Here is a 113,751-nt window from a genome sequence, read left to right as displayed (position 1 = left end):
AGACTGAATATTTCTCTGTAACTTGGGAAGTAACACATGGATACTATAAATTTTCCTTAGGTACGGACCTCTCGCACCTACTCAGATATTGCAGATTATACCCGCTTGGGTTTGTGGGCTTAAATCCATGGTTTGGACCTCTCAGGTGGGATGTGGAGTTCCACCTGCTGGGTTGCAAGTCCTTTAAAAGAGAGCCTTTTTGCAGCTTTTTTAAAAGGCCTGCTGCAAGTACATATATAGAGTTAGCACGGGCATAACATCTGCCTGCACACTGAGAACCACTGAGAGACAGTCAGCGAATGCTGGACAGTGTTCCTCCATGACACTGGCCTTTGGTTTGTTCCTCAATATGGCACATCTCCTGGTGCTCAGCTTTTTTGTCTCTTATGCCCAACACTCTGCTACCCACAGTACTGTCCTTGAGGCCAGAGATGTCACAACTCTGGCTCTCCCTCTTCTTGTCACATGACTTTGATGTCAAATGACTTCCTATATAAATATTTGAAGATCAGTAGGTCCTGAGTTGCCATATGGTAGTTAAAGATGGGTACAAGGTTTCAGAAAGTTTAAAAAAAAACACACTTCAGATTCTTCATCACTTCCTTTTTCAACTGGCACCCTAAATCAACAATTAAACTGTCTCAGATTCAAACCCCAGCCCCCTCTATACTTAATCCTTCATCAGCATTTTCATATTCTGGGGTGGGGTGTGTGTATTGCCTATCATATGTCATTCACTGCAAAGCCAGACAATCTTCAGGTAGAATTGTGAGCCTGTGGATCAGACTATTAAGACCTTTGATCTTTATAGCACTTCTGTTGAGATCAATGCTGACCTTTAGGACAAATCGTTCTATCTAGTGGCATTAGTTTGGCTGCACTTAATGCAGCCAACTTCCTAAGCAACTCAAGGATGCACAAATACACTCAGTAAAAAGAGTCTCCCATATGAACCTATTTGTCAGCTCCAGTCAGCTTCACAGGCCTTGTTTCAGGTGCCGCCACTATCTGAAGCTAGATAAGTGGCAACCTGAGAAAGAGCCAGCTTGGTCTTTGGCTCAGATACTTTGGACCTTCCTCTCCAGGGAGATTCGCCTGTCTCCCTCTGTCATTTTCCACCTGTGAGTGATAATTTTTGTTTGTTTGTTTTATTTGGCATACCACCAGTAAACTCTTATTGGCCTCCTCCCTGGGTGTATGTGTATTTGTTTACTTGTTTATTTCTATGTCTACATCTATTTATTTATGTCATTTATAATCCACCTTTCTCACTGAGACTCAAGGTGGATTACACAGTGCGAGATTAGTACCGTCAATATAAAGGACATTTCCATAAACAATGCCTCAGGGTAAATAAATACAAGTTTACAAAGACACAGTATTAGCAGGAATCCAATATAGAGTTGAAGAAATGTTGAAACAGAGCATAAGCAATTCTAGGATTGACATTAAACAACATATAATTACCCAGTAGGATCATACCTGAAACACAGGTAGCACATAGGAGCACATACTTAAAGCAACAGATAGGATGTAAGGCAACATAGTGATGAAGTATGCGATCCCTAACTCATTAGCAAAGCATTGAGACCTCGTTTAAATATGTAAATGTTTTAAATGTCTTATTATTTGTTGTTCATTGCCTTGGGAACCCTATTTGGACGGAAGGAGGCACATATATGTTTTAAATAAATACAAATAAATAAATTACATGCATGTACCAGAGTCTGGACTAACTAGAACACAACACAACTCTTCCTCCTCCATCGTTCTTCAAGATTCATCTTCAAAAAAGATTCTTCAAGACCCCCTAGTCAGAATTTAATGCGTATAGCTCCATCCTTATCTTGCCCACTCAGCTGCATCCCAATTTCTAAATTGTTCATTTATCATTCTCCAACTATCTTCTCTGCCAAGGGTGCCACATGGGTGCCACATGGGTGCCACACTGCAGGGTTTTCAAGGCAAGAAATGTTCACAGGTGGTTTGCCACTGCCTGCCTCTGTGTAGCAACCCTGGTCTTCCTTTGTGGTCTCCCATTAGGGTTTCCAGCTCCGGGTAGGGAAATATCTGGAGATTTTGGGGGTGGTGCTTGGGGAAAGTGGAGTTTGGTGAGGAGCTGAAGCTCAGCAGGTGATAATCCCACAGAGTCCATTGTTCAGAGCAGCCATTTTCTCCAGGGGAACTAATCTGACAATATTGGGCTAGCCTGGGCCATCCAACCTAGACTGTCATCTCCCTTAGAAGATACTACTTCATTTCTTTAGGTATCCTGGTATGTGACTGGTAACAAAGAGCAGTGGCAGGCGGGTGAAAGAGCAAGACTGAGGCAGAGAAAAGCCTAACACTGTGGGAAGGAATTAAAGTAGCACCAAATCCCCCCATTTTTCAATGATACAGTGAAACCCAAGCTTCAAGTTTATGTTTTATTTCTGTATGACTGCTATAGAGTTCCTGCTAACAGAATTCCTCCCTTGCCAATCCAACCGACAAGTGTTTTTCTCAGAGTAGAAGTACATCTGTTAGTTGGTATTCTTATTTATTTATTTATTTATTTATTTACTTGCTCCATTTATAGTCCCCCTTACTCTCAGAGACTCAATCCTCGGCTAAGAAGGAATCACCTGGAAATGGGCACTGATCATGTGGACCAGCATGGTGCAGTGGTCTGCGTATTAGACTAGAATCTAGGAGGCCCAGGTTCGAAGCCACAGTCTGCCAGGAAAACTCACTGGGTGACCATCAATCAGCCTGACCTGCCTCACAGGGTTGTTGTTGTGAGGATATAATGAAGGAGAGGACAATGACACTGTAAGCTGCTTGGGGTCACCACAGGAGAGAAAAATGAGGTTTAAATATCTGAAATAAAATATAACCTTTTAAACAACTAAGAAAGGAAATTTTCCTGCAAACTCCTCCCACAGTTAAAAGCGCTTTTCATCTGAGGAAGCCATAAACCTCGTCCCAATTTCTCAAGTGTTCAGTCAGTTTCAGACGTTAAGGAGGTGGGGAGGGAAAATCTAAATCGAGTGATTAAAAATGCAAACTTCCAATGGCTGAAGTTTATTTTAGCTTTTGAGAGGTTTCAGCTTAAAGTGCTGGCAAGTGAGAATACTCCTCAAACATTTTACATATATGGGGAAGACATGAAACCCACTGAAATTAACTAGGCAGGTAAGTTCCTTTCACGGACGAATGAACTAATATATTCTCAGCATGTAAAAGGCATCACCCAGACAACCAGGCAAGGAAAAGAAGAAAGCTGCTGTTTTTTGAGAAGTCTCAATAATGACTTTTACAAGTACCAGATGATTTGTTGCTTTAATATATCATGTGCCAAGGAAGGCAGTGACCAGCTACACAGAAGTACAAGGCACACATTCTTCTGTCAGTTAACCATCAGGCTACAGTCCTCAGATTGTATTGTGTGTGTGCGGGCACGTGCACATATGCACACATCTCACTCATGTTGGTGCAACTCACAGAGACAGATCTAGATAAATTAGCACAAGATACTTAATAGTCTAGTAGTCACTTTATGTTGGATTTGATCATATACATCTATAGAAAAAGAATCACATTTTGTTTGAAATCTTGAAACACCTGCAAGCAACTAGATCGCCCATGTAAAAATACATTGCCATTCCTCTTCTATGTTATTTATCTTCAAACCATTCTCACTAGCCTTGGTGTGCCTATGCCACAATACATTTTTTAGAATGTAGTCTATAAGACACTATCAGCAAAAGGGTGAAACCAGGAGCTTATAACATATTCATGTACTGTAGCATCAAATGATGAATGCATACGTGGATGAGTTGCGGAGAAGGAGATTTCACATAATCCACTATAAATTATAACACCTTTTCAATGAGACATTTCATATATGTGCAGACAACCAAGTGCTGATTAACTGTTGTCAACTTTTTCCAGCAACAGTCCCATCATGCCAACAACAGCTGTATAAAAGGCAGAAAATAAACATCTAGAAATACAGCATGTGCAGCTTATCCCATCTACATGCTAGGAAAAGCTGGATTTCAGACTGTCACACAGCTGCTAAAAAGTCCTTCCAGAGGGAATAGCTCAAGATAAATTACAAGGCAAACACACTCCCTTCCTAGTACAGAAGACTGAACCTGCCATTTGAACAGGCCAGAACCACAGGATTCAACCCTTAGGGAAAGAGAATCCATTGCCCAAACAGCAAAACTGGAAACTTTTTAAAATTAGCACATTCCCCGAGTGGTGAGTTTCATCATTTGCAACCCTTCCACAGCCCAAACGAAGGCAGAATTTATTACCTTCTCTTCATAATCTGGCAGTTTATCTTTGTGTATAGTGATTATATCCATCCAAGAGTAGTTATTCTCCTTCCGAATTTTTGCTAGGTCCGGATCAGTCTCATAGATATCAGCATCGAGCTGAGGAAGGATGAAAAAGCTGTGCTGATTAAATCGTTCAAAAATGAGATAATCATCAGGCATTTCAAAACCCTTTTCTGAGGGCAAAGCACTTAAGCTGTTATCCTCGTTATTTCCACTGCACAGGTGAGGAAATAAGACGGTGCAAGGCCCAATCACAGAACCCATGACTCAGCTTTGATTCAGGCTCATGCTTCCTCAATCCAAGAGCCAAATGTTTCAGGTGAGCAGCCATATTGGCCTGCAGTAAAAGAGCAAGATTCAGGCCCAGTAGTACCCTACATATGTCCCCTTCTAAATGTATGTGAAGAAGGGAGCTTTGACTCTCGAATGCTCATGCCCTGGAAATCTAGTTGGTCTTTCAGGTGCTGCTGGACCTGAATCTTGCTTAACAACAGCCTGCATACTGATGCACACAAGATGCCCTGTGAGCTTACTATAGAGTCACTCTCACCAATTTTGGACAGGAAACTTTCAAACTGAATCATGCTCAGATGCAAAGTGCTGATTCGCTGGTCCTTGTGACAATCATAAAGCCCCTTTTTTTACCCACCTCCCCAGCCGATGGTGCAAAAGAATGACTTAGTACAGCCAGTCAGAAAACTGCTTTCCACACTCAACTCAGCAATATTTCCAGTTAAAGAATAAAACCAGATCCAAGTTTTTCTAAAAGCCACCAACTAACTTTCTGGGGCGTGACAAAAAGTCTAAAAGCCACCAAAAAGCCTGCCCAAATCATAGGTTGCATGTAAGGTTGCCAACAGCCTGTAGAAACAAGCCTGTAGAAAAAATATCTTGTCCCTTTAACAGAGGCTTAGCTGGATATTATTTGCCATGAAAAGCTTCAGCTGCCCATTTCCACACATTAAGCTATTATTGAAGGGACAGGACATAGTTCTGTAATCGTGTTGCAACCCTAGTTTCAACTGATGTCCACCATCCCTGGGTACACAATTGTGGGAGAAAACAAAATATATCAGCAAAGTAATCATGGAACCAAAGTAATGGATGGGACTAAAACATGATGCTGCCACAATGCTACCCCAAGCATAAGAATGGATCTTGGCCATATCTATGACCCTTAACTTGACATAAGCATCCATGCAAACACATTTCATCAAGAAGCAGGACTATTCACTCAACAAATTCCAGAGGGAACTATTGGTAATATTATTTATTTGATCACTGGGACTTCTACAAGGAATTAAAATAAAGCTGGTTTTCCATAATAATATTTTTTTCCCTCCAGAATACAGTGCTACCTTTAGAAACCCCTGTCCATCAGGAACTCTAAACTGTTTATATGAAGTCCTGTTTTGGATTTCCCCACAGGCAACCTGCCAACCCTGGCAGGGCAGCTTTCCAAAACAACAAATTAGCCTTGATAGGGAAAGCAGTAGGAACTCGGCAAACAAATGAGATTAAATTTAAATGCTGACAAGAATCAAGGGGCCTTCATTGATTATTTTACAAGTTTAATATACTACCCAGGCCCCAGATTAACTGTATTTGCTCAATAATTGTAATAGTTCCACCTTCAGGGAAGCGGTGAAGAGCCTAGAGAATATCACGAAATCTGGCACCTCTCCACTCCATGTAGTCATCATAACCAGCAATTTGTAAGGATGTTCTAGTGCTGAAATGCTGGGGGTGGGGAAGAGATCTAGGAACTTTTTTATAGTTGTGTACTTAAAGGAATATCCTCCCCCAAATAGCTCAAAAGCCTTTCACCCTAGAGGTATCATGCTTTGTTATCCAATCCCCTCTAAAATAAATGATGGGATAGACACAGCATGTAAGTACAGCCTTGTACGTAAATTCTCAAAAGTTGCCAGTCTATTATTTTTGGTTAATGAGCATGTCATTTGTGGCTCAAAACATTTTGTTATCATTGCTGATGATATAATTATTTAGAAAACTGATATGCCACCTTGACAGAAAATAAATAAATAAGTGTGTGTGTGTGTGTGTATTTGCTTCTAGCTCACTTCTCCAGATAAATCTGAAATTGCTTAAAACAATTCCACTGAAAGTTTAACTCAAATGAAAAATAAAAAAGAAACAAATGGAACAATTTCAGTACAACAAAGAATTCACTGCTAGAAGCCCCTTCTGCACCAGGGACATAACTCCTCACTTTCCCTGAAATCAAGCCAAAAGGCAAGGAATTGGCTTGTACATGGCCATTTACCCCTCTCATTGGAGCAGTGATGAATTGCTGGCAAAGCTCCGTTCCTGCCTCCTTCTCTTTTGCCCCCAAGCATGATACTCCACCATGGGATAAAAAGAGAATCTAAAACCCGATTATTCCTGATACCAGATATTTAGCCCCCTCTACAATATCCCCACCTGTGCCAAAGCAAAAAGAATAAAAAGGGAACTTCCTCTTGCCTGCTTTCAAACCAGTGATTCCTTGATCCTGTGCTGGATTTAAAAAAAAAAATTAAGAGGAAAGAGGGGAGGGAGAAGAATGGAAAGGAGGGGAGAGGGAGTGGTTGACTAGATGAGAGTAGCCAATCACAATGCAGTGGGCTGGCAGGGAGCAGGAGAGGGGGTAAGAGGGTGGAACACCAAAAACAGAATAAAGAGCACGCATGGGGAAAAAGCAGACTGCAAAGCAGATTTTTTTTTTAAAAAAATCGCGGTATAAGCACTCCCAGGAAAGCTGGGGGAAAGCTGCATAGTGGCCAGAGTGACTATCTATGGCGGCAAATCTGGTGCAGTCAAGAAAAAAACGCTGCAGAAAGAGAACTGAACTGGCAAAATACACCTGTGCGGACTCGGCTTCAGTTAAACAAATGTCCTTCAAAGAGCAGGGTTTTGCATAATAAAAGTGTGTGAGAAGACTTAATGTTATTACATCTTACTTACTAATTATCCCCTATATATATATAGTATATGAAGACTGAGCCTTCACTGGTGCCAACCTCATCTAGCAAATCAAGGGAACTAACAGAGAGTAACACCACAATCCTAAATCCACAATGGGCTTAGAAGTGTGTGATTCTGTTTAAACTAAGCTGAGAAGAATATATATGGAAGAGACGGTTCTTTTAGTGAAAGATTACCTCCCAAAGCAGCTCATGTGACAATATTACCAAAAAAAATATTTAAAGCTGCTTTTTGGGGAAGGAATTGTCAGTGGATTTATCCTAGATTGACCAACATGGAGGAGGCCACAGAGAAAGGGAAGGAACTAGGCCCAAGCACAAAGGATGGGGCTTGTACTTTGGTATCTACCACATAGTGTAGGAGGCTACACTAATAAGGGCCAAGCTACATGTGACAGTGGCCATGGGTCCATCTTGTGGCTGGCAACACCATTTTAAAAGCAGTTCTAGTTCTTTAAAAATTGCTGCGGAGCCCTAGATCGGATCATGCACATGGTGTGGCAGCCCCAGGAGCTCTTGTCCATCTAGCTCAGCATCCTGTTTTACACAATGACCAACCAGACGGCTTCTAAGAAGCCCACAAACATAAAGGCAAGAGCCATCTATAGCTGTCTCCCTCTTCGGAGATACAGTGAATTTGAACATGGAACTATTTTGCAACTACAGACTAACACAGCTAACTCCTCTGGATCTTTGAACGTGGAGGCTCCATTTAGCTATCAAAGCTAACAGATGTTGATGACAAGAAAACTGAGAGATCTGGACTCAGGGCAGTTCAACACAGACTGGGAGAAGCTGAAACAATACCTGGAGAAGAAATGGGAGGTGGGAGGAAAACTGGCAGTTTGAGAACTACTGAAGTACTGAAGTAGAGGGGGGAGACTTTACCGGGGGGGGGGGGAGAAGAGATAAATGTGGATTAATAAGCAGTTAGACTAATAGATTGACATATATATAGATATATATAGGTTAACAAACAGAATATAGATAGAAAATAACTAACTATAAGGATTAGATATAAGGATTGATTAACTAACAATATTTTCCTTTTTTGGTAAGTTTTGTAAAATGTACCAAACTGAATGTCTGAAGATACAGAGGAGTCAAATTGATTGACAACGTGATGAGAGATATATAGAATTATTACAAAAAGATAGAATGAGTAATATATAGAGAATAAGTCAAATTGTTTGATCTAAATGAATGTATGATTTACATGGTCTATGATATATAGAAATATTTGAAATTGAAAAATGGGATAAATTGTTTATCTAAGATGGAAACAAAGACTTACAGTTTGGGCATACAATGTTAAAAATAGTTAATGATGTACTGCTTAGATTAACGGAGAATATATATTTGTTTTAGATAGAGGAATCTAATAGAAGTAAGGGAAAGGGGACAAAAGCTGTTGGAAGTCAACAAAAGGGGGGGAAAGGGAGGGGGTTAGAGATGAAAAAATTGGGGAAAATTGAATGTAAATGTAAAAATAATGGATTCTAACCCAATAAAAAAATTTTCAAAAAAAAAAAAAGCTAACAGATGTTGACAGACCTATTCTCCATGAATGTGTCAAACCCTTTTCAAGTCTCTAATGTAAACAAAAGCAGAAGTCCAGAAGCGCCTTAAAGACTAACAACATATATGTCAACATGAGCTTTCATGAGATGCAATGGGGAAACTCACTTTCTTTCTTAGATGCAATGGGGAAAAAAATATTTTCCCTCCCATTTATGGGGGGGGGCGGGAGATTACAGGAGGGAAGAAAACGGAAATGATGAGTCAAGAGAGGCCTGGCGTCCCCTTCCATAATGAGGTGAGCTCTGACTCACACACACACACGCATACCTTTAAGGTGCAACCATCGGACGTCTACTTTGACGCAAGATTAATACAGCTGCCCCTCTAAAACTCTCTATATAAGCAGCCACTATCCGTAACATTGTGCAAGTTTCTTTATCAAGTCTGCCCTGAATCTATTTCATTGGTTGACTCAGCACTATGATAGGGGCAGGACAGTAGGGGGAAGAGTGGCCGCTCTCTCCACACCATGTAATGTTATATATTCCTGGCGCGTCCTTCCCGCCACCATCTTTGTTCTCTGGACTAGAGACCCGAAGGCTATTCCCGCAAAGGCGTGCCAACCCCTTGCGCCCTGAAGAGAGGCAAAGGCAGAGGGCTGCCCGGCCTTATCTGGAGCTCTCAGGGCCTCTCCGGCGCTCTGCTCCTGCTGTTTACTTTTCCCCGAGGCGGCAAAACAGCCAGGCGCTCTGGAGTCACATGCGCCTGCGAAGCGCCGCGATGCGCACTCACATGGCGCCGTTTCTACCCCGGCTTGGCTCACGGCCCCACTCGCCGCGCCCGCCCCCAAATCTGGCCTCTTCCGCTTGAGAAGAGACGCCGCGCAGGAGCCGAGCCAGCCTCCAGCAGCCGCTCCGCTCCCCGGTCGCCTACTTTCCAATAGAAAACGCCCAGCCGCCTCAGCTGCTCGAGGCTGACGGGCTGGTTGGGCTCCAGGCGGTGCGGCTTCCTTTGGTCCCCCGGGGACTCATCCATATACCACATTTCCACCATCCTGCTTCCTCGCCGCTCAGCGTTTGCACGGCCTGCGCCGCAAAAGCACGCCTCCCCACAACTCCACCCCCTGAGGTCCGGCTGCCTACAAAAGACAGCCCGGATCCTGCCCACAGGGAGTGACCTATGGAGCTCAATGGGAGCTGCTTCCCTGGAAGCAAGGAGCGGCTGGAGCGATACAGTTAATACGCGCAGCCTTTCTCTGTGTTGCCAGTCTCCAGGTGGCGCCTGGCGATCTCCCAGAATCTCAGCTGATCTCCAGACTGCAGAGATCAGTTCCCCCGGAGAAAAGGGATGCTTTGGAGGATGGGCTCTTTGGCGTTATGACCCATTGAACCCCCTCCCCTCAAACCCTGCCCCGCTCCTGGTTCTACCCCTAAATCTCCAGGAATTTCTCAACCCGGACTTGGTAACCCTTCTGTCCCATGTGATCCAAAACTCAGGGAAGGTTGCAGTTCTTTAAAGCGGATTTAGGGCCAAGCTACTTGAACAGCAAGTGGATTGAGTGGCGCGCAAGCGAACAGGGAGAAATACACTTGCCATTCAAGTGTCATTCGTCACTTGTATCTTCGCCCTTAGTCTCCCTGAAGGCAGCATCTCTTGAAATACTGTAGCTGGGCAGTTTCATGCACTGTGACACTGAGAGATCTCTGTCTTTTGGTGCTACACCTCTGAAGATGCCAGCCACAGCTGCTGGCGAAACGTCAGGAACTACAATGCCAAGACCACGGCAATACAGCCCGGAAAACCCACAACAACCATCAGTTTCATGCATTATTTGGGTTTTTACACACAAAAAAGGCAAATAGCATCACATCAGTGCTGTTGCAAAGTTAATGCTTCACTCTGCTTCCCTGGAAGTAAGCCTTATCAATATGATACTTGCTTCCAAGTAGACTTTTTTAGGGTTGCACCACAAAAGACATAAAGTCTGGTCCTATACCATGCTTATTGAGAAGGAATTCCCCTCAAATTCAGTGGATCTTACTCCACTAAGTTGGCAGAGGATGAATCACTATTCCAGTAAATCAGGCAATCACAAGAACATTAATGTTATTTAAAAATAATTATGATACCGCCTGCCACATGTTGCAATTATAGCTGTTCGCTTGGATGGCTTTAAAAATCCATGGAGAATAGACTTTCAGGTGGGTAGCCCTGCTGGTCTGCAGAAGAAAAGCAAGGTTCAAGTCCAGTAGCACCTTAAAGTCCAACCAAGTGTTTCCAGGGTATAACCTTTTGAGAGCTGAGCTACCTTCATCAGATGCAAGAATAGATGCATCAATGGTTATCTTCCATGATGGTTAAAGGGTTGCAGGGGGTGGGGTCAGGTGGGGATTTGGGCTCCACATCTTGTTTCTGGGCATCTGATTGACCACTGTGGGAAACGGGCTAATTCTTCTGTGGGGGCGTGGACTAAAATGTCATCCACGTAGCTCAGTACGTGGGGCCTCGAGGAGGGTTGGAGGCGTTCCCACATCTGAACCACATGGGCATGACAAATGCTGGGGCTGGAGTGGAATCCCTGGGGTGTCCGCTTGAATGCGTATTGCTGGCCGCGGAAAGTGAACGCGAACTTGTACCAGCAAGACTCATGCAACCGGATAGAGTGGAAGGCATTGGCCAGGTCTATGACCGAGTAGAACCGGGACCCAGCGGCAATGGCCGTTAGGATCTCATTATACTTGGCCACAACCGGGGCAACTGGAGGGGTGGTGGCATTCAGGGCACGGAAGTCGACCGTCATTCTCCAGGTCACTCCATCTGCTTTCAGAACTGGCCACAATGGGGCGTTGCAGATGGACTGCATCGGGAGTATGACGTCCCACTCAAGGAGTCCTTCTATGGTCTTGGCTATCCCTGCCTCAGCTTCTGCTGGGTACTTGTACTGTCTTTGGGGAGGGGGGTCCTTTCCTTCAATCAGGACGCAGGCGCCCTTCACTATCCCACACTCGGCTTTATCGGTCACCCACACTTCGGGAAAGTCCTGGACCCAGGGGTCCCCTGTGATGGGGGCGAGAGGAAGGGGGGCCTTGAGGGCTGCGCATCGATGGACCGCATTAACAAAGTCTGGGCCTCCCGGGATGCGCCACAGGAGCCCGTTCGCTAAGTCAATGGTCAGTCCCTCGGCACGGAAAAATGGCATGCCCAAAAGCCCGTCATCTTCTCCTCGGTTTGCGCATGCCGAAATCCGGGTGGCCAGGTTCCCAACGGAGAGGGGGATATCCTGCCAGACCGGGGATTCCTGCGTGCCGCCTCCAAAACCGGCGAGCTGCATGGTTGTGGGGGTCTGAGTTCCCTTTGTGACTAAGGTGGGCCGGAGTATATTAAGTGAAGCTCCGGTATCTATGAGGAGGGTGGCAGGCTTCTTCTTTTCCCCGGGAGTCCCGATCCCTGCCTTCACTGTCGGTCTCCCCCATGTGTCCGGCTTTAGTTTGGCAACTATGCCCACGGAGGGAGACTGGGACTCGGGGCAACCCTATTCTGATCCTGCACTCTGGTCGGTGGAAGCGGCGCTTCCTCTAAAGGGGTTGTTGGGGCTCGGGCGTTCTCGAACCGCAGCTATCGGGGGACTCGAGAAGGGAGGGTCTGGCGGCAAAGGGGGCGCCGACGGAGGTACTGGGGGCTGCTGCTGGTCTTCCCACTCCATGATCGCCTTCATTAGAACGGACGTGGGCTTTCCGTCGAAGAGCTCCATGTTCGCTCCAATGTTTTTGAGGCGCATCCAAAGTTCCCAACGGAGGGAGTCCCTGGACTGGGGCGTGCTGCCGCGGTCCCAGTAGCCCTCGTGGTCGCCCTGCGATGCTCCCCAAGCATTAGACTGATCTGGAGGCGGGTAGACCTGATGGTGGTACGGGTGCGATGCTCGCGAGTGAGAAGGGGCTATGGGTGCATCCTGTAGTCGGGGCTCGTGGGGTCCTTGCTGGGAGGAGGAACTGTAACTCGGGGCGGGCGCAAAGGAGACTCCCGGGCGGTAGTCCCTCGGTCCCCTTCCCCGGTTAAAGCTGCCGCTCCTTCCCCTCAGGATTCCTCCCCTTGCCTCCGGGTACGGGCTGCGTCCCTGTGGTCGGTATTGTGAGTGGGGGCCATGATTGGCATAGGTGACTGCACTTATCGGCTCGCTCTCCTTCCTACGAGAGGCCGGGGGCTTCACATGGCGGATGGCGCCGGTTTCTCGCAACAGGCCAGCAATGCTTCTGATGCGAGCTTCCAGGTCTCCCCATGAGATGCTCCCGGGCTCCACTCCTGCTAGTGCTAGGCGGGTGGTACTATTGAGTCCATCTAAGACTGCTCTCCTGAATTCTAACTCGTCAAAGTCGGGTACATCGCTGGCATCCAGGTCCACTTCGTCTGCTAGCTCTGCAAGAAGCTGTTTCCTAGCTAAATATGCCTCTGGGTCCTCTCCAGGTTTCTGGGACTCTGCGATATACAGGGCTTTCAAACTCTTGGTGGGCCACAAGAATGCACAAATTTCTTTAATTGCTCCGTATTGACTGCGGGTGGCTAACCTTCGGTTAGAAATATAGGCATTGAGGGCCGAAACTATCTCAGGGGCGGCGCATTGGCGGGCCAGTTGGGCCACATCGGAACCACTAGCGGAAGGCTGAGAGGTGGTCACATGGGTGAACCACTGGATGGCTGTGTCTCGGTTTAGGGGTCCCATGCGATCTGCTATGGCTTGGAGCTCATCGGGCCTCCAATTGCGGGTTTCCTTAACGACCCGGTCTGTTTTTCTGCCATCCTCGTCCATGGATACAATTTCCTTGGTGGCTATTGGATGGAGGGGCTGTGGGGCTTCCTCGGGTTGGGGCGATTGAGATGCCCAGCTATCCTTACTATCTTCTGGGAGGGCCAAGAGGGCTGAGGGGTGCACGGCGGAAATTACGGCCTGTTGCATCCCCAAGTGTCGCTTTAGGGCCTCTAGCTCCCTCTTACAAGCTGAATGGTCCGCGGCTGCGGTTTTGGACTGGTTGTGGTCCGCCATGAACCGGGCGGCATGGGTGAGCTTAGTAATCTCTTCTTGTCCCTCAGTTAATGCGTGCTCAGCCATATCGGCACGAGCGGTGGCCGCTTCAGCCTTGTGCTGAGCGTCCTGGAGGGCGGTAGTTAGTCCTTGCTTCTCTAATATGAAATTGACGCGTTCGGCGCGCCACTCAACTGCCTTTTCCTCATGTTCTCTCTCCTGGTCGGTTAGCTTGGTCCTGAGAGTCTGGATTTCTAGGCGCAAGGCGTCCTGCTCTCGTTTTGACCTCTCCTCTAACTCTTCCTGTGCTGTTTGCAACTTGCTAATTAGGGACACACTGTCCTGCAGGGCGGTGAAAAGTGCCCAAGCTCCATATCTGTCCTTTTTGCTAGACCTAGGTTTCTCTTTTTCGCAAAAATCTTGGAAGGCACTTCTAACTATCTGGAGTGGGTCAGGTCCCTTGAAGGAACCGGCTTCCCAAGGGCAATCTCCTTTCTTCACTAGCCACTTCTCCAGGCGGGGCACGGCGGGGTTTGCCCGGTACATTTTTCTTTTTAGTTTAAGGCTGATCTCGGGGGAGGTTAAAGAGCGGATCAGCGACACCAGGGGTGGGGCGATTAAAGCTGCTCAAGGGTTTTAACAACTTCTTCCTCTCTATGTTCCTTTTGGGAGGTTTATCCTTCCCTTAGGTCCTCAAGGGTTTTTACCAGGGGGTTTTAAGGTTCTACTTTTAGGGTTTACAGGGTATTTTAAGGGTCCTATACTCAGTTCTTCTCCACCGGGGGAGAAGGGAAAATTCCTATTCCCGTTTCAAGCTTGCCTACAAGCCACGGGACCAGGAAAAAGTTTACTGGCTCAGAGGGTGCTCTCAAGCTCTCTAAGCCCAAGAACAAAAAACGCTCAGTGCTTCCAAGCCTCTGCTCAGAAGCTAAAGCTCAGGGGTCTCCCAAGCCTATACTCGGAAAACCAAAAGGTGTCCCCAAGCCTCTGCTCAGGAACTGCTACTAAAGGGGTCTCCCAAGCCTCTGCTCAGGCAACCAGAAATGCTCCCAAGCCTCTGCTCAGAAGCCAACAATGCTCTCAAGCTCTCTGCCCAAGAACTAAACTCAAAGTGTCCCCAGGCCTCGTGCTCAGAGACAAACGGTTAAACTGTCTCCAAGCCTCGACCAAAAGACTGAAAGCGCTCAAGGACTGCCTCTGCAAGTCCCCAAGCAAAAGTGCTCAGGAGTAAAGCTTACTGTACTCCCAAGCGAGGTGCGCTCAAGAGTCCTAACAACTCCCAAGCAAAAGTGTGCCCAAGAGTCCCACTGACTCCCAAGCGAGGTGCGCCCACGAGTCTGACTTAAAACTCGCAAGCGGAAAGGCGCCCAAGAGTCTAACTTAAAACTCTTAAGCACGGTGCGGCCGGCTGCCGCGGGGCTTCAGGAACCTGGCTTCAGATTCCCAAAGCTAAACTGACCAAATGGACTAACGATCCCTTCACGTTTCCTCCGGAGCGGGGATTGAAGCCTAAGTGCTGGCAGGAACGGGGGTTTGGACGGGCTTAGGAGAGACGGGGGAGGGCGGAAGAGAATTTTATATGTGCTGCTTCAGGATATATATAAATCTATAGAGCCTACTTCTGGGATCCCACCCACATAGACGCGTTTAGGCGGCCCGGAAAGTGGCCAGGAACTTCACCAGTTCAGAGGTCCTCACCCACAGTACACCGGTTATAACGGCTGGAGGGCCTCGCGGTGCACCACAAAAGGCAAGTAGTCCAAAGCTGGCTGAAGGAGGAAATGGGGGAAAAGCCAACCCACAAGATAGAAATGCTCGCTAGAGCCACACACAATCACACTTTTAATTCCCTGAGCTAAATTGCGCTCTCTACACTGAGGTCTGGAAAATTTTCCTCTAAGTCAGTTCGCTGAAAACACGCGTGTCGACTCACGTGCATTCACACGAACTGGGTTATGCCCGCATTCTCCACCAGTAAACTGTTACCAGAACTGCTCTTTATTATAATGGGGAATTAGCTGTAGCAGTCTGTAACTATTAATATTAATATTAAGCGAGGATCATAACCTATGTTTACGGAGGTCCCGATCCCAGACACTCTAGTGAAAAAGAGGCAGACAAGGAGTAAGGTCCAAACACGTGTATTGAGTGTAGCGTAAGCCTAGCTTGCACAATCATACAAAGAACATACAAGGTCTAAGAAATACAGAGTAGGAAATACAGAGACGTTCGCATTAGCTGGTTCCCAACGATGATAGGGGGAATACTCACTTATCCTGAAGCGAAGCAGAGACACAACAGCGAGGTGGCCCAATGCCAGCACTGGAACCACAGACGGACAGCAAGGAAGTCTGGATAGGAATGGCCTAAGCCCCGAGTGGTCTGGGAGACCAGCTTAAATACCCCAAAACGTACCCTGGGGCTGGTGCTGTACTTGGTGGTTCTCACAGATTAAAACAAAGGGTCTAATGGGCTACTGAATGGCTTGGATGGGCCACTTTGGTAATCAGATTGTGATAAGTGACACCTCAGGAAGAGGGGACAAAAGAGGGAGGGGGAAATCCGAGTGGGCTGACTGGATGTTCCAGCGGACAGGGCTTGTCCTGATGTCATCAGCTTTGGAATGCGGAGGTTTCTTTGAGATGCATTCTTTAAGTGCTTGGGATGGTCGGCACTTAGTTCCTTCTCCGGGGCGGCTCCTAAGATATGCAGAGCGGGGCGAGGGGCTCTCGCTGCGGACGTGGTGTGCCCGCTTCGCCGAAATGGCTTCTCAAAGCAGTCTCTTCCTCTGGGTCTTCTGGGTGCCTGAGAACATGGATGCCGGCTGGGCATAGCTGGGGCTGGATAGCAGGCTGCCCTGTAGCGAGGGCAAGCTCGGCGACCGGCTCGCGGGAGGCTCCAGGCGGGAACTGACCAGGGAGCGCCTAGCCAGGCTCACTGGAGGTTTCCCCGGCAGGTGCCCGGCTGCTAGCAGCGGCTTGGGCCCATATGAGGCAGGCTTCCATGGAGGCAGCGGGAACAACACTCTAAAACACAGTCCAAAGCAGGGAACAGGCACGGTCCGTGGTAGATGGCAGTGCAGGCACGGGGCACACTTGTAACACAGTCCAAACGCACACTGGGAAGTCCAGACACAGGTCAGGGCAGGGCTGCCCAGAAAGAGAGTCCTTTTGTGCAGTTAACCAAACATGGAGTCAGTAAACTACACAGTCTATAGCAGCAGCAAGGTAATTGACACGCAGGCAGGAAACTGACACGTGTGCCAGAACACACACACGTGCAAAGCAGTCTTTGGTGTAGCAGTGAAACAGTAATGCAGGAAACTTTAACACAGTTCATAGCAGGCTTCAAAGCAGGGGAGGGGGCCTACTTGGCAACAATAAACTTGAGAAGTTAGGGAGATTTCCCCTGACTATGTAAGGACTCATGTTTTTTGCACATCGTAACACTAAAATTTTCCCCTTTCTTAGCCCATTTTCTTTGAGGTCTCACAAAGTAGGCCAGCAATATAAAATTTCAGAAGCATGTTTAAAAAAAAAGTGCTGAAGGGTTTGAAATGTCTTCTGTGTTCCCTTCTAGCAGCTACAGACCTGAGGCGGATCTTAGATTCTTGTCTGTATTCTGCTACGGCTACCCCGACAACTGGAAGGGAAACAGAACTTATTTTGGGCTGATTCATGAAAAGAATGTGCTCCTGAATAAAGCCAGAATATCTATGTTAGGAAAATTCAGAGCGTCTAAGCCAGATCAAGCCCTTGCTCGAAAGCAGTTATCTATTTTACAAAAGCAAAATAATAATGATGATGATAATAATGTAAAGCTTGGGAGTGTGTGGAGTTAGGAATGTAATTTTTATTTTCTTGCATGTGGAGGTGATAGTGGGCTTATGCTTAAAAGGAGCTCACTTTTTTAAAATTTAAGAAATTATTTATACTATATGCATAGCAACTACAATTCATTTCCAGCTTAGAACACATTGTGGCCTGTTTTTGAGCAAGTAGCTCATTTTAGCATTATTAGCAGAGTCAATAGCTTGGCATAGGAAGCGTGATTATAGGTGGTTGTGTGGGCTTGTTCTGCTGGCTGGTGTGTGTGCAGGAGAGAAAATAAATCATACACTTGCTTTATATTTAGAAAAGAAATAAGAGTTCTTTATTGTAGGAACTCCATACTCAGAAAGGAAAGGAGGAGAGACAGATCCTAACTACCTATCCAGTCTAAGGATGGACATGGATGCTAGGACAAGGCCTGCATCCATGCTACCAAGATGGAGGGAGGAGAAGGAGAGAGATGTTGCCAGGAACAATGCCAGTAAAAGAAGTGAGTGGGAGGAAGTCAGGAGGAGGAAATCCTGAGAATAGCAATCTACATATCAAAGCACAGTCAGAGCAGTAAACAGTAAAAAGAGTGCCCTGTCCTCTCTATCTCTCTAACTCTTTGGTTTGTCCCCATCTGAAACCTGAGGAAAGGGACAGCAAAGAATCCTCTTCCAACAAGTGTTCTAGTCTTAGGAGTGCCGTTTCAATCTTTTTGTATTTGAAGAAGGGAGCTCTGAATCTTGAGAGCTTACACCCTGAAAATCTTGTTGGTCTATAAGGTGCCACTGGACTCAACTCCTGCTGTTCTACACACCTACCTACTTGAAACGAATTTCAACTTTTTTGTAACCATTTAGGGAAGTTACTTTGCTCTGTTGCCCATTTGTAAGGTTGGGGGCAGGCGTTACACTGCAAATACTTCTCACCATCCAGAGAGTCCAAGGATCATTAAAGAAAAGTATCTTGTCATTCAATTCCCTCCCCCTGCCCTCAATATTTTGGTGAGCAGTGGGGGGAAACAATTGTTTTCAAGACATCATTCCTTCCATCCCAACCAGGCTTTATTTAATTTTATCTTCTATTGCAGTCTTGGTAGATTCTGAGAATGTCTTATATGTTGTGTATTTGTCACGAATTCCCTCATGTCCTATCCTCCATACATTGATGAATTGGGACCCAGAGTCTGATGAGGAACGGACTCCACCCTTTCACTAGGGCACTTGGTGTCAAAAACATTTGCCTACGCAAGGGGGAGGATTGCCTTATGTTCCCATGTTCTGGAAGTTTCTGCCAACTGGCCAGTGCACAAACAAATCCATATCTGGATGACTTTATCCAAATTCAGCTGTTTGGATAGAAGCACCTAGAAGGATGAGGTAGACTATGTTTTCAGCCCTTGAAAATGAGACACGAGTCCAAATCAGAACAGAAAGCCAACTGACATATCAATGACATTAAAAATCTGAAAGATGAATCTTTGGATCTAGTGGAGGAACCAAAATGCAAACCTTGCCAGTCTGGGGAAGATGATGGCTCCTGTCTTCATGCTCCAACTCTGAAACACAGAATCTAGTTCCCAGACTCATCTCACATCCCTACCGATCTGAACTATGAACAGTTACACAAGATTTTTGAGGTGGCCTCAGAAATATTTCCAGTAAAAGAACATGCGATGTGATATATCTGTATCTTCAAGTAAGGACTGTTGACTTTACAATTAATAAATCATACAAGTAACACAGAGACAAATTCTGAACAACTCAAAAAGGGTGATAAAAGCCTGTACTGTTGGTTGGGGTTTACAGAGTACCTTGGACCTGGCATCTTTAGCTGAGAAACTTTCTAAGAAACTTTGGCTAAGGTTGACCTGTGGGAAGCTAAACATTATGTGTTGCTTTCAACAATAGGACTACTCGTTCATTTTTACACATCTAACTCCTCTAATAGCAGGGCCTTCTTTTTAGGCAGGACATGCCAGAACCCTTAATGCTTCTCCTATAGAGAAGTAGCTGGATACCTTTGGCCATTAGGTTAACTCCTCTTCAGCACTGGCTTTCTAGATTGCCTGTTTCCAAGACGCAATGGGAAGGTATCATTGTTTCCAAGGGGAGCAAATGACAACTTTTCTCCGCATGTTGCCTAAGGACAAAAAGTAGTTATCTAAAGTTATGCAGGGAGAGGCCACTTAATTAGCCAAATAGCAGATGAACACTGCCAAGCATATTGTTGATTGCAAAAGGAGAACAGCAGCTTCAGCAATTACTCTGTGAAGGCATGTGTAGAAAAGGCTGACCTACCTTCCAAACCAGACTGGAGCAAAGATTAACTATTTGAAGGGAAAGGACTGTTTAACCAGAAAACAAATGCAGGTAAGAGTTTCTACTGCCCATGCATTATGGGTGTCTGCCTATAATTTTCTCATATAAAGTTCCAGAGTAAACTTTTCATTTCCTATCAGAGCGCACATATTTGAACAAAACCATACTTGTTAGCCAGAGATCAGCAGCATTACAGACTCTGAAAACTCCTTTCACCAGCAGAAGATCAAAAAACCTCTTTCTTTCACCAAACGTAGATCATATGCTTCCAAACAGCACATTTGACTTACCTCATATAACATTTTTATTTATTTCATTTTTTTAATTTTACTTTTCCACCATAGTCCTATGCAGAAGTCCTTGCAGTGGTTCTTTGGCTTCAGTCTTCTTTGTTACTCCTCTAGCAAGCTTTCATCTCTGTTCTCGTCAGTTACAGTATCTCCAACCCTTCATTCAGGTCAGTTTGAACAAGCTGTTGGTTTACTCTTTAAAACAGTTTGGATCCATTGAAGCATTTCCAGAGGTGGAAAGATTTCCACCCATGGAGCACATTTTTCACAACGATCTCCTTTTATGGGAGAATTGACAGTTGTCTCAATGTTGCCAATACACCCTTGGGCCTGGTGTATGGGACCTGCTCACTTCCAGCTTATGGCTCCACTCCTGTCCTCCGGCAGGACCTTAGTCAGATTTCCCAGGACAATTCCCCCTTTTGTTGCAGTGAAGCCTTGACCTCATTGCAACACATTAAGGGACTGTTTTTGCAAAATTGGAATACTGCTGGAGCAAGTGCAGCTTTGCTTCAGGAGAGATGACATCTCGGCAAAGCTGTAGAGGCATTTGTTGGGCAGGTTTGGGAGGTACACTGCACCAAGACAATAAGGAAACATCACACTGCAGGCAACAACACAAAGCAATCAAATGGACAATGATTATGAGTATACTCATCCAGAGATTTTTCAACCAGGTAGCAGAAGAGAGCCAATACCAAAGGGAATCTCACCTGCTAATTGAAGTATTATGGTGGTGGGAGGCAACTTGGGCAATATGATTAGCATGGCATCAAAATTATCATGGGTATACATACAACATTGGGTTTCTACCAAATCACAAGTGTCTCCTTGAGCATCAGTGAGCATATCTAAAACCATACGATTTTGTGCCACCATAGCTCAAGTCCAGCGGAGTTCACTGGCAGCACGCAACCGAGCAGAAGCAGTCTCATTTGTTAGAACCTCAACTACTGTCTGTAGAGGGAGGGCCGCATCTATCCTGCCAGAGCCATGCATAGGAAACATAATACTTCCAAAACGTTGGACATCAGTAAAGGAGTTGTATTTTTTAACAATAGTTTTGAGATTGGGCAAGATCTTGATCATTTTGAACTTTTCCTGCTGGTAGCTGGCTATGAATCGACAAGTGAGGAAGATGGACAAGGAAACAAGAACCATACTAGTTTCTCGGTAACCTCTTGAAAGCTCCAGGCCCACAGACAAAATAGTGGCCAACCAAGGCAGTCTTCCCCTGTACAAACATTCCACGGTAGGAACTGAAATTAAGAGCTTGGAGGCCTGTCAGAAACATAACCAGAGAATGGAAAAGGAATGGTAATAGGAGTTCCTTGCCAAACTATTATACAATAAAAGATATTCCCATAGGCCAAGGTGCAATTAGAAGAGGTAAAACTCCACCGTCTAGGGGAGGCATAAAAGGAGAGGAAAGAGGACAGAAAGGTACCATTCCGAGCAAGCCAACCTGGCTAATGATAGAGGTGGTCACTACCCGTTGGGTATCATTATATAACCAACAGGGTCACGTGCTGAAATTACAAGGCTTGTAAATTGAATTCAGCGCCCCCCCCCCCAACTATCAGTGGAGTTTGTATAACATTGCTCACAGGTTGGATCCCATATACCCTGCCAATTCTGCACCAAAGAACAATTTGTTGTGGTAATTTCAGGGAACCATCCACTGTCAGGTGCTATTTCCCACAAAGGTATCCTTTGGATAAGTGCCATTTCTCACAAAACACACATTACCTATAGAGGGTTTTACAGTAAAGAAATTTCATTAGGGTATCCCAGCTGATATTTTCAGTCTCCAAGGGTAATAGCTGTGAACCAGACTGTTTGCTAGCATTTAGGGGAACCACAAGCTGGTCTGGGTAAGTCTTGGATGGCTTTAAGACGAGAGGGAAAGAGGCTGTGCTGTCCCAGGGCGAGCTGGAAGCCAAGATAGTCAACAGTCTGAGAGAAGAATTGCAGCTTGCCAGGAGAGACGACATAGAGAGCAGAGTGATGCTATCCTTGACATTTGCTGCTTGAGACATAGAGCATATTAAAATGTCATCAATGTATTGGAGGAAAACAGAGTCTGGAGACAAGACAAGAGAGTTCAAATCTTTGGCCAGGATCTGAGAGAACAAGGAAGGGCTCTCAGTGTAGCCTTGGGGCAGCCAAGTCCAAGTCAATTGGGCGTGACTAGATGGAGTAACTGGCCAAGTGAGAGCAAAAAGCCACTGAGATTCTTTGGCCACAGAAATAGAGGGAAAAGGCCGAACATAAATCAGTAACAGTAAATATTAACAAGAATCAAAGTCACTATAGTGGCTGGATTTGGAACAATGGGACACAGGGAATAACGTAGGCATTAATGGCATGTAAATCCTGGACAAAATGTAAACGAGCTTTCCATTGGGGCAATCTTGTCAGGTTTTTTGATCAGGAGAATCAGAGTGTTGGCTGGAGAAGCACATCATATAAGAATACCTTGCCGCAAAAAAGATTCCATCAAGGGATGAAGACCTTCAATGTCCTCTGGCTTTAGAGGGTACTGGGCAATAGAGGGAGGGGCCCTGAATGATGCTTGATAATCATGGGGAGGCAGATTTTAACAACCCAATGGCATCCAAAGACATTCCCCAAAGAGAGGGAGGCAAGTGCTGGAGGGATTCTGGGAGAGCGTTAACATCAAAGGGAGTAGAGGCAGCTAAGACATCTTGGAAAGCCTGTAATTCAGCGGCAGGAAGGGAGACATGAAGACCGTCAGGGAAGCAATAAATAGTAGCATACAATTTGGTTAACAAATCTCCCCCGAGCAGATTGACTGGACTATCAGGGCAAAGAAGGAAAGCATGGTTTGCGGTCAAGCGAACTATTTGAATGGTAGTTGGGTAGCTCACTGCGACCAATTTAGGCTGTCCTTCAATCTCCATGACAGGCACTTGACGGTGAGAAACCAGCAATATAGCAGTAGAGATGGCAGACCGAGTTGCTCTAGTGTCTAAAAGCCAAGAGGAGTTAACACTACTCACTTTAACTTGAATCTGAGGATCATGAACAGAACAGCAGAAGGTAGCAGAAACATGAGAAAAGGCCAAAAGGGATAAATCCAATTCTCTGGGGAGACATCGTCAGTTAGTGGCATTTGTAAACATTTCTCTTTATGGAGGCTGAAACTGAGGAAGGGGCATTCATTTTTCCAATGACCAGGCTGCTAACAGTACCAACAAACATCAGACCAATTCACATTAGACTGCACAAAAGGAAAATGTGACACAGTAAACCCTAGCCCCGCCCCCCGCCACACATTGAGTGTCCCCACTGCAGTCAACTTGAAATGGCAGCTAAGAGAGAGATGTCCTTACGCTTTTGAGCTTGTTCTTGTTTTTGTTGAACGTGGTTGCGACTGTTGAAAACATAAGTAGCAACAGAAATAATTTCAGTCAAGGGGTTTTCCTACCATTCCAGGAAGTGCTTTTGAAAATATCTGTGAATGTCAGCAACAGTCTGCTCAACAAAAATAGAACTAATCATAGGGCCGTTTTCAGGTCAGGGTCAGTTTGGCCAAAGACCCAAACAGCATTTGCGACGCACGTAAAAAGTCTGAAGAATGTTCCTTTGGCCTTTGTGTGATAGATTTTACCTCAGTCCAATTTACGCCTCGCTGGCCAGTTGCCTGAATACCTTCAAGAATAATATTTCACATTTGACCCAAATGCTGGTGATTTGCCAGCTCATTGTAATCGGGGTTCAGGTCTTCCTGAGGCCACATCTCATGGCGTTGGGCATCTTCATTTACCCAGGTTTTGGCCTTTTGAAGAATGAGCATTTTCTCATCTGGGCTGTACAGGGCTTCAAGCAATTGCTGCACATCCTGGTAGGTATAGGGGCAGTGCCAGGGCTTCTGGCACCTGCGGCTGCCCCTACGTGCACACGCACATAGTGCGCACCCCCTGGCCTGCATAATGACATCACCGCATGATGTCATCACACAACAAAGCCGGGCCCATTGGCGGGTGGTTGGGGCGGTGCATGGAGGCCGCCTGCGCTCCACATGCTGCCCCAGATGCCTGCTGTGCCTGGCCCAGTTGCTGCACCTGGCCAGTGTGTGTGTGTGTGTGTGGCGGCGGTGGCGGTGGCACAGGGCTGGCCGGCTGTAGCAGCTGTGGGGCAGGCACGCCAGCTCCGTGGCATGCGCCTCTGCCCCTGGCTCCCTGGCCGGTGCTCCCTCTGGCACCCCAGTGCCTGCGGTGCCCGCCTCACCGCCTTAATGGTGGCACCGGTCCTGGGTAGGTAGGCTGCAAAAATAGTCTGAAACTATTGTAAATTCAGGATCTTCCCTTAGCTTCGGAAGCTGTTGTTACCATAAGACAAGATCAGGAGGAGAGAAGGGCGACTTCCAGTTTGGGATTCATGGAGGTCTGATGCAGCTCCATTTGCGGAGCTGACCGGACTGCCGTTTTAAGCGGCCGGCAGGGAAAATTTAGCCCGCGGCCGACTGCTCTCAGGCGGAGAGCAGGCAAAGTACGCTCAAGACCTCAGGGCGCGTCGATCTCGGGCGAGGGGGGGTCCTGCGCAACGGATCTCCCCCCGACCCTTGAGATCCCACCCTGTGACAGGTCGGCAAAGATCTCTGCGGCAGTTTCGGGGCCAATGCGGTTGGCATAAGACCTACGTACCCAAGCTTCAATAGGGGAGAGAAGAGTGGAGGGGAAACTAAGATTGAAACAGTGATTACAACCCAAGGAAAGTGAACGAGAAGGTAAAGATCACTATCTTCTGATACGGGACAGATTGTTAAAAGTAAAGAAGAATAAAAGTAGATTTTCAAACTGCAACAGACTAACTATAAGGAGGGGAAGACTCGGCAAGAGTTGTATTAGAAAAAGGACTAAGTTTAAAGAAGTTATTGGAGAAATAGGACTATTGTTTTGAATACTTGCGGTTACAGAGCTGTGAGAAAACTTTATCATCGTGAGAGCTGCTGTGGGAAGTCGGGAAACAGGAAGTGCGTAACAACAATAGAGTTGCTGGAGAGAAGCGGTCCCTGCCGGAGGGCAGGAAGAAGGGAATCGCCATCTTTGAAAGGGGAAGAACCGCGGCTTCAGCGGAAGCGGAAGTAAGCCATTTTGGATTACAAAATCATAGAGGAACCATAGAGAAAAGCCCGACATTTTGGATTTCTAAAAAGTTTTTGCTCGAGAAGACCGGGACATTTAAATTAAAAGGACATCGAATTTAACGCCACGGAGTTAAGGAAGAGAGCGGACTCGTGGGAGCGAGCTAAAGCAAGCCCCACGATGTCGAAAAAAGAGTGGCAATCGGCAATAGAGAACTTGGACAAAAAACTTTTAGAAGTGATAAAAGAACTCAAGGACATGAAACCGGAGTTGATTAAAGAGGTTAAACAGACTGTGAAAAGTGAGCTTTCAGAAGTGAAAAAAGGTATGGAAACAATGCAAAATGAGTTGCAAGGAACACAGCAGAGAGTTAAGGCAGTGGAAGGCGCGGTGGAGAATTTAGCTGACACGCAACAAGCAGAGATGAGGCTGATGAGGGGAAGAATGGCGGTTGCGGAAAGCAAGCACATGGAGAAGCAGCTGAGATTTCGCGGTTTGCCGGAAGTGGAAGGAAAGACAGCACAAGAACAGATTACTGAGGTGTTAGCTGATTACCTGGGAAAGGAGGAGGAGGAAGTTGTGGCTATCCTAGATGTGGTATACCGTGTAAACTCAAGAATTGCGACCCAGAGGAAATTACCAAGAGACGTGATTGTGCAGTTCACGACCCGAAATATGAAAGAGAAGATTGTGACTAAACAGTTCCAAGATCCATTGGAAATTGATGGCAAGACGATTATCATCATGAAGGAAATACCTAGATCGGTGTTACTAGACCGGAAAAAATATAAAGCTTTAATCCAGATCTTGAAGGACATGAAAATAAGGTACAGATGGGAATTACCAGAAGGAGTGTCCTTTGAATTTGGAGGAGTAAAAAAGCATATCAGATCTGAACGAGAGATGGAGCGGTTTATAAGGGACAATGAAAAGGACTTACCAGCAATAAGATAATGACTATGGAGTGTAAAGTTTTATCTTGGAATGTAAATGGACTTAATTCACCAAACAAGAGAAAAAGCATTTTCCACTGGCTATTAAAACAAAAATGTGATATTGTATGCTTGCAAGAGACTCATATTCGAAAACAGGATGTAAAGTATTTAAAATCAAGAAAATTGGGTGACGATTTTGTAGCGGCCTCTAACAAGAAAAAAAGAGGAGTGGTGTTGTATATAAAGGAGGAGCTACAGCCAAAGCTTGTAATGAAAGATGTGGGAGCCAGATTTTTAGCAGTGGAATGTATATGGAACTTAAAGAGAGTGCTGGTAATTGGAATTTATGCTCCTAATGGAGCAAAAGAAAGCTTCTTTGAGGACTTGAGGAAGCAACTAGATGAACTTTCATATGATCAGATAATTCTTGCTGGAGATTTCAATGGAGTGACAGATCTGGAATTAGATAAAAAATCAACAACTGCACAAAAGAAAAGAGGACTACTACCAAAGGTGATTTTTGAACTGATACAACAAGAAACTTTAGAAGATGTATGGAGAAGACAAAACCCTAAAAGTAGACAATTCACGTTTTTCTCCGCAAGACATTCTACACTATCGAGAATTGATATGATCTGGGCCTCAAAAGACTTAGCGATATGGACTAAAGAGGTGGAAATAATGCCGATGGTTGGCTCAGATCATAATCCAATTATGTGGAAGTTGGGGAAAAGGAGTAAAAGGAAAGGATGGAGAATAAATGAGGACTTGTTAATAGAGGGAGAGAATATGGAAATGCTGAGAAGAGAGACAAACTTCTTCATACAATATAACATGAACAGAGAAGTACCAACCAATAAGGTTTGGGACACTTACAAGGCAGTAATTAGGGGCATACTAATGGACTTAAACGGAAGAGCCAGCAAAAAGAAGGAGGAGAAGAGACAGGAGATTATGGAGAAAATAAAAGCCAAAGAAGTACAGTTAAAGAAAAGACCAGGGAAAAAGAAAATTTACCAGGACATTAAAATACTTCAAGAGCAGTTGACAGCAATGAACAACAAAGAATTGGAGTGGAATCTTAAAAGATTGAACCAGAAGGCGTTTGAAGGTGCTAATAAACCTGGGAAATATTTGGCATGGCAATTAAAAAAGAGAAAAGAGAAGAAAACAATACATAAAATCTGTGAAGATAACAAAACTCATTTGGAACAGACAGCCATTAGTAGAGCCTTTTACAAATTTTATGCTAAACTGTATAATAAGAAAGAAATGAACAAAGATGCAATAGTGACATATTTGGAGAAAATGAAGCTACCAGTAATTTCGGAAGCTTGGAGAGATAAACTGAATAATGAAGTAACGGACGAGGAAGTAAGAAAGGCAATACAGTCAACAAATTTGGGAAAGGCGCCGGGGCCAGATGGACTTACAGCTAAATTTTATAAGGTAATGGCCAATGAGCTGGTACCATTCCTAAAAGAGGTGATCAATGGTGTTTTAAAGGATCAACGGATCCCAGATACTTGGAATGAAGCTAATATATCATTGATCCCCAAAGAGGGGCAAGACCTGACTAACGTGAAAAATTACAGACCTATATCGTTACTCAATAATGACTATAAAATCTTTGCGAAGATACTGGCGGAAAGAGTGAAGGGATGGCTTTTGGAAGTCATCGAGGAGGAACAAGCCGGTTTCTTGCCAAATAGACAGATCAGAGATAATTTAAGGACAGTGATAAACGCTATTGAGTACTATGATAAGCGTTGTGATAAAGAGGTTGGTTTCTTCTTTGTTGATGCTGAAAAAGCATTTGACAATTTGAACTGGGACTTTATGTTTGCCACTATGGAAAAGCTACAAATGGGAGAAAGGTTCATAAGAGCCGTGAAAGAAATATATAGAGACCAGAATGCAGCAATTGTGGTGAATGATGAGGTTACTAAAAAATTGACTATAGGTAAAGGAACAAGACAAGGTTGCCCGTTGTCTCCGCTGTTGTTCATTTTGGTGTTGGAGATTCTGATGATACAAATACGACAAGACGAAGAAATTCGTGGAATAAAAATAAAAGACTTTTCATATAAGGTTAGAGCATTTGCAGACGATATAATGTTAATTGTGGAAGATCCAACGGAGAACATGCCAAAAGTAATAGGGAAGATTAAGGAGTTTGGAGATTTGGCAGGGTTCTATATCAACAAAAAGAAGTCAAAGATATTATGCAAAAATATGACTAAGCAAAAACAACTGTTAACGGAAATAACAGACTGTGAAGTAACAAGTAAGGTGAAATATTTGGGAATTGAACTGACTGCAAAGAATATAGATCTATTCAAGAACAATTATGAAAAATTATGGACTCAGATAGAGCGAGATTTGATCAAATGGAATAGATTGAATTTGTCATGGTTGGGAAGGATCGCAGTAGTTAAGATGAATGTGTTACCAAGAGTAATGTTTTTGCTACAGACAATACCAATTATTCGAGATTCCAAGCAGTTTGAAAAATGGCAAAGGAAAATTTCAGACTTTGTTTGGGCAGGCAAGAAGCCTCGAGTGAAAATGAAAGTTTTACAAGATGCAAAAGAAAGAGGAGGAATGCAATCTAAGACTCTACCACGATGCAATTTGTTTAGTGTGGATGAAAGACTGGATGACGTTGAAGAATCGGAAACTACTGGCCCTAGAAGGATATAAAAAAACATTCGGATGGCACGCATATTTATGGTATGATAAATTAAAAGCGGACTCTATGTTCTTACATCATTACATACGGAGAAGCCTATATACAACCTGGAAGAAGTATAGAGACTATTTACAAGAAGGAACCCCCCTGTGGGTGGTTCCATATGAGGTAATAGATCCGAGAACTGTTGATAATGAGCAACAGTGTTTAACATATAAGGAGATAACACGAACAGAATTTTCTAAACTTAAAATAAAGACGCAGGACGAGTTATCTCTAAATTATGATTGGTTCCAGTATAGACAGAATAGAGATCTTTATAATTCGGACTGTGTAAAGGGAGGGATAAGAATGGAGAATTCGGAACTAGAGCAGATACTTCTACAAGAAGACAAGAAGGAAATTTCTAAGGTATACAAAGTATTGTTGAAATGGTATACTGAAGAGGAAATAGTTAAAGTACAAATGGTGAAGTGGGCCATAAATTTTAACAAAGAAATAACAATGGAGGCGTGGGAATACCTATGGAAGAACACAATGAAGATTACAACATGTATTAATATTAAAGAGAACATTTACAAAATGATTTATCGTTGGTACATGACACCAAAGAAGATAGCTTTAGGGAATTTGAACACGTCTAATAAATGCTGGAAGTGTAAAAAACATGAGGGATCCCTGTATCATATGTGGTGGACGTGTGAGGTAGCAAGGCAGTACTGGGGGGAAATAATAAGAGTAATAAGTGAGATTTTACAATTTCAAATTAATAAGAACCCAGACCTCCTGCTACTGAATTTGGGAATGGAGGGTATTCCAGTTCAACACAGGACACTGTTATTTTACATGACAGCAGCGGCCAGACTTTTGTACGTGCAAAAATGGAAAGTACAAGAAGTACCAACAATCGAGGACTGGATATACAAATTGCTGTATATGGCAGAAATGGACAAAATGACAAGAAAACTGAGAAACCTTGACCCAGGACAGTTTAACACAGACTGGGAGAAGCTGAAGCAATATTTAGCGAAGAAGTGGGAGGTTGGAGGAGAACTGTGGCAGTTTGAGAACTATTGAAATATAATAAAATGCAGAGGGGAGTGACTTTACCGGTGGGAGGAGAGGCAAATGGGAATTTCTAAGCAGTTATTTTACCAGATTATTATAGATATATATACATATAGAATAATGACAGAAAGTAATTAAGTATAAGGATAGACTGATTAATACTATTTTTGGTAATTGTACAATGTACTAAACTGAATGACTTGGTCTGAAGTTATCTACGTCAAATTGATTGACGATTCTTGATGATAGCCGTATAATTGCATAATCAAAGCAAAATAATATAACCAAAGTAGAATGAAGCTGAGATATGTAGGAGAAGTAATATATAGAGTATAAGTTAAATTGGTTGACTTATATGAATTGTTTATAGAAATATTTGAAATTATGCAAAATGGGATAAATTGTTTGTCTAATAAGGGACCAAAAGATAGAGTACAGAGTACTAAAATAGTTAAAGAATTATAATTAGAAGAAAGATATTATTTAGTTATTATCTCTGTTATTATGTAGTTGTTAATGTAAGTAAATATGAGAATAGAAAGAATATAGAGATAAGCTTAGAAGGAATTGAATGTATACGTTAGTTAGACAGAATGAATTTAAAATGAGTAAGGGAAAAGGGGCAAAGGGTTGGAAAACTGTTGGAAGTCAACAAAAAGGGGGGAAAGGGAGGGGGTTAGAAATAGGAAATAGGGGAAATGAATGTAATGTGGAATAATATATCTAATCCAATAAAAATTTTATTAAAAAAAAAAGGAGGAGAGAAGGGAAAATGAGAGTATGCAGTAACCATACCACCACCTTCTTGGGGCTCCGGATAAGTCTGCAATGGTACCTGAACAACTGACCCAGAATCAGAGCCGGCCTGATAGTTTGATTTCCAAGTATGAGCAGGAGACAGGACAGGACGATGAGGAGCCTGAGTGGCTTCCACAAAAGGAACAGAAGGAAGGGGCATAGAGACAAAGTTCTGAGAGCCAGAAAAGCAAAGATAGAGACTAGAATAAGAAAGCAAAGACGGAGAAGAAGAAACAGAGTCCACCGGGGGAAGAGAACGCAATTTAGCAGACGCTTTGTGGTTAGCAGTATAAGACCAGGTATACCAATAATCAAGTCCATCAGTTTTTCGATCAATGTTATCATGCAAATGTGCTAATATCTAACAATTAAAGGATCCTTTTTTTTTGGTCAGGGAGATTTAGTTTTCTTAGTGAGCGTTGGCCATATTCTAGAGCAGTGTTCTATTAGTCAACTATGAGTTATATTACATGCCCCTTTATGGAGGCATCTCCAATATGTTAATATATATCCCAGGGGCGTATTGGATCTTACCAGAACCTGAACCAGAAACTGATTATGACCCAGATCAGACTTGAAAAGGAACGAGGATAGAACCTTTACCTGACAAAAGTCGGGCTGGCCTCCTGAGTGAGACAAAACAGATAGGACCTAAAAAGTCTGATGAGTGCCAGCTGTCTGGTCATCCCCCAGCAGAAAGTCAAAGTGTTAACAGAGCTTGCCTCCTGGCTGGCTTGCCAAACTGTTCTGAGACCTTGTTCTTTGAGGAAAGTCAGGCTATCCCTGGTGGATTAAAACAGGAAAGACAGTTCTTCAGTGGAACAGACTTCCTTGGGAGATGGTGGGCTCTCCTTCCTTGGAGGTATTTAAGAGGCTAGATGGTCACCTGACAGCTATGATTATTCTCTGACTTAATATGAATGTATACAGATCAAGAGAGAGAGTGCATGAAGGGATGAGCTGGTGCTTGGCTCTCATGACCCTTTCTTATATACCCAAGGAATTGCTGATTGCCACTTTGGGGTCAGGAAGGAATTTTCCTCCAGGTCAGATTGGCCAGGGATTCCGGAGGTTTTTTGCCTTCCTCTGAGCATACAGCAGGGGTCACAAAAGGAGGTCGGGGACGGGGGGGGGGGGGGGTAGCTGTGAATTTCCTGTGTTGTGCAGGGGGCTGGACTAGATGACTCTTGGGACACCTTCCTCCTCTATGTTTCTATTAAACAGCCACTCTGTTCCTTATAATCTGAAAGCTTTATTTTTAACATGCAGAGAGTCTACCACAGAAGCACAAAACAAATCACCTCATAACCTTTTATACTTTTTACATAAAAAGGTGGGAACAAGGAACCAATAGAAACATTTCAACACAACTATCTCCTTATATGGGGGAATTGATAGTTGTCTCAGTGTTAGCAAATAAAAAAGTCTCCCAATAAATATTTAAATTATTTTTATATCAAGATTTTAAGTTAGTGAAGAAATGTGTAAAGTGCGCAGTGCATGTAATAACAATAAATACAGTTAATAAATAGGATGTTAATAAATAGCTCATAATATGAGCTATTATGCTGCTAATGTGGATGTAATTGACTATTTTGTATGAACTAATTATTAACTGTATTTATTATTATTTATTACATGCACTGTGCACTTTACACATTTCTTCACTAACTTAAAATCTTGATATAAAAATAATTTAAATATTTATTGGGAGACTTTTCTGTTTGCTTGTACTATTATTTCTCCCTTCAGGGCTTCTTTTTTGTGATATACAGTTGTCTCAGTGTTGCCATTACACCCTTGGGACTGGCATATGTGACATATAGAAGCTTCATATTGGGACTGGGCACGTCACTGAGGCATGAAGGTAGCAACTGGTAAAATGTCCAATACCGAAGCTTCTTGTCACTGTAATCTCCTGGAGTCAAGAGAAATAACCATACAGGATTGTTGGAAAAATTTGGTAGTACAAGCTACTATCATCTACTGATACTACGAGATTTTTTTATATAAGCAAAGATGACACAGAGTCACAGAAGCTATATAGAGAGGTTCTCTTACTTTGGCAATGATAAAGCAAACATGGAGAACAAGTTCCACCTGTAGTGTTTTGTTCCCTTTATGATACTTGTATATTATACTGCTTTCCTTAGTGTTCCCTTAGATTTTCGCTGCCTCTAAAAGACTCTTGCCTCAGTTCTCTGTTTCACCTGCCGTAAAGGAAGGCTTAGTTATATTCAGTAAATCAACAGAACTGTCAGTGCATGGGGTAAATGTCAGGTAAAAGGAGAACCTTTTTACTAGATAAAGTAGCCATTTTACTTAAGCAAAAATAGAGTTTATTTGTAAGTACATATGCATAGTGGTTTCAAAATAAGTACAGATCTTCAAACATTTCTAAACAGACTCCATCACAAAGTTATTTTTCCACAGTTGCCACTTATACTAATAATATCCACAAAGAAAAAAGAACGCACAGACTTCCCTCAGATCTCGGCACTTCACTCCTTCTCCCTCTTTCCCCAGAACAGTTCTGATCAACGCGAGAACAACAAGCTGAACTCCTGCCCTGAAAACAACTCTGACTAAACTGCAGTTCACTCTGCCCCCTAGGGTACAGCTACCATTCAGTCACAGCACACTTCACTCACCCTGCCGCCCCCCCTTTCTTCTCTTAAGAGGCCTGCATTTTTAACCACAGTAAATGTACATTCAAAATCTCACCTTAATTAGCAGAAATACAACACACAAAAATACTTAACACAGCAAAACATTACCATTTCCCCTCATTCTTCGTAGCAGAAAAACAGGTTTTACTTACCATAACTGTTGTTCATCTAGGTCTTCCGTGCAGGCACACATGGGACTGCGCACGCGCAGGCCTGCCGATACCGGAGATTTTAATAGCTAAACACCACCAGGGGGCGCTCCCGCCTCTCAGCGCGCATGCGCGGCCGCTTTCCCGCCGAAACGGTCCTTAAGAGGCGGAGCGCCCCTCACATACCCTCAGTTCCTCTTTCGCCGCCCCCTGCAAGGTAAGTACCAAGAGAGTCAGCGGGGAAGGAGGGAGGGCATGTGTGCCTGCACGGAAGACCTAGATGAACAACAGTTATGGTACGTAAAACCTGTTTTTCATCTACGGTCTTCCTGTGCAGTCCCACATGGGAAGATTCCAAAGCTAAATACCTGGGTGGAGGTGACGCCAAAGCATCACTCAAAGATGGAGTGCAGAACAGCTGTGCCCACCGCTGTCTCCTTTCTATCTAGGATGTCCAGCGCATAATGCTTCACAAAGGTATCCGCCGAGGCCCACGTCGCCGCCCTACAGATGTCCTGGAGTGGAACACCCCTGAAGAGAGCCGCTGACGACGCCTGGGACCTGGTGGAGTGGGCATGCACTTCCAAAGGACAAGGTAAGTTAGCAGCAGAATAACAGGTCAGTATAGCCTGGACCACCCATCTAGAGATAGTCTAAGCCGAAGCCCGGTTACCCTTATTCGGTCCAGCAAAACAAACAAACAAATTAGAGTCAATCCTAAACGGTTTCACCCTATCCAAATAAAATAAAATGGCCCTGCGAACATCCAAAGAATGAAGGGCCGCCTCTGCCTCAGAAGCCGGAGTCGGAAAGAAAACCGGCAGAACCAATTCCTGAGACAAATGAAAACGGGATACTACTTTAGGTAAAAACTCGACCTTTGTACGAAGAACGACCTTCTCAGGGTGGAATTTCAAATAAGGGGGCTCGCAAGATAACGCTGCTAGCTCCCCAACCCTCCTGGCTGAAGTAGCCGCAACCAAAAAGGCCACTTTCATGGACAAAAAACGAAGTGGACAGGAAGCCAAGGGTTCAAACGGCTTAGACATCAAACGAGTCAGAACCAGGGGCAACGACCACTGAGGGACCAAAGCCCGCACAGGGGGAAACAAATTATTCAACCCCCGCAAAAATAATTTAGCAGAATAGTGGGAAAAAACAGATTTTCTATCCACTGGAGGGTGAAAAGCAGAGATGGCTGCCAGATAAACCTTGACTGAGGAGTTGGCCAAACCCTCCTGTTTCACCTCCCACAAAAAGTCCAAAATATCAGAAAGGGTGGACTCAAAAGGATCCAAACCCCTGCGACTACACCACACAGAAAATTTGTCCCACTTAAGGGCATAAGACTGCCTGGTAGACAAACGTCTAGCATTTAAGAGAACATTAGTCACAGCCTCGGAGAAGGCAGCCCCGGCCTGATCAACCACGCTGTGAGTTTGAGTCTCCTGATGTCGTGGTGAAGAACCCCCCCGCAGGTCAGGAGATCGGGAACCACCGGGAGACGGATCGATTGAGTCTGTAGACTCAGAAGGGAGTGAAACCAGGGTTGCCTCGGCCAATACGGGGTCACCAGGATGACGGACGCCCTGTCCCTCTGGATCTTGCTGAGGACCCGTGCCAGAAGCGGGAACGGAGGAAAGGCATAACACAGGGGACTTGACCAACTTAACTGAAACACGTCCCCACTTGATTCTGGGCCTACTCCTCCTCTGGAACAATAAGCTAGGACCTTGCGATCTTCCACTGTCGCAAAGAGGTCCAACTCTGGAGTCCCCCATTCCGAGAAGATAGGGGCGAGATACTTGTCCTGGAGGGACCACTCGTAGTTTTCCCTGTGGAGTCTGCTCAGGTGGTCCGCCATGGAATTCTGCACCCCCGGGATGTGAACTGCATGCAGCCAGACAGCATGATCTATGGCCCACTTCCAGAGTCTCATCGCCTCTGTGCAGAGAGCCACAGACACCGTGCCACCTTGCTTGTTGATGTAAAACATTGCCGTCGTGTTGTCTGTCAGGACTTGAACGGACTTGTTCCGCACGACATCTGAAAAGGAGATCAATGCATATAAAATTGCCCGTAACTCAAGAACATTAATATGTTCCTCACGTTCAGACTCAGACCATAACCCATGGGCATAAAGGCCAGCACAGTGAGCCCCCCAACCGAAAAGGGAAGCATCGGAAGTAACTGACAGATGAGTTTGGTGAAAACCAAACTCCATCCCTTTAAATAAATTAGCATCATCCAGCCACCACTCCAGGGAGGATAGCACCCCTCTAGGGACAGAAAGCCTCCTATTTTGAGAATCACGGGCCGGTGAGAATACTGAATTGAACCACAATTGGAAGGGTCGCATAAATAACCTGGCCAGTGGAACCACAGCCGTAGTAGAAGCCATGCAACCCAAAAGGGTCTGGATAAAGCGAACAGATTGGAAACGACACCTCTGAAGGGTCGAAATAAGCCTCTTAATTTTCGCAGCACGCTCTGTAGGTAAGAAGCCTGCATCCCTAATACCATCCAAAACCACTCCAATAAATTGGATGGAGCGTACAGGGGTCAACTTGGACTTCTTCTGATTAACAAAAAGACCCAGGCGTAAACATAAATTTAAGGTGAGATACACCTGATTAGACACAGAGTCAGCAGAATCACCAACCAAGAGCCAGTCATCCAGATAAGGAAAGATTTGGCAGCCCTGGAGGCGTAAATGAGCCACCACCACTGCCACACACTTGGTGAACACCCTAGGTGCAGTGGCCAACCCAAAGGGTAAAACATTGTATTGAAAAACACGTTGACCATAGACAAAAAGTAAAAACTTCCTGTGTTCAGGGAAAATTGAAATATGAAAATACGCATCCTTCAGATCCAGGACTGCAAACCACGACTGTTGGGGCAACAAAGTCAAAACCATTTGTAAAGTAACCATTTTGAATTTACGAACTCGTATAAATTTATTCAAACTCCTAAGATCCAGGATAGGCCGAAGCCCACCATCCTTCTTCTCCACTAGAAACAGGTTGGAATAGAATCCCAAACCAGCTGAAGCAACCGGAACCTCCTCTATAGCCCCTTTCTGCAATAGGGGTGAGAGCTCTCCCAGGATCTCTGAACGAGGGGGGTCAGAAGAAAACACAGGGAGACGTAGGTAAGGTAAACCAAGAAATTCAACTTTATAACCAAACTGGATAATAGACAAAACCCAAACATCGGAACAAATTGAACACCATGCATCCAAAAAAGCATTAAGCCTGTCCCCAAATGTGGGGTCAGGTCCCTGTGATTGTCAGAATTGCTTATGCAATTGGTCCTGGTCCTTGGCCTGATGCTGTTGGGAACCAGGCTTGGGACGTTGGCCCTGCCTCCGTCTGGGAAAGGCAGACTGTGGGCTCTGGTAGTTTCTGCGCTGCTGGTAAGCATACCCTTGATAGGGCTGATAGCGGTGTTGTCTGCCACGCTGGAAGGAACGATAGTATGGGCGAGAAGGCTGCTGCGACGGCCGGTGTAGAACCCCATACGAGCGGGCTGTCAGACGGTCGGTCCTCTTCTTAGAGAGGAACTCGTCAGTTTTCTCTGAAAACAGGGTGGTGCCCTCGAACGGCAGGTCCTCAACCCTGTTCCTTGTCTCAACTGGCAGGGCGGTCGTGCGAAGCCATGCGTACCTGCGCAGTACCACCGAGGAGAGAAGTGATCTAGACGCAGTGTCAGCCATACTTCGCCCAACATTAATTTGGTGTCTGGATAGGCGAACAGCCTCCTCCTGAATGACCCGAAGCAGAGTGCGCTGATCTTCGGGAATCTTAGGAAGAAAAGACGCCACCTTCTTCCATAAAAACAGCTGATAGGCCGCCATCATTGCGGCATAATTCGCCACTTTGATGCCAAACGTAGCTGAAGTATACAACTTCCTGCCCAAGGCATCGATCTTTCTACTATCCTTGTCAGTTGGAGCCGACAGCGAGCCCTGGCGAGGCCGAGCTTGCATCTCCTCAGTGACAAGTGAGGATGGAGGAGGGTGAACGGCCAGGAACGGATGAGCATCATCTTTGGTTCTGTACAAGCTCTCCACTTTCCGATTAGTGGCGGTAGCAGACGCAGGTCGAGACTGCAGTTTTTTCCAAAGATCAGCAAACCCCTCAATAAGGGGAAAGGCAATCGAGGGAGTAGATCCCGAATAGATATGTTGCAATATCTTATCAGTAAATTTAGATTCAGTGGAAGTCACTTCAAGGTCCAAGGCTTTCGCCATTCTTTGGAGCAACTCGTTGTAGGCCCGAAAATCATCAGTGGGCAAAGCCTCATCAGATGGCCCAATCTCCTTTTCAGGTGACTCCGACAGAGGAGAAACACTGTAGCGGGCCCGGGGCCGCGGAGAGACCCGATCCGACGGGAGGCGGGACGGGTCATAGCCAACATCGGAACCGACTCGAAATGAGGGAGACAACGAAGCACCTCTATAATGCCGGTCAGAGTAGTATGAACTCTCTCTACTAAAGTAACGAGGGACAGGATCATCTCGACGTCGACTCTCCCTGGATCGGCTCCGGTAGGACCGTGGTGGGCTCCGACAGCTAGAGCGACGGGTAGACCGACTCTGTCGACTCCGAGCCGACCGAATAGAACCTGATTCGTACGAGGCCGATCGGGCCCGACCTGAAGGGGTAAGAGGCTTCTCGAGGAGAATGACGTCGTCCTCCTGAGCCTCCCGGTCCGGAAGAGTCTTGGACTGCGGACGATCACTCGCCTCTGCCTGCTGCTCCACTTGGACAGGAGCGGAGTCGACCGGAACCGACGGGGAAGAGGTGAGTAAGCCTTCCAACACTGCCTTATCACGCTTACTGGAATGCTTATGCTTTTTCTTTTTCTTTTCAGGAACGGCCTTCGATCTCACAGAAGGATCCAAAGTCATCGGAACCGTAGAGGTGGTATGAGTTGGAGGAGTCGACCTCAGAACCGACGGAGTCGAACTTCTATGGGCTCCACGAGCAGGTGAAGCCAAGACAGCCGACGAGATCGAAGGAGGTCGACTTGCTAGATGTCTCGGAACCGAAGCGGTCGGTTCCGACAAACTCCGACCCGAAGGGATCCTCTCGGACCTCGACTCCGAGCGACTCGGAGACGGTTGTGAACGAGGAGTCTTGGAACCCGACGCTACGGGAGGACGAGAGGACGCAGACGGAGCAGACGAAGACTTCGGTGGAGGGTCCTCGACCGACATCGCACGCTGCCAGAGAAAGGCATGCAAACGATCCGCCCGTTCCGCCCTGGCCTTGGAGGTAAACGTGCGGCAATGCTTGCACGCCTGAGTGTTGTGAGTTTCCCCAAGGCAATATAAGCAAATGGAATGGCCATCCGACCTTGTCATTTTACGATTGCAGGTCTCGCAACGCTTAAACAAGGCCTTCTCAGACATCGCGAACGAAGAAAGCTGTAAACCTCAACGATCGGCGGCGAAAGAGAAACTGAGGGTATGTGAGGGGCGCTCCACCTCTTAAGGACCGTTTCGGCGGGAAAGCGGCCGCGCATGCGCGCTGAGAGGCGGGAGCGCCCCCTGGTGGTGTTTAGCTATTAAAATCTCCGGTATCGGCAGGCCTGCGCGTGCGCAGTCCCATGTGGGACTGCACAGGAAGACCGTAGATGAACACCCTCTTTTTCAGAAAGGCAGCCTGCAGCGTCCGTTTAGCAATGCAGTTGTCTCTGGGAGGAAAGCCTCTGCGATTGTCTCTGTGATTGTCTGTGAAAAAGGTAGGTTCCTAGTCTTACCCTATGGCTGGTACACATAAAGTGCCCCTTGCTGGTCGTCTGGCCTGACTCCAGTTCACGTCGATCTTGTCTGAATTCCCAGGTTGCTGGTTGTTCTTCATTGGTCCAGGCTGGTCTTCCACCTCAGGTCACCGACTATCACTGGTTCTTCTGGCTTGGAGATGTGTTTCTGGTCACTGGTCAGCTGCTGACATCAGGATAAAGCATCTGCAGCAGCACTTCCTTTGCCTTTTATCTGCTGAATGTTAAGACTTGCTTTTTAATACACCAGAAACACCTCTGCAAAAACGCATGTTTTTCATCATTCTCATTCATTTCAGAGAGTGATGGTCTGGTAGTAGCACAAATGCTTGGCCCAAAATATAGCTTTATAACTTAGGGAGAGCCCATGGACACAAACGTACAAACACAAACGTCTGAAGATTTGTACTTATTTTGAAACCATTATGCACATGTATTTTTTGCACAAGAGAATAGTTTTTCTCCCTGTCAGTTTTCAGTTCAGGTAAGCTTCCTGGTGTCTTAAGCCGTCTATCTCGCGCATCAAATCATTTAATATCATCATTTCTTTAGGTCAAGTATCTTTAGGCAGTGGTCCTGGTTTACAGTTAAGCTTTTCAGTTTCAAGCTTTAGCTTAATTATTTTGCTGTATTTTCTCCTTATGTTTGACATATTCTTTTTATCTGTCTCTATATCTTATCTCTCTCTCTCTTCCGTCTGGAGTTTTCAAGCAATTCATCTTTTGGCTTCTCTTTCAGTAACAATGTTTTTCTAATACTTGGTTTTATGTCTAGGAATCATTTGATTTGTTGGGTGGTGCATTTATCTTTTGCCTCTTGTATTAGTTCAGTTTAATGGGTTTGTATCAGAAATTGTTTTAAGAGTAGTATATAGTCAATGGTTAATTCTACTGTAATAAAGTTTAAACATATTGACGTGGACCACTTTTCACCTCTTTTACCTCCAACTTTCCTTTAGAAATTGCGTAAGTTAGCTTATCCTGCTTGTCCCCGATTACATAAAGTCCTTCCCAGCAGGCTTTCAGTTTATTGACTTTCACTGGTAAAAACACCATCGCCAAGTCCCCCACCTCAAACTCAGGCACCTACATTATGCCATTCTTTATGTTTTGCTTGGGCGTTTGCTATATTGTCTTTTAATTTAGTCGGAGTTGTTCTGAGGGAAAGAGTTCAGTGTGTGTTCAAGTGTTATGGACAGCAGTTCTGGGGAAAGAGGGAGGAGTGAAGTGCTGTAAGCTGAGGGAAATCTGTGTGCCTTTTCTTTGTGGAAATTATTAGTCTAAGTGGCAACTGGGGAACAGTAAGTCTTTGTGACTGAGTCCCTTTAGAAACATTTGAAGATCTGTACCTATCTTGAGCCATTATGATTATGAACTACACTGAAACCAATAGACTTAGGACATACTTTAAAACCATTACATACAGGTAAATTTAAATAAACTATTTTTTGTTAAAGCAATGTATGTTCTGTCTAAAATAAAGGACCCCCTTTTACCTCACAGCCACCACACATGCTGACCATTCATTCTACTAAATATAACAAAGCCTTCCTATACTACAAGTCAAACTAAGAGTACTAAGGCTTGGGTGGCAGCAAAACCCTTTTGGGAACACTAGGGAACTCAGGGGGGCAGCATAATACAGGCCATTTCAAAACCTCACAGAAAGCTGCCATTAAAGGTACCTTCCTTAGGTCTTATAAAGGGAGCAAAAGCCATAGGCCATCCATATTGCTGGCTACAGAAGTTGTTTGGTAAGACTGTGCAACACCCATTCAGAGCCACCATTACAAACAAAAATAACTCTTTTATGGCACCCACTCATTTTAAAAGCTCACAGCCTTCCATATTTAAGTCATTATGCTTTTTAATTTTTGGTTAGAACTCTTTATGTTTAGCTGCATAGCCCAGTTTGATGCATGGTAACTGGCATCAGTCCCACTTCTTTCACTGGGACTATCTCGCGTCCAAGTTAGCAGGCAATGTTGGGTGGCAACTTTGTCTTCACACCGGGGACTAAAACTTTGCAACCTGGAATGGGAGCTAAAAGGCAAGAGAGAGTCTGAAAGACCAGCTGTGCATTTCTAATGCAAGAGGACAAAGATCAGGTACTACAGCTTCACTGCAGGGATGTGTGTGTATGGCTTATTCCTTTGATTCTGCTCCCACATAAGCAATCAAGTAGAAAGCTGTCATCATCTTGACCTGCTTGCAGAAGGGGAAAAGTCAGGTGGTGTTACTGCCTTTCATCTAGCAGGAAAAAACGAGGGGTGCCAGTCTACGCAGAACCCCAAGAATTTATTGTGCTTAGGGCTCAATCTATATACATACACATATCCTTGAACATTACATTCTAGACAGACACTGCTCACAGCAAGAGCCTAAGGAAACACCAAATGTTGCATCTTGGTGTGTATTTTTTCCCTCAATTATTTTTAATTCAGCTCCCCTCTTGTTCGTGGATTTCCAAGCATATGCCGAGCACAGCTTGCCACGTATCAAATGATTTTTATTTTGCTGGTGTATCCAAAACTGACACAGGGCAGGATCAGAAACGATCAGCAGGATTTTTCTAAACTGCCTGCTCCTGCGGATGCCTCGAGGCCTGCATTTTCTCCAGCTCCCTGGACTGCTGGAAACGCACCTCACGAAACGCTTGAGCAAATCAATTCTGAGTCAGATGCTCTTCTGCAATACCCCCTTAGTCCCTCTAGGCAAAACTGAAGGAATTTCTTCTAAGCTAAGCAGGCCAGAAGGCTGTCTGAAAAAGACAGATAGGCAGAGAGAAAACGAGCTCTAAAGGTGGGAGTAATGGAAGACTTTCTTAAATCTTTCAGCTCAGGATGGAAAGCTGGTCAGGGGTAGCCGAGAAACAACTGTCAGCATTGGGCCATTTGAATTTTCAGGTTTTATGGCTCAGGTACAGAGAGTTAAGTATTGCAGTACTCTTTTTCAAACTAAAATGTTATCAGAGTTCCTGTCTTTGCAATACCTGTGCCAAGGTTGGTCAAAGACTTAGTATTTTAGAGGCTTATTTGTAATTGATAAACTTCAATTACAATACAGTATTCATTCTACAGTGATACTTTTCGGAAGGAATTATTATTCTACAGGGACATCATTCAGCATTATATTTGAGATTTAGTTGTATGTCTATGACAGGCTAGCAGTCTTGCATAAATGTATTGTCATCAATATTTTACTCATACCTGTTGCAATAACATATCCATCATATTCCATAATTTATTAATCCAATCCTCCATATGTTTGAAGTCCTTCCACAGTTGGCCAAGGAACACGAACTGTTATGATTTCAGATGCCAAATTACAATAGCAGGTAAATAACAAAAGCCGGTGAATGACAATAGCAGGCATGATTGGATAAGGTGGAGTATGCAGAGGGGTCATTCGGCATCTGAAATCACTCCTCTCACCAAGATATAACGACAGATGGACTCACATTCTAGCTGTATCTGAAGAAGTGAGCTGTGACTCACGAAAGCTCATACCCTACCACAAATTTTGTTAGTCTTATAGGTGCTACTGGACTCTTGCTCTTTTCTACTGCTAGAGACACAGCTACCCATCTTGAGAAATGCAAGAAATTGTCTGGGGAAGGAACTCCTTGTGGAATTATTTGCTCAGTCCCTGCAACATAAATATCAGAAATACTCTACCATCACAAACAGTCCTTTCTTCAGGTGGATGCCAAGACAACATCTCCTCCTTCTGGTGAAACAAGCAATAGCCTCAGCAGAAGGGAAGAAGCGCTAGGAGGGAGAAGAGTCAAGGAAGAAAACATCTGCTGTGTATTCTGAGCCATCACCTCCCAGGGAGATCAGCAAATGACTTTTGCCTCACAAGTTCAAGGAGGGAACAATCAACAGTGCCATACTCTGATGGATGAAAGGGAGTATGAAGAGCAGTCTGGGCAGGATAGGTCATTAATAATCTTAGAGAATGGGAACAGCATCAAAGTAAGCTGCAGAGCAGCCCTGTGAAAAAATGAAGGAGCGTTAAAACTGCCAAGTTTCTCAGTGCAATTGCGCCTGCTTTGCATTTAAGTTGTACCTTTTACTAGGCTTCCCCCTACAACCAATAATTGAATGTGTTTAACATTACGATTCAGAAAAAAACTGCTCATTGTCACTCATTTTGTTAAATTATGCCATAGAAGCTGGGATGTGCATTAGCAGAATCAGGAAAACACAGGTTGTGTCCTACAGGTAAGTTGTGATCACTAGCACGACAACACTTTATAGGAAGTTAAATTCCCTTACCCTTTGTTGTGAAGAACAAGGTAATGGAAAGCTTTAAATATGAAGGAATTGAACAGGGTTTTTTAGTCAATCCTAAAGTTCTTGTAATGAATATTAACTTTCCATCTTTTAGCCAAAATGTGGTCGTGGTGCATGACCAGTGCTCGGAGTCAGTAATGGACTGGATGAGGGTGAACTAGCTGGAACAGAATCCTGACAAAACAGATGTTATCTGGGTATTTGCATGGCTTTGACTGCTGTGGCAGCTCTGCCCATTCCTGGCTGTCATATCTAGCCACAGTGATCCATCCCTTAGTTACATCTAGACTGGACTGTTGTAATATATTCTACTTGAGGCTAGCCTTGGAAAAGTTTGAATGCTGCAGCAGACTGCTGGTCAGGGCCAGGTATTGGGAGCATGTGACTCTGATATTACAGCAATTACACTGGCTACCAATCCACTCCCAAGCACAACTCAAGATGTTGGTTTGGGCCTTTAAAACCTTTCATGGCTTTGGACCACGGTATCTGAAGGACCATCTTCTCTTGCCTGGGCATTAAAATCACAGGGAGAGACCCTCCTGCCCCATCAGCTAAAGAATACATAAGACCTTTTTGGTGGCAGTCCCACAACCATGGAACAGCATCCCAGTGAGGCGCATGTGGCCCCTTCTCTGCCGCTCAAGAGGCAGCTGAAGACTTTTTTAAATTGCTTTTAAATTTAATTAACTAAAAAGGATTGCTTTTTAATTAATTGGTCTTTATTAATAACATTTGATTTATATATCGCCCTTCAAGTCAATTTAATGCCTACCCAGAGCAGTTTACAAAGTATGTCATTACTCCCCACAACTATCACCCTGTGAAGTGGGTAGGACTGAGAGAGCTCCAAAGAGCTGGGACTGCCTCAAGGTCACCCAGCTGGCTTCAAGTAGAGGAGTAGGGAATCAAACCCGGTTCTCCAGATTAGAGTACCACCACTTTTAACCACAACACCAAACTGGCTTCCAGTTTGGCAGTGCTAAACTGTTTTTAAATATTCTTTTATTCATTTCGTGACTGTTATTTTGCTTATATTGTAGGCTGACTTAAGTTTCTCCAAGGTAGAAAGGCAGCTAACTAATGTTATAGCAACCCCATAGGGTTTTCTAGGCAAGACAGGAACAGAGGTGGGTTGCCATTGCCTACCTACGCATAACCACTCTGGCCTTCCTTGGTCTCCCATCCATGTACTAAACAGGGCTGACCCTGCTTAACTTCCAAGATCTAACAAGATCAGGCTAGTCTGGGCTATTCAGGTCAGGACAGCTACGGTCCAACCAAAGTTAAATTAGCCAGTGCCCTAGGTAAACTAGCTAATTGTATTAACCAGTACAAACAATACTGTATGTAAAATGAGCTACCTACTTAAGACCTAAATTTTTGTGCACAATTTCACTCACACCCACCAAGAAGCCATATTGTCAAGCTGAGCAAAGACCAGATCTCCTTCAAAATGTTAAAACAGCTAACATTAAAAAAAAAATCAAGGCGATCATGTGGTTCTTTTCCTAAACAGCATTGCTACAAGATTCACCAAAACCATTTTCAAGTCTACAGAAGTACAAGGGTATTTTGTGATTTGGCTGACTCAATTACCTACCAGAATCCTGCAGACCTTGTTCACTACTCTGAGTGGGGCACTGATCCGTCTAGAAGAGTGGTATATAAGCACAGTTTGGAAGAGTTTCAGTGGTTGCCAGGATAATGACTGTCTAAGAAGTAGAGGAAGGAGAGCTTTTTGAAGCACAGTTCAGAGTTGTTAAACTACTCATTTTGTAAAAGGATACTCTCGACCACCACCACACATGCTGCCTCCCTGCCTTCTAATGATTAAACTGTGTTGCCTCTATTGCAAATAGCACAGGTACATCCTAGATATAATCCAGGTGATGTTCCAATTCCCTTCATTTTTGGCACAGAAGCTCCATGACCATCCAGAAGTTCATGGCTGCCTTTGAAACACACATCCTTTTAATTATTATAAAAGACTGATGCTTACCATGTGTAATTATTGTAGGTTACATGAATACTGCACTCAGACTTTGTGACCCTTGTGGTTAAGTGGACTAAAACGGATTGGACACATTTCATCAACAGAAGAGTAGTTTATGATCAGCATGTTGTTATGTATCACTAATATGTGATACAGATTAGTGGGGTAAACCTTCAAGGATTATGTGTTTCGTGTTCAACAGCTTCTTCTACTATTAAGGTTGAGTTGCAAAAATGCCACAAATTTCAATGTAAAAACAAAAATCTTTATTTCAAAGCTCAAAGGGAAAAAATACTATTGTCCAGAAAACAGATTGCACTTTCCCTGTTGATATATTTTGACACTTCTGAAGTTGCTAGCCTTACAAAACTTATACACAAACTCTAAACTGCGGAATTTAAAACAAACATGGCAATGTGCTGCCTAAAAACTTGAGGCACCTTAATTCTCACAGAACTGGAACCACTTTCAATTAGATGTTTGAAAATACATCATTAGAGCAGGAGAAAGTATGCACAGGCCTTCAGAACACTGATGAAGCTGGGTGGAGATGCAACCAAAAACTCATGTTAACCAGGCATCCTGTCCCAGTTTAACAAGCCTGTATTCTTATCACTGCCAGAGAACTCAAAAGGAACTCTGTAGTTCCAAAATGTCATCACAGAGCTTTTCCAGCTCCTTTTCTTGCTAGATGATCAGCTGCTTCATTTCCTTGAAAGCCTGAATGACCTGGAACGTGCATCTGTTGACAAGAAGCATTCAAAGCAATTACAAGTGTACGGCAAACGCCACTCAATAGCAATTGTCTAAAGTAGCCACTGCTTCCCTGTGCTGTCATCTAATTTTATGTTTTTGGGAACAAAGTGCAATTCCTTCACTTATTTTAAGATAGGATATCTGTTCTACCTCTTGCCAGCACCATGGACTACAACTACAAACTAGCATTGTTCTTCCTTCCCAAGAAACATGGGGTGCAAAACAATAAAAGCATCAGAATAAGGGATGGCTCTCTTCTAAGAAACTGAAACCACCCCCATTCCAGTCTCCTGTATCAGTATGAGCAATATATTTATCTTGCTACCCTGCAACTTCATGAATACATAACCAAATTGCTCATATTCCGTTGCAGGGTCTGTATTTTAAAGATACATACTCATTCTTTACACAGTCAACACTTTGGTTACGTACCCACTGGATGTCCATGCCTTCTGAAAGCTTAGCAAGCCTTTCAAAGTCCTCTTTGTTTATCACTTCTTTCCCTGTGCTGGTTCTCCAACCATTTCTCTGCCAGTTTGGAACCCAGTTTGTTATACCTACAGAAGAAAAAAAAAGGATCCCTTTAAGACTGTAACTAACTCCAGTATCAAGACATTTTTAAAGATACTGCAGAGATTCTCCTTCACAGCTTCCACTGCACCTGCAAAATGCCATCCAGCGGAGGTCTTCTAAGAGGCAAACAAGCTGCATCTGGACATTTAATGGATGTGTAATTAATTTGCCACCCATTGTGCAGATAAATTGTGCTTAGTCAGTCTGCCATTTTAAAGACAGGGAATAAAGATAAACAGTGCAGTCCTCAGTAGAGTTATAACTTTCAAAATGAACTGAAGTTAGTGGGCTTACAAGGGTGCAACTCCATAGGACTGCACTGTAAGATTTATCCTATTTAACTCACTGCCCTTTTACAACTGGTTGTTCATGCCACAAGAGGCTAAACTTGGGAACTTGAGGGTGACCACGTGAGTCACCCTATTCAACCTAGCTGGTGAAAGCTACTTGGAAGAGGATGGGTCCTCTGAAGTTGTTTATTCCATGTTCAAAATAACAATTCTATCTGTGCTAAAATCCTTAGTTGCTTACTGACTCGTTTACAACTTTTGCAATTGACAAGGATGTCACTGCTAGCTTCAGGCACAGATGGATTCTGTAAATTTTCTGGATTAATCTCATTTTCTACGTAGCACTTTCAGTGCTCACGCACTGTCAGACCATTGTTTGGGAGTGCATATTGGGCAAGCTGAAAGAGAAGATAAATCCAGACATGCATTGTGACTGAGATGGCTGGATGGGGAAAGAGACAGAAATAACTGTAGACCTACAGTTACCTCTGGTCCCAAATTTTCTGAACAAAGGATTTCCCCAGAGAATAGCATTAGTCAGTTCTAAATAACTAAATAACTAGACAGGTTACACTCACATGCTAGATTATTCAAGGTTTATTTTAAGAAATCCAATCCTTACCATTAATGGTGAACTTGCTGTCAGTATAGATAGCCAGTTTCTTGATGTCCTGGCTCTTTGCTTGCTCTATAGCTTTGCAAGCTGCCTGAACAAAACATTTAGAAAAAATACAACTTAGGAACTGAAACAGAGTAATTTATAAAATCACAAAATTAATTTAATTCAATCCAGCAAAGAAGTGGTAATCCAGAAATTTGTGCAAATTAGCCTAAAGACATGGCCATTTATGTACTGCATACTTTACAGAAAATTTCCGTTATGGACTCTCTGGCTACCTGAGGCTTCTGTGAGACAAGTCTATCAATGCATGAATTCATAAACTATATGAGAGCCAACATAATGCTCTTTTAAAGTATCCCACTGGGTGACTAAGCAGCCATTTTATAGTGACTTTGGACAGATTAAAATGTTAGGGGTAGCACAAAAACTGTGCCAGACTAGTTTAAACTACAGGGATGAGTGCTCCCCCCCCCGCCCCAAACACACATGGCGATCCCGTCTCTGTTTCCTGGCAAACCTTTACACCTCAACTGGAAAACTACATACTTGCTTCCCTGCCTCCTCCCAAGCCAGAACTGGAAGTCATGATATTTTGCCAGTTCATTCGTAACAAATTGTGTGCTGTTACAAAAGTAAGGGCCATTGCAGTGCATGAGGGGGGTATATGAGCTAGAGGTTTGTTAATAAAACACCAAACTATTGCTTGGTATTATGTGTTGCCAAACCATAAAGTGTTATTGTACAATACTTTGAAGGTGAGCAAAGTAGCAAATCCCCACACAAATTAGGGTGCTCAAATATCCTGATCTTAAAGGTTTTGCGTTGCAACTTACATGTATTTCAGCTCTCTGATTGGTCTGCCTCCCAGGAAGTCTCTCACTACTATTTCTGTGAAATGAACAAAAAATACATTCAACTGATCAGAAATGCTTTTATGTAAAGATTCAATTCTGAACCATCTCTACAGCAGAAAGACCTCCTAATTTTAAACATAAAGTTACGTAGTATTATTTATATAACTTCGACTATTATGACAGAGGCATGATTAAAATGGTTTGGCATCCTAACCATAAAACTATACATTTAATTTTTTTTTAAAAAATACAAGTATTCTCATTGAGACTCAAAGAGGATTACACAGTTTAAGTCAATAAAATCAACAACTGGGACATAGCTTTTGTTCCTTAAGCCCATGACAACAAGTAGGAAGAACGTATTCACTGTACCATTAGCTTTACTGATAAGCACATGCTAGATCAAAGAAGACTGAACAGGCCAAGCAACGAACTACACTTACTCAGTTGCCACTACACTATCTGGTTGCCTGCCTCACATCAAAGTGTGCAACTCTGTTTAGAATTGCACTGCTAGTTCCTTAAAGTCAGTAGGACCTGCCTCAATAGTTTCATTCTGCTTTATAGTGGGGGGAACAGCAGGACTATATGATAGGGACGAGGAGAAAGGAGCTCAATAGCCTAACAGAATAGCCTTTTAATAATAGTTTGCAAGACCGGATTAGAAATTTTAACTATTCAAAGTCTAAGTTCTGTATAGACATTAACACTAATAAGTCAGCAACTTTCAGCTTTCTATATACTAAAATGTTTATATTTAAATAAGTCCTTAATTGCTTATGGTCTGTTTCAGCATTTCTTCAGCTTGTTTTAAACCTTTGCAAATTTGCATTTGTATACGCTATTACACTGTTTACTGAAGGTCTTTGAAATTGTCTGTATTGACTCTCACTGTATAATCTGCCTTGAGTCTCAACAAGAAAGGCAGACTAAAAACATAAATTCATAAATCAGACACAGAGGAATAAGAAAGCTTCTTTTATTCCACTTAGGTCCCAATATGAAAAAATATATTCTTTACTTTATCTAGTACTTTTGATTATAGCGATTCATGCATATTTCTATATTTTTCTTTGTACTATTGCCAGTAACTTCAATTTTATTGGCTGAAATAGATTTTGTAGTTGTCAGAGACTCAATGAGATAAATCAATAACTTGAAGATTAAGAATAAAAATTAAAAGGATAATCTGCAATTCTTTTAAAACATGTCAAAATTGGATCTTTCTTACAGAGGATGAGCAGGTCCCCAGTAGACACCAGTTCCAGCACGAGCTTTATGCCGCCCATTACTTGAGCAACACCCATCAGTATAAACAACCGCATAGTCGCCTACAAATGTAAATTTGTATTTTGCTTAAGTATGGGATATCAGTTTAATTTTAAAAATTCAGTCATCATACATATAATTGATCACAAAATCTTCTACCAGATACAGATTAGTGTTTAATTCTATCTGGGCATAAAACAACAGTTGTTTCAAAGTCCTATACAACATTTATAATTTTTCACTTGCACAAAAGTGAGCTTCTGTACTAGACATTTGTCCTTTATTTATTAGGCAATTTTAAAAAACTGTCTATGGTAAAGTTTACTTCAGCAGAACTGAGTGTATTTGAATTCTAAACAAAGACTAGGTAGGGTTGCAGAGGCAGGCAATTACAAACCACCTCTGTCAGTTTCATGCCATGAAAACCCCACCGAGAGTTGCCATAACTCAACTATGACTTCATTTTTTTCACACCTTTCAAACTTTCTTCCCTCAGATCTGTTTTCCTAACCCACCTTTGCTATGGCCTTTCCCTGGCTCAACCACTTTACAGGATTATGGCAAGGAAAAGGCTGTACAATCTTTGCTGTCCTTGTGGTCTTCTTTCCCTCCTCTGCTGTCTCCCTGTTGTCTAGCTTATGAGTGTCATTTCCTCTGGGGCAAGAGAGCTTTATCTATCGTCTGAAAATCTAGTTTCATATATACTTATGGTGCTCTAGTAAACGATTTTTTACTTAATTCTCACTCCCAACTATAATCAGAGAAGAACAGACTATAAAAAAATCCTTATTAAAAAAGTTACCAAACACAGAATTACTATTCATATTGTATATTTAAACACTGTGAGAGGTTAGCATTGCTCACGTAATCTACTAAGAAGTAGATCTCTTTGCTTCAGCAGGGCTTGCTCTCAGGTAAGTGAACCAGGATTGCGGCCTGCAGCAATGATAAAGGGACTTACCCATATATGACAGACTATTCCCTGAAGTTGTGTCAGGCACTTCTGTGTATTTGGTACGCTTTCTCTTACGCTTGCTTTCTGTGGGCTCTTCAGATGGTCTCTTATATGAGCTATAATCTGACCAGAATGTAGTCTTATTACCCCCGTAAGTATTATTTTGCTGCCTTTCATTAGCCATACCACTGAAACCTTAGGAAAAACACAGGCAACATACTTAAAGATTAGTTTTTAGGACATGATGCTACAAGACAATGCATGCACAAAATGCTTATGTCAGATACACCCCAGCATATCTGCCATGATTGTCTTTCTGCATAATGTTCTGAACCTCAGAAAATGTGTAAAGGGAGCATAGCTGCCACTTCATCATTAGCTGCTTATCTTGCAGGTGTTTTGCTTTCACTATCCTGACCGGCTTGAGAACGTGGCCTTGGAGTGCCTGCTGGAGCCAGTTCTCCCTGAGAATTGGAATGAGCTCATCTTCCCCCACCTTATCCTGTCTCCCAGGCTCTGGACACTTGGCGCCAAAACCCTAATGGTCCTTCATTCCCAGGGGACCGTTCCCCTATAATCTACATTGCTTGCCCACCTTGCATCACGTCTGGTGCATTTTTAACATTAAAAAACACATTTTTCAGTGTGCAAGAATGCTGATTGCAATTGCAAGTAACCTCTAATCCTAACAGCAATATGCCTAAGCATCCTTGGTGAGTTTAGAGAGAAGCAAAAGGGCAGAACTGAAATCAGTCAAAATGCAACCTTCACAATCTATCCTCAATGTTACTACTCTGGTAAAGTTTTTCATGTAGCATAAGCAGTAGTTTTTATTAATGCTCTCTTCTTATGGAAGTACTTTAAGCATGTAATTAATCTTTATCCCACCAAGATACTAGACCTTTTACCCACCAAGAGAAGGCTTGAGGGTCAAACATGTATCTTGATACCCATGATTACAGTGGCAATGAATTTCACAGCATATCTTTCTGACATATACCAGACTAATACAGCTTGACAAGCAAGTTAGTAAAGCATCAGATCTAAAGCAGGAAGGTTGGTGACCATTGGGTCACCAGGCAGTAATGCATTTGTATTCCTTGCGTCCCTTGCCAACGTGCCTAGTAGAAAGGGAACGTACCATGTTATGCAAACATGGTTTTCAGTAAAAATAAAACTTTCTATGCTAAGTGAGATATTAACCAAAATTCATTAAAAAGAGACAGAACCAGATCGGAGGCACTGTAACTTATCAGACCAGACCAGACCTGTTTCCTATGAACCGAGTTCAATGGGATTCACCTTCATCAAAGTGTGCATATGAATGCAGTTTTGGTTTTCTAGCTTCTCAAACTATGAGTGGTCCATTTCAGAAGAACTTCCTTATACACAGCTTAGCAATTTGTATCTATCTTGAAGAATATAGCCTCAATGATAATCTCTTCTCATGCCTGAACTATCTTCAGGCTACTCCCCATTTACTGTTTACATTCTTAAGGAAGCCTTCCTGGCACCAACCACAGCCTGTACTGTTTCTACTGTAGCTCCCACATTGTAGAATGGGCGGGGTTGGGTGGGTGGGTGGTGGTTCTGTATGGGGAAAATATGCCATATAAAAATATTACCTGTGCTCTTTAGTAAGATTTTTCAAATCATTTTCACCCCACAGAAGTGTTGTATGATCTTCAGAATAATACCTATGCCTTATTCTTTCAGCTGTAATTTTTCAATAGGTATTTTAAATGTATATTTAACTATTAAATAAATCTACACGATTTTTTAAAAAATCTAAACTTTCTCCAAAAGCAACTTAACTAAATCTTCACAATAGCAACCTACTTAAATAAATTATATAGTTGGGCTGGGAATTCAACTGACACCAAGTCTGAAGAAAAATACAAGTGCCATTCTATTCTGAATATAGGACGGGCTCATTATACTGAAACTGCTGCGGCCTGATACCAAGGCATATTTACAATGGAGATGAATAAATGTATCTCCCAAGCGTAATTCTTTCTGTGAGACTTACTTGCTGACTGCGATGACTCGCCATTTACAAAATCCCAAGCATCTTCCTCTGTTGAAAATTTTTTGAAACTAGCATTTTGATACTTGTTCACTTGTTCTTTACATTCCTCCCTAGAAAGAGATTAAGGGATACACGGAAAATCAGGCTATGTTAAAAGCCATTAGCTTATTAGAACAGTCAAGCATCCCTCTCCACCATCACTGAATTCCATTCCAGTGAGAGAATCCCTTCCCCTATATAAAGCTACTTATAAGTACCTCTGAATACTATCTATTCATCTCTTTGTACCATAGAAAATCTGGGGGAAACAACCTGTGCTGCTTGAAAACGTATTGTATGTAAACAATGGAGGTTAGAACATAAATATACTGAATAAAAACTGCAAAGGGACCTGAACCAACATGTGGCTAGACCGAGAACCCAGGCAGACAGCTTCTAACCAACAAGCACCTACACAACAGCTTATAATTTAAATTCATCCTCTCTAAAAATCAGATCTAACTTCCAATTCACTGGTTTGTAGCAGCTAAAGTGAGATTCAGGAGACCCAGGTGTGACTCTGCCATGGAAGCTTGCTAGGTGACCCTAGGCCAGTCACATGCTCTCCACCTAACCTACCTTACAGGGTTGTTTTGAAGATAAAATACCAAAAAGAATTATGTTGTAAGCTGCGGAGGGGAGGGGGGAATAAAATACCTGAACAAATAAGCACAAATTAGAGAAATCATTGCATGGGGTGGGCTTCAGTTCCTTAAAATTTCATTTTCCACCTGTCTGCTTTTCTGCCTGTCGTCTTTCAACTGAGCCTAAGGAACAAATCCTCTCTGTGACAGGAAAGGTTCAGACAACATCTCGGCTGACCAATCAGGCAGGAAGAGCCCGCATGCAGACATACCGCAGTAGCGAAAACACCTCACTGGGAAGCGGAGAGGACGGGCCTACTTACCAGGAGTGATACACTCCCGTCCTCCTGCCGTTGCGCACCGCGTAGAACATGTTGCCGTTGCCGCCGCTGCTGGGGAGAAAACAAGGGTGGACCAGGAAGACCAAGAGCCGGCGCAGCATGATCGCCCCTCGCCCTCCCCTCACTCGGCAACCATCCCCGTAGCCCCGCCCACCCCAACGGGCTCCACTTGCGCAGGCGCGCGCCGACCCACTCTGACACCGAGACTATAGGGCCCACCTTCAACTTCCGGTTCCCAATTTTAAAAGCTGCGTGGAAACTGGGTTCCCACCACCTCAGCTCTCCTAAGTGAATACGTCCCACTTTAAACGAGGCGGAGCTTGTTTCTAGGGAAACAATCGTGACTCTTTGCGTCTTAAAAGAGTGGGCACCGAAGAGATTTTCGGTTTCTCTCCGCCGCTACAATCTACGCTGTACTCCTGCCCCAAACGTGGTTGCCCCAAGTGCGCAATCTCGCTTCCTAGCTCTATGGGCGGGAACTGAACGATAGCGGCGCGAGAAGCAGCGAAGGCGAAAGAGAGACTATCCTCGCACATGCGCACTCTTCCCCTCCCGCGTTCGTGTCCCAAGGCGGGAAAACGAGCTTGGAGCTCACCAGCCTTCCTCTGCAAGGAACGACGAGTCCTCCAGTCTAGGAAGTACCTAATTTATTCCTTACAACCCCAGTCAGTCCGATGAGCTGATCGAGCCATATACACAGGCCGCAAGTGTGCCTACTTGAGAGCAAGTCCCTCCGAACTTAACAGAGCTCCGCTTCCGAATAAAAATGCGATCACAGCTACATGGAGGCTCGCTTTGTAGAAAGGTCCACGCAACTGACAGCGCCTTTCCTCCCAGAACAAGTGCTGCTAGGGACTTATTCAAGCAACTTGGGTTTTGAGTAGGAATTTTAAAGTGCTGCTAGGGACTTTAAAATTCCTGCTCAAAACCCAAGTTGATTGAATATAAGCCTCAAGGACTGGTATAAGATTCGTTTCTGCCTCTCAAGGTAAATATGCCCTCCTCTACTCGCAAACAATCCTCGACGGATTAATAATCGTGTGAATGAAGGTGCATAAAGCGGTGGGAAAAATGGAGGATGCGAGATCTCACTTTGTGAGAGATCGTAAGGCAAAAACCAACCAAAACTGAAGCAAAACCTTGTTCAAAGGCTCAGGATCCGGGGTTCTCCGAGGAGCCCGTCTGAATGGGAGGGTGGGGTCAAGCTAGGGTTGCAGCTCCAAGTTGGTAAATTCCTGGGGATCTGGGGGGTTGAGACCTGGAGAAAGTGGGGTTTGGGGAGGGAAAGGACCTTGGCATGGCATCATTCCATAGGAACCCCCCCCCCGCCCCAAGTAGCCTTTTTCTCGAGGTGAATTGATCTTTGTGACCTGGAGACCAGTTGTAATTCCGGGAGATCTCCAGCCACTACCTGGCGGCTGGCAACCCTAGGTCAAGCCTTCTGGAAGGAAGGAACCTCTGGCTTTGTCGTTAAAGCCTTTGCTCCCCTTCAGGTTAAAGAACATGTAAAAAGTAATCAGAGGTTTGTTTAAGTCGTGGAAAGCAGAAGAAAGTACTGGCCGCCCGGTAGCTCTCCACTGGAGCACATTTCATTCAGCCCTCAGCTCTTGTTCCGCCGTTTGTTTTCGCCCTTCGCACTCACCTTGTTCGTGGTTCGAACAAACGCGCCCCTACTCAGAAGCAGAAAACCCGCAATGAAGATGCGCCTGTTCCTGGCCCAGCACTTCGCGGGCAGACCATCGGGAAGAACCATGGATGAAAAAGAAGCGGGGGGGGGAGCGAGGAGAAAAAGTTCGAGGGCCTTTCCAAGAAGATGTGGAATCCTGTGTCTTTTCCAGTCTCACCCCCCTTTTCCGTGTAATTGGTTCTTGCTCGGTCTTGATTAGCAATTGGCAGCCCCCCTTAATATATGTACCTGGAGTTTAAGCCCTAGCAATTCCCACAGAGGTCTACTTTAGCAGGAAGCCGTAATCCCTTGCTACAACAGTAGCACCTTCCAAACCAACCACCAAACATACACAGGAAATAATATTTCATTTCAGTTCTTTTACAGCATTCGTGGTAGGGACAAAGGTTGAAACAAAATCTCCAGCAGCTCTGCCAGAAGTGAGAGAACTCTCCCTTAGATTCTACTGTAATACTGTAGAATGCAACTACCGATCCGTGCATGCCCACATTTATTTTATCCAAAAGATACATTAAGGCCTCAAAACGCAATTGTTAAGTGATCCAATGAAACAATCCTTTCGTAATTTGTACTGAAACAGCACATCGTGCTTGGCTGCTTGTTTGCTTAGCTCCTTGAGAATTGCACTGTATTGGGTTTATGCTGGAATTAAATGTTCGTCTTTCAGGTGCATGCATAGTTACCCCAGTTTAAGGCCAGTGAAATCAATGGCCTTAGACTGGAGTAACTCTGTTTAGGATTGCACGGCCAATAAAGGAAACCACTGCTGTCAGTTTGCAAGACCTGAACAAGGCTACTAATGATAGGACATTTGGAGGTCATTATTTCCTAAGTCAGCAAAGCCTTGAGGGCACATAACACACGCATGCATACAAGACATTTCTACATGGGTATAATTTTCTCTAGGAACATGCACTGCAAACCAACAATTAGACAACCGTTTTTAGCTGCTATGCAGAGTAAAATGCATGAATGGGGGACCCTGTGACACATAATTCTGTGGATCTTCTTGCATTGATCTACATTGTGTAACTTGCTTTAAGACTCCATGATAAAGACAAACTTATTATAGACTTCTAATTAATGATACAACCAGCATACTGAAAAGATTTGACTTTCTCCCAGTGTAGGATTTTGTAATATCCACTGCAACCATTTTGAAACATAATTTTTCAGTTAATCTAGAACAATGATGTATGATCTTGCATACACAGTTTATGGTGCCCTCCTAGGCAGACTAACCTCTTCTAAATCCACTGAAGATAAGGGTCTTAGAAAGGTGTGTCTCTATTTGGGATGGTGCTGTTAATCTTGTGTGCTCCCCATTTTCCTAAGCAGCACGAAGGTTTTATAGTAACTTTTCTGTGTTTAGTTTCCTCTGGATGAGAGAGCATTAGAGACTCAGTGTCTTTGCTTTATTTACAGATTTGCTTTATTTACACATTTACAGCTGGAGTACAAGTGGAGGAAAAAAAGCCCTCCAACAAGGCAGAAGATCAGCTACCCTACATCAAACCGAGAAAGTGTGTGTGTTCCTGCACCTCAGGGTCCTTCACTATCAACCAACTCACACAACTCCATCATTCAGCTGGAGGGATCACCTTCAAGTTACCGTCGTTTTTTCAACAAATAGAGCTATACAGAGAGCATCATCTAACAATTAGCTTTCATCCAGGAGACACAGCCATTTAAGAAAATAAGACAGTTCTCTGTCAAATTATTGGATTTCCACTGGGAATCAATTTATGCAAAACCCTGGGATAGATCTGATTTGCACTAATCAAACAAATTCTTAACAACACGTGCAATATAAGAGTTTTGTTGCATCTTAAAAGACTGTTAACAGCTGCATGAAGTAGTGGGCTCTTGCTTACAACTTCCTCTCCCTTGCATCTCCATAAACCAGTAGGAGGGTGGCAGAGTTGCATTGCTAGCAGGGAAGAAAATGATGGGTGCAGGAGCTTTGCTAGCTACTGTGTGCGAGAGAAAATAACAAACACACTCAGAGGCTTAGCTTAGGTGGAAAATAAATGAGAGTTCTTTATTATAGGGAACTCCATACTCTGCTGGGAAAGGGGAGAGATAGATTCCTGTTTATTTATACCATTTATAGTCTGATTTCCTCACTGAGCCTCAAGGTGGATCACAGTCTGAGATTAGTATAGTCAATATCAAGGATATTTCAATAAATAATGCCATAAGATAAATCCATGCAAGTTTACAAAGACATAAAATTAACAAAAATCCAATAGAGTTGAAGGAATACTGAAACAGAGCATAAGCAATTCTAGGACTGACATTAAACAAATAGAACCACCCAGTAGGATCATTCATAAAGCAACAGGTAGGATGTGAGGCAACATATTGGTGAAGTCTATGGTACCTAACTCATTAGCGAAGCATCTATTTGAAACCCCTTCTCTACAATACAGCCCTCCTATCTGAGTAAAAAGCCCTTCAGTTTTGAAGCGTTTGCAGAAAGCGAGGAGGGTGTGGGCTGTCCTGAGAATTTTGTGGAGCCTTGAATGCAAAAGTGAGTTGCCTGCATTTGGTCCTGGGTAAATTAGCAACCAATCCCATATAAGGAGATGTGCCAGGCTCTCAGGTAAAGCAGCAGTATTATAGGCAATGTTCACTCACCCCACTCTCCATATTTGGAGATAAGCTGCATTGTAAGTTTCTGATTGGGCCTCTGTTCCCGCTTTTGTTCTCTATTGGTTCTCTGTTCCCGCTCTTGTTGCCTATGTACATAAAAGGCTGTGTTGCAGTTTATGCCTTGCAGTTCACCCCCAGAGCTGGTGCATGTAAAAACAAAAGTTTTTCTGGTAATAAAGCTCAGTGTGGCTGTTTCCAGGTTCTGTCCACCAAAGGGTAGCTTGGCTTGCCAAAACAAACAGGTTTTGGTTCTCCAAACAGGACTCTCCTGACCTCAGGCAGGCTGTTCTACAGGGCAGGGGCTACTACAGAGAATGCTCATGTAGTGGCAGCTGTTGCTTTCCCCCTATCTGTCTAGTCGAAGGATGGTACTGGATTGCAGAACATGTCCTGCATCATGGTGAAAGGTGTAGAGAGAGCAATATAGAAAATAAACAGATCCTTGACTTCTCTGGTTTGTCCTCCGAAACCTGAGGAAGGGAAGCCACAATTAAGTTCACAGTCCTAAACTTATTTAATGAAATGGGTTCTCAATCACTGAGTCTGCAGGCACTTTGTCATTAGCTTTCCAAGGCCAAAATAGTTGCCAATGGAAGTCTAATGATACAGGCTTATATCCCGCAGAGGGTTCTGTGTTTTGCAGATAAGCGGTTGCTGGTGGTTCCCAGCCTGAGGGACGTTTGTTTGCCACGACCAGAGCCAGAGCTTTCTCAGTCTTGGTGCCAGCCTGGTGGATTGCTCTTCCAGCAGAGATCCGGGCCCTGTTACAGTTCCGCATGGCCTGTAGAACGGAGCTGTTCCACCGGACCTATGGCTGAGGTGTCGGAGATTTGTCCCTCCCGATTGCCATGTCCTGCCATACCTGATCTGGACATGAGTCTACTGTGCCAGTTGCACTTTATAGCTTTGAGACAACCTTTTAACTGGAATTGATAGCAGGCACCTCTTTGTATTTGTAATCACCGGTATTTATCTGTTTTTAATGTAAATTGTATTTGTATGTTGAAATATTGCTGAGACCCACACTCAGCCTGCTTGTGGGGAGGGTGGGCTATAAATGGAATAAATAAAATAAGAATGTCTGCATTAGGGTGGGAATTTTTCTTTCTTTTAAACCACAATGTTAGATGGTTTAAAGTTTCCAAACGTTTCTCCCTGCAAGGCAACACGGGATGATTGTGATTCCCAGAAACATAATACAGGCAGTAACTAATTGCAGTGGGCAAACCCCCTTGGATTCCATCCCCAAGATTCCAAGAAGCAGACATCAGGAAATACATTAGCGGGCAATGATGTATGGCATCACTGTACTGGAGAGTAAGCCTCACCAATCTCAACAGTACTTATTTTTTGAATAAACTTAGTAGGATTGGACTGCAAATTTGTTTGAAGATGATACAAAAGTGAAGACACTTTATGGTTTTCCTTGCAGCAGACTCAACAGGACTACTGCTCTGGAAGTGATATATGGTATGCATTAATATAATCCTATACAGCACTTATTTATGCTTCACATATATTAATTGCTATAATTGGGCGTGTGTGTACGCATGTTTCTTGTGATGTAGCAGTTACACGCACAGGTTCTTTGCAGAGAAACAAAGCGATACTCCTTTGTTTCATTTTAAACCTGAACGAAATTATTCGCTCATAATTACACACATCTGCCCTTGAACTCAAGGAGACAGAAAGCAACGTTAACTAAGGAAAAAGTTCATCTTTGTAGCTTACACGGCTATTCAAACTATAACTAGGTTTTGTGTCCTCGGAAACAAACGACAGGCACCGCTTCTATTTCCCAGCAGCATCAACCGCGAATGCGGATTGGTTTTTTCCAAAAGCGGAACTTCCGCCCTACAGCTCAGGTGAGGTCGGAAGCGGTCTTCAAAGTAGACTTCCGGGTGTGGCTTCAAAGCGATAGGCGGGAGGGGTTGTCTATTTTCCGGCAGGGAATCTTGCGGTGCTCTCGCGAGAGCTCTTCCTTTTCCTTAGGCCGGCGCTGCGAGAGGTAGGTGCTGCCCGTTGGGGCCTGGCCTGTAGCGCGGCAGGGTTTTCCCGTCGGGGCTCCGGTAATATTTCGTTGAGGCGAAGAAAGCTGGCCTGTGTGAGAGGACTGCCTCGGGATACGCCCGATTCGCCGCCCCTCGAGACCCGATGGCTGATCTGCGCCGGGGAATGAGCCGGATCCTGCGCTGGCGGGTGATGGAGGAGGGGCAGCTTTGGGAAGGCCTCAGCAGGGGATGGAAAGGGGGGAGGGGGTTGGGACATTGTCGTTCTCGGCCTGTCTGCGCCGGGGAGGCCGCCGTGGCTTTCCAGGCTTTCCTCAGCTGGCTGCTCAGTCCCGACTGCCGTTTCTGCTTCGTGCCCGCGAAGGTCGGCGTTCTTCTCTCGTGGGCTTCTGTTCATCGGTGGCTGACCAGGCAGGAGTAGCTTTCTTAGCTGAGCGTCTGAGGAAGAGCTGGAGGCCGAGCCGTCTCTCCCTAGCAGCCTCTATCCGCTCTGGTAGTTGTAGTAGCACATGGTCGGCTAAGTTGCACGGTCAGGGTGTTGGCAGCGTGGATGCAGAACTTGTAATATTTCCAGCTTAGGTCGTAACTAGTTGCTGTTGGGGTTTTTCTCATCCTGCGGTTGTTGAAACTCCGGTGTTCCTGGAAAGAGCTGCTGCAAAAACATTTAATGCGTTTTTATTCTCCTTTTCCTTCGAAGAGTTCGTGGTGGTATACGCGGTTCTCCCTTCTTTCATTGTATTCTCATAACATCACCGTTGAGGTGAGCTAGACTGAGGGAGAGAGTAACTAGATAGGTCTCCCAGAGAGTTTCATATCAAGTAGGGATTTGAGCTGGGGCCTTCCTAGTTGACGTGCTGCACTTCAGTGCAGTGACAGTTGCCCTGTAGTATCCCATATTACTTGGGGCCCCTTAGAAGCTGGATATGGTGTCCAGGAGCTTGTCGCTGCTAAATGAGCTTCTGTCTCTTGCTGTATGACTAATTGTCTAATGTCTTAAGGGGTAGTAATCCTTTTTGTATTTACACATACAACACTCTTTAGACATTTTGTAAATGCTTCTCTCGTTACAACAGAATTGTGAAGTGGATGTCATATGTATGGTAGGGTGAAGCCACAGTAAACAGTATCTTGTATAGCTACATTATTTAGACGTTTTGTGTTTTGTTCAATACAACAGCCTTGAGAAATGCATGTAACATTATGTGGAAGGATGAAGCCACAGTAAACAACATATCACCAAAGACAACCTAATGAGTTCAGATCTTGGTTTCAATTTGAACCAGGGGTTTCTTGCTCATGCTATATTCTAATTAACTCTTGGTTTATTCTTGTTTATAGCTCGACTTGTTAGTGACTTTATATGGCATTTATTGTGCAAATAAAGATTAAAGTTAGCATGACTAATTATGACAATGATCAAACTTACAGAGGTGGGGGTTTGCTTGCAGATCATCAAAATCGTTCTTTATAACAAACGCTAATGCATTGCTTGTTTTTGCTTTGGAATATAGAACGGCCATGTTCAGTTCCAGTGCGAAGATTGTGAAGCCCAATGGCGAAAAGCCAGATGAATTTGAGTCTGGTATCTCCCAGGTAAGTACTGTTTTGATAATAGCATTAATTGTTTTCCTTATAGAACATCAGCATTGAACACTTCTATATCCAGTCTGAAACTTCATGTTGACGCTATGCGGTAGATTAGTGCTTAGCTACACTGATACTGTGGTAATAAGCCACTGTACAAGATGGGTCAAGGTGTTGTTGTAAACCAGTGGTTTAGGAGTTACGACCAAAATACGTTAGAGCTTGATCTACTGATTTTTGTGCATTTAAAATGTGGTTGGAGTTGCTGTGTAGGGCTCTCTTGGACCAGTCTGCTGTAATCTTCTGTATGGATGCTTGACTGATTTGCACTTGTCAAAATAATTCTGGCATTTAGTGACTTTTCCCTGTGGTTAAGAGTAAGTACAACTGGTTGTTCTCAGAAATCATTCATTAAATTAACATGTTAGTATTTTCTTTCTTCCTTCAAGGCTCTTCTGGAGTTGGAGATGAATTCTGACTTAAAGGCTCAGCTGAGAGAATTGAACATCACAGCTGCAAAGGTAGCTTAAAATCATGCTTTTACATTCATGCAGGCTGTAGTTGGGCTCCTAGTGTATACATCTTTAATGTATTAAATGATGTTTAGCGGTCAGTATTGGTTGGCGTAGTCAAATGTATGTTAAATTGAATAGATTTTTTCCCTAAAAACAGGTCAACCTTTTGCATTACTATTAATGTGAAGTGACATATGTGGCTGTTGCTTCAGAATGAACCCAACATGGGCATCCAGCAAGGTGGCTCTTGCATGGCTCTGCCCAAGTGGCGTATGGGAGCGTAGCTCTGGAAAGGGCGATGACGTATGGTCCCATTCCACAATGTTGGACAGAAAGTTTTTTCTTCCCTGGCTTACATGGCTGGTGGAGAGGGCGTCCTGTATATTCCTACAACTTCTCAGTGCTTGTGGTTGCTGAGGAGACAAACCATGCGGGACACGTGCACAAAATGCATTCCATACTTAAGGAGTAGCCATCTCAGAAAAATATACGTGGTAGCGATTTTGATTTTTGCATGCATCATGTGACCATCAGAAATATTTGTGTAAAAGGCTATTGTTGCAGTTTGTACCTTTGCGCAAGGTATTTGTTCATACATTGCCACGTGCACTAATAAGGAAATCTCTGGATATGGAAAATGATCATGTTATATCCTTTACAGTTAGAAAATGAATGCTTTGATGACGTTTCAGTTGTGCATTTGTCTTTTATCCTGGTGAGGTACCAGAAGTACAGCTAGCCTCAAAGTAAGCCACGAGATTAAGAGTTTTTAAGGCAAATATTTGGTTTTTGTTTGCTTGCTAGTGTTCTCCATTTGTTGGATGTGTGACTATCATGTCACGCAACTTCCTTAGGTGAGGAATGCTAGAAACAGATTATCTTCCTGTACTAACAGTCAAGCTGTCAACTGCAGGTAGATGTCTTCTCATTCTAAACTCAGAAGTTTAAGAATAATCAATATTGAATTGATTTCGTATGTGCTTGATAGGTGTCCATGGATAACTTGTTCTTGGTGCTTATAAATAGTTCCGTAGTTTAGAAGCAGTAATGTATAATGAAATAAAGTTAATAAATGTGATCTTAATTATATCAGGATGTATAGCATGTTTCCCTTTGAGCGTGCAGTTTCCTTGTCTTTGATCAGTCTTGGGGTGCTTCTGTCAGAACTGAAGAATAGTCAGGAAAAACAAGCTTGATGCTGGTATCCAGCACTTTACAGTGCAACCCTGAGAAAACTTAAGGCTTAGACTGGAGTAACTGGTTAGGATTGCGCCAGTAGTCAAGGTTTTTTTCTACTTCATCACTACTGAAGTACTCAAACTGCAAATAATATTTTAAAAACGCAGGCTGTATTCATCCTTGGTTACTTCAAAATGGGTGTCTGTTCTTACTTAGGAAATTGAAGTGGGTAGCGGTAAAAAAGCGATCATCATATTTGTACCAGTTCCTCAACTGAAATCTTTCCAGAAGATTCAGGTGCGGCTAGTTCGTGAGTTGGAGAAAAAATTCAGTGGAAAGCATGTGGTGTTCATTGCTCAGGTATGTGGCAGCTTGACATAAGTTTCTCCAAAAACACAGTTTAGGAAAGCAAAAGAGGTTTGAGGAAGTAGAACAGTTGTTTTTTCCTGTGAACATTTTGCTAAACCTTAGCTGTAGCCTGCAATTACATAAATATTTGGCAGAAGTTTCTCTGAACTCAGATCAACATTCAGTTAACCAAATAGAGTGTAACCTCACACTGGAACTCTGCTTTAGGATATCAAGTAACGAACCAATCAGATTGTACTAATAGGCTACTCTGTTCTTCCTCCTATATAGAGAAGAATTTTGCCAAAACCAACAAGAAAAAGCCGCACAAAAAACAAGCAAAAGCGCCCCAGGAGGTAATCTGCTGATCTTTATACTTGATGTTGATGTGAGAGAGCGGTTAAGTACATATATGTTAAAGTTGTGTTTTGATAACTAACCCTTAAACTTTACTAACATGGATGTATAGCTTATACTTTACAGCTTGAAGATGCAAGGAAAAGGTTTGTGTGTTATGTGTGGTGAAAAGTCACTTCTGATTTAAGGTGGCCCTATGAATTAAAGACCTCCAAAACAATCTATCATTGATAGCCTTGCTTAGGTCTTACAATGGAAGCCATGACCATCTCATATTGAGTCGTCTTCTTTTCCTACCACTTTCAACTTTTCCTAGCATTGTCATCTTTTTCAGTGATTCTTGTCTTTTCATCATGTGACCACGGAAGGAGTTTAGTGGCTACAATATTAATTTAATGTACAAAACTGACTTATCACTGTTACTTGCTAAATAAAGTAGGCATTATTACATTAAACCTCTCGGGAGTTATCCTTACAAGACCTGAACTGGTCAGTGGTGTAAGGCTGTCATCACATTTTTTTTTCCTTTTAGCAGTAAAAATCATAGTAACTTGGCAGCATGAATATTTCTGTATACTTGGGACACTAGTGGGCCTGGTGAAGTTCTGCCTAGAACTTTTCTAGTTGATGGAAGGGGAAGCTTTTCTTCCTTTGTGTGCTGTGTGTAAGAGTGGTCACTGCTGTGTTAGGCAGAGAGTAGCTGGCTTTAATTTTAGTTGGAAGCAGATAGTTTGAGCATTTAGCTTTCTGGGCCTTTTGGGTTGCCATGGGGCATCCCTGCAGTTTTAGAAAGCAGAGTAGTGAAAGGGCTGGGTAGTTGTTCAGCCAAGGATAGCTGCCTCAAATAAACAGAGACAAAATCCCACTGGTACTATATTATCAGACAGAACTTCTTTAAATTGCATGGTCTGCAGGCTAGTTAAACCTAAGTACTCTGAGAATTTGTTCCCATTGGCTCTAGTAGAAGTGAAAAAACTGGTTGAAGTACCCTTTATTTAGCATCTTCTGCACAATTCTCAGAAAGTGATTGTAGCATATGTTTTGTTACTATAATACTGAGTTCTGTAAAGACAGGCAAAAAAGGGCTTTGCTTAAATGTACATACAGGCTGTGCATATGTTCTTATTAATAACTGTATAGATCCTGAATGTTTCCGTAACAGAAAATCTGTTGATGGGAGCCAGTTGCCAAGTTCAAACTTTATTGGTTTGGAGCAAATATGGCAGTGCAACATCAGTATTAAAATGGAAGGAAAGTGCTTGATCTGAAGCAGATTGGTACATTATAAAAATACTTTGTGTTCTTTTCAGCCGTACACTTACTGCAGTGCACGATGCCATTCTTGAAGACCTGGTTTTCCCAAGTGAAATTGTGGGCAAGAGAATCCGCGTAAAACTGGATGGCAGCCGGCTTATAAAGGTCCACTTAGACAAAGCGCAACAGAATAATGTTGAACACAAGGCAAGAAATATTTTGTGAAGTTACCATTTTTAGGACAAGCTGTAGAGATGAGATCTTCACAACGGAACTGCTGGTACTTTTGAGTTGAGAAATGATAGTAAATAATGGAATAGTAGGGATTGAGTTAGGTTGCTGTAGTTTATCTCTGTTGGAACTGTTGGATACTCACCATCTCGGAGTCTCTTCATGAGTTGTTTTTTCTCAGCAGCTATATCTGAAAATTCAAAGTTGAGTGCCATGGAGGACCATAGACTTGTTTTTATGGGGGTTTCAGAGATCGCTGCACATCTTGCAAAATGGTTGCTGTCCCCTCCATGCTTACCCTGCCGATACATTTTCAAAGCCATTGTAGTATTGTTAGAGTGCTGAGCTTGGATTTGGGAGAGCAAGTTGTAAATCCCTGCTCATACCAGAAACCTAACAGTGATTATAGGCCTGAAGGCTGATGGATGACAAGAAAAGCCATGTACAGTGCCCTAAGTTCCGTGCTCAACGGATGGAACAAAAATGTAATAATAATTTGGATTGGCAGTTTATTGGGCTTGGTGCTGATACATTATCAGCAGTTCCCAGTGTGATTGCAGGTAAACATTGAGTTCTAGAAACAGCAAAAATTGTTTTAAGAATTGCTAGGAAGTCTGTGAAGGTATATACGGTGGTTGCTATAACCAGTGCTTTTTTGTGTTAAAATAAGTGCTAGTGCTCATACATAAGGTTGCACAATTTTCTACCAATTCTCGCTTCCTGTGCAGATCTCCACTAGGTTGTTCTTGAGGGTCCACTGACCTGCAGGAACAATGTTTCAGAGGGCACAGTAGACTGCAGCAGAAGAGGGGAGATCGCTGCTGCTCCCTCTTAAGAAAAGGGTACTTTGTCTTCATGGTGTAGTTGGATAGAGGACGTTATCTGGTAATCCTTACAAAACAACCCTATAAAGTAACAACATAAGAGCCTGCTGGATCAGATCAGTGCAGCATCCTGTCTTACCCAATGGCTGGCCAGTTGCCGTGGAAGGACAACAGATAGGTCATAGAGGCTGAGCCCTTTCTCTGAAGTTGCCTCCTGGCACTGGTATTTAAAGTTTCACTGTCTCTGAATATGGAGGTTCGCTTTAGTTCCCATGGCTAGTAGCCACTGATAGGCCCGACCTCCATGAACAGTATTATCTTCAGGGTGTAAGCAGCTGTAACATATCTAATCCAAGGCTACTTGTGAATTCAAATCAGTGGCAAGAGCAGATTTGGGGACACACTGATTCTTATTACTTGGCTTTCCAAATGTGTGTTAAAGTTTTTTATTGCTTGGCTGGAAGAGTTGGCAACTGACAAGGAAGAAACCTGATAAGAGGATGATCTGAAAGCGGGCAGAAGCCTTTTCATAATGTAGAAATCAGTATTAAGGTCTGCAGGGCAAACTGCTTTTAAAGACTTAGAAGCAGGGTGAAAAGTTAGCTATACTGTTTGTGAAAAGATACCTTGAGAAGGTGCTTAGAAGTTTAATTTGAATATTCATATTTTACTTTAGGAGCGAAAAAAATCACTTTTCATATCCTGCAAGGGAGGGAGAGCAGGCAATTGACAGCTCTTTCCACCTCCTTCACTGGGCTCCACATCCATCTGGCTTGCAGGGCAGCAGCGACTCCTGGCCTGCTGAGACCGATGCAGCTTGCCCTGTTGCTCAGCCTGCTTTCCCCTACCCAGCCTTTTCCTTCCACACCTCCATAAAGAAGGGAGGAAGAGCAGGCAATTGCCAGCTAGTTCTCTATTGGTGAATACCCCTCTCCACAGTCTGGCCTCTTTCCCTACGAGCTCCTCCAGTGTTCGGCTCTGCACCATGCCAACTTGTGAAGCAGTCGCAGCTCCTTGTCTGCCTGGGCCTGCAGTGATTTATGCATTGCCTGGTCTGCCTCACTCCTTAGATCAGGAAGGAAGACAGCCTGCAGCTCTCCCAACCACCCAGCTGGAACAGTGGCAGTGGCTGGGCTCCTTCTTCCTACCCAACTCAGGCATGGTGGCTCAGGACACGTCTGGGTTTTTGCATATCTGTGTTCATGTCCACCATCCCTCTGTGCCCTCTGGCTGTCGTGGCTCGGGTCCCAGCATGCCTGCCCTTGCTTCTGTGCATGCCTGCCCCAACCTGCTGCCTCCTCTCTCGTTGGCTGAGTGGGGTTGGCCCGCACATGAGGATCAGGACTTGGGAGAGCTCTGGAAAAAAGGTGTCAGCACTCAGTGCTGGAGAGTACTGTCACAAAAAAGCCGTGGCTTATAGCACTCCCCTTTACTACCATTTTTGCTAAAGGCAAAATAAAACACTTGTCCACCCTTGTCAAGTTTGGTGTAGTGGTTAAAACGGGGTTTGATTCCCCACTTCTCCACTTGAAGCTGGCTGGGTGACCTTTGGTGAGTCACAGCTTCTTGGAGCTCTCTCAGCCCCACTCACCTCACATGGTGATTGTTGTGAGGATAATAACATACTTTGTATACCACTCTGAGTGGGTTTTAAGTTGTCCTGAGGGGCAGTATATAAATGGAATGTTGTTACTGTTATTATTGTCCTGATCCCCATAAAGCTGGTGTCCTTCTGATTATAGGCTGCACGAATGCATGTTCTAGAGATGTTTAGGAAAGGAGACTTGCATCTTTAGGCTACCCTAGTCCATTCTTCCACCCTCCACTAATGCCAGTTGTAGCAGACTGGGTCCAGCAGTGTTTTGCTCAATTGAACACAAACGTGGATCATTTTAGCTGCTTATGTAGATTGGGAAACAGTTCCCATGCAACTGCAAGCATGTGTTGAAAGTGGGCAAATAGGAAAATCACCCCATTGCCTTCTCTTCAGTCATCTTGATAGTGGGTACCAGAAATTGGTTAGTGTATGTATACATGTGTGTATAATGTGTATACATATTTCATTCTAGTGAAAAGAAAAAATGTGTCCTTTACGTGAGAATTCACGTGTACTGCCCTTTTAGCACTTAACTGCATCAGTATCGCTTGGGATTCTAAGTACAGTGACATAGTTAAATTCAGAGAAGCAGAGAAGTTAGCCGTGTTAGTCTGTGGTAGCAAAATCAAAAAGAGTCCAGTAGCACCTTTAAGACTAACCAATTTTATTTTAGCATAAGCTTTCGAGAATCAAGTTCTCTTCTTCAGATGCCTGATACAGAGACTGGTCAAACACAGAAGAGCATAGTTAAATTCCACAGTATTGTACAATGCATTTGTCTTCAGTTACGAATGTTTATGGGCATTGTCTTGTAGAATCCTATAGGTTTTCAGACTCTACAAATAATTACAAAAGAAACAATGTATTATCTTCTAGAAAATGATAGCAAGCATAAATTTGGCTTCTGTTCTTTTTTTGCAGGTAGAAACATTTTCTGGTGTCTACAAGAAGCTCACAGGCAAAGATGTTGTGTTTGAGTTTCCAGAATTCCAGCTGTAAAGTGCAAAGAAATGACTGAATAAACAGTTAATTGTTATATCTCTTGAAAGTAATGTCTTTTATTAAAAAGATTGTTACATATAAGGTTTGGCTTTAGAAAATAAAGGTCCCAAGAGACAGTTTCACAGCTATAGAATGTAGGTAACAGAAAACTCCCTAAGGTTTTTATTATTTGTCTGTTGTGCCCTCCATGTACATTGGCATTTTGGAACTTTCTGAAAAGTTAGGTTAAAAACGTGAGCTTGCAACAGATCTATACACTTGATGGTAATGAGATAGACAAAAACTCCTAGGTTCTTTGGCCAAAAATATTGGAAGCGTTGGAAAATATTGGAAGCAGTCTAACGATTGCTTCAACTTGAATACCCTAGACTGTAAGGATTACTTAAACAAGTGTATGCTTTCAAGTCCTTCAGCCTAAAAATACTGCCCATTTATGTTGGGGGGGAAAAAGAGCACAGTGCCGTCAGTTCCAGTGCAGACTGTATAAGATAAACTGGCTTCTATACAAGTGACAATGTTGATCATGTCTTGACTAATGTCTGCAGCCATCAGGCTTGACCAGACTTTCAAAAATCAGCCAGCAATAGCTGTTCAGTAGAACTATGGGAACTGCAAGGACTTGCGTGGGGCATCTCATTTTCCTCTCCCACACTATTTCCTTTTTCTTTTCCCTGAAAACCCACAGACTCCCACTGTGCTCTGTCCTTCTCTTTATCCTGTCCACCAGCAAACCTACCTTTATCTGCCCTGCCTAGTCTTCCTTTCCCACCTTCCCTCCCTCTGGCAGCCTCTTCCCAGAAAAGCTCTTGCTGAGTTGCACAGAGCTGGCTGCCAGGTCAGGTTTGGCTCACTTGCACAGCGCCAGCTGCCAGTCCCAGTCGTGTTGTGGGAAACTGGCAAGAACTGGCAGGGGTACTTCACATTCCCCTGTATCCTTCTCCCTAGTGTTTCCTTTTTCTTCCTCATGGCAACCCCTATATTCTCATTTTGCGCTGCTTCTCTTTACAGGGGATGCAATTTAGTCTAGCCTGTCCAAAAATAACTCTTTAGTGAACAGGCAGCAACTCCACTGCAGTTTTGGTGTTGTTTGCTTGACAAAGAGCCCCTCCACCCCCTCCAGAGGGATTCCTCCATAGGGAATTACGGAGCCAAATCATTTTGGAATCCCCAAAGAATAAAAACTGAATACAAACCCAGTATTTTTGGACCTGAATATTAGGAGTACTGATACTTATGGTCTTCCTGCTCCCCAAGTCTGAAAAATACAGATTTTTTTTTAGTGCATATCCCTACTTCTCCCACCCACTCACCTAGCTTTAATTTGTCCCCCATCTTCAGCTATATTTCTCCCCAGTGGGGGACTGTTGCAGTTTACATCATTCTCCTTCATTTTGTCCTCCCAACAGTCCTGTGAGGTAGCTTAGGCTGAGAGTGGCCCAAGGTCACACAGTAAGCTTCCACAGCAGAATGGTAATTTGAATCTGGATCTCCTGGATCTTAGTCTGAAACTAACCACCGCACCATGTGTTGGGGTGCCTGCTCTTGAACAGTAGCAAGGCTTGGGTAAGTCATGCAAATTGGGGCTTAGCCAGGTGTTTGCTGCTGGGCTGCCCCTGATGTGTCCTCCTTCAGACCAAAACAGCATTCAAATGGGTGCTGCTCCCTCTGCCTTTTACTGAGGCAAACCAAGACTTGAAGGATGGTTACGTTGTAATTATTGCCTAGTAATCCCAATAATGGCTGTTGAAAGCATTTGTTTCTTAAAGCTACAAGTGCTGCTTCTACTATTTTTTTGTGCGGGGGGGATATTAACCTCCCCTGTCTTTTTATATTTGATTATTCTGCAAACTTTTTCAGGTTTGCAGAAAGAGTTGTCAGTCCGTGGCTCCAATCTCTGGGTTTAAGTATCCATATATGGGTCCATGTTGAGAATTAGACATGATGCTAGTATAATTTTATGCATTAGTGTTAGTTGTTCCAGCAGTGTAATAAGGGTATGATATGACAGGAAGAACCGAGTTACTTTGATGGATTGTTGTGGATAAACGCAGGTGAGAATTTTGTTTCTCAAAGAATGTGCAAAATGCTTTGTAGCCATCTTTCTAGATCATGATGAAAAATACCACCACTCTGGCGATGATGTTTAAAATCTCAATTTAAGTAGTATGTTGTGCTGAAATCAGAACCTACCTATGCTCCTGCTACAGTTAGAGATTGGAAACTGTAATGGACTTTGTACAACTGGGTAGATCCAAAGACTCCCTTGTACTAAATGAGTAAATTCCCTGTGTTGGAGCTATCCTCCTTGCATAGTGGAAGAGAATTGCTGGATCCAATAACAAATTTCTTCATTTGTAGTCTGCCTTTCTCACAGAGACTCAAGGCAGAATACAAGCAATGCAATAAACATGACCTGTTCAAATTACCTGAGGAGAGAATGTTTTCAGCTGAAGTTCCCATGGGCTTATTCTGTATGGGATAATCTTCTGAAAGAAATTTTTTTCTAAAAAACGGAAGGTCAGTACTTCATGTAAATTTGTTGTGTGTATGGTGTGAGTGAGTGCATGTATGGTGAATGAATGTTGCAAATGTATTTTGTGAAATCTGGAAACCTTGGATATCTAGGGGAACGCTCACAATTGCCTAAACAGAGCATCATTTACTGGTATATGCTGGGAACATGATTTTTGCATGTATGGAAGTCCTGCAAATTCCCATACTGAAATCAATGTGAATTTGGGTGAAGAATCTCGATATGAATCATCATGACCTGTTAGTAACCTTCTGCTTTCTCTTGCTCCATCTAAATTTGGGTACCACGAAAAAGATGCATCTTGTGAGAGATGTTATATTCTTTCAAGGAATGTTCTTCTTTTCTAAGACAAAAGGGCTTTGAACTTCAGCTTGGATCCTGCTAATCATAATTATGAAGTTACTTGGTCTGTTTTTCTTTTTTGGCTTTCCCTGTTGGTGATCCAAGAACTTCAGATTTTGGGTGTTTGAACTGGGAAAGGAAAGAGGGATACAAGATGAACTTGTCCCTTTTCCCAGAACTTCAGCCAAAAGAAACTCTTAAGTCCCAGCTGGCTGTTGTGTTTTGAGGCCTCTTCAGCGGGAACTATCAAGAGACATTTTTCCACTAAAACCCTTTTAATGTCATAAAACAGTCTCTCACAGGCAATCTCTCTGCACAGCTGATTGTTTTTGCTATATCCCAGTTATAATATGAGGTCTAATCAGAATTCTGCGGTATCGCTTGCCTGGAATATTCATTGTCCAAAAACAACCATGAGAAGTTTGTAGTGGCATTGTGGGAAGTTATCTGCCCAAGTTTTAATTAGTCTGCTGGGAATGCTGCTGTTCTGGAGATTCCTCAAGTCCATCACATAGTTGTTTGTTGACCCTACCCAACCCTTATAAAACCCTCTAGGCACAAAATCAAGAATCTGCTGGTTGTAATTGGATTTTTGGCCCAAGGCAGGTCTGAATAATTTTATACTGAGATCCTGCTCTTTCACTGGTCAGATCTCAGAAACCTCCAATTATGTTCTCGTGGCTTGAATCCACCTGAAGCTTAAGAGTGATGTGGTGAAATAGGCCAGATTTAAAATGTGTATTTGAAAATCTTGGAAGTCCACAAATATGCCTGATTTTCAACTACGTTTCGTGATGAGTTCAATGAACTGGTTGTAGGGCGGAAAGGGTTCAATTGTTCCTATTCACTGCCAAGTTTCAGAAAAATGGTTGTGCTGAAAGGATTCCAACTCAAGTTGCTGTCCCTCTGTCGTGGAATTCTCAAATCACGGAAGCAATTGTGAACTGCAACTCTTCCACCTTGTATTACATAAGAACTGCCTGCGTAAAGAGGGCTCTCAATTTTCATTAAAATCCCCTTTCCCATCTTAGAAAAACAACTCTTAAACTTTTCCTCTTACATTGGGCTAGAATCCATTGACCAGCTGAGTGCACAGCTTCGCTTCTAGCACAAAACTACACTCAACTGAGCAGAGTGACAGCACCTGCTTGCTCATTTTTTTTCCTTAGAGTTTGAATCTGGCTATAGTTACGCGGGATTCGTTCCCGTTGTTCACGGAAGGGTTGCCAGCTATCAGGTGGGGCCTGGAGTTGTCCCAGAACTGCAGAGATCAGTTCCGCTAGAGGAAATGGCACATGATGGACTCTGGCATCACATCTCTGCTGAAAGCCCTCCCATCCCCAAACACCTCTCTCCAAATCTCCAGAAATTTTTCAAACTGGAGTTGGCAACTTTAATTCATGGACAGAAAAGCCTATACAGCTGGTGCTTCAGTGATTGTAACAGATCTTCAATGGCTGGGCACTGAAACTCGTGCTTTGGTGTGTATCAGGTTATAGGGCAATCAGCATTTTTTCCCTCTCTAGGTCTAATTGCTAATTACAGATTGCGCGAAGCAAGGCGAACTCAATATTTATTTCTCACTCTGTGTTACCCACATCAGCCATCTGTCAACTTTTGACACCAGTTCTGCACATTCCCTGATTCTACAGAACTTCTATAATGGTTCAAGTGCCTTCTGTATGGGCCTGGTCAGCCAGAATGTATGAAGCTGCTTAAACCATTGTCATGAGCTAACAGGGCTTTGGGGGGAAATGGAGGGGATGGTGGATGGAGAGCAAGATGCAGTGAGAGGAAAGGAGGGGACTTTGGTGAGCTCGGCAGTAAATGGATGTGCCTGTCAAGGTACAAGCACATACTCTTCTTAAGTATGTATCTCCAGGCTAGAAGGTACCTCACTTCGCCTTTCTCAAGTTCTTTCAGTAGTCACCAGTACTCAGCCATTTACATTTTAGTCGAGAGGGGCCAACGGAAGCCTTAGGCTCTACATTCTCTACCTCTGGCATATTTTTAACTTGCTCTTCCTTCAAGAATTTCAAGGTGATACATGGTTCTCCCTTCCTAGTTTTATCTTCACAACCCTGTGAGAGAGGTTAGGATGAGAGAGCATGACTGGCCCAAGGTCACCCAATGAGCTTCCGTGGCAGTGTGTGGATAAAAATCCTCTTCTCCCAGGTTCTAGTCCAACACTTCACAAGTATTCATCTCTGCAGGGCTTTTTTTCAGCAGGAACGCAGTGGAACGGAGTTTCGGAACCTCTTGAAAATGGTCACATGGCTGGTGGCCCCGCCCCCTAATCTCCAGACAAAGGGGAGTTTAGATTGCCCTCCGTGCTGCCGAGCGGCACAGAGGGCCATCTAAACTCCCCTCTGTCTGGAGATCAGGGGGCGGGGCCACCAGCCATGTAACCATTTTCTCCGAGGGCAACCTGCTGAGTTCCACCACGTCTTTTCCGAGAAAAAAAGCCCTGCATCTCTGAACCATCACTATAGTGGTTATTTGACTTCACACCATCCAGCAAGCTTCTCCTAACTGTTGACCTCAGTTGCTCTTAATATTGTGTCACTGTACAGTATTATATGCAAATAAGAGCTACTATAATGAACAGCTGTTGTTCAGAGATTCTTTTTCTGAATGGCATTCAACCTTTGATGTAGAGTTTTGTTTTATCGGTTTAAGATAAGGAAAGGTCAAGAGGGGAAGTACTTAAACTGGTTGGCCCAACCCACCAATCTTTGAAGCAAAGTAATGGCTTTTCCCAAAGGGTGGTCAGTAGAGACTACAGTCCAGAGAACTCACGTTAAAGCCTTTTCCTTGCCATCTTACGCATCTAAATTTTTTTTCTTTGCTCTGTGTTTCCATAAACTTAAAAAAAAAAAACATTACACAAGTAATGGTGGGGGAAGAGCTAGGGAGAAAACTCAGGGCCTCACATAAACCTGGTGACATGGAGCTTGGTTATTGGGTGTTTCTGTCTCATTCTGAGGATCGGAAATTATTCCAGCATAGAGATACAAGTGATTTTCCAGCAGAGGGAAGGCTTATTCAGTGGGTTTTGCACAGGAGCTTCCTAATAATTTTTTCCGTCAGTGCGCTGCTAGTTTTTTGACTTTTTAAGTGGTAGCTACGTTACTGTGTTGCATCAAAAATAAACAGAGAGCCTATTCTGTAGATATTTATACCCTGCTTTTCTCCCCAATGTGGGCACAAAGCAACGTACAACATCATTCCCTCGTCCTCCGATTTATTCTCACAAGAAACAGCCCTTTGAGGTAAGCTAGGCTGAGAGAGCAACTGGCCCAAGGTCACCCAAGCGAGCTTCCAAGGTGGAGTGGGAGTTTGAAATTGGTTTCCGAAGATCTTAGGCCGTTTCAACATGTCCTTAAAGGGACGGCCCACTCACTGAACACTGGCAGCTTTCCCTCTTGACTCCAGATGTCTCTGTTTTCCAAACAGTTGCAGGCTGTTTGGCTTCTGGTTTTTGGCTCCTATACTGGACCGCACTTTCCCTGGTCTCTTCCCGCGGGCTGACAGAGTACTTCTTGGGCATGTGAATGGTTAAAGCGTTCTGAGGAATCATCCAATCACAGCCCAGCTCCTCCCCTGAAGCTCTCAGCATGCAATCACACATGTGCAGAGCCAAAAAACATTTGAAAGGGAAGTGGGCGGCAATGACAGAAGTGTCCAACCTCCACTCCCAAGCCTCAAGGTAAGTACTTTTGGGGAGTGTGTGTGGAGGCTCCATTTTTGAAGCAACTCAGCAAAACACATAAAAAGCGGGCAAAGAGTGGGAATGAGTGGCTGTGTGGAAACAGATATAGTTTAACACTTGTAGCATATACTTCTGTTTCTGTGAGAGTTTCTTCATGATTTCTACATCATATAACTAAATATGGAGCTTTCCATGGTTGTCTTCCAAGGAGGTAGCTGCTGGTTTAGTCAGTTGCCGCAAGAACAAATAGTAGCGCATGATGACACTTGTTTTGATCTGGTAATGTGTAGTGTATTATTCTAGTGGTGGAACTGTGCATGTCTAGTATGGCTGTGGCACTCCTCTCCTTTTGCTGATGCATACCTGTGATGGAAGAAACTGAAATTGGAAACTAAGAAGTTTATGGCTGTCTTTTATCAGCCATCTTTGCACAGATTTTGTAAACTTGCAAGGTCAAAATCTTGTCCCAACAGCCAGTGCTAACCCAACTAGTCTTTGCACTAGCCTAGGAGGTGACTATAGATAACTGATCCCCCACTGCTACTGATTGTAGTCCCTGAGAAAAAGGTAGACTAGTTGCTCTGTGCTGCATTTTGTATGTAGCAAAGGTACCTGGGTTTCCTTTTGCTAATATTGAGAATAGGCAGCAATTCAATTGGCATAGAGGAACAGATATTTGTGTATGACTGCCCTCCTGTGCAGTAAGTCTAGGAAACCTGCACAGGGAAAGACTCGAATCTCTTGCCATTAGGGAAATAGTACATTTGCTTTTACCTACCTTTTGAAGGCTATACATAAGCCATTCTATATAGAGAATTAAATGATAGATGAAGAAGTATGGATGATACCATTTCAGACTGTAAACGGAGGGGTAATATTCTTTTACTGCTGTCCCTTGTAAGCAAAATCAGAACAATGCCCTGCACATCATAAAGCAGAGCAACAGGACAACAAGAAACTTTGCCCCCTGCTATACTAACTTTCTACATGATGAGAAATTAGGGTTTTTTTTCTTTTAGATGCAGAAATTACCCTCCACCGATAGTCTATAAAGTGGTAGGGTCCTCAATTCATCCTCATTCTGAGTAATGCTTTGAGTAGTTCTCAAGCTTGAGAACTGTGGCTGTGATGTCTTTTTTGAGTATCCCAGCTCAAAATAAAAGCAAAATAACAGAACCTTTGCTCCAGTGGGATCCTGTTTACATTACTGCATGAGGGCAGGCCTGAAAGGGTTTCTTTTCCTGGGAAGCGGAGTTGTGAACAGAGAGGCATTTTTGCCTTTCCAAAAAAGTGCATGGCCAAAAGAAGCAGCTTACATCATGGGCCTCTGTCGCGTTCCCACACATTTTGCTCCTAATTACCGTCCTGCTGGACAGCTGAGCTGTTTCAAACAGGAAGCTGTTTACAGATAACGCTTGCAACTGTGTTGGGTCTGATTTGGTGAATGTCGAAGAGCAGAAGAAGGTTGCCTTCCAGTTTCCAGAGACTGGGCTTCTGGCAAGAGTAGCAATGAGGTTCATCTGTGCAGTGTCCGTTCAGGCACCGGCTGTACGGCAGTCCCCGTTTCCTCAAGAATCCTAAGGTAGGCCATGCTTCCAGAGTCCAAGAGAAAGTGGTGGACTAGGGTGGGGGGCGGGGTGGGGGGCTAATGCATGCTCCGCAGTGGAGGGAACCCTGAGTGACAGCTGGTGGTTTTTCAAATGGAAACTAAGTCAAGATGCCATTGTGTTCGGAACAGCTGAGGGGCTCATACAGTTGACTGAAGCCTTTGCAATTTAGTTGACGTAATGTGAGCTTAACATGAGTTTTGTCTTAATGCATCACCAAGTACAGGAAAGTCATTTAAAGTAAATTGAAAGCATACATAAACCAGTGAAAGGAATTTAAATGTATTTGTTCTTTCTGTTGGTGGTCGTGTTTTTCTGGCTTTGGTTTTTAATTTTAAAATAGCAGGGACGTCTCTGTGCTTTTATAGATGGCCATGTAAAGTATTTTACTGGACGGTCCAGGGAAAGTAAAGTGAGCACGGAGTGGGGAAAAAAAACCAAAACTGGATGCTGTTCTTCATAACAAAAATGAGAAATGTACTTTCCCCCAACTCATAGAACTTATTTTGGTTGTAGGAATGTGGGCTCTATTCCTCACGCTGCTAATCCACATAGCATGTTTGGACTGCACAAAATAGTTAAGGAATATGGAATAGTCTTGGTTTAGGTAATCCTTTGTCTTACTCTTTGCCTGTCAAATGGTTCTAACTGGCTAGAATCTTGAAGAGTTAAGTATCAGTGAGACAAGTTTAAAGGAGCCAGACTGGAAAGAAGGAGAGAGGGAAGCCTCATAGGGCAGTCTGCAGAGTAGGTTTATTTACTTCCTTTAGCATATGCCTTTCTCCCTGACACTGGGGCAGACTGCACACTCTTAAACAATGCACTGAACAGTGTCCTATGTACAACAAATAATGCTGTTAAGTGGGATGACAGAAATTAGAGTGCACTAAAAACTGTATAATATTTACAACAATGCCTCAAAACTAGTGAAGCAGTGCAACAGTAAAATACACAAAGAGCAAAGTAATGAACTCTGTTCTATACTTTCTGTGGAATGATAGTCTTCCAGACAACCTTGGGCAGGCCATTCTACAAAATGGGAATCACAACAGAGTATGCTCAGGTACAGGTGGCTGCTTATCTGACCCAGTTGCAGGGGGCACCTTAAAAAGGCGCCCCTCCCCATGGCTGATGACTTCCTAGGAGGAAAGCATCATTGAGAGATACCAATGCTCACAGCTACCTGGATGTACCTCTTCTAACTTGGCTGAGGATTTCTTTCCAATGATTGGCTGCTGGTTGTGACTATCTCATCGTTAGGGAATAGTATTCTGCATGTGTTCTCGCCTGCTTCTCCTAATACTGCAATGCACCTTCCATTATTTGCTGTTTCTTCTACTACATTCCTCCCCCCACCCCCGGCCTTGTCCTCCAAGGAGCTCAGGGGGGTGTTCATCATTCTCTTTCATTCTTTCCTTACAACAACCCTGCTTGGTAGGTTATGTGAAAGAGTTCAACCAGCTTATAGTCACCCAGAAAGCTTCAGGATTTGAATCTGGGTTTCTTAGATCCTAACTAGAATACCACACTGGCTGGCTGAGCCCTGTAATAAACTGATACTCAATGCTCCTTCCTCACCTGACAGCATCTGAAAGGTAGTGGAGCAAGATGCGTGTGAATGAGAAGGCTTGCCCCACTTGACGCTTCCTCTCTTGCTTTATTTTGGTAGCTGCCACCACTCATGCTCTGTCCTTTCTTTTTCTATCCATGGCTTGAGGCACAGATAGAGGTAAAATGTGTGTGCGTGAATTGGTACATACCCCATCCTCCTTGGCCAGCTTATTGTAGCCTACTCAGGAGTTTCTTGTCAATGTGGGGCCAAGGAGCCAGGAACTTTTGAACACAGTCTGAGAAAGAAAAAGATCTTACTGAAATAGAATCTTAATTCACTAGCACACAGCACTGGGAACACTATATCAAAACACTACAGGGTGCTACAGAACTAAGAAAAGACATAAAACACGAAACTAAGTTGTATAGTCACTTGGCATTACCTTCCATGAAATAGATGCAAGGCCACTGGAACTTTGAAAACAGAGGCTGGCCAAGGTACACTTCACTCCATTTCTCCTGCATTCCCTGGTTCTTGGTTTGTGAACTGTATCCAGACCTTTTAACCCTTCCTATCCCAGTTTGGAGGGTTTCACTTTGACCCATCCTGAAACTGGGTTTGAGTCTTCATGTGTGCTGCCTTGCACCTTTTCTCCAGTTGTATTCAGGCACACAACCCCAAAGATTTTATGGCCTAACTCAGGATATCAAAATAGCTGTCTTGCCTTTTCCTGGTAAGTGGGCAAATGGTCTTCTCCATCCTGGCTATTGGTCTCCACAAAGGAAAACCCATCTCCTCTCAGCTTGAAATCTGAGGAGTTTATTGCTTCGTTCCCAAGAAAAGAATGTTTCCTCTGAGATCAGGGCTACAAGTGACGCCTGACACAGGCTGGACACTTGTCAGCTTCCCTCACGTTTTGATGGGAAATGTAGGCATCCTGGTCTTGCAGCTGTAATGGAGAGCCAAGCTGTAAAATTAGGACGCCTACATTTCCCATCAAAATTTGAGGTAAGCTGACAAGTGTCCAACTTGTGTAAGGCGTCACTTGTAGCTTGGCTCCCAGTGAGAATCAAGGTATCCTGTTTTCCTGTCACCACAAGCCCTAACAAGTGAGACTTTCTGGAGCTGAACTCTTAGGAGCTGTGTTCTGGGGAATGTTATTTGATTTTGAAAAAGAGGAAAAAACAACACCAGAAAAGGCTAAAAATAAAGGAAGGAAATGGGGGAAATATGAAAAAGAGGTCTTTTAGTTCATTTAGTTAGTTTAGTAACAAAGAACGACAGAAACCACTAAGGAGAAATCAAAGTCAAGTGGACCAGGAAAAGATGATCTACGGAATTTACTTGGGAAACAATGTGAGGAAATTAGGATGCTGGAAACAGAGAGGGACAGAGGGTGGACTGGGATGTTAAAAGGGCACTGAAGCGAGCTAAGCTGAGTGGCCCTGGCAGTGCTGCTACCATCACAGTGGCCACTTAGCAAAGCTTGCCTCTGGCCACCAGTGGCTCTGGAGGGCAGCAGCCCACCAGAAACTATCAATAAGGTAAGAGGCTGATCCATCTCTAGTACAATAGAAGTACTGAGAACTGAAAAGATGAAGTAAAGGTCAAGAATGGTGGTGGGAAGCAGAGAGAAGGGTAAATTTCGAAGAATGTATTTTGCAGACATTGAGACCTGTTTGTTTTCAGATTATTCCAAGGAGGTAGCTGTGCTATTCTTTTATGGCAAAATAAAACAGAAGTCCCATGACACCTTAAAGACTAACAGCATTTATTCCAGCATCGGCACTCATGAGTCAGAGCATCAGAAGAAACGGGCTCTCAAAAGCTCATGCTGGAATAAATGGTGACATTAAAGTTGCTGCTGGATTTCTGTTTTGTTTTCTCTTCAAATGATGAAAGCTAATATTGGAAATCCCCATTTTCACTCTTCACAAAAAGAAAATGGGCTTACTTAGTGTAGAGACAGAAATAATAGAGGAAAGAGAATTTTCCTTGTTCAAATCCATGTTTTTGAACTGAAGAAGGAGTAGGAAAGATGCCTAAAACCAAAACCATCCATTGCGTAAACACTTTCTAGGCAATGCCCAAGCCATGAGTTTGTCTTTTTGAGCGGAGCTATTTTCAAGTCTCAGCCACCCGGGGAACCCTTTCGTTGTTTTCCTAGTTAAGTGGAGGTGCTATCAGTGGCCAGGCATTGTTGGGAAATGTTGAAATGACCCAGAGAGCATAGATGGAGCTTGACCACATGATTCCATGGGGAAAGCCTCCAGGATATGTTCAAGTTCGAAAAACAAAAATGAGCTTTACGAAGCAAATCTGTCCTTTTAGTGGTAATAGGTGGGCTTAGAACAATATACTTTTTCCTTACAAAGCTGCACTCTGAAGCTGGGGTAGCTTTCCTTCAAAACCTACCAAATGATAGGTTGGATAATCCAATGGGAAAGATGCGGGGGGGGGGCAGGGGTGTGATTTTTACCTGTCCTCTCCCAGCCACAGCAGCCCTCCAATTCCCCACTAAGGCAGCATTTCAGGCTGCAGTGGGATGGGGAGACAGGAGGCTGCGCTTCTGTTCATAGACTGTAGGTGAAATGCAACCCAATGACAACATCCCATAGAAGCTCTACTCTGAATTCTTTCTGAACATATCGTGTGTGTACGTGTGTGCATACACATGCTTTCTATTTCTCTGTCTCTGCAAGGTAGACAGCACATGGCTTAATTCAATTTTAAGGAAACTTCAGCTCTTTGAACCTGTTGGATGTCTTTAGAATTCCTATTAACTGCTTGTTCCTTCTTTTCTTTAGGAGTGAGGGACAAGCTCATTATGAAGAGTGATCTGGTTTTCTTTGTCTCTGTAATTAGCCTTGCCTTCCTGTCCCTGCCAAGATCTGGATATGCTCAGCATATTGCAGAAGAGTCCTGCTCTGTTCAGATTCTCGTTCCAGGCCTCAAAGGTAATGGATGTGTCTTTCCCTCCCTGTCCCTACATAAGCCCCTCCCCTTCAAGTGCTCTCTCATTTGCTGGGATGGCTCAAACAATTGCTAGTCATCTTACCACGACTCAGGTATAAATCTCGTTTTTTAAAAAATGGTGTATTACAAAAAGACAAGTGTCCAGGGTTATGGTGGTAAAAAAGCCACTGAAAATATAGGCAGGCCTATGGAGGGTTTCAAACGATGGCAACGCTTCTCTTCCCAGAATTCACAATTCCCTTCTCCTGCTGACTCCCTGTTCTATCCTGCATTACCAGCTCCAAAACAGTCATCATGACATCATGTCTTCCCTGTTGTGTTTTCTTCACACTTTCTTTTTTTTAAAACAGACCATTTGTCTCCATATTCCAGGAAGAAGTAAGAATTTTAATCCACCTAGTGTATCTATATTCTACCCTTTTCCAGGGTGATATAACAACAACAACAACAATAACATTTGATTTGTATACCACCCTTCAGGACAACTTCATGTCCACTCAGAGCAGTTTACAAAGTATGTTATTATTGGTTGTTGTGGATTTTCCAGGCTGTATGGCCATGGTCTTGGCATTGTAGTTCCTGACGTTTCGCCAGCAGCTGTGACTGGCATCTTCACAGGTGTAGCACCGAAAGACAGGGATCTCTCAGTGTCAAACTGTGGAGGAGATGTTTGCAGGTGATTTATATCACTCAGAAAGGTGGGTTGGGTTGTGTCATCCTGTAAGGGTTTCCCAGGGGGTGGAATGCTAATGGAGTGCTAATGCTTCACTGTATCCTGAGGAGGTTCTTTTGCATATGGATTGGTGCTTGATATGCTAATCTTCTCTGCAGGGCTATTGTGGGTTGTAGAGTCTTTTGTTAGCCTGGTGTTTTTCAGAACTGGAAACCATGCTCTATTCATTCTTAAAGTCTCTTCTTTCCTGTTGAAGTTTTGCTTATGCTTGTGAATTTCAATGGCTTCCCTGTGCAATCTGTTATCATTATCCTCACAACAATCACCTCGTGAGGTGGGTGGGGCTGAGAGAGCTCCTAGAAGCTGTGACTAGCCCAAGGTCACCCAGCTGGCTTCAAGCAGAGGAGTGGGGAATCAAATCCGGTTCTCCAGATTAGAGTTCTGCACTTTTAACCACTACACCAAACTACATACCAGTAGTTCTTCTTTCCCTGTTTCATCCACAATGTCTCTGCGAGTTAGGCTAGGCTGGGAGTCTGTGACTGGCCCTAAGGTCACCCAGTAAATGTCCATAGCTGGTTGGGGATTTGAACTTGGACTCTCCCAGATCCTGGTCTTTCCACTAATTGCTGGTTCGCTGATGGGGATGGAGGATCCCCAACTCCCACCTTCCACCCCCTGCCACCACTCACCTGGCTGGTGGGGGGAAAAGGTGGGCCTTCTGGGTCATGCTCCAGGCACGGTATCCAGACATTAATCCCAGGAGTGACATCACTGAGCAGGTCCTGGGAGTGCTCCCATGCTTTGTGCTGGGTCAATTTGGGGCCCAAATGCCCCAGTGCTTCGAGAATCAGCCTGGCACAAAGCACAGGAGCTCTCCCTGGGCCTGTGCAATGATGTCACTCCCAGAAGTGATGTCATAGAATCGCCATTGAGAGCGTGCGCGTAGATCTTCTCATGTTGATTGCTGGGTCCCCCGCTCCTTCCGGGAAGGTAAGGGGACCTGGCAACCCAAACACCAGCTGTTAATCAGTCTCCTTGATTTTAACAGCCAGCGGTTTCACCTAAAACTGCAAGAGGGGTCCTTTTATTAACACCTGCTAATTCATTCTGCTATAAGTCACTTTGGAAACTTTCTTTTTAAATGAAAAACAGCTCATAAACAAGTTAATGAAATATTGGCCCAACTTTTCGTAGTATCTCAGTCCTTCCTAAGTTAAATGTTCTGAAAAGCCTTCCAAGAGTTTCAACAGGAAAATCAGCATCTGAAAATGTCTAATTTGGGTAATTTACACTCTCTGGAATCTGGGTTGGGTTTCCTGGTTTGTAGAATTTGAGTGGGGGCTTTTCATGGAGACCCTCTTCCTCTTATTTATTTCTGCAGGCTTGTTGCCTGTACTGGAATTCTAAATATTGGTATTAGTCTGCCGTGTGACTGCGTTGCTAGATTTGTTGCTCTGAATGTTGAGAAATGTCTTTTTCGGCCTCCATTACATCTTTAAGAGGTCGTTTTGATCACTTGTTCAGGCTTCTCTTTCCCCCCTCTGTTTGAACTAAGGTTGCCAAGCAAGCCGAAAAAGAACCTCTTGTCTGCTCCTGTGCCTTGAATGCCAAGTCCGCGTGCTTATCAAACGTCTGTTAAAGGCATAGCTGTTAGTGGAAAAGCTGACTACTCATAGGATGAAGTCAGGCAAAACTACTTATATCTACTTCTCACTGAATATGAATGGAGGAGGGCTTTACTTGACCCGGTTGGATAGTTGCTAGGGTTGGGTCTAGCACCCTATGTACGATTTGCCTTTTTTTTTCTTGTGACACTGTCTTATATGAGATTAATCATATATGAATGAATATGATGTCTCTGGTCTTCTTGAGGTCACTGACCTTTTTCAAAAGCAAGAGACTTTTGGGATAGGAATTGCAGCAATTTCTGCGCCAAATATCCTTCTTTGAATATGGATTATGGATGGGATGGCTTTGCTACTACAAAGAGTAATTGTACCTTAGTTATGATACAATGTTTGTTAAATCATCATGCTTGGGGGTTCCAGTAAATGCAGGTGATTGTTTAATGTATTAATGCTTCACTCTCAAACTATTGGGGAGGTTCCCCCCCTCCCCCTTGGCTTTGATCTCTGGGTTTTGGAACAATCGGATTTTAGATGCAAGGAAGAGCCCACCTCTATCACTCTTTAAGGGCTGTATTTTTAAAAACATTTTGGCAGACGTTTGGTTGATTTAGGGTATAAGCTTTCCAACGTTAAAGTTCCCTTCTTCAGATACAAGCAGGAGTGGAAATCCCTGAGCCTTTATATCCTAGTGAGGAGGTGGAAGGCGTCAGGATGTAAAGGTACAATATTACAATGACTGTACAATGACTGCATCTGCTTATACCCTGAATATCCAGTTGGTCTCCAAGGTGACACTGGACTCACATCCCACTGTTCTACTGCAGACCCACATGTCTACCTACCTGAAATTATATTCTTGGTTGATTTTGTAATTTATAATTATGGCTTGCTGTTTTCTGTTACGATTGGATCTTATTGTGTTGTCTTTGAGTACTGTACACTGTTCTGAATGTTAGAAAAGTGACATTTTATACGAATAAGCTCCATCACCTTGTCTTTGTACAGAATGCATATCTCATAAAATAGGTTTTATGATATGCTGGCAAACACTCGTGTCATAATAAAGCTGCTTGTCTTTAAAATGACACTGCAGAACTTTTTTGGTATGCTGCAGTGGAAACCCTGAACTGGTGTCTGGATTCAGTAAAGAGCCTGGATACAAACAAACCCTGAGAGCGATCTGACACAAAGCTGGAGTGAATGGGACTCCAGATGCATAATCTGGCCCCCAAAAGGCACCAGTGAGGGCCCCAGTTAGTCTAGGGGCAGGGCAATGAGGAAAGAGGCCTTTTAGTCCCCCCACATCTTTCCATGAATCATTGTAGTTTACATATGAATATATGAAATTACCGTATCTGTTCACAAGTTACAGTGGGTGCATGTACAATTTGTGTACACTTGATTTTTCTTTATAAATGTGCTGAGTAGTTCTCATGTTACATTCAACCAAGGCTTTTTTTTCTGGGAAAAGCGGTGGTGGAACTCAGTGGGTTGCCCTGGGAGAAAAGGGTCACATGGCTGGTGGCCCCGCCCCCTGATCTCCAGACAGAGGGGAGTTTAGATGGCCCTCCGCGCCACTGGAGCGGTGCGGAGGGCAAGCTAAACTCCCCTCTGTCTGGAGATCAGGGGGCGGGGCCACCAGCCGTGTGACCATTTTCAAGAGGTTCCGGAACTCCGTTCCACCGTGTTCCTGCTGAAAAAAAGCCCTGCATTCAACACAAATACAGCTGAATGTGTGGTTTAAACCCCATATTTATCCAGGTACTGGTTCCCAGTTCAATTTGTAAAGTGAAAACATGTTGGCTCTTTCGTACAAAGAGATATACACATATACATGCAGGAAGAAACTTCCATTGTTGGAGGAAGACTTGGTGGAAGGGAGTCATAGTATCCATTGTATTTCACCTGGCAGCCAAATGCTTGCTGCAAAGTTTTAATGGGATATCGATACCCCCAGTCGGTCTTCCTGAGAATCAGTAGAAAGGAACCTCTTAATCTCACCCTCCCCAAAAGCTGTTTAATGGCACTGAGAAGGTACAGCTGCCGTGGTGAAGTTTTGTTTTTCTTTGCCATCACCGCTACAGAATAAGCTTTCAACTGAGCTGTAAACTGTTCAGTCGCATTCCTCCTGAATCGTTTTCCATTTGCATTGTAATCATTCCTTTTGCATCGTTTCCCCACGGTCTCTGGCATATCAGAAAGCACATTTAGCATTACTTAAGGGAGGAGAAGATACCTAGGAACATTTATGTTCTGGAGACTCACCAGGGTGTCAACACAATCATCAACCATGTTAGAAAAAAATCTGAGACATCAGGAAACCATCTAGTCTCTGAAGGCAGATCAGTCTAACTCTGCGTCCCCCAACCATCATTCTGCAGGACATCATCAGGGGTTCCACGAGAAATCATGGAATAAATAAATACATTTTTGAAATACCATCAATAATTCTAAATGTCCCTCAATATTGTTAATGTTCCCTCAGTTGTTAATGTTATGTAAGATGACTCAAATATATATAGTAGTTCTTTACAATTTTTTTGTACAAAATTTAGCAGTAATTGAATTACATTCCCTGCCATCAACTTTTCCTGGCCTGCACACATTTTCCTAGGCAGAGGTTTCCTCAGTATTTGAAAAATTAATTTAGGGGCTATTCCATGGAAAAAAATGTTTTGAAACGTTGGCCTAAGTGCAGAGCTATACTTGTTGAGTCCAAGACTTAATGTCAACCTAAACCTCCCTAGATAATCATCAGATTATGACAAGGGCACTGTTGATATCTTTCCCCATACCCAGGTTAGCATTACCCGGCTTGGAATAAAACATCAAATCCATCATGTGACCGGCTGAATGATCTCCTAACCATGCACCGTATGGTATCTGTGAAGTCTTCCTAACTAAATCCCCAAGATTTAACAGCCTGGGGGAAGCATGGTGTCGTGTTTAGAGTGTCAGACTAGGATTTGAGAGAACCAGGTTTGAACCCCCAATCTGCCATGAATCTTGTTGGGTGACTTTGGGCCAGTCAAGCACGCTCAGCCAAACCTACCTCATAGGGTAGTTTTGAGGATAAAATGGAGAGGAGAAGGATGTAAGGTGCTTTGAGTCCCCGCTGAGGACAAAAGCAGGGTGTAGATGAAGTAAATAAATAAATATCAGACTACCTTTGTCAACTCAGATCAGGAGACAGGCACTGATACCATCAAAATCACTAATCTATCCTCATCTCCTAACATCAGGTGGTATGATCTGTTGGTGGTACTTTGGATGCCAGTCCAAAGAGGCAGTGATATTTCTTACACTATCAGCTTACCTGTGGATGAAATCTTCCAAGGGTAATATGTGAACGTGGTAGACTAGTAAAGGGGTATTGTGGTACTTAGATGGGAAAATAAAGAGCAGAAGTCAATTGACCCTTTTTTATAACTAGACTTAATACAGTGCATACTTATGGAAAGAAATTGGCTATTGGTCGGAGCACCAAGTAGACAGATAGGGGCATTAATCTTACTCTGATGCCTTTTTTGACCTTGTGGAGCAATTTAATTTCTTTAACTTAGTTTCCCCAAATTGAAACATTACAATCTAGGTAAAATACACAGCCTTGTACAGTCTGAGCAGGAAGGAAGATTATATTTTGGGTAGGGAGGAAATCTTCCTATAGAATACGCCGTATGATTGCTAAGAATGATGGTTATTACCACATTCAAGCCATCTTGTTTAATGAGTTCAACAATCTCATTTTTATCAAGTAATCAGGAACACAGAGTTATAAAACAAAAAAGATGGAAGCCCGAAGGAGGGAGGAATCCCAAATCTGTTCATGTTTCTGCATATCCTACCTAATTAGAAGCTATAATCATAATGGTGAGGGAGATTGATGAGCAAATTCAGTGAAGCACAAAATGGCCTGTGAAGGCCGAAGCTAATGTAAAATCTCTAAAAAGCCATCAGTGCCTGATATAAAGTGTCAGGGAGGTAGCCAGCTAGCTTAGAGAAGAGCTAATGAGATTTTGGAGCCTTTCATCTGTTGGCTGGAATCCAGCTCATGCCCTTAATTTCTGTTCAGACTTGAGTCTTAGTACTTTAGAGCAATCATATTTCTTCTTCTGAGAACTGTCAGTGAGGAGCTTTTGACCAAAGCATAGCAAAATTACCAAAGGAGCCATCTCACACTTCAGGACCATGTGTGACAGAGGCTATGTTCATTGCCTTTGCTGAGGGTGCATCGTAATCCCTTTCTATTAAAGTATGCTTTATATATAGTAGTGTATTCCCTATAAACTCCCTTACAGAAGGGTTGTATTCAAATTAACGAAGGCATTTGAGGGTATCTCCAAAGTTCTCCACTGCTCTACTCTGTATTGAGCTGAGGTATTATTTGTCTTTTTTGTTTATGATCGATCATGGTTATGATGAGGACATCTGAATATCTTATAAGGGTTTTTAAAAAAATCAAATCAAAACCATGGGTAAATGTAAACACTCTTTCTAGTTTTGCTAATCACGGTATTGTTGTGTGATGGGTCTGAATGTTTGTGCTGTGGGTCATGTGATTTAGCAATGTTGTTGACCTCCAAGGAGGTAAGTTTGGGGGGCAGGGGTGGAACAGCTTGTTATCTGAAACTGAATATTCTATAAACCCCTCGCTGGTCTTCCACCCTTCCAAAAGTTCACCACACTTTGATAGGACCCTTGCTGTACGCTTCCATTCTCTCTTAATTGATGAGTGTGGTTTTTTTCTGCTATGAGCTGTAACTTGTCACAACAAATCTGTTTGTAATGAAATGGTAATAAGGTCCACTAGTATTTATATGCAACATGTGATTCTTCTTCATGTTAAATATGGACACGCCCTCAATGATTTATAACGCTCCAAAGTAGCTTTGAGGGCAAGTGTTCTCAACTGTAGTATAACAGCACAGTTGGGGACCAGTTAATTGCAAATGAGTTCAGTAGGGGAGCACTTTCATTTTCCTTAGTGTCTATCACAACATTTGTTTAGGTTACCTCAGCTTTTGAATTCCACATTCCATTTAAAAATCGAAGAGGGGAAAAAAGCAATGTAGTCAATATTCAACTAGCTTGATGTAACACATGTGTGCAACTGGATAGTTATTCATATTGCAGGAGTAGGCTCCATTTACCTGCCTGGTGTGAGGAATTACCAGTCCCCAGCACCAATTTCTCACCCCCGAGGAACTGAGGAGTTGGAGAAAAAAATGGCCTTGACTCTAGGAATTTCCTGAAGTCTCTGTGGCCTGAAATGTTACCCAGAAGTACACATCCTCCCCAAACATTGCCCTCCCCAGACTTCCCCTGTCACCTCCTGTCATTTGCCAAGGCAATACTGGGAGCCCTAACTGGGACTCAGAACCTACCTGCTGTGTTTTTCTCATCTGTGTTTTTCTCCTCCTCTCCCCTCTGCTCTCTTCTAGGGATTCATTCTCCCAGTGGAAGCAGTAGGGTTGCCAGCCTCCAGGTGGCAGCTGGAGATCACCTGGATAACAACTCATCTCCAGGCGAAAGAGATGAGTTCCCCTGGAAAAAAATGGCTGCTTTAGAGGAAGAACTCTATGCCAGTATACCCTGATGAGGTCACTCCCCTCTCCAAACCCCACCCTCCCCAGGTTTCACCCCTCAAATCTCCAGGAAATACCCAACCTGGGCTGAATCCACACTCACCTATTTTCCGTTTTTCAAATGCAAAGATTGCGTTGGCTCCTATCCCGCAATTTTCAATCCACCGTTTACATCCATGGCCAAATTGTGTATGCCTTGCGCAACCCAGTGTTCACATGTTTGGAGGAAATCGCGCCATAGTGGGCGGGGCTTAGCTCGCCCACACCAACCTCCTTTTTTTGTTTTTTTTAAAGATTTCTGCTATATTGAAATTGCTATGTTTTGAAACGATAGCAAATAGAAATTTCACATGCCAATTTTTCTTTGTGTTCATTGGTTCCTATCTCTGGCAGGCAATTTAAAAATGATCTAAAAAGGAAGCACTCAAGTAAGATCACTTTGTTGGAGGAAGTGGCTGCTAAGAATCAGGATTTACCCAAGTTAAAACATCATTTTTCTGATATTTCGATATTCCCTTAGTTCCAAACCAAAAAAAAAAAAAAAGACATTGAAGCAGCCATGGAGTCCTAGGCGTTTGTGATGCCGATAAGTGTTCCCTCGCATTCAGTACGGATTTCCTTTTTTGTACAGCGGAACTGAAGTGGGGGTGGTCAGAGGGGGCGGGTGTTTGAAAACCACTTCTAAGCATTCACATCCACCGTGAAAATTGCGGAAAAGAACCGAAAACAAGCGTTGAAACCACAGCGAAGGAAACACGTAAGACTTGCAGGATTGAGTTGAGGGAGTGTGAACAGCACTGAGAATTGCGCTGAACAAGTGGGAAAATGGTGGGAAAACATAAGAAGTGTGGATTCAGCCCTGGAGTTGGCAACCCTAGGAAGCAGGGGATCCTTCGCTCCCAGCCTCTGCCCCCCTGCCACCTCTCACCTGGCCGACGGAGGGAAAAGGCATGGAAAATGGGCCCAGGGGCCCTTCAGTGTGCTCCTCTGCACTCCAGAGCACTTCCTTGTTGTACTGGGAATGATGTCATTCCTGAAGCAACAAGGAAGTGAAGGCCTCTACATGGGGCTGATTTGATAAAAATCGCCCCCCTTCACTTTCTTGTTGCGCCAGGAATGACTTCTGGCATGACAAGGAAGTGCTCCAGAGATCATGGGAGCACAGTGTGGGACTCCTGGGCCCACTCCTTTCACGTTTTCCTCCCACCGTCCAGGTGAGTGTAGTAGAGTTTCAGATTAGAATCTGGGAGACGCAGGTTTGAATCCTCACTGTACTATGGAGTCTCACTGGGTAGCTTTGGGACAGTCACACACTCTCAGCCTAACCTACCTCACAGGGTTGTTATGAGGATAAAATAGAGGAGATTGAAATGATGTAAGCTACTTTGGGTCTTCATTCTGGAGAAAAGCCAGATATAAATGAAGTAAATAATAAATATAGCTGAAGATGAGAAGAGTAGATAAAAGGTTGGCGGGTAGGTGGAAGGGAAAAGTGAGGATATGGGAGCTACCAGAAAGAGAGAAGAAGAAATAGTGTGGGGATAGGATTCAGGGGAAAGTGAGGTCCCCCCCCCACAAGTCCTTGCATGTTCCCCTCTGCGTAATGGGGACAGGCTCAGCTGGCACTGTGCAATTGACTTATAGCTTTCCCAGGTAGAGAGGCTGCTACATTGGGGGACGGTGGGAAAGATAAAGATAGGTTAACTGGTAGGTGGGGAAAAGAAAAGGAAGCAGGAAAAGGGGGAAGATTATGGGGGCTTTCAGGGAAGGAATAGAGGAAATAGTAGGGGAGGAAAAAATGAAATGCCCTCCAAAAATCCCTGTGGGTCTCCCACTTGTCAATATATTAAATTCTCAACATGTCCCCATCTATAGATACTTAAATCCAGAGATTGGGGCCACAGGTTTGCAGAAAAATCTAAAAAAAAAGTATGCAATAGAAGCAGCATATGTAGCTTTAAGAAACAAATGCTTTCTCAGTGGCCAATGGCTTTTGCTAGACAGCCACAACAGTTTTGCCAGCCTTCAAGCTTTCCTTTCTGTCAGTAAAAGGTGGGGGAAAGCGCTGTTTCCACGGCTATTTTGATTTTGAGGGAGGACTCACTTGTCACTTCCCATAATTCAATGAATTGAGAACCTTGCAACTTTAGCAGCATTTGAATGTGCGGCACAGAGACTTTAATGCATGGCATAGAACTTTAATAGAAGCTTATGCGAAGACCTGCCTTCATTGTTGATGTACTTTTGTTGTTGTTTATTTGTTCTGTATAATAATAAAAACTTTTAAGGACATTTTAAAAAGCAGCAACCCCACAAAAGCCAATGTACTTTAGTGGTTAGAGTTGTGGACTAGGATCTCAGAGGCTCAGGTTCAAATCCCCACTCTGCCATGGAAGCTTGATGGGTGATTTTGGGCCAGTCACACACTCCCAGCCTAACCTGTCTCACAGGGTTTGTTGGGAGACTAAAATTATGGAGAATGATGTGTGCTGCTTTGGGTCCCTACTGGGGAGAAAGGTGTGGTTTTAGTGAAGTAAATAACCACTAGATTTCTAAATTCCAAATGCAGAGGGAAAATAAAGAGAGGCTGCAATTGCTATTTTCCTGGTGAAGACCTGAGGCATCCCTTTGGTGACTACTGAAAGCTGGCCTTTATGGAAACGTGTTCTGATTCAGTAGAGCTCTTCTTATGTTTGGAGATAGATACTTCTGACAGGACGGAGCTACTGACTGTAGTGTTAATCATAATAGTAACTACAAATTGATATGCCAGAATCCTATCAGTCACAAACACATATTCTGAAATCGAGAAGATTGTGTTTTTGTTATCTGACACTGATAACCATGTGTCCTACAGAGTCTTTCAGTTTGCACTTGCAGCCAAAAAGATAAGATCTAAGGTGGTATTGAATGTGATGCCGTGATTTTCGTGATTCCTGGGATAGTGTGGTATACTGTACTGTTTTAATTAATTTTAATTAAACTTTTCAAACTGTGATACTGGATTTAACTGTTTATTAGTTGATGTTTGGAAAATTTGTGACGGCCTATGGCTATAGACAATAAACTCTTTGGTACAAATTGATATGCTTGTTTGAACTGAGATTTTTTTTTCCACAATAAAATAGGGGAAGCTGGAGAAAAGGGGGAGAAAGGAGCACCAGGCCGCCCAGGAAGAGTGGGACCTCCCGGAGAAAGAGGTAAGTTTCTTAAGAAAGAGATACTCTTCACCGAACAATATCACTTAGTATATCCCAGGGATGAGTGGATGCTTGAATATACCAAACTTGTTGGCAGTACTTTACTATATTTGCAAGCTTTTAGGCTACTTGAAACTCCAATATAGTTGCAGTATTAAGCATTTTAATGGAGTTTGTACATCAAAGTTGCAAGTAATGTTTTATATCATGTTTTATTTGGAGCAGCTTGTTTGGCTATTCTAGTTGTGTTTTGACTGAGATTTGCAGTGATGGGCGCAAGCAGTATGACATTTTGATCTACTGCTGTTTGTTCCTCTTGGTGGCTAAAAATAAGCAGTGGTGAAGTAAACATAGGAGAGAGTGAGGGGAAAAAAGACTTGACCCTGGCATCCTAATTTTGGAGCCTCTGGCTTGCTTCTTCATAGCCTGTTATCTGCTCTGCCACCCCTCTCTATATTTTTCCTCAGTGCTGAAGTCACTTATTGGGTTTGGTGACCATGTAGATGGTCCTCTAGATGGATGTTCTTGCTAGTAAGGCCCATTGAATCAGCAAACATGACACTTGTAAGTCACATAAATAATATACTGATTCTCACATTGATTCTACTTGTCTGAATGCATTAGTAGGATCAAACAAAGTTTGACATCTTCCAGGGCTCAGATCATCAGTACTACAGCAGAACCCAAAGAGCAGAGATGTTCCAAAGTGGTCATATTCTTGTAGCTTGACTTCTGGATCCTAGATATCAGAATCGGAAGCACAAGGAAATGCTCTTTATGGTACAAAACAAACAAACCCATCTTAACCTATAATGGCATCCTCATTAGACATGGGCATGAACCACAAAAAACCCGAACCATGCGGTTCGTGGCTCATGGGTTTCCAGGAACCAGGAACTCCCACAAACTGGGGCAAGTTCCCAAACCAGTTCTTGGTTTGCAGGGTTTAAATGCCCCTTTCCAGCTGCTTAGTAGCAGGGAAATGGGCATTTAATCATTTAAAGGCCCCTTTCCTGCTGCTTGCAAGTGGCAGGGCCCTTTAAACTATCAGCTGGCAGGCGGGGGGGGAATTCCCCCCTGCCTGCCAGTAGCGTTGGCCATTTGAGGGGCGGGAAGGTCATTTTTGGCCTCCTCCGCTGTTCTGTGGACCCACGCAGTGGCAGAAGAAGCCGAAAACAGCCTTCCCGCCCCTCGTGAGGGGAGGGGGAGGAGGCCGCAGAAAAGACAAGATAAGTGTGGAGCTGGGGCTGGGGGGCTGGAGCTGGGGCTGTGATGGGGGTGAGGGTGGGGGGCTGGGGCTGGGGTTTGTGGGATTTGGGCATTTAAAGGGACCTGCTGCGGGGAAATGGCCATTTAAACTGCCCTTTAATATGAACCAAACGAGCCAGCAGACCAGTTCGTGGAAGTTCGTGGAAACAAGCTTCCACAAACCGGGCTGGTTCATGGGGTTTTTGGGTTCGTATACAGGTTCATGCCCATCCTCACCAGGTACCATAGTAGTATCTGGGGAAAATATGATGTGGATGACTGGAAAGGCGAAGGTGTGCATCTTGCTGTTGTTTTCTCCTTGCACAGTTGTCTTGCTGCTAGAATGACACCAGAGGGTTTTAATTTCTTCCATGTCCAATAAGGACCAGCAGCAGATGATTTTTCTCTGGTACCTCCCAGTTTTTTCTCTGTGCAATGATCAGGCAAGAAAGTTGGTGAGATGTTGTATGCTCCTTGCTGCAGTATTTATTTGCAGAAGGAAAAATTGGAACACTCAGTGTTTTGAGCTTCTTCGTTTCTGGTTACTGCATGGAAAGTACAGCATAGCAAAGCAACGAAAGGGGAGAGAAAATGGACTTTTCTTTACAAGTGCATTGGAAGGTGGAGAGAATCAAGGAGAACCTCACGTCTCTATTCTTGGCCAGAAAGATGACTGATGTATTTCTGGTTTTTCCAGGGTAGTTAAACTGATGTTATATTATTAATATAATTAATTTGAGCATGTGTCTATATGTATATGTATAGAGCAGTGTTTGTGTAGTCTCCTAACACAGTCAATATTCCATGTCATGTGAAACCCTTCACTACTATTCCTTTGGTAATTATAAGGTCATCACTTTTCGTAGCTATGTGATGAGTATTCAGGAGTGAATTCTATAGATTGCTGCATACAGAATTGTTTTCCTTCACTGTCTCATCATAGCCTTGCTTGCTACTGGAATCCTGCTAATTCTTTCTGGCTAGCAGCAATTGTAATGGGAACTGCTTCTTTGATATTGTGGATTGTGTGTGTTGCTGCAACACTCCATTATATGAAAGCACCATTATGGAAAGAAATCAGAGAAATGGAAGTCTTGTGTTTAACTTGGTTACACCCTACAGTAGTTTTGGAATTATTACAAGAAGTAGCTAAGTTTCTTTCTTTCATCTAGGGAGTCTTGCAGCACCTTAAAGATTACCACATTTATTATAGCATCACTTGAGACCACTCTGTCAGATGCATCTAATGAAATGAGCTCTGGCCTCAATATAAATGTGGGAGTTTTTAAGGTACCGTAAAGTCTTGTTGCTTTGAGAGGTAAGTCAGTAATGGTGGAGTAAAATGGTGGAGTAAAATAAAGCATGGCTGGAAGTCGGATCACTTTACGCTTTTAAAATTGCGGTAATAGCTGCGTGTGATAAGCATACATAAAGCTGGCTCATGCAGCCTGGGTGATTGCCTAGGGTGCCAGGGCAGGGGGGGGCACCAAAGAAACTAAGGGTAGGTCCTAGCATGCTCTGGATCAGCTTCAGCAAATGGTAGCCCCAGGTCGTGCCATCAGTTCCTGCACTATCACCCAGATATGCCACATGATCACTGGCGGCTCTGGAGGCCAGGGCATGCGTCCCCAACCTGCCTTCCCCAACCTACAGCTGCCCTCCCCCAAGGGAGGGAGGATGGAAGAGTAGGTGGCTGCTGGTTTCAAGTCTGCCTGACTATTGACTTCGGTGACTAGTGGTGGCCAGCACTTGGTTCTTGGTAGCTCTGTGTGATCCTATAATGTGAAGCAGCCCATAAGGTCCTAGAATAATAACAACAGCAACAACATTTGATTTATATACTGCCCTTCAGGACAACTTAACATCCACTCAGAGTGGTGTACAAAGTATGCTATTATTATCCCCTCAACAATCACCCTGTGTGAGGTGAGTGGGGCTAAGAGAGCTCCAAGAAGCTGTGACTGACCCAAGGTCACCCAGCTGGCGTAAAGTGGAAGAGTAGGGAATCAAATCCAGTTCTCCAGATTAGAGATTAACCACTACACCCAAGAGATGCCTAGAGGAAGCCTTTCTAAAGTACATGCTGGAAGTTATTCAATGCTTTTCTCAGGAATGTAAGAGAGGGCCAATGTATGAGAAAATCAAAGAGAAGGAGGTCTTGTCATAAGCCTGGGGCAACAATGACATGGGCTTCCTGGCTGGTCAGATAAGTGAACATGTCATGTGTGAGTAGGGTATGCAGGCTGCTTTTTGCTAACTACTATAGATAAATGTTTTCTTTTGTGCGGTGTTTACAGGAAAGGACATTAAGTCATAGAGTGCAAATTAATTGTGTTTATATATAAATGTTGTATTTATGCGCGAGATATGGGCCTGTTTAATTTCAGGCCCAGCTGTGTGAAACAGCTCATAAAAGGCATCTTCCAGACAGACTTGCTGTTCCATTTTCAGTTCCCTTTGTTACTGGGTTTTTTCACTATTTTCTCAGCTTTGTTGTATATCCCTTGCTGTCACACCTTTCTCCATTGTTTTTCTCTACTCTTTCTGAAACCTGTTTTACCTCAGGAAAACAAGAAAAAAACCTGTTTTTTTTCCTGAAATGCCTTGATTTAATTTTTTCACCTGTCTGTAACGCCTGTCCCATTTCTCATTGCTCCACCCACTTTATCATTTTGTCTGGGTACACAGCAGGCAGTTCAAATTTTAAAAAAAACTGCATGCCAGTGATATATCAAAATAGTGATAAATCACGCATGCACTGAATGAACCTGCAGTGGCCAATTGGAATGTCAGAAACAAGCAGCCAATCCTCTCCTTGCTACCACCTGGAATACTCCTCCTGAAAGCACAGCCAAGCACCGTGCCTGGGTGCCATTTCCAAGCTCTGTGAGCACTACATTCTAAGCCTCTTTTCAACATGTAACCTAAAGAGAAAGGAAAGTCTGTGGAAGGACATGGAGTCTCCTGGAGAGATAGGGAAACCATTGACTTGCTACCAATATACAGTGAGGAGAAGCTTCAGGTTGCTTCTCATCACTTGTGCCTCTTGTCCTGCCTCCAGAAGGATGGCCAGCATTCCCTCCGCAGAAACCACTGAAACCAATGAAAGGGACCCCCATCAACAATGGCACAGCACACAGTAAAGGGTATATTCAGGGTTTTTTTTTCTGTGGGACTCACCAGTACTGAGTACCATCACCTTTTGGGAGGCTGTCTCAAGTCTTGAAGAGGGAACTGGTGGAAAACACTGCAATCATATATATATAAGTAGAAGAAACTTTTAAAACAAATTTGCATCGTCTATTCAATCGTGAATGATTAATGATTCACAAATCAGAATGCAAGTACAAAAGCATTACTTGGCATGAATGATGATTTACTGCTGGTTAGGAGATTCTGAACCAGATTTGCCTAAGTATTAACCATTCCCCCTGCCCCGCCCCCGCGCACACTCACCCACTTTCTGTGGACTAAATTTGTGCTCAGTAATGAATTCAATCTTGACATAAGGAGTATAAACACAGCAACTTTCTTTGTTTATGAACAGAATGGAACAAAAAACCAGCATTAGGGTGCTTTCAAGAACCTCAACAATAACCTTCTAAAGCACCATAACCTTAGTCCTGCACCACATTGGCTTTTGTGATATGGTTTCTGTTGAACAGTGCAAGCAGCCAAGCCTGGGTGGGGTCATACATCAGGTAGCAAGTCTCCAGTAGTTGCTGCCAGGCCTGCAACAGATGAGTCCTCCCTCAAAGGTCAAAACAACTTTAGAAAGGCCCCTGTCCCCTCCCCCTGACTTTTACTAACAAATCAAGGCTTGAAGGCTGGCAATATTGTTGTGGTTGCCAAGCAATTGCCACTGAAGACATTCTTTTTGTCCTTTTGGGGGGAGGTTTAACCTCTCCTATTTTTTTTAAGATTTCAGAATTTTTTGCACACCTAAGCCTTTTCTCATGTTTATAGAAAGATCAGCCATATCTGTCTATGGCCCCAATCTCTGGATTTAAGTATCCACACATTAGGCCACATTGAGAATTAGATATGTTGATGATGGAGAATTCTAGCAGAATCTACAATTTCCAGGATTCTTTGAGGTGAGCCACAACAGTTACAAATGTCTATATTATTTATACATTTGGAGATGCCCATAGGTTTTGTTTTGGGAATGTTTATGTGAGAAAAGAATTGTCCTGCTTTGTTGCTGATGTACTGGCAATGTGCCCTAGCAGATTATGAATAATTATAGAGTGTTGTGTTCTATAGTGGACCACCAGCTGAACTTCCTCAACCATTAGGACCCTCTTCAGGATTGCTTTCCCATTTTCACCTCTTTTATGCCTAGATATCAGCAGAAACGTATTGCTCCTAAGATTGAGGGTTGTTACTGGGTTAAAAGGTTGGTTGATTGTTCTCTCTCTCTCTTAATTACTACTAAATAACTCTCAATAGCAGCAGAGTGATCTAGGGGTGCATTCATGTATAACAGGGTAGTTCTCTAGTTGCTTTAGGATGGTGTTTATAAAGGAATCTGGCAAGCCTTAAAGAAACAGAATTCATAAAGTCAGTCAAATAATTCCTTTATTGTTGACCATAATGGCATCCACCATTGTTTGCAAGTTTTCAAATTACATAGAAGTCTTTCTTATGCAAGATGTTCCTTTTGTGGAGGGGGAGATAGAAAAGGATCGGCAGTGAATCATGCAAGGATCAAGTCAGCTGGCAGTGCATCGGTGTGAAATCCTCATAAAAGTTGAACCCTTTTCAAAACCCAATGCCATATGGATGCAATCCTGTAATGATGGTGGAGCCACATCTGTCAGAAAAGCTCCCATTATCCTGCATAAAACTCATGCCAACAATAAGTACACAAATATCATGTTAAGTTAGTGATAAAGTGACCAGATTTTTCTGCAGATCTGTGTGCTGTGAGCCAGGTTCCAAAATGTTGGCTCATGAGTCTGCTGTTTATGGTGTTGGTTTGATTGCTGTGTATCATACTTAACTCAATGAGCAAATTTTAGTTATGCCCCCGCCCCTGGGAAATGCTGCAAAATAAATATTGAAAGCTCACAGGAGGAACAAAGGAAGTCTTCCAATTTTAATAACAATAGGATAGAGTACTATTACAGAACTGTAGCTAAATAAGCTACTTAAAAACTGTCTGCTTCAACCATTTCTGCTGAGAGACAAATAAACAAATTATGGCACACAGTCTATACATATTGTTATCAGTGTTTCAGATGCATTTTCTGAATAGTTGTCTAGAGTCATTCATATTATTTCTCCATGCTAAACATGGACCTAAGAGTCTTAAGAATCTTGAATAGAACGTCTGTATGGCTAGAAGCCTCCAGATGCCTGTAACAACTTTTGGTTCTACCAGGTTCTTTCATTTGCTTGCTTGCCTTCAGGCACCAGAGTGATTCTTCTTATAGCACCAGAGAGGAACAAGAAGGAAGCAAGGGTGGAATGAGGCTTCCCAGCTGATGTTAAAACATAGCAGAATTTATGGTTGCTACAGCCAACTTAAAGTATCCAACCATTTAGAGGCTTTCATCAGACCTTTGTAAATTGGGCCTAGGTATGTGGCTGTCCTAAGATGTTTGTACATGGGGCTGTGAAAATGTGCCTGTGCCATAGCAGCAACCAGCAGGTGGAAACATTGTGTGCACACACCTGTTCCGCTTTGCTCGCTACTGCTGCACCCCCCCCCCTGGGGTTACCAGGTCCCCTTAGTCTCCTAGCGGGAGGTAGCAGTCCCTGTGCTGAACTTTCTGGCCTTCCCATGATCCTCCTCAGGGCTTTTTTTCTGGGAAAAGAGATGGTGGAACTCAGTGGGTTGCCCTAGGAGAAAATGGTCACATGGCTGGTGGCCCCGCCCCCTGATCTCCAGACAGAGGGGAGTTTATATTGCCCTCCGCGCCGCTCCAGCGGAAGGCAATCTAAACTCCCCTCTGTCTGAAGATCAGGGGGCGGGGCCACCAGCCATGTGACCATTTTCAAGAGGTTCTGGAACTCCGTTCCACCACGTTCCAGCTGAAAAAAAGCCCTGATCCTCCTTGCACACAGCATGCACACCTCCCTGTGTCTGTGCTATGGCATCACTTCTGGGAAGTGATGTCATCACGCAGGCATGAGGGCACACGCACCCCTCATTACAGGCCGATTTTTTCTCAAACAGGCCAAAACAGGCCTGTCCTGCAGCAAAGTGTAGGAGTGCTCTTGGGGTGGAGTGATGATGTCACTCCTAGGAGTGATATTGTCGTGCTGCCCGTGGAGCGTGCCCAGGAGGCCTGTTCCCACACCTCCCACCACCACCGGGCAGCAGGTGAGTGGTGGGAGGGCGGAGGGTGAAATTAGGGGATCTCCTGACCCCACCGGGGAAATAGGATCCCTAGCCCACCCCCACTCCTCCCTCCTTTCTCTGTCATGTCTGCTCAAAACCACAGAGGCAATTGTCTGGAACCCTCCTTTTCCTTCCCCTTCATTTTATTGAGAAGAAAAAAGCTCTGCAGAGCGTAGGGGGGAGGAAATCTTTCCCTCTCCCTGTAAAGGCTGGGGTGCAGCCACCACGTAGTTTCTCTTTGGAGATGGCTTACAGTAGTTTAATCCTGCTTGAAGAGCCAGACAAATCTGGCCCAGATTGGCATGAGGTCATCTAGATGCTCCTAAATGGTACTGGGGGAGGGTATCCTAGTGCCTATATAGGGAAAAATCCACGTGTGGAAACTGCCCTAGTGTCCAGTTACATGCATCATAGAGGGTTGATCTTAGACAGAAAAAAAATAACAATCTGTGTTTTTCATTTTTTAGCTTGTGTGTGTGTATATGTTGGAATAAAAACATTCTCTAAAGTCATTCACAGAATGAAACTGACCTGGTGTATGCTTAATAAAAAAAAAACTCTAGGCAAATGGTGAAAAAGGCAGTTAGATGCTGAAGTATTGTTGACAATATTTATATCTGATTTGTTCAGTAATGTGCCTATTTCTATTTCATTAAAAGTTGCTGAGGCTACCAATTTTTAAAGTGGCTCATTTAACCACAACTCTGCTGCAAAGTACTGTATCGCTTTGTCATTAAAATAGAAAAACCTGCTTGGTTCCTGCTGTGAGTTTCCAATACTCATTTTGTGATATCTTCTAGAGGGCATGTTGGAGGTTGTCACATTTCTCATTAATGTGGGCTTGAAAGGTAGGGGAAAAGGATGAGTTGTATGGCACAATGGCTGTAATCGCAGACCCATTTTGTGAGTGCACACCACCTATTAATTTCAGTGGGAATTGTGGTGATGTTAGACTTTGACATTTGTGCCCTGGGATGGAATGATATTCTTGGCTATTATTGATGATGCTGTATTGATTGCATGGTGAGTCCAATTTGTCGCACCCTAAACACTTGTGTTTACTTTTCTATAAAGACTTCTTTGGGAGCTGTTTTATTTATATAAATGTCCACCTTGTATTTTCTTACCCATATCACCATTCTTTTCTTCCTAGGTTGTGGTCTTATTTTTAGTTTGTGTGGTCCAGTGCAGACTGATGTTCCCTCCCATGCAAACTATTATTGCAAACTGGGAGCCGGCCCTGGAAACAGATATTCCCCCTTTTCCCTCTTCAGTTTGAAATCCTCTTGCCTTGCCATTGTTGTCCTTAACCATGATTTAATGTTAACATCAGCACTAGTAAAATGTCATGGTGAAAACTAGCCAGATCTCCTTTTAGGTCACTTATGCAAGTGTTGTTTTTCCCACTTCTGCTCTAAGCTATTTCTGCCTAAAAAGGGTTCAAACTGGACCAAAATAGATAACAAGGGAGTTCATGCTAAGGATGACTGCTTGATACACCCAATCATGTGGACGGCATAAAAGAAAGCAACTGACCATCTATTCTGGTAGCTATTCTATTTTCTGTATCTTCCTAATATTTTTCTTGAAAGCATCTTCTTGTAAAAGATCGGTGTTCCCCTTCAAAAACTGTAACTAAAAAAAATTCTCCCCAAATCTTGGTAAAATTTCACTCCTGATTCAGAGCCAGATCAGTAAAATATTCTCCCTTTGCTGTGCTGTTTAGGACAGAGCCAGCGTCTTGGAATCTGAAGTCTTGGGAAGCAGAAAAAATAGTTTTAAGATTCCATGGACAGACATTTGACATGGAAGTGGTGCTGGGCATATGAATGGGAAAAAAGGATAAAACATTCGTGCTTTTCATTTGCTTTTGTTTTTTTTCTGTGTGTTCTTAGGAGAAATGGGGGACAAAGGAGAGAAAGGAAACATGGGTCGGCATGGAAAAATTGGCCCCATTGGTTCAAAAGGTATTTCATATCTCTTTCCAGTGTACATTAAATTTAAAATCTGGACTTAATTTGTGCCATTGCAAAAAACTATGTGGATTATTTTAAGGCTCCATTTCCCTCGAGTAACTAATTCAATTCCATTCCATAATTGATGAAATGACAAACAAATGAACATGAATTTACTCTACATAGGTCAGGGTTTGGAAGATGAAAAAGGATGGTTAACCACTGTATAAAACAGGATGTTGAACTAGATGGATCACTGGTCCGAACCAGCTGGGCGCTTATGTTTTTAAGATACTCTGCTTACATTATTTTATTTAGCCCCAATGATGTTAGCTGTCACATATTAAAGGAGTACCTAGAAAGGGGCTGTGTTAAGATATTATAACAGAATTCTGTGCTTTGCCAAACAGTTGCTGATGTGTGTCTGAGCCAATACATTTTGGATCCTTTGAATAAAGGAAATTATATCTAAAATGCCTTGATTTTTGGATCAGCTGAGTAGTATGAGTTTTGGGGTATGCTGAGCTTGTTCAAATCATGGTATTCCCTTGCCAGTGGGTGGCTATATACAGACTCTTGCACACACATACATCCCCCAACAATGAATGCTATGAGAAATGGTTCAGACCATCCCTGGCATTTTGATCTGGGTCCAGATTGTAAACAGGCCTTGGCCAACAAATCTAATTGTCCTGTAACTAAAGCTCTATGATTATTTTATGCTTCTAAAACTCAGCACTGAATCTCAATAGAATTGATATGAAGGGATTGTTCCTAGCTAAAGATTTTAGTGATTTCAGCTCTGGTCCTTAAACAACATTTGTATGGGAAGATATTAGATTGATTTAATTGGGCATTACTTCCCCAGTCTAGTATGTACAGTGTCTTAGCGCACTGCTTGGAGTGTATTCATGTCCAACAGAACCCATCACTACTTTATTTTTCTTTTTTAGGTGAAAAGGGGGATAGTGGAGATATAGGCCCACCTGGTCCCAATGGAGAGCCAGGTAACGTGGAGCGTCGTGAAAGGAACTCTGTGTGTGAGGTGTCTGACTGGCACATTAAAGTCAGTACTTGATGTTGCATATGAATGTGTCAAATTCATTCTCACTGAGGACTGAATAACAGCCTGACCGCCCCCTTTTGTGTATGAGCCTCCTTTTTGGGCACGGGAGCAGTACAAAGCCACTGGAGGAAAAAACTGTTATTTTAACAAACGAAAGCAGTGTGGAAGATGTAATCAAAGGGCTGGATCCTGCCTAGAACTTCCAAAGGTGCAATGGTGGGTGTGTATATTTTTCCCCACCCCCTCTTCCCCTTGGTAGAGATCTGATTCCTCCTCTACGCAAGGCTGGATTAAGGCATCCTGAGGTCCAATGCAATGTCAAGTTTAAGAAGCTCGATAGCATTACCAATAATGGTAATGCAGTAGTTTTTAGTATTTAGAGGCACCCAGGGCTTTTTTTCGGGGGGAATGCGGGGGAACGGAGTTCCGGAACCTCTTGAAAATGGTCTCATGGCTGGTGGCCACGCCCCCTGATCTCCAGACTGAGGGGAGTTTAGATTCCCCTCCATGCCGCTTGGTGGCGAGGAGGGCAATCTAAACTCCCCTCTGACTGGAGATCAGGGGGCGGGGCCACCAGCCATGTGACCATTTTCTCCGAGGGCAACCCACTGAATTCCACCACCTCTTTTCCCAGAAAAAAAGCCCTGGAGCCACCTCAATCTGAGGCCCCAATCTGTATTTAACTGTGCTTGTGCATTAATCCAGCTGTACCTTCAAGGTATTCCTGGGGGGCGGGTCCTCCTCTCCCCCAGGAGCAGCATTTCAGAGGGCCTTTTGGAGCACTGTTTGAGGAACAAATTGGCCACAATCATTCCCCCACCCCACCTATCCCCCTGGAAATTCTAGGTGAGATCTAAACCAGAATCTATTCAATCTTTGTAAGAAATAGGAACAAAATGTATCCAAAAATCTCAGCCAGCTCTTGGGTGTTCAATGACCCTAGTGGCATAGCATGGGAATTATCCAAAGGCTTGGCATGAGAGGAGATCTCATTTTTATGGGGCAGTTTTGTGCCATGCGCACTGTTCTGGATGGCAAACAGCAAATGCAAGATGGCATTTTACTTGATCCATTATGCATGCAATCACGTGTACTTATGACTTCTTGCAGGCATTCCTTGTGAATGTGGCCAGCTCCGTACGGCCATTGGTAAAATGGATAACCAAGTGACTATGCTGACGACCGAGTTAAAGTTCATTAAAAAAGGTGAGAATTGATCATGTGAACATTTTCCTTCTCCTCCTGTTTTATGAAAGCTGTGCTTGAATGAGCCTGGCTGCTTTACAGCTGATTGATGAGTCTGTCCTATGTGGTATGCATTAAGTTGGTTTATAGAAATGCGAGTGCTCACTTTTCAGCACTGCCCTCCCCCGCAGCTGTCGCTGGTGTGCGCGAGACAGATAATAAGATCTACTTGCTGGTGAAAGAAGAAAAGAGGTACATGGATGCGCAGCTCTACTGCCAAGGGAGAGGAGGAACACTGAGCATGCCCAAGGATGAAACCACCAATGCCCTTATTGCTTCCTACATCAATCAAGCTGGCCTCAGCCGAGTTTTCATTGGCATTAACGACTTAGAGAAGGAGGGTAACTTTGTGTATTCTGATCGATCCCCCATGCAGACCTTCAACAAATGGAGCACCGGTGAACCCAACAATGCTTATGATGAGGAGGACTGTGTAGAAATGATAGCTTCAGGGGGGTGGAATGACGTCGCCTGTCATATTACAATGTATTTTGTTTGTGAATTTGACAAAGAAAATGTGTAAAAGTATTCAAGGTCTGCCCCCTTTGCAATCTGTTTTTGAATTAAGCTCGGGCATCAGTCGGGGTATATTTCTGCACTAGAAACATTTTGCATACCCAAGCACAAGGTGACAAAAATACTCTGATGTAAAGTTCACTTGGATTTCTCTGTGTACAAGATAGTGCCCTGTTTAGGAGGAACTAATCTTCCAATTAAGTTTCGCGTATTAGTCTGGACAAAACAACCCAGATTGCCGGTATCTCTGCCATTAGTCTTCAGTTCTTCAACCCACAGCATTTTTGATGTGCCAGTTTTGTTGTCCTTTATTGTACATAGTCAGCATTGCTGTTCTCTTAAAATTAAAGCTGTAGTTCATACGGCATGCAGAAATATTCTTCTTTGCGTAAGCAGAGGATTGGGAGCACCTCCTTCCTCTCGGTCATGCTGGATCAGACCAATGGGCCGTCGAGTCCAGTACTTTTGTTTCCAAGAGTGGCCGGTCAGATTCCGCAGCCTGGGGTGCCTATAAGCGGGAAGCACAAGCAACATCCCTCACCTACTGGCTGCTGTTCAACATCTGACAATCAGAGGCCTTCTGCCTCTGAACCTGAAGACCCGATTTGACCCTATCCTCCACAGCTCTCTCTGGTCATCTTATACATCTGCCTAAGCCAGTGGTCCTAACCACATTTCATAGTAGCAGGTTTCCCAAGTCAACTACCTATTGTGTAAAGTAGTAATTCCTTTTGTCTGTTTTGAATCTATGGCCACTCATTTTCATAGGGTAGCCCCAAATTCTAGTATTGTGGGAGAGGGAGAAAAGCTGCTCTCTACTTGCTTTCTCTACACTATGCATAATTTTGTAGATTTCTATCCGGTCACCCCTCAGTCACCTTTCCCCCCAAACTAAAAAGCCCCACATGCTTTATCCTGGCTCCCTAAGGCATATATTGCTCCTATTTGATGGTCATTTTTATTGCCCTTTTCTGCATACTTCCCATCTCTTCAATATCCTTTTTGAGATGCAGTCACCATAACTGTATATGGTATTCCAAATGAAGGGACTTGGTTAAGGTCATTGCTGTACTGGTAATTTTATTCTTAATCTATTTCCTGATGATCCCTAGCATGGAATTGGCCTTTTTATTGCCACAGCACATTGAGTTGACATTTTCAGCAAGCAATCTATCACAACCACAAGGTCTTTTTTGTTGGTCTGTCATTATCAGCTCAGACCCCATATACATGAAATCAAGGTTTTATTGCCCTAACATTTTGTACTTATTTACATTGAATTACCAATTACAACTACCATTTTGTTGTCCTTTCACCCTCTTTTGAAAGGTCTATTTAGAGTTCCTCACAATCCCATTGTGTTTTTTTACCATCAACAATTAGGTGTCATCCACAAACTTTACTTTCCTCACCATTCACCCCCAGTTCTAGGTTGTTTATGATTAGATTAAATAGTACTGGTTCCAAGAAAGAGTCCTAGGAGGCCCCACTGCTTACCTCTTTCCGTTGCAAAAGCTATCAATTTATTCCCACTCTCTTGCTTTTTCACCGGCTACCAGTCCACGAAAGGATGTCTTCTCTTAACCTATGATGGTTTTCTCAGAAACCTTTGAGGCAATTGCTTTTTGGAAGTCTAGGCATATGGTCACCCTTATCTATATGATTGTTGGCACTCTCATAGAATTCTAACAAGTTGATGAGGCAGGACTTCCCTTACCGAATCCTTGCTGATTCTTCTTCAGTGAGGCTCATTCATCTTGCAATAACCTCATATATGAAGTGGGCAGTCTGTGCTGATACCCGATTTTCTGGGTGCCCAGTAAGTGCAGTTCCTCCTTCTACACCAGCAACCCCTTCCCAGATTGAGGAAATTTGTTCTGATGGCCACGGTGGCCATGCAGACAAACTGGCATGTGGATCAGAAGTGCAGTGAGGAGGTGAAAGGGAACAAAATAATCTCTCCTCCCCATTCTGCAAGCACAGTTCCATTAATAAAAGGCACGATACCACCTTTTCTCTTTATCTGTTCACATGGATCCTGTGCTCTCAGATATCAACTTTCTAGGAGATGGAAGAGATTTCTGGGCGAAGGTGGATGTCTTAAAAAACTGCACTCCTTACTCTGGTAGGTCACTGGAAGCACCTTGAGGTCATCTGCATAGCTGGAAGGAAAAGGGATGTGTCCAGGCCTCTGCCATGCAAACCGGATCCCTGCTGGAGATCACGGCTTTGATCCAGGGCAGAGTGTTTCAGAGTGCAATACACAGGGTATCCTCTTGTACAAGCCCAATTGAAAAGGAGTTTTTTTGCTAATTTCAGCTGGGCTGACACAGGAAAATTTACCAGATTGATGCGCTACTCACAATTCTGATTGGAGGCAACAAGCATACTCAAGGGATGAATATGAGAGATCCCTTGAGCGATGCCACATGGAGAGTGGCACCAAGGCATCAGGGTAAGAAATGAGAAAGCATTAAGGGATGCTGGTACAGACCTCCCCTAAGATCTACTCTCTAATTACTATTTGTGGATAAAGTAGCATAATGGTATTTTAGAAGTATATTAGTATTGTACAGCTGTAAATATTATAATCTAGGTATTTCAAATATCAGTATTTACCCTTCAGAAGTAAAGAGCAGGACAATAGACATGGGTAATGTTACTGACGAAAATATGGCTGCTGTGCAGAATTACCGGTGCCTCAAGCAGCTGAACACAGCAGGGCATTTAAGTGTGCCAGGCTCTGTGCTAGATAGTGGGCCAAGCTAGAAGTGACGAATTACACTTGAATGGCAAGTGAACAGACTCACGTGTATTCCTCCCTGTTCACTTGCGCACCACTTCACTCAATCACGATCGAGTGGAGTGCAAGTGGAGCACAAGTAAACAGGGAGGAATATACGTGAGTCTGTTCACTTGCCATTCAAGTGTAATTCGTCACTTCTAGCTTGGCCCAGTGACCTGTGTAGGCAAGCAATGTGACTCTGACATTAATGAGGATGTACAGCTACAGCAAAAAACTTACATATAGATTTTAGAATGTTGGATTTCTAAATTTTTTTATCCATGATTTCTCACCCCACCCCCCTGGGGTAAACTTTTATTGTTAATATCAAGTGCTCATATAAGAAGCTGACATGTTTCATAAATGCAAACATCTTATAAAGCCCTTATCAGTTTTTGAATATTAACTAACCAGTCCCTTACTACTTCCATTTGTCTTTAAAAAATAAAGCATTAAAAAAGATTGCAAATATGGAGCTAATCTACTTCTGCTTTAGAGATGGAGTTTAAACGAGTATAATTGAGAACTGGCAGCAGAAAATTAAATGCGAAAGTTTACAGAAAGCATGAGGCTAGATTCTATTTTCTTTTGTGTATTTTTAGGCTTAGAGCAGATCAGAACAGGCATTCTGGGATGGGTAGAAGATTTGTCTAAGTTAACCAAGTTTCTAGACATGGATCTGTTCTGGTATAAAGCAGGCTCAACGGCCAGCATCCCATATTGAATTATACAAGTCCATTTACATCAGGGGACATCTCGTATGCAACTGAACCTGGGGCAGATGCTATGATCTGTTTGTTTTTGCATGTCGAAAATGTTCTGAAGCAGATCTCTGTAAGATTATGCAAGTCCACAATCTTTGCTACAGTCTGAAAAAAGTGGGTAGAATGAGACTAAAAATGAAATCTTAGATTCTCCCCACAGATATTAAGCAGAGCAAGTTACTCTTGTCAACTTACTTAACTCACTTTTGTACCAGAAGAATATGAGGCTCATTGCCCTTGCAAGTTGGCCCCTTGTGAACTTCCATAGCTTTGTGACTGAGTTTTTATATACATGATAGAATCCATGCAATGGAACTTTCTTACAGGCTTGGTTGCAAATGTACGGCGTATGCATGAAATGGGTAAAAATTAAAATTCCCTAGTTCCATTTGCACAAGGAAATCCACTTGGAAGTCAGATACAAATTCTTTATTAGGCAATGAATTTTAATTTAGCTACTTTATCTAGATTACAGATGCTGGAATCATACTGAAGGCAGTTTATTAATCTGGGCGAGTTACAAGGTTAAGGTGGATTGAGGGCCACAGTAGAAAACTGGAGGTCTTTGGCTCTCCTGTCTCCTTAAGCTTCTATTAACTGCTGCCACTGGGGGGTGGGTGGGAGGAATGTACACAATAGTAGGCAAAGGGAGTGTAAACCCATTCCCCCATGCCCTCCGCTCATTGTCAGTAGCCCTCCTGAAGGTGCTATTTACCCATGTGTGTTCTTTTTCTGCTCAAGGAATGGGATTTATATTGGGACAATGGTGCCAGAGCAAGGGTTAATTCCTCACCCAGCAATGTGGCCCAAATTCAAAGTCTACCTTTTAAAAAAAAGGGATCCAATCATAGTCACCAATGTCATTTCTGGTGTGATCATGAGTCCACCATGTGAATAAGAGGTAAAACTGGTTTTGGAACAAGCCTTAGCTGTATCCTTCCTTATTCCTTTCCATAACACAGCCATAGGCACATAGCTTCTAGCAGCATAGGACAGCATTTTGCATAACCAATATGTTTTGAAATCATGTTGATGCTTAAACAATTGTTTAAAGATTGAAAAACACGTTATTTGAGAAAAACAAGACAAAACAAGTCTTGTTTGGGGTTCATTGCTGTTGTTGCTAGAATGCTTCTTTATACACTTGGTGCTGCTTTTTGGCATGTTGTTCTTTTTTGTGCAGAGCTATTCCAGTGTTTATTCCATCTCATAATCCAGAGCTAGTGCAATGTTTATCCTAACTGGCCATTGCAGTGCCACATGCCACCTCTTTTCCTATGCAGGTTTGTGGCTTTAAAGTGTTGTGCTATTCTGCTCAGTACATTTAATCCAGTTGAGAAATTCAGTTGCGAAAATGAATGTGTGGTAGTCAGAAAATTATAAATGTGGGAGAACAGTTCTTGTACTTTGAAGCCCATGATCCCTGTACACACTTATGTACTTGGTGGTAAGCCTTATTGTGCAAAATGGAACTTGCTTTCAAGTAATCATGAAACGGATCAGTCTACAAACCAACTCTGGTTTTAATTGACATATTACAGCGTACACAGGTGGAGTCTGGAGTCCCACCTGTTTCAGAGAGAACCTAATCACACGCAAGTTGCTGGTTCTCCTCAATTCTCACGTGGGCAGCGCTTGATGTGGATCAGGATCATGTCATGCTTGGAGAAGAGGCTTCAGCCTCCCCTTGACAGCCTCCCCTTGACAAGTTCCCTCACCTGAGAAAGGTATGAGGGGGTGCTGTTTGGAGAAACCCAGGGCTTTTTTTCAGCAGGAATGCAGTGGAATGGAGTTCCAGCTCCTCTCGTGTCCAGTGGCCCTGCTGCCCGATCTCCAGACAGATCAGTTCCCCTGGAGGAAATGGCTGTTTTGTAAGGGGTCCCGTGTGTTTCTCCCTCATTTCCCTCTTGAGAGTTCCACCACCTCTTTTCCCAGAAAAAAAGCCCTAGAGAAATCCATGTGATTCTGGGATACACGTGGGTTCCCCAACAGGCCAAATATTGTGTTGCGTCTGACACAGGTTTGGGACTCCAGGTTACTCCATAATGTGTGAATTGGCCATTGCGCTTAACTCCCAAGACCTACCTATATGTAACACTATCCTTATATCCTCCCTGGACCCATCACAAGGACTTTGAATCAGATATACTTGTTAGTTCTGTGCCCAGAACTTAATTCCCAGGCACTAAAGGGATTTATTCAGATCTGGACTGTATTAAGAGGGGAGGAGGGACTTAAACCATTCCCTCATGCTCTTTCCCCAACCTGAAATGATTATGGGGGTGGAGCTGTTGTCTTGCTGAGGAAATCTATGTGTAGCATTAGTACATGTAAAATACCCCCATAGGACAAATAGTGTCACCCAGGGCTGTTTCAGGTTGGAAAAAATAGGAAGGGAAGGCTTAAGTTTCTTCTCCTTGTGGTCTGAAACCACATTGGACACCCAAGTATCTAGTAATTTAGTATGGAACATGGAACTTGCAAGGCATATCTAATCAAAAGTGTTTGTGGTGGACCTGGGGACCATGTAACGTGTAGGACCAGGTCCTACAGTAAGCATGCATGAAGTTGTTGCCATAACATGAATGTTTTGGTGCTGAAAAATTCCAGTGGTTATGATGACAAAAACTGAGTTGGAGAGTACTAGTAGAACTTAGAACTGGCCTCAGGACAAGTTCCATACATGACATTTGAAACTTGAGGAACATCTCATGTTGTGCTTTCAGGATTCATATATTTAGCATACCATAAGATCCTACTCTAATGAGAGATTGAAAGTAATACCCTTAAGGATGAATACTAGTGCCCCAGTACCCAAATGCAAATGATTAATTTATGGCAACTCAATTGATAAGGGACTTGTTTGTAGTATCTTTGCTGTCTAAAGTACAACAGTATTTGAAATCTCTGCATCATTTGTATTTAAGGAAATAAAGTTTCATTCTAACATACCTGAGTATTTTAAATTCCTTTGTCTGGTTCCTAAATTGATACTATCTTGGCACAAGAAGCAAAACCCTGCAGTTTTGTCAGTCCCTGGCAGGTAGACCCCTTAGGCCCCCACAGTTAACATGCAGGTGTTTCAGTTGGGAAGCTTTATTGAGGTCCATTCAGTACAGGTATTCACCCTAAGGCAGTCACTGGCAGTAGAGACAATTCAGAACACAGTATCGTCAGTTATAGCTTACTTTCCCGCCCTCCAGAGTCAGTTGGCATTCTGGTGCGAAACTTTGCAAAAGTTACACGGGAACAAATTAGTTTAGGCTACATGAGTTACACAGAGAGATAAATCAGTTCCCGTGAATGAAACAGTGGGAGCTGCTCGCAGCTGCAAGGTCATCTACTTCAAGAGTGAAAGTACATTCTTCAGAAAGATAACAATAGAGGTCTTCTCTAGGTCATTTGCAATTAGCAGTTACGGCACATTCAAATGGGTTACACAGAATACTTTCCGTATTTGAATAAGACTTTTTGGAAATCAGCAATTGAACAATGCAAAACGTCAAACACAAACAATTACAGAACATAAACATGGTATGTGCATACACAAAGATGGCATGGATGCTGGCATACATGGCAAGTTTTAATGCATCTTGAATTGTCAAAGTAATTGGAAGGCATCCTTACAATTTATCTATGCTATATGCAAAATTCGCCATCAGCCTATCTTATTTTTATCCTGCAAGATGTGAAGTGGTGCACGATATACAGGTACCACAGATGGCACACTTGTCTGCATATGCAGTGTGCTGTAGCCTTACATGTGGGAAGGTGTTTCTGAAATGTGTCCATCTCTTTGGTAATGTATCACTGAAGAAGGAACCAAAAGTTTGGGTTGCAGGCATCACTGTGAGTGATGTGATCACCACGGTACACATGCAGTAAAATCAAGTAGAAAAACTGTGGGGAATTGTATTTTTGAATATTTGTGTATGGGGCGGGGGGGGGGATTCCTTCAAGAAGAGCAGATAGGGCTGGAACTTCTTTCAAACATGCTCGCTTTCTAAAGACCGGACTGTTTGAATATCAGCATGTCACCTGCCGTTAGTTGTGTTAAAAACTCAGGAGAAGCTTCTCAGATTCTGCTGAAATTAACTGGCTTTTGCTGTGTTGAACATTTTTAAGTGAGGTATTCTTGGATTCCCCCAGGTTTGTAGAAGTATCTTCCCTGTCCTTATATGGCCCCATTATGTGGATTGGAGCAGTTGGAGGGAGGGAGTTTGGAATTAAATACATACGTATTATACACGATTAGTAACGGAATAAGGAAGTGGTAGCAAGTGAGGGATGGAGGCCAGGGAATTGGAAATAAACAAATAGGCTTTTGACAGTGGATGTTTGGAATAGTACCTTCTGGACATGGATTTTCCGAAGTGGAAGAAATGAGCAAGAGGTGTAAAGAGGAACAAGTCACATAAATACCAAATGACCTTTTGATAGATAAAACACTATAAAAGTAAACCACGCACAGGGTAAATGCCCTTTCTTCATTACAGCAGAATCACTGCTATTTTTCACCATTTTATCTCGCCCTCCAAGGAGTTCTACTCCCCACTGTATCCTCAAAATGCCCTCATGAGGTATTTCAGGCTGAGACAGAGGAGCTGACTCACGGACACCCCGTGAGTAGGGATGTGCGTTTCGGCATTCAGAATGCCGAAAGAATGCCGAAAC

The 113,751-nt window shown here is 43.5% G+C and overlaps 4 protein-coding genes and 1 non-coding gene across 9 annotated transcripts in view; 3 read left to right on the top strand and 2 right to left on the bottom strand.

Moving 5' to 3' along the window:
* ADI1 (acireductone dioxygenase 1) overlaps positions 1-9,933 on the bottom strand; it is a 13,539-nt gene extending 3,606 nt beyond the window's left edge. The window contains exons 1-2 of the mRNA XM_054987944.1: positions 9,770-9,933; positions 4,305-4,424 (exon numbers count right to left, since the gene is read on the bottom strand). Of these exons, the coding sequence (XP_054843919.1) occupies positions 4,305-4,424; positions 9,770-9,889 (240 nt within the window). The 5' untranslated portion in view covers positions 9,890-9,933. The remainder of the gene's footprint in view (positions 1-4,304; positions 4,425-9,769) is intronic.
* Positions 9,934-46,035: 36,102 nt separating this feature from the next.
* RNASEH1 (ribonuclease H1) lies at positions 46,036-54,236 on the bottom strand. 2 transcript variants are annotated; one of them, XM_054999247.1, is made up of 8 exons: positions 54,079-54,236; positions 53,133-53,242; positions 51,110-51,298; positions 50,111-50,210; positions 48,859-48,913; positions 48,026-48,110; positions 46,973-47,097; positions 46,036-46,526 (listed from the first exon to the last, which is right to left on the bottom strand). In XM_054999247.1, exons 1-8 carry the CDS (start codon positions 54,195-54,197, stop codon positions 46,443-46,445), a joined length of 867 nt encoding a protein of 288 aa, XP_054855222.1. In that variant the 5' UTR covers positions 54,198-54,236; the 3' UTR covers positions 46,036-46,442. The 2 variants fall into 2 exon arrangements, with proteins under 2 accessions (XP_054855222.1, XP_054856020.1); XM_055000045.1 differs by lacking the exon at positions 51,110-51,298.
* A 6,153-nt stretch (positions 54,237-60,389) lies between these two features.
* On the top strand, positions 60,390-69,374 carry RPS7 (ribosomal protein S7). Of its 2 annotated transcripts, none has more exons than XM_054983091.1 (7): positions 60,390-60,446; positions 61,959-62,040; positions 62,481-62,552; positions 63,942-64,085; positions 64,365-64,429; positions 65,741-65,891; positions 69,258-69,374. In XM_054983091.1, exons 2-7 carry the CDS (start codon positions 61,966-61,968, stop codon positions 69,333-69,335), a joined length of 585 nt encoding a protein of 194 aa, XP_054839066.1. In that variant the 5' UTR covers positions 60,390-60,446; positions 61,959-61,965; the 3' UTR covers positions 69,336-69,374. The 2 variants fall into 2 exon arrangements, with proteins under 2 accessions (XP_054839066.1, XP_054839075.1); XM_054983100.1 differs by lacking the exon at positions 60,390-60,446 and adding an exon at positions 60,608-60,637.
* On the top strand, positions 62,766-62,989 carry LOC129345917 (small nucleolar RNA SNORA73 family). Its single transcript, XR_008598644.1, has one exon. It is a non-coding gene; the product is annotated as a small nucleolar RNA SNORA73 family (small nucleolar RNA).
* Positions 69,375-75,869: 6,495 nt separating the features above from the next.
* On the top strand, positions 75,870-112,026 carry COLEC11 (collectin subfamily member 11). 3 transcript variants are annotated; one of them, XM_054983713.1, is made up of 7 exons: positions 75,870-75,922; positions 81,892-82,041; positions 93,078-93,149; positions 102,642-102,713; positions 103,655-103,708; positions 104,878-104,973; positions 105,126-112,026. In XM_054983713.1, exons 2-7 carry the CDS (start codon positions 81,912-81,914, stop codon positions 105,533-105,535), a joined length of 834 nt encoding a protein of 277 aa, XP_054839688.1. In that variant the 5' UTR covers positions 75,870-75,922; positions 81,892-81,911; the 3' UTR covers positions 105,536-112,026. The 3 variants fall into 3 exon arrangements, with proteins under 3 accessions (XP_054839688.1, XP_054839695.1, XP_054839678.1); XM_054983720.1 differs by lacking the exon at positions 75,870-75,922 and adding an exon at positions 77,371-77,507 and having other exon boundaries at positions 105,144-112,026; XM_054983703.1 differs by lacking the exon at positions 75,870-75,922 and adding an exon at positions 77,371-77,507.
* Positions 112,027-113,751: the final 1,725 nt, after the last annotated feature.

This window comes from Eublepharis macularius, chromosome 1, assembly GCF_028583425.1.
Source record: "Eublepharis macularius isolate TG4126 chromosome 1, MPM_Emac_v1.0, whole genome shotgun sequence".
Taxonomy (NCBI): Eukaryota; Metazoa; Chordata; class Lepidosauria; order Squamata; family Eublepharidae; genus Eublepharis; species Eublepharis macularius.
Note: the sequence above shows the minus strand (reverse complement) of the source record. Positions and strands in the feature narration are given on the sequence as shown.

Bases quoted from the DNA above. Each gene is read 5' to 3' on its own strand.
- RNASEH1 (XM_054999247.1), bottom strand. From the start codon at position 54,197: ATGCTGCGCCGGCTCTTGGTCTTCCTGGTCCACCCTTGTTTTCTCCCC. The intron at 53,243-54,078 runs GTAAGTAGGCCC...ATCTCTTTCTAG, and splicing joins ACGGGAGTGTATCACTCCTG to GGAGGAATGTAAAGAACAAG. The intron at 50,211-51,109 runs GTAAGTCCCTTT...TTACATTTGTAG, and splicing joins GAATAGTCTGTCATATATGG to GCGACTATGCGGTTGTTTAT.
- RPS7 (XM_054983091.1), top strand. From the start codon at position 61,966: ATGTTCAGTTCCAGTGCGAAGATTGTGAAGCCCAATGGCGAAAAGCCA. The intron at 62,553-63,941 runs GTAGCTTAAAAT...GTTCTTACTTAG, and splicing joins TGAACATCACAGCTGCAAAG to GAAATTGAAGTGGGTAGCGG. The intron at 64,086-64,364 runs GTATGTGGCAGC...CCTCCTATATAG, and splicing joins ATGTGGTGTTCATTGCTCAG to AGAAGAATTTTGCCAAAACC.
- COLEC11 (XM_054983713.1), top strand. From the start codon at position 81,912: ATGAAGAGTGATCTGGTTTTCTTTGTCTCTGTAATTAGCCTTGCCTTC. The intron at 93,150-102,641 runs GTAAGTTTCTTA...GTGTGTTCTTAG, and splicing joins GGGACCTCCCGGAGAAAGAG to GAGAAATGGGGGACAAAGGA. The intron at 102,714-103,654 runs GTATTTCATATC...TTTCTTTTTTAG, and splicing joins TGGCCCCATTGGTTCAAAAG to GTGAAAAGGGGGATAGTGGA.